Source organism: Anomaloglossus baeobatrachus, unplaced genomic scaffold, assembly GCF_048569485.1.
Source record: "Anomaloglossus baeobatrachus isolate aAnoBae1 unplaced genomic scaffold, aAnoBae1.hap1 Scaffold_2359, whole genome shotgun sequence".
Taxonomy (NCBI): Eukaryota; Metazoa; Chordata; class Amphibia; order Anura; family Aromobatidae; genus Anomaloglossus; species Anomaloglossus baeobatrachus.
The window spans coordinates 96,206-240,384 of record NW_027442028.1 but is presented as its reverse complement, the minus strand read 5'-3'; the positions used below and the strand labels follow the sequence as shown (position 1 = coordinate 240,384).

Below are 144,179 nucleotides of genomic sequence, written 5' to 3'. Positions count from 1 at the left end.
GACAATGTTTTTAAATAGTTACTCTGGAAAAGTGACACTGAAAAAGACGTGGGTGTGGGGGTGGACGAGAAAACCAACCAGTGCCAGGAAGCTGCTGCCAAGGCAGATAAAATAATAGGATGCAGTGAACGAGGCACAGATGTTCCAGACAAGAACAGTTTTGCCTCTATACAAGTCACTAGTGCGGCCACACTTAAGGCCACTTTACACACAGAGATAAATCTGCGGCAGATCTGTGGTTGCAGTTAAATTGTGGACAATCAGTGCCAGGTTTGTGGCTGTGTACAAATGGAACAATATGCCCATGATTTCACTGCAACCACAGATCTGCCAAAGATTTATCTCTGTGTGTAAAGTGGCCTTTACAATATTCTGCACAATTTCGGGCTCCAATAAATGATGAGGAAGACATAACTGAACTAGAGCAAGTGCAGAGAAGTGCGACCATTAAAGGAATGGAAGGTCTGCAATAGGAGGACAGGTTAGCAAGCCTGGGGTTATTCATTTTGGAAACACAAAGGCTATGGGGCGATTTTATTACAATGTACAAGTATATCAGGGGCATTACTGAGATATTTCTAATTAGCTTTTTACAACTGAGACCTGCAATGATGACAAGGAGGTTCAATCATAATCACAGATGGGGATTCTTTACTGTAAGAGCAGTGACAATATGGAACTCTCTGACACATGATGTGATAAATGTTGATAGACTACAAAAATTCAAGGCGGGCTTGGATGCCTTCCGTGAAAAGTATATTATGGCAGATTATCAGTACTAGATTTTGTGATGGGACATTGATCCAGGGAACTAGTCTAGTATTTTTAGAGTCATGAAGGATTTTTGCCCCTTGAAAAAGGTATTCACACCCCTGGAACGTTTCTACTTATTTTTACGTTACTCCCACAAACGTAAATGTATTTTATTATGGTTTTATGGATATACCAGAATTAAGTAACAAGTATTTGTGAAGTGTAAAGGAAATGATAGATGGTTTTCTAAATATTTAAAAATATAAATCTGAATATTGTGACGTGCATTTGTATTCAGTCCCTTGTAGTATTATGCCCCTGAGTGACCAACTGCCTCCAGAAGTCACATAATTAGTAAATTGAGTCACCTGTATCATTTATTCTCATAACTACAGCTTTTTTGTGAAGATTTCACGAGTTTTGTTTGAGAACATTAGGGATCAAACAGCATCTTGAATACCAAGGAATCCACGAGACAGGTCAGGGATAAAGTTGTGGAGAAGAGTAAAGCAGGGCTCGGTTATAAAAAAAAAAAAAATAGCCAAAGCTCTGAACATTTCACTAAGCACTTTTCAATCCATCATTCAAAAATGGCAGGAGTATAGTGTGGAGACACGAGGGTCAGTGGGTAGAGTCGTCCGCTGGCCTGGCTGATTTCAGAAAGACTGCTCAGACCAGGGCTCATCCCACTGAACGCTCACACTCATTTTTTGTGGGCAGAACACTACTCAAACAACACAGGGTGAGGGAACCACACCTTGGTGATACATTATTGGTCACCAACAGGCAAACACATTTCGTACATTTACAGCAAGATCACAAGATGGTACAAGCGACAGAGTCTCTCCCATTTGTTGGCTCTCAAGGGGTTAGAATCTTTGCGACTTCGGGGCTTCCTGTGCCAACTATCCCAGTCAGCAGCACCTCGCTTTTGATGAGCACCCACTGAGAGGAGATAGCAGCAAGCTTAGAAAGCTGAACGAGCACAACAAGGTATGTAGCCAGGAAACTGAATTGTGGTCACCTGGGTTCTCCAGGCACAATTGTGGGTTCACCAATGAGCAGTGAAGCACATCTGTGATCTTCCAGCTAAAAATGTGGATTTTAGGCTGAAGTCCTGCAATATGAATGTGGAAAGAGGAGCAAAGCCCTTTTTATACCCCTCAGTTCTCATTTCAGAGTATTGTATCTTACAGGATTGGTGGGAGATGGCTGTTCGCTCATTGGTTCAGTTCAATTCGACTGCATAATATTCCTCTAATTAATGTAGTGAGAGGTTGATGCAATCCATATTTAACAGGCAATAGGGCTCCGGTCAGTCTGACATTAAACAATGGCTAACTTCTCTTGATTTGGCAATTAAAGAGACAAAAGGTCTGGCCTAATTAAGAACAGTTCACCCCTCACTCAAATCTCCAGAGCACAACTGCAAAATGAGACAGACATGGCCGTCCACCTAAACTGACATCCCAAGCAAGGAGAGCACTAATTATAGAGAAGCAGCCAAGAGGTCTGTGGTCAGTGGAAAAGCAGGAGAGATCCAGAGCTCAGGGGGAGACTCTGTCCACAGGACAACTATCAGTAATAAACTCCACATATTTGGCCTTTATGAAAGAGTGGACATTTTTAAAAGCAAAACTTAAAAATTGAAAATTGCTTCACAGACGCCTTCATCCAATTTACCTGAGATACAGCTGTTTTGTAAAGTAGAAGAAGCAAAAATGTCACCTCAAGATGTGCAAAGCTGGTAGAGACATCCCCCAAGAGACTGGCACCAGTAATTGCATTGAACGGAGGTCCTGCAAATTATCTTTTTTTTTTGTTTTATAAGACGCACCGGATAGTTGTGTGGTGGAGCAGGCCGGTGCGGTGAATGTCCCAGTCTGTCTGCAGTCCGGGCTTCAAAGAAACAGCGCTTGGAGTGGCACATGTGCAGATGGAGCTCTCATTCAAGAGCCTCATCTGTGCACGCAATGAGTCCAGGCGCCATCATTTGAATCCTGGAGCGCAGACAGACTGGGACACTCGCCGCACAACCACCAGAGTCCCCACAGCCACCGGCACGCACAGAGTGGCAGCCAGCAGGCCACCCGCCCAGAGAGGAAGGCAGCCGGCCGCCGGCACACAGAACCGCACAGACAGCCCCCCAGCAATTCTCCACTTCCCGGTAAGTTATATTTGGATTTTAAGACGCACCCCTCATTTCCCTCCCAACTTTTGTGAGGAAAAGTGCATCTTATAACCCGAAAAATACGGTATTTACTCAGGGGACTGAATACAAATGTACATCAGAATTTTCACAGTTACGGTATATTTCTTAAAATATTTAGAAATCCATGTATAATTTCCTTTATAGTCCACAAATGTTTGCTACTTTGTGTTATCCCATAAAACCCCAATAAAATGCATTTATTTGTGGCTGTAAAGAGAATAAAATGTGGAAAAGTTCATCGGGTATGAATAGTTTTTCAAGGAACGGGATGTCTACCTTAAACCTAAAAAAAAAACAGGAAATTTTGTCACAAATGTTCTCCAGTCTAATGGGCTCACACGGCCGGATAAAGAATCATCACAGCTTCATCCAGAAAACTAGGACAAGTCTTTTCTTATTTGTCATCCATATACAATCTGGTATTTACAGCCGCTATTAATAATTTACAAGACCATTTACAGCTTCCTCCATTACAGAACTGCAATGTACCCGTAACACAATGTCTGCTGTATGGTGGAGCTGGTGGGAATCTGATGGTTTGTGCAGACACAGACCTGAATGGACGAGTCTCCTCCGATTTACGGAAGGCACTAGAGGATGCTGGGATTATTCTCACACGCAGATTCTGTCAGTGAGAAAGAAAATCCCCATCTGCACTGCCACATCCAATAACAATGGTCTGAGGGCGAGATGTTGTGTTATTTTATGGACAGCACTGAAAATACAGTAGTGTGAACGAGGACTAAAAGGAATCATCAATGCTCTTATCTCTCCTAATCCTGCCATCTCCACCGCTCTCATTACACAAGTATTAGGCTACTTTCACACATCAGGTTTTTTTCATCAGGCACAATCCGGAAAAAAACGGGTAAAAAGGATCCGGTACCGCATCCGTTTTATCCCCATAGATTTGCATTGTTACCGGATTGTGCCTGATGGCTTTGTGTTGCATCCGTTTTTTTCCGGATGCGGCAAAATTAATTAAAGCGGCGTCAGGAGGCAACGTATCTTGCAACGTTTTTTTGTCCGGCAAAAAAACCGCATAGCGCCGGATCCAGCGCGATACGGCGTGTTTTACAATGGAAGCCTATGGACGCCGGATCTGGCGCAATGCGGCAAAAAACTGATGCGGCTACCGGATCCGTTTTTGTAAACTGCGCATGCTCCAATGTTTTAAAAAAAAAACGGATCAAGCAAAAAAAACGGACAAAACGGATGCAAAATGGATCCAATGGATCTGTTTTTTATGCATCCGGCATAACGGATCAGTTAAAAAATGGATCCGGTGGATACGGTTTTTACATTTTTTGCAGGATCCGTTAGATCAGGAAAAAAAAAGGATTGTGCCTGAATGCAGAAAACTGATGTGTGAAAGTAGCCTAACACATATAATACTGGAGGATAAACAAGACTGAGCAGAAGACCTTCACAGCCGTCTACACATCATAGGGAGATTTCATGGCCCCTTCTCTCCATCTACCTGATGATCCTGAGGAACATCGGGGTCTTCTTGTTTACAGTCCTGTGGGAGAAGAGGACGGGGACATCTCTCTGGTGTTGTCCTCTTACTGGATAGAACTGGAGAAGACACATACAGGGACTGAATTCATTCCTTACATACAGATAATTATAGGCCGTGTGTATTTAGTCCTGTCTATTACCTGGTGATGTGAGGGGCTGGGGAACCTCCATCATGACGTCCTTGTACAGATCTTTGTGTCCTTCTAAATACTCCCACTCCTCCATGGAGAAATAGACGGTGACGTCCTGACACCTTATAGAAACCTGACACACACAATGATACCGTCACCCCCGATCCCTTCATAGCGTTACTGTATAATGTCCCAGCATTCCCAGCAGTGTCACCTCTCCAGTCAGCAGCTCAATCATCTTGTAGGGGAGTTCTAGGATCTTCTGGTCATTGATGTCCTCATGTATCGGGGGGTGAGGCGGAGGCCCCGTGATTGGGCTCAGGGGTCTTCCCCATCCCTCAGACACAGGGGCCTGACAGCGCTCACTAGAGGTCTTCTTCACTACTGTGTAATCCTGGTTATGGAGAGACACAGTAATATATCTCACTCCAGACATTTCCAGAGTCCTCACCTCTCCAGTTCTGTCCATCTGTTATTCCCATAGATAAGAATGATGTAATGTGACGTCATCAGAATCTCTCACCTCTCCAGTAAGCCGGAAGAGGATCTCTAGGGTGAGGTGTAATATCCTCTCCGCCATCTTGTCCCTGTCCATATCCATCCTTCACGGGGCAATCAGGAGAATTCTCTTATATAGAAGATCTCCACTGAGAGGATCCGATATTGTAGGGACCTGAATGGGGAGAAGATGACGATGTAACATCATAAAGAATCCGCTGTAATAATACAATTACTGGAGAGAATAAGGGGAAACAGAATGAGAACATTCTGGGGGAACATTATACTGTGTGAGGGCAGAAAGGGGCTGAGGACCGAGGGCAGAAAGGGGCCGAGGACTGAGGGCAGAAAGGGGCCGAGGACTGAGGGCAGAAAGGGGCCGAGGACTGAGAGCAGAAAGGGGCCGAGGACTGAGGGTAGAAAGGGGCCTAGGACTGAGGGCAGAAAGCGGCTGAGGACTGAGGGCAGAAAGGGGCCTAGGACTGAGGGTAGAAAGGGGCCTAGGACTGAGGGCAGACGGGTTTCCTCACTTCCGGCCTCTCATAGTTGGGGCGTTTGTATCTATCAGAGGAAAAGGAACAAAAATCTCACGATTCATAGAAATCAACAAGAGAAAAATACCAAGAAAGTCTCAGAGCTGGAGGGGTTAATGTCACCCGTGACAAATAATGAGGAATCTCCACACACCTCCACCTGCAGAGCCGCTGTAACGGATGTGTAACGGGTGACAGACAGTCATGTGGTTTCTGACCATAGAAGGTCACAGCGTTTGTCTGCCAGAACGCTCCCTGACTTTCTTTTGCTCCTGCTGTCCGTAGTCATTGGTATAGGAGCTTTCCTGCTGGATTCATCGCTCTTCCTTTTGCACTCAGCAGGAACTTGCCTTCTACCCAGCTACTGATCATCAGCATTCTCTAGGTGGTGAAATATCCCTCCCTTCCTTGGACTGGCCTGGTGCTGGTGATATTTTCAGTCCATTCAAGCCCTGGATGTAAGCAGGTCGCTTCTACTCCTCTGAGGTATTGTTGCTGAAAACTTCGCTGAACTTCTACCTGTGTCACCTGTAGATAAGTAGTTCATGCATTTTCCTGTGCGTCCTCCTTGTGTCTTTAGTGGGGTTGATGAAGAGCTCGTCCCATCCGTTCCCTATTTAGGGCCCCACAGTAGTTATATCTTGGGTCAGGTATCCGGCTCGGCGCAGAGGTGCGGAACCTATCTATGGTGGTGAGGGCCCAGGGACCAGCAGTAGTTATAGCTAGGGTCAGGTATCCGGCTCGGGGCAGAGGTGAGGAACCTATCTATGGTGGTGAGGACCCAGGGACCAGCAGTAGTTATAGCTAGGGTCAGGTATCCGGCTCGGGGCAGAGGTGCAGAACCTATCTATGGTGGTGAGGGCCCAGGGACCAGCAGTAGTTATATCTAGGGTCAGGTATCCGGCTCGGGGCAGAGGTGAGGAACCTATCTATGGTGGTGAGGACCCAGGGACCAGCAGTAGATATAGCTAGGGTCAGGTATCCGGCTCGGGGCAGAGGTGAGGAACCTATCTATGGTGGTGAGGACCCAGGGACCAGCAGTAGTTATAGCTAGGGTCAGGTATCCGGCTCGGAGCAGAGGTGAGGAACCTATCTATGGTGGTGAGGACCCAGGGACCAGCAGTAGTTATATCTAGGGTCAGGTATCCGGCTCGGGGCAGAGGTGAGGAACCTATCTATGGTGGTGAGGACCCAGGGACCAGCAGTAGTTATAGCTAGGGTCAGGTATCCGGCTCGGAGCAGAGGTGAGGAACCTATCTATGGTGGTGAGGACCCAGGGACCAGCAGTAGTTATATCTAGGGTCAGGTATCCGGCTCGGGGCAGAGGTGAGGAACCTATCTATGGTGGTGAGGACCCAGGGACCAGCAGTAGTTATAGCTAGGGTCAGGTATCCGGCTCGGAGCAGAGGTGAGGAACCTATCTATGGTGGTGAGGACCCAGGGACCAGCAGTAGTTATAGCTAGGGTCAGGTATCCGGCTCGGAGCAGAGGTGAGGAACCTATCTATGGTGGTGAGGACCCAGGGACCAGCAGTAGTTATATCTAGGGTCAGGTATCCGGCTCGGGGCAGAGGTGAGGAACCTATCTATGGTGGTGAGGGCCCAGGGACCAGCAGTAGTTATAGCTAGGGTCAGGTATCCGGCTCGGGGCAGAGGTGAGGAACCCATCTATGGTGGTGAGGGCCCAGGGACCAGCAGTAGTTATAGCTAGGGTCAGGTATCCGGCTCGGGGCAGAGGTGAGGAACCCATCTATGGTGGTGAGGGCCCAGGGACCAGCAGTAGGTTTGGTCAGGAGTCACCAGCTTCACTTTCCCTAGATGCATGTTTTCCCTTCCCTTTTGTTGTTCACTTGGACTTACCCGTAACTAACGTGACAGCCGCACACTGGATATATGGCTGCTCTGTGCTTACAGGACCTGTGATGATGTCACATGGAGGGGAGGAGTCAGGGGTCACATGATCAGCTCCTCAGTGTATGCAGGACTCTGCTGTGCTGGTTGTCATGGTGCTGGATGAGGGGAAGTTTATGTGTGGGGTCAGGAGGGGTTTACAGTGTGGATGTAGCAGAGCCGTGTGTGTACGAGGTGTACGGAGCGGAGCCGTGTGTGTACGAGGTGTACGGAGCGGAGCCGTGTGTATACGAGGTGTACGGAGCGGAGCCGTGTGTGTACGAGGTGTGCGGAGCCGTGTGTGTATGAGGTGTACAAAGCAGAGCCGTGTGTGTACGAGGTGTACGGAGCAGAGCCGTGTGTGTACGAGGTGTACGGAGCGGAGCCGTGTGTGTACGAGGTGTACGGAGCAGAGCCGTGTGTGTACGATGTGTACGGAGCGGAGCCGTGTGTGTACGAGGTGTACGGAGCAGAGCCGTGTGTGTACGGAGCAGAGCCGTGTGTGTATGAGGTGTACGGAGCAGAGCCGTGTGTGTATGACGTGATGGGAATAGAGCCGTGTGTGTACGAGGTGTACGGAGCGGAGCCGTGTGTGTATGAGGTGTACGGAGCAGAGCCGTGTGTGTACGAGGTGTACGGAGCGGAGCCGTGTGTGTACGAGGTGTACGGAGCAGAGCCGTGTGTGTACGAGGTGTACGGAGCGGAGCCGTGTGTGTACGAGGTGTACGGAGCGGAGCCGTGTGTGTACGAGGTGTACGGAGCGGAGCCGTGTGTGTACGAGGTGTACGGAGCGGAGCCGTGTGTGTACGAGGTGTACGGAGCGGAGCCGCGTGTGTACGATGTGTACAAAGCAGAGCCGTGTGTGTACGATGTGTACGGAGCGGAACCGTGTGTGTACGATGTGTACGGAGCGGAGCCGTGTGTGTATGAGGTGTTTGGAGCGGAGCCGTGTGTGTACGATGTGTACGGAGCGGAGCCATGTGTGTACGATGGGTACGGAGCAGAGCCGTGTGTGTATGACGTGATGGGAATAGAACCGTAGGTGTACAGAGCAGAGCCGTGTGTGTACGAGGTGTACGGAGCAGAGCCGTGTGTGTACGAGGTGTACGGAGCGGAGCCGTGTGTGTACGAGGTGTACGGAGCGGAGCCGTGTGTGTACGAGGTGTACGGAGCGGAGCCGTGTGTGTACGAGGTGTACGGAGCGGAGCCGCGTGTGTACGATGTGTACAAAGCAGAGCCGTGTGTGTACGATGTGTACGGAGCGGAACCGTGTGTGTACGATGTGTACGGAGCGGAGCCGTGTGTGTATGAGGTGTTTGGAGCGGAGCCGTGTGTGTACGATGTGTACGGAGCGGAGCCATGTGTGTACGATGGGTACGGAGCAGAGCCGTGTGTGTATGACGTGATGGGAATAGAACCGTAGGTGTACAGAGCAGAGCCGTGTGTGTACGAGGTGTACGGAGCAGAGCCGTGTGTGTACGATGTGTACGGAGCAGAGCCGTGTGTGTACGATGTGTACGGAGCAGAGCCGTGTGTGTACGATGTGTACGGAGCGGAGCCATGTGTGGAAGACGTGTAAATCTTAGAGATATAAATATGTGGCGCCCCTGAGGCTTCAGGCGTCACAGGGTACTGCACCTTCATTAGCGTGTAGTACTTATCCTGGGTCCAGGAGAGGTTGGTACCGGTTTCCACTCACACATACATACAGTTACAGTGGGTTTCCTCTCCCCAATGGGAACCGGGCCAGGATCGGGTCACAATAGGGGGTCACTACAGCGGTTGGGTTTACAGGACGTAACCGCACCAGGGGCTCCCCGATCCACTGGAACTGGGGACTCAGGGTCAGGTAGAAGCAACCACCAGGGGGAGTGAGGAGCACACAGTGGGATGAGCAGGTTGACCTGGTGAGAGTAGTGAACCGGCCGGGGGCAGCGGCTGGGGGCAACAGCTCGGCACACACAACACAACTACAACAAGATGAGAACAGCTACGGACACAGAGCAGAGCGGACGTACCACGAGCAGCTCTGTGGGCTAAGGCGTTCAACACAATCGCTGGGGAGAAGCAGGCGGCTGCTTCCACAGGACCGGCGCTGTCGGGGTACAGAACCCTAGGGCAGGCATACTTCACGTTGTCTACCAACTCTGCAAGGGTCACGGGGAACGGCTAGAACAGTTACCGGATCTGTCCCACCGAGTCTGCAGCCAAATAGCATATAGGATCCGGGGCTGAGGTCCTTGACCGACCCCACATATGTAACGCCCCTGCAACTGGCTCGTTACAGGGTATTAAATATTACCCCCCTTTTTCCTGGGCAGGAGGAGTGAAGTCCACACACACACATCACACTGGCAAGAAGGAGCTAAAAGTAGTTTGATCCTGCATGACTCATCCTGTCTCCTAAATGAGCAGGTGTGCAGGTTCCCATGACAACCAAGGGGAGTGGGGCCTGGATAGGAGTGAGTACAGTGCAGGACGGGGAGAAAGTTGAGGAGAACATTAGAGGCTAGTGATGGGAAATCTAGTTCATTTTGGTGATTAGTTCACTGAAAAGATTAGTTCAAAAGATTAGCTCATTTAGTTCATTTAGTTCAGTATTTCTCTCCTGTGAGGAGCTGATAGGAAATGCATCATGTGACCTGTGAACTAAATGAACTATATGATATGCTGAACTAAATGTTCTATTGGAAATGAATCAGGACAGCCTAGTTCAGTCTGATGCATCTCACTGAGCCCAGCAGCGCCCCCTGTGTAGAGTGTAGAGTACTGACCCATAATGAATGTGTATGAGGGAGCCCAGCAGCGCCCCCTGTGGTAGTGTAGAGTACTGACTCATAATGAATGTGTATGAGGGAGCCCAGCAGCGCCCCCTGTGGTAGTGTAGAGTACTGACTCATAATGAATGTGTATGAGGGAGCCCAGCAGCGCCCCCTGTGGTAGTGTAGAGTACTGACTCATAATGAATGTGTATGAGGGAGCCCAGCAGCGCCCCCTGTGGTAGTGTAGAGTACTGACTCATAATGAATGTGTATGAGGGAGCCCAGCAGCGCCCCCTGTGGTAGTGTAGATTACTGACCCATAATGAATGTGTATGAGGGAGCCCAGCAGCGCCCCCTGTGGTAGTGTAGAGTACTGACCCATAATGAATGTGTATGAGGGAGCCCAGCAGCGCCCCCTGTGGTAGTGTAGAGTACTGACTCATAATGAATGTGTATGAGGGAGCCCAGCAGCGCCCCCTGTGGTAGTGTAGAGTACTGACCCATAATGAATGTGTATGAGGGAGCCCAGCAGCGCCCCCTGTGGTAGTGTAGAGTACTGACTCATAATGAATGTGTATGAGGGAGCCCAGCAGCGCCCCCTGTGGTAGTGTAGAGTACTGACTCATAATGAATGTGTATGAGGGAGCCCAGCAGTGCCACCTGTGGTAGTGTAGAGTACTGACCCATAATGAATGTGTATGAGGGAGCCCAGCAGCGCCCCCTGTGGTAGTGTAGAGTACTGACTCATAATGAATGTGTATGAGGGAGCCCAGCAGCGCCCCCTGTGGTAGTGTAGATTACTGACCCATAATGAATGTGTATGAGGGAGCCCAGCAGCGCCCCCTGTGGTAGTGTAGAGTACTGACCCATAATGAATGTGTATGAGGGAGCCCAGCAGCGCCCCCTGTGGTAGTGTAGAGTACTGACTCATAATGAATGTGTATGAGGGAGCCCAGCAGCGCCCCCTGTGGTAGTGTAGAGTACTGACCCATAATGAATGTGTATGAGGGAGCCCAGCAGCGCCCCCTGTGGTAGTGTAGAGTACTGACCCATAATGAATGTGTATGAGGGAGCTGAGGAGCAGTTCAGCAGCCACCATTTTGAGAACAGAACAGGAGCCAGTGATAAAGATTTTAGCAAGACTGATCTAGGCTACAGGAGGCTGCTCCTCTACAGGAGGGTGATCCTATCACACAGACGGGTGAGGGGCATGAACCACACACACAAACTCTCTCTCTCTCATACACACATATGGGCTGTGTCTGTCTACTGTGCAATTTCAGTTTTTATTAATATTATTATTACTATTATATTTGTATTTGATGTGTGGTGAGGTCTAGTGTTTTACTACCTTCAAGTGTGAGAGCAGGAGCCTCCTGGAGCTGTAGAGGATCACTCTCTATCTCCTCCCACTGCTGTTTAGTTCATAATGAACTAATCTCTGTCAGGATGGTGAACTAGATGAACTAGTTCACTCTGAGGAGTAGTTCATTTTGAACTACTCACTCACGAACTACCCATCACTATTAGAGGCTGCTAGAGAGTCCAGACCTCCACAGAACAGCTCCCTGCTGAGGAGATGCCATGAGACCAGGGTTGATAACATCTAGAGGAAGGGAATGGAGCCGAGGACTGTGGATCTTTGGGAACATTGTACCTGGTGGCGGTTAAGGTGTACGCTACCGGGCAAGAGAGAGAGACAGAATGGCTGCGGGTCCCCAAGATGCTCCATGCCACGGGGATAGCATTAACGCACCGAAAGAGAGGGACCCCCAGATCACCTCACCGGACCCATTCCTCCTACCTGCCCGGGACCGACCGGAGGCTACAGGCGGCGAGGACCAGCACCCGGGTGCGATGTGGAATGGACTGTAAATAAAGACTTGAACCCACACTCTGTGACTGGTGTGAGTAATGCTACCGCCCCGTGCCCCGGTGTCCCTGAGGACTGTTGCCCTGGGTCTCATTAACCTCCCGGGGCTCCCCCGCTCCACCTGTGGGGAGCGATTCCATCCAGCTGCCTGTAACACCTGCCCCGGAGAGAGATTGCGCAGCGGCGGCTGCACACCTGACCGCATACCACGGGTGGCGCTGCTAGCACCCCGTCCCATACTGTTTCCTGAGGGAGAGCGGTGGCAGAGGAGGCCGAGACCGCAGTGGCCATTGTGACCGATGGCAAGCTCCCCAGGAACCCCGTTACCCTACTTCCGTCCCCCTTGTCACACCGGACTGACTGTCGGACTTTCCTTTTATTGAAACCCGCCGGGGTCACGGAAGCTGGGTCGGGCCACTCACAGCCTGACCCCAAATACCACTGACCCGGTGACCGTGCCATCCCTGCAGGCCCCAGCGCGGGCGTTTCACATACAGGCTCCTTCCAGGACCTTTAAATATCAATTGTCCTTGATGAACACACTTCAAACACTGATCTATAACAACAATCTGGGCACTATAATGCTCAGATAAGAAGTGGAGCTGAATGCATAGTAAATCTTGAAAAGTACAAAACTTTATTTATTACAAAATCACAAGTAAAAACAGGAAAAAAGCCCTCAAAGTGGAGCACATCATCCCCAGTTAATAACCCTCAGAGAAATATATACAAGGATACATCCACAGGTATATTTATATATATAGCCACGAGTGGCTGATAACAGAGACAACAGAAGTCTATTAAGGCCCCGTCACACTAAGCAACATTGCTAGCAACATCGCTGCTAACGAACAACTTTTGTGACGTTGCTAGCGATGTTGCTGTGTGTGACATCCAGCAACAACCTGGCCCCTGCTGTGAGGTCGTTGGTTGTTGCTGAATGTCCTCGGCCATTTTTTAGTTGTTGCTGTCCCGCTGTGAAGCACAGATCGCTGTGTGTGACAGCGAAACAGCAACAACTAAATGTGCAGGCAGCAGGAGCCGGCTTCTGCGGAGGCTGGTAACCAATGTAAACATCGGGTAACCAAGAAGCCCTGTCCTTGGTTACCCGATATTTACCTTTGTTACCAGCCTCCTCCGCTCTCACTGTCAGTGCCGGCTCCTGCTCTGTGCACATGTAGCTGCAGGACACATCGGGTTAATTAACCCGATGTGTGCTGTAACTAGGAGAGCAAGGAGCCAGCGCTAAGCATTGTGCGCTGCTCCCTGCTCTGTGCACATTTAGCTGCAGCACACATCGGGTTAATTAACCCGATGTGTGCTGTAACTAGGAGAGCAAGGAGCCAGCGCTAAGCAGTGTGCGCTGCTCCCTGCTCTGTGCACATTTAGCTGCAGCACACATCGGGTAATTAACCCGATGTGTGCTGTAACTAGGAGAGCAGGGAGCCAGCGCTCAGTGTGCGCTGCTCCCTGCTCGTGTAGCTGCGTGCACTGGTAACCAAGGTAAATATCGGGTTGGTTACCCGACATTTACCTTAGTTACCAAGCGCAGCATCTTCCACGCAGCGCTGGGGGCTGGTCACTGGTTGCTGGTGAGCTCACCAGCAACTCGTGTAGCGACGCTCCAGCGATCCCTGCCAGGTCAGGTTGCTGGTGGGATCGCTGGAGCGTTGCTGTGTGACATCTCACCAGCAACCTCCTAGCAACTTACCAGCGATCCCTATCGTTGTTGGGATCGCTGGTAAGTTGCTTAGTGTGACTGGACCTTTAGTCTCCTCAGGCATAAATAAGCCAATTTAGAATATCAATGCTATATCAGCCAGTAGATAGCAAAATAGTTAGGTGCTACTATTCATGAAAATGTTCAAGATAATATCACCTGCCCATCAGCACCAGATAACATGTGCATTATTAAAATAGACTAACAGCATGCAAATAACACACTGGTTTGCACCTGCATAAATCTACCGTGCTGATGAGGAGGTGGTGGAAAGCAAAACTTCACAGAGCTAATTAACATTCAGTAAGCACCCATGGTCTATCATGAAACACTATATGGCTGATAACAGAGACAACAGAGGTCTATTAGTCTCCTGAGGCATATACAAGCCAATTTAGAATATCTCTGCTGTCTCAGCCGGCAGATGGCAAAATAGTTCGATATAAACCATTAGGTGCAACTATTCCTGAGAAAGTTCAAGATAATATCACCTGCCCATCAGCACCAGATAATGTGTGCATTATTAAATATGCTATAAACTGCGTGCAAATGACACACTGGTTTGCACCTGCATAAATCTACCGTGTTGATGAGGAGGTGGTGGAAAGCAAAACTTCACAGAGCTAATTAACATTCAGTAAGCACCCATGGTTTATCATGAAACACTGTGAGTCATATCAGTTGTCAGCTAACATATCACACAGGCATTCATGACAGACCACTAGAAGATGACATTGCATAAAATTACATAATACTATCCACAATCATATACCTGGAAAGGAGGGTAAACTAGGCGAGTGCTCCACCACCCCTGATGCCGTTTCGCCTCGCTTCTTCAAAAGGGGCGTGTCAGGGTGGGGAGATGTCCAGGCATTTATCTTCGTAAAGCAGCCAATGGCAGGAGCAGTTCAAACAAGCCTCCATACACGCCCCTGTCACATGATGCTGGTGATGTTGGCGTGTGGGGCAGTCACCGCCTACCTCTATCAAGTTCACTCTCCTGGATGCGCGCGTTGGAACACAGCGTGACACACAATGTCACAAATAAGGCGCATACCAGGAAGTGTGAGGAGCGGAGACTGGCGCACGCGCACTGCCGGCAAAATGTAACTTAATGCCGATATGGCAAACATCGCAAGGTATTTTAAATAAGGGAAAAATATTTTAAGGGAAAATTGGCAGTGTCTCTATTATAATTAGATTACAATCGATATACACAGATCATTCAACATGTACAAGCTTATATGCAGATGTCCATACATACATTACATTGCAAACATAGTAAATGTGGAGAAAAAATTATTAAATATTAAACAACAAATACTTCATGACAATGTGCAAATCCTCATATTATCAAAAGTAATGCCTATAAATTCTGCCGCTTGTGTGAACAGGCAGTCGATATGAATATAAAGGAGACTGCACATAGTGTAGGATTATCCCCAACAGCTATATATATTAGTCACAACCAGATTTCACAATAACAATTATAATTAGAAAAGCCGCATAAGGAATAAAAATTCTTCTGAAATATATGGGAGTTCATATCCGCTTCACCACATTAGATGTTTCAAATCAATTTAGGATTTGTTGCTTGCAGGCAGAAATAATTTGCCAGGAGCGTGATCTCGTATAGACGCACATTAGACTGCTTATCTAGGGCTAAAACAAAAGGAGAAGAAAACATTAAAACAAAAAACGGTTAACCTGGACTAAAACCATACCCACCCATAAAAGAAAACCGTAGGACAACTTCAAAAGAGCAAAATATGAGATTATCTCCCTGCAAAACAAGGCATTAATGAGCTATGCGGAAGAGACTATAAAAAGGAACCAAAGCCATCAGTTTCATTCAAACCTTGTGGAGTTAGGGATCCCAGTCTGTAGATCCATCTACCTTCTAATCTGCCCAGAGCTTGTGCGAGGTCCCCTCCCCTTGGTCCAAGCTGGATTTGGTCAATGACACGGAACCTTAGACCCTTCGAATTGCAGTCATGATGTTTTTTGAAGTGTCTTGGTAACGTCTTAAGTAAAGACGGATTTTCTATTGTACGGACATTCCTAATATCTTTAAGGTGTTCCAATGCCCTGACTTTAAATTTTCGTGTCGTAAGACCAACATATATCTTGGTGCAGGGGCATTCAGCCTGGTATATCATGCCGCTCGATGAACAGCTAAGTGTCTTCCAAATGGCATACCTGCGTGTACCATCATGGTTTTTGAAAAATTTTGTTTTGACACAATTCCCGCAGGCCTTACAAAGGCCACACGGGAAAAAACCATTTAGGGGATTGGAGACTTCATTACTTTTAGTTTTGGGACGGGCCTCGTAGTGGCTATGTACAAGAATATGTCGTAAGTTACGTGAGCGCCTGGCCACCAAGGAGGGTTTGGGGGGAATATAATTTTTCAAAATTGGATCAGTACATAAAATACTCCAATGTCTTTCCAAAATGGCCTTGAAATCCCTCCACTGGGAGTTATATGTTGATATTACTCTGGTCACATCAGGCCCCTCTTTGGATCTATTTTTAGGTGCAAAGAGGAGATCATTTCTATTGCAATTCTTGGCTCGTTTGTAACCATTCTTGATACTTCTCCTACTATATCCACGTTCCATGAATCTGCGGGAGATATCTTTAGATTGAGATTCAAAGGTCATTTCGCTGGAACATATTCTTTTGGCCCTCAAAAATTGTCCGATAGGAATACCATGAATAAGGGAGGGCAAATGGGATGAGGAGGCGTGCAACAACGAATTTGTTGCAGTCGGCTTGCGATATACATCAGTGTGTATGAAGCCGTCATCCAAAACTTCAATTTGGAGGTCCAAAAACTCAAGACGTCTGCCATATTTGTAAGTGAGTTTAATATTCAATTCGTTTTTATTAAGCTCGTTCATAAACTCAGCTAAATCACCCTCAGATCCAGACCACAGAAACCAAATGTCATCAATATAACGCATCCATTCCTGAACTCCAGATATTGCAGATGTGATATCTCCAGAAAATAAATGGCGTTCCCAGAAACCTAAAAATAAATTTGCATACTAGGGGGCACATGAGGCCCCCATCGCTGTGCCTTGTAACTGTAAATAAACCCTTTTGTTAAATGTGAAAAAATTATGATACAACACAAATTCTAAAAGGATCAGTAGGAGTTCAGAAATGGATGCGTCAATATTGCTGGTCTGTAAAAACCATTTTATGGCTCGAAGTCCATCAGTGTGTTTGATTGACGTGTACAGGGCTTCTACGTCAGCCGTCACCATGATCATCTCCCCCTCAACCTGTATGTGGCTAATTCTCTGCAAAGCAGAGGTTGTATCTTGAATGTATGATGGTAATGTTGCCACGATAGGTTTGAGGAAGTGATCGATAGTGACGGAGACGAGTTCACATAAACTGCCATTACCCGATATTATGGGTCGCCCTGGGGGTCTCTGGGGTCTTTATGGATCTTTGGGATCAGGTACAGAGTTGGCAGACGTGGATGAAGTTTTTTCACAAGGTCTAAAAATTTTTTAGGAATTATTCCTTCCTCGAAAGCCCTTTCTAAAATAGAAACTAATTTGTTTTGGTACTGAGCGGATGGGTTGGCGGATAATTGCTTGTAGCACTTGCCGTCGTTTAATAATTTATACGCTTGTTTTTCGTATAAAGTGGACGGCCAGACGACTAGATTTCCGCCTTTATCGGCTGGTTTAAAAACTACATTTTCTAGTTGACTGAGGTCTTGGAGTGCTTGCTTTTCAATTCTATTTTGATGTAAAACCGTCCAATCTCATCCGCTCGATATCTCCACAAACTAATTTGGTAAACACATCTACCGCTGGGCACAAACTGAGTGATGGGAAGGTTTTTGATTTATGCATGAGGTGCAATGGAAATTTATTTGTGGGGGTAGTGTCACTCTCCCTTGCTAGAGATTCTAGGGTATCTAAAGCTTCCCTCTCAACCGAGGTGTCGAACAAATCACCTCCACTAGATTTGTGATGTAAACGACGTAAAATCAACTTACGGGAAAATAGATGAATGTCCTTCACCGCTGTAAATTTATCCATTGGTTGAGAGGGAGAGAAGGTGAGACCCCTTTCTAACACACCCATCTGTACATCAGTTAGATTATAATCCGACAGATTAATTACCTTGTAATGATCTTGTCCCTTATGGGATCTGCCATCTCTCGGTTTGAACATGTCGTGATATTTGGATCCAGCTTTGTTTTTAGCTCTGGTCCTGAATGATATTTCGCTGCCTTCATCCATATCGCTAGATGACGCATAGCTGTCAGACATTGCTGCATTGGTATTTCCAGATTGATTTTTCTGTATGCGGGATCTGGGCATATTATAGCCCTTTTGCTGCCATTTATAAATTTTTTTATTTTCGTAGTCACCAAGATCTCGCTGGTACTTCTTTAACTTGGTTTGACTTATTTCTTGCTCCCATTTATCAATTTCTTTTTCTAAATCGGCCATATATTTGTTTATCTGGTCCACAGCCATATCTTTTTTGATGGTAAGCATTAATGCCTCAAGATCCTCATCAATTTTATTCAATGATATTAAATTATTTTCAATAATAATCTGGATAAACTCAAGGGAGCAAGTCTCAGCAGCCTTGATCCATCTATTAGTTAATAGCTCGTTATTAAGTTCAAAGGATGGAAAAACCTGCACTCTCAACCCCCTTGGTATTATTCTTTGGGAGTGATAATTGGTAAGAGAGGCCTTATTCCACCATAGTCTTGTCTTTTTTTGTACCAGGTTCCTATATTGTCTCAGGTGCTCCTTGTTGTCCACCAGGCTTTCAGATACGACAGACGGGGCTCCCTGTTTAAATAAATTTGTTGCCTTATTCAGCCAAAGTGTTTCTCTGGCTTTGAAAACCGTTTTTTGTTTTAATGTTTTCTTCTCCTTTTGTTTTAGCCCTAGATAAGCAGTCTAATGTGCGTCTATACGAGATCACGCTCCTGGCAAATTATTTCTGCCTGCAAGCAACAAATCCTAAATTGATTTGAAACATCTAATGTGGTGAAGCGGATATGAACTCCCATATATTTCAGAAGAATTTGTATTCCTAATGCGGCTTTTCTAATTATAATTGTTATTGTGAAATCTGGTTGTGACTAATATATATAGCTGTTGGGGATAATCCTACACTATGTGCAGTCTCCTTTATATTCATATCGACTGCCTGTTCACACAAGCGGCAGAATTTATAGGCATTACTTTTGATAATATGAGGATTTGCACATTGTCATGAAGTATTTGTTGTTTAATATTTAATAATTTTTTCTCCACATTTACTATGTTTGCAATGTAATGTATGTATGGACATCTGCATATAAGCTTGTACATGTTGAATGATCTGTGTATATCGATTGTAATCTAATTATAATAGAGACACTGCCAATTTTCCCTTAAAATATTTTTCCCTTATTTAAAATACCTTGCGATGTTTGCCATATCGGCATTAAGTTACATTTTGCCGGCAGTGCGCGTGCGCCAGTCTCCGCTCCTCACACTTCCTGGTATGCGCCTTATTTGGGACATTGTGTGTCACGCTGTGTTCCAGCGCGCGCATCCAGGAGAGTGAACTTGATAGAGGTAGGCGGTGACTGCCCCACACGCCAACATCACCAGCATCATGTGACAGGGGCGTGTATGGAGGCTTGTTTGAACTGCTCCTGCCATTGGCTGCTTTACGAAGATAAATGCCTGGACATCTCCCCACCCTGACACGCCCCTTTTGAAGAAGCGAGGCGAAACGGCGTCAGGGGTGGTGGAGCACTCGCCTAGTTTACCCTCCTTTCCAGGTATATGATTGTGGATAGTATTATGTAATTTTATGCAATGTCATCTTCTAGTGGTCTGTCATGAATGCCTGTGTGATATGTTAGCTGACAACTGATATGACTCACAGTGTCTCATGATAAACCATGGGTGCTTACTGAATGTTAATTAGCTCTGTGAAGTTTTGCTTTCCACCACCTCCTCATCAACACGGTAGATTTATGCAGGTGCAAACCAGTGTGTCATTTGCACGCAGTTTATAGCATATATAATAATGCACACATTATCTGGTGCTGATGGGCAGGTGATATTATCTTGAACTTTCTCAGGAATAGTTGCACCTAATGGTTTATATCGAACTATTTTTCCATCTGCCGGCTGAGACAGCAGAGATATTCTAAATTGGCTTGTATATGCCTCAGGAGACTTAAGGCCCCGTCACACTAAGCAACTTACCAGCGATCCCAACAACGATAGAGATCGCTGGTAAGTTGCTAGGAGGTTGCTGGTGAGATGTCACACTGCGACGCTCCAGCGATCCCACCAGCAACCTGACCTGGCAGGGATCGCTGGAGCGTCGCTACACAAGTTGCTGGTGAGCTCACCAGCAACCAGTGACCAGCCCCCAGCGCCGCGTGGAAGATGCTGCGCTTGGTAACTAAGGTAAATATCGGGTAACCAACCCGATATTTACCTTGGTTACCACCGCACGGAGCTACACGTGCAGAGAGCAGGGAGCAGCGCACACTGAGCGCTGGCTCCCTGCTCTCCTAGTTACAGCACACATCGGGTTAATTAACCCGATGTGTGCTGCAGCTAAATGTGCAGAGAGCAGGGAGCAGCGCACAATGCTTAGCGCTGGCTCCTTGCTCTCCTAGTTACAGCACACATCGGGTTAATTAACCCGATGTGTGCTGCAGCTAAATGTGCACAGAGCAGGGAGCAGCGCACAATGCTTAGCGCTGGCTCCCTGCTCTCCTAGTTACAGCACACATCGGGTTAATTACCCGATGTGTGCTGCAGCTACATGTGCACATAGCAGGAGCCGGCACTGACAGTGAGAGCGGAGGAGGCTGATAACAAAGGTAAATATCGGGTAACCAAGGACAGGGCTTCTTGGTTACCCGATGTTTACATTGGTTACCAGCCTCCGCAGAAGCCGGCTCCTGCTGCCTGCACATTTAGTTGTTGCTGTCTCGCTGTCACACACAGCGATCTGTGCTTCACAGCGGGACAGCAACAACTAAAAAATGGCCCAGGACATTCAGCAACAACCAACGACCTCACAGCAGGGGCCAGGTTGTTGCTGGATGTCACACATAGCAACATCGCTAGCAACGTCACAAAAGTTGTTCGTTAGCAGCGATGTTGCTAGAGATGTTGCTTAGTGTGACGGGGCCTTAATAGATCTCTGTTGTCTCTGTTATCAGCCATATAGTGTTTCATGATAGACCATGGGTGCTTACTGAATGTTAATTAGCCCTGTGAAGTTTTGCTTTCCACCACCTCCTCATCAGCACGGTAGATTTATGCAGGTGCAAACCAGTGTGTTATTTGCATGCTGTTTATAGCTTATTTAATAATGCACATTTTATCTGGTGCTGATGGGCAGGTGATATTATCTTGAACATTTTCATGAATAGTAGCACCTAACTATTTTGCTATCTACTGGCTGATATAGCATTGATATTCTAAATTGGCTTATTTATGCCTGAGGAGACTAATAGACTTCTGTTGTCTCTGTTATCAGCCACTCGTGGCTATATATATAAATATACCTGTGGATGTATCCTTGTATATATTTCTCTGAGGGTTATTAACTGGGGATGATGTGCTCCACTTTGAGGGCTTTTTCCTGTTTTTACGTGTGATTTTGTAATAAATAAAGTTTTGTACTTTTCAAGATTTACTATCCTTCCAGGACCTGACTGCAGCATATACATTCTAGGCTTAACCATACCTCCCAACCATCCCGGATTCTGCGGGACTGCCACGATTTTTCAGGTCTCTCCGGCAGTCCCGCCTCACAGCTGATGTCCCGGTTCCTCCCCTCAGTGCAGAGAATAAATTAAAATATATTATCATCAGCTCTGGATTATTGGGGCGGCCGGGACTCGAACCCGTGAACCTTGAGAGCTCATTGTTCCATAGTCAGCAGCTCTACCACTGAGCCACTGCCTGGATTGAAAAACACAGGCAGTTTTGGTTATCTAGACCTCTATATTGCTGTTGAGAAGAAGCAGATTATTCAGCTGCAAAGACGAATGGAAGATAGACGGATGGAAGATAGACGGATGGATGATAGACGGATGGAAGATAGACGGATGGAAGATAGACGGATGGAAGATAGACGGATGGATGATAGACGGATGGATGATAGACGGATGGATGATAGACGGATGGAAGATAGCCGGATGGAAGATAGACGGATGGAAGATAGACGGATGGAAGATAGACGGATGGAAGATAGACGGATGGAAGATAGACGGATGGATGATGGACGGATGGATGATGGACGGATGGATGATGGACGGATGGAAGATGGACGGATGGATGATGGACGGATGGAAGATGGACGGATGGAAGATGGACGGATGGAAGATGGACGGATGGAAGATGGACGGATGGAAGATGGACGGATGGAAGATGGACGGATGGAAGATGGACAGATGGAAGATGGACGGATGGAAGATAGACGGATGGATGATAGACGGATGGATGATAGACGGATGGATGATAGACGGATGGATGATAGACGGATGGAAGATAGACGGATGGAAGATAGACGGATGGAAGATAGACGGATGGATGGATGATATAGGGATATATAGATACATGACAGATAATAGATAGATGGATAGATAGAATTGATAGAAGGATAGATAGATAGATTTAATTGATAGATATAATTGATAGATATAATTGATAGATATAATTGATAGATAAAAGGATAGATAGATAGAAGGATAGATAGATATAATTGATAGATAGATAGAAGGATAGATAGATAGATACAAGGATATATATAATTGATAGATAGATATAGATAGAAGGATAGATAGATATAATTGATAGATAGATAGATATATAGATATAATTGATAGATAGATAGATATAATTGATAGGATAGATAGATATAGATAGAAGGATAGATAGATAGATACAAGGATATATATAATTGATAGATAGATATAGATAGAAGGATAGATAGATATAATTGATAGATAGATAGATATATAGATATAATTGATAGATAGATAGATATAATTGATAGATAGAGGGATAGATATAATTGATAGATAGATATAATTGATAGATAGAAGGATAGATAGATAGATAGATAGAAGGGTAGATAGATAATAGATGATAGGATAGATAAATAGATAGATAGAGGGATAGATAGATGGATAAATAGAAGGATAGATAGATAGAAGGATAGATAGATGATAGATAGATGGATGGATAGATAGAAGGATGGATAGATAGGATAGATAGAAGGATGGATAGATAGAAGGATGGATAGATAGAAGGATGGATAGATAGAAGGATGGATAGATAGAAGGATGGATAGATAGATAGATAGAGGGATAGATAGATGGATAGATAGAAGGAGGGATGGATAGATAGATAGATAGATGGATAGATAGAAGGATGGATAGATATTGCACCTCTTTGTAGGTGAAGGAAAGAGTCAGATTCATTTGTACCCATCAGCGGCGTCTTTACACGCACCAGGGGCGGAGATTTCATTACGTCTCATCCACTTTGCTTGGACATTTAGTCCGTGTTCACATGTAGTATAAATGCTGCTTTTTTTTTCTGCTGTTTTTTGCACATTTATTCTGCTGTTTAATTATCCAAGTAAAGTGGATGTGATTCCAGGAGAAGACGCCGCTGAATTCTGCGGTTTTCGGGTTTTCTGTCTCTGGAGGTTTCTATGTGGAGCTAAAAAAAACCCAGGAAAAAGCTTCTCAGTACAATAAAAACACTTTAAAATGCACATTCACATCTGAACCAAAAACACATTAAATAATGGAGAAAAGGCAGAAAAAATGCAGCAAAAATGGAATAATCAGAGAAGATAGTTATTGTGTATTTGGTGCCGACAGCGGCATAAACAAAAAAAACCTGAAATTATGCAGCGTGTGAACACGGCTTTATAGGCACAAATAAGCAACATGTCATATAGTGACACATAGAAATATAAGAACATTCTGGCTGCTATGACTATTAACGAACAGTCCGGGGCAAGTGCTGAATGACCCTTACTGACAAATGGGTGTGGCTAGGGGTGTGGCTAGGGGTGTGGTCAAAATACTTTGTCCCTCTTTCCTTTCTACAAACGTTGGGAGGTAAGGGCTTAACCCCAGCCTGTGCTAGCATGCTCTGGTGGGCGGGATAAGCAGCATGCTGCGATATAGTCACAGAAGAGCTGCAGCAGATTTACCAGCCTCCTGGACCTGTGCTGTGCTGTGTGTGTGACGCCTCCCCCCCACCCCAGTACTGTGAGTACTCAACCCATCGCTGCCCCCCCCACTCAGTGCTGTGTACCCCTAGTACTCGTGCAGTGTGTACCCCTCAATGCTGTGTACCCCTAGTACTGTGTACCCCCCCAGTGCTGTGTACCCCCTAGTACAGTGTGTACCCCCAGTGCTTTGTACCCCCTCAGCTCTGTGTAACCTCCCACTGCTGTCCGTGCCCACCTGGGTGCTGTCTATGCTCCTTCACTGCTGTCCGCACCACCTAATACTGTCCATGCTGCTACCAGTGCTGTCCGTGCCCCCCTTATGTTGTCCGTGCTCCCCAGTGCTGTGTGCCACCCCTCAGGACTGTGTAATGCCCCAGTGCTCTGTACTCGCCACTGCTGTCTGTACCCTCCAACTGCTGTCTATGCCCCCTAGTGTAGTCCGTGCCCTCCTGGTGATGTCTATGTTCCCCCAGTCCTGTCTGTGTGTCTCCCTAGTGATGACACCTAGTGCTCTCCGTGCTCCCACCTAGTGCTGCCACCTAGTGCTGCAAACTAGCACTGTCCGTGCCTCCGCCAGTGCTGTCCTAGACCACCAGGGCTGTCTAAGCCCCCCTAGTGATGTATTTGCCCCAGCATCTCCTGTGATGTATATGTGCCGCCCCGCGGCCCCAGTTACCTTCAGGTCGTCTCAGGGTCTTCAGGAACGGCACGCGTCCTGGGTCCTTTTGGTCACAGGTAGGTTAACTTCAATGGGGAATTCGTGACGCCACTCTCGGAATTGCGGCCAGGGTGACCGCCACTGAAGTTTAGGGGACACCTGGGGTTGATGTTAGTTGCAGTTAGGTGGTGTAGCCTCTTGAGAGTGAGGCTAGCCCCAGGGCCCGGTGTGGGTGTGTAGTACCACAGGTCGCAGAAAAACACACACACAGCAGGAATGTCTTTCAGGGTTTTTACTCACTTCAGGTGGCAGGATGAGTAACCCGGGCAATGCTGTGATGTTCCAAGAGGGGAACCAGGCTCCTTCAGGCTGACCTTGGGGGTGGCTGCTAGCTCGCCTTCCTAGCCCTTGCGTTTTTTGTAGTGACCCCTACTTGAAGTCCTACGGGGGTCACCCAGGGAAGTTGCTCTCGCCTGTTCTCCCCTTTTTGGCCCGTTTGCTTGTAGCCTGGACCAGGTCACTCCGGCTGCTTGCCTCTTGTCACCTATGGGCCCTCTCATTGCTACGTGGCTGCGGACTCTGTGTTGGTGAGGTGAAGGGCATGAAGTGCCCCACACCGCCAGGTTTAGCAGGCCAACTGAATGGGACCCTGCTCTGGGGACCTGTAACCCCATGCGGGTCTGGTTCCTCCTGGCAGTCCTCCCCTGCCAGCAACCACTGCACTTGCGTTGTCTGACTAGTGACAGCCTGCAGGGTCTCCTCTTGCGCCTGCTCTCCCTGAGCTTCACTAACTGACTTGCTCACTACACCCTCCCCTCTGTGCCTGCCTACGCAACCTAGCAACCAGACTCTCAGCCACACCCCTTGAGTGGAGATGGAGGCCACGCCCCCTCCTTGATTCCCCAGAGGTCCCTTCAAAGGTCAATGTGGGAGACCTGGTTACTATGCGCCTGTGTGTCCACACCCCGGTCAGCCATCAGGATTACCTGTGTTGTACTGACCCAGCATGGGTGCAGTACTCAGTGGTGCCTGACCAGGTCAGAGGCGCCACATATACGCCCCCAGCACCTCCTGTGATGTGCATGCCCCAGTCCGTCCTGGGAAATGTATGCCTCAGCCCCTCCTGGGATCTGTATGCCCCAGCACCTCCTGGGATGTGTGTGATGCCCTGGGCAAGCCAGGGGTCACAGGTCATCACACCACCACACCCTACACCCCAGTAAGGCAACAGTCCAACCATCAAGGAGGAACACCGCCACCGCCAGGGCACCAGTTCCTCGGGGCCAGCGTCTGCGGGCAAAGTAGGGCTCCTCCGGCCCATATCCAAGTCGGGGAGCGGGTTACCGGTGGGAACACATCGCTACCAACACAGGGACATTAGGTGCAGGACAAAGGGACATCACCGTCACCTACTGGGAGAGAAAGTGCAGCCGTCCGTGGGAACCGTCTTTCCAGCCGTGTGTTTTACCGAAAACTGTGTCAATGTCTCAGGCTGAGTGAGTACCACAGTGCCGCAAGGCACAGCGCTGCCCCTGCGTCCCTGCACCCCGCCAAGCCCTGCATCTCCCACTTCATCACTGGGCCCCGGGATCACCAACCCCTACCCACAGAGGGGCAACACAACAACTGGCTGCTCCACATCATCACTCCCGGGATCCTCATACAGAGCAGCGGTGGTGTCAACAAATCACCACAACCGTGGGTGGCGTCACGGACAATATACTTTATCCCAAAACCCAATCCCCTTTCACTCACGAGCGAGGAGCGCCGCTCGAGACCCCCGGGATCCGGCCCACCGCTCGAGCCACCACTGAGCAGCAGCAGCCGGACCCGAGCAGAGGGGTGAGCGCAGTGCTGACACCCTCCTCCCCGCCCGCGACAACTTGGCGTCACAAACAGGATCTTACCGCTCTGCCATCTGGTAGAGGTGCGCCTTGTTACCGCCGGAGGTGTCCGGCAGGAAAATTTCAGAAGCCGCCATCTTTAGCGCGAAGAGTCCCCGCTCGAGCGTCTTCTCGAGTAGCAGAGGCGCGAAGGCCAAAACCCCGCCCCGATAGAGGAGTGGCCGGAGAGAAGCTAAGGGGGACGCGATGGCGGCTGGCTGCATGTGAGAGCAGCTATAAAAGCAGGGACTCCAGGACTCTGCAGTCACCCTGTTCCTGGAAGAAGTCATCATGTGGATGCCGTCCCGCGACACCGTGGCCCCCACGCCTGGAACCGCGGCGTGGGTGGAGATCCGGACCGCGCAGCTCTACCAACGGCTACAGGTCAGGATGCAGCTCTTCATGGAGGAGTGGGAGACCGACATGGCAGACGTTATAGCAGCCGTGCGGAGACGCAAGGAGGAAGCGGAGGAAGGGAGGGTGAGTGACCCACGCCCCGATGCCCTGGAAGGGCCGGTCATCGCAGCTGCAGGACCCGGTCCAAGCCCTCTCCCCCCGCTGCCTCCCTCGCCACCCGTCTCGGAGGCCGTGACCCCGCCACAAGGCCTGCTACCACCGCAACCGGTAGCAATACCCAGCGTCCCTGCCCAGGCGGGCCGACCTGTAGCCGGAGCCCGTAGTCGACCGGAGTTGTTGCCCTGGAAGGTCCCAAAGACTGAACCGGAGGCATCCCCTGAAAAGTCCCCCGAGCCGGAGCTGATGACCCGCTCCGAGCCGAAGGCCCAGCAGCGGAAAGCCCCTGTGCCCATCCCCCACACCTCGGCTGAGGTAGCGCCGGGTTGTAGCTGTAAGGCAGCACCCAAGGCCAAGACACCGCGGGACCCGCCGCCCAGATTCCTGACAGTGGGCAACGTCCAGAATGTCCCGCGGGGCCCGACCCGTGCGCCGGAGCTCGCAGCAGCGCCGTATTGGGATAGGGAGCCGGTACCGCTGGGCCTGGAGATCGGTGAACGGGAGAGGAAGAAGGCCGAGCTGGTGGCCCAAGCGATAAGGGAGAAGGAGAATCTCCGCCAGGCCAGGTTCCGTGTCCGGGGTCCGCTGTACGAGGGGCAGGTGAGGCGGTTTGATGTCCGCCGGGGCTATGGGTTTATTTATGAACCGGGCCTGGAGGCCGAAGTGTTTGTAGCCTGGCGGGATGTAAATGCTCACCTGCCTGAAGAGCATCCCGGCCGCAACCTAATGCCGGGTGACATTGTCCAGTATACCCGGCACTGTGGAGAGAGGGGGTGGTTCGCCCTGGATGCCAAACTGAGGGGCAGCCAAGAGAGCCGAGTGAGCCCCGCACCCCCTCCCTCGGATGAGGCCGACTACCCGGAGTAAGGGCAGCGGAGCACCGTTGTCCAGTCCCCGTTGGGACCCCCACTGTAGTTGTGTTTGTTTGAAAGTTTTGAAAGATGCTGGAAGCAATGATAACCGAAGAAGTAACCTGATTGACCATGATTGGAAAACCGGCCGTTGCCGGCACCGTTGTCCCCGTGGGGACCGTTTAAAATTGTTTTGCATGGAGGACTTTCCATGGACAAGCCCGTGAACTGAACTTGCAGGGCAACCACAAACGTTAGTGGCTTGTAAATAAGTTGTTTATCGTTACCGTTTCCGCATTGCCGCCTCCGGAGAGGCAGGTTGGAGGGAGGGCCCTCAGCAGAGCAGGCTGGGGCCCAGCCACCACAGGAACCGGTGGCTACCCTCTGGAGGGGAAGGACAGATCCCGCTCGGGTAACGTGTGCTGGACTTGGGGACAAGGGGTGCTGCCTGGGTTTTAGGGACAGCATCAGGGCCAGGTTGCTTGGGTGGGAGAGAGCGGAAACCGTAACCGTGAACCGTTTTGCAACGTTTAAGTAAAGTGCCTCCCGTTATGGGAAGAAGTAATAAAAATGTATATATGTTACCGTTTTACTTTTATATATTTACAGAAAATAAAACCGGTGTTGGACGGGCAGCCCGCGGACGGTCTGCATTTTGCTAAGGGGGAATGTGATGCCCTGGGCAAGCCAGGGGTCACAGGTCATCACACCACCACACCCTACACCCCAGTAAGGCAACAGTCCAACCATCAAGGAGGAACACCGCCACCGCCAGGGCACCAGTTCCTCGGGGCCAGCGTCTGCGGGCAAAGTAGGGCTCCTCCGGCCCATATCCAAGCCGGGGAGCGGGTTACCGGTGGGAACCCATCGCTACCAACACAGGGACATTAGGTGCAGGACAAAGGGACATCACCGTCACCTACTAGGAGAGAAAGTGCAGCTGTCCGTGGGAACCGTCTTTCCAGCCGTGTGTTTTACCGAAAACTGTGTCAACGTCTCAGGCTGAGTGAGTACCACAGTGCCGCAAGGCACAGCGCTGCCCCTGCGTCCCTGCACCCCGCCAAGCCCTGCATCTCCCACTTCATCATTGGGCCCCGGGATCACCAACCCCTACCCACGGAGAGGCAACACAACTGGCTGCTCCACATCATCACTCCCGGGATCCCCATACAGAGCAGCGGTGGTGTCAACAAATCACCACAACCGTGGGTGGCGTCACGGACAATATACTTTATCCCAAAACCCAATCCCCTTTCACTCACGGGCGAGGAGCGCCGCTCGAGACCCCCGGGATCCGGCCCACTGCTCGAGCCACCACTGAGCAGACGCAGCCGGACCCGAGCAGAGGGGTGAGCGCAGTGCTGACACCCTCCTCCCCGCCCGCGACATTTGTATGCCCCAGCACCTCCTGGGATGTGTATGCCCCAGCACCTCCTGGGATGTGTATGCCCCAGCCTCTCCTGTAGTCTCTCCTGTGATGTGTATGCCCCAGCCTCTCCTGTGATGTACATGCCCCAGCCCCTCCTGTGATGTACATGCCCCAGCGTCTCCTGTGATGTACATGCCCCAGCGTCTCCTGTGATGTGTATACCCAGCGTCTCTTGTGATGTGTATGCCCCCAGCATCTCCAGACCGAGACTAACCTGGAAAAGCAGCTGTGAGAAACAAGATGATCAATATCACCTAACATCACAGCCGCACCAAAGAGAAGCAGCTCCAGCCACCACAGTAGGGGTGAGTTAATTAATTGTTTGAACAACTATAGCCAGGTAGTTTTCAAGTTGATAATTTTGTGCAGCCCCCGATGGTTGGTAGAAAATTCCAAATGGCCTCCAGTAGTAAAAAGGTTCCCCACCCCTGGTTTAGATACTCAGACTTTACAAGGTATGGTTAAAATCCAGGATATAAATTTTAATAATTGTTCAATATATTAACACCAGAAATATTATGAAAGATGGATAACAAAACCGACCGAGTGTCCTAAGGGTCTAATTATGTTGGAGGACACCTATCATAATATTTATCTTTATATAGCGCCAACATATTCCATAGCGGTTTACACCGCTTTAGATCAGCAACACTGTCCCCATTGGGGCTCACAATCTAAATTTCCTATCTGTATGTCTTTGGAGTGTGGGAGGAAACACAAGCAACCATGGGGAGAACATACAAATTCCTTGCAGATGTTGTGCTAGGTGTCATTATCTGCAAGGAGTTTGTCACCACTGAGCCACCGTGCCGCCCTGTATCATATGTCAGTATTATGCTGTATAGAGAACCTATCATTAGGATTTTAAATTTAGCATGAAATATAATTTTAAAAACTCGGTCACATCAGATGTTCCCACAAAGAAGGAATGGATCAAAGATGGAAATAGTAATGTGTAATATGAGCATGTTTATTATTGTAGTATAGAGAAGTTACAGACATTGTTCAGACATGGAGATTGTGCGCTGAAAGTAATGCGGGCTTTACACGAGACGAGCTATCGTGCGATGTGTCGACGAGGTCACGGTTTTCGTGACGCACATCCGGCATAGCGCACGACGTCGTCTCGTGTGACACCTGCGAGCGATGCAGTATTGCTCACAAATTGTGAGTCGTGTACTTGTCGTTAACTTTCAAAATATTGTTTATTTTTAATGGCGTCGGTTGTTCATCGTTTCCGTGGCAGCACACGTTGCTCCGTGTGACACCACGGGAACGATGAACACAGTTTACCTGTGTCCCGTGGCACCCGCTGGCTATGTGGAAGGAAGGAGGTGGGTGGGATGTTTACATCCCGCTCATCTCCGCCCCTCCGCTTCTATTGGCTGGCTGCCGTGTGACGTTGCTGTGACACCGAACATCCCTCCCACTTCAGGAAGTGGACGTTCGTCACACACAGCGAGGTCGTCTTGAAGGCAAGTGCGTGTGACGGGGGTTAAACGAGTTTGTGCGCCTCGGGCAGCGATTTGCCTGTGACGCAAAAACGACGGGGGCGGGTACGATCGCTCGTGCTATTGACTCGTGTAAAGCCCGCATAACTGTAATGAATGGCAGATCGCTGAGATTGGGAGTTAAGAAGATGGAGGAGGAATATTGGGTATTTTTGGGGGAGGGGTGTAATACTCCTGTCCATATAGTGAATATATAAATATACAATGGAACCTTGGATTAAGAGTAACTTGGTTTGAGAGCGTTTTGCAAAACAAGCAAAGCGTTTTAAAAATGTGTAACTTTGTTTAAGAGCAATGCTTTGCAGTAAGAGCAAATCCTCACTATGCACACCTCCGGTTCTGTCCTTTCCCTACGCTCTGACCCGCTCTGGAGGTAACTTTCTGTATATATGTACTGTATACAGTATACCATTGTCCAGTACAGTATATACTATAGAGCATGTCTATCAATTTGCATTTGTGGATATAGTGTTGTACTTTCTTTCTGCTAACCAGTGCAACACATTGCATATACTCTACCTCCTGCACACCAACAATTCCATTGCAAGCTGAAGTGCAGTTTAATTTGTTTTGTTTTTTTGTAACGGGGGCAGGGGGCGCCTCAGGGGGTGTAGTCGGGTCCCCTCGCCTTGTGGGCCGCAGGCTGAACCCCGGCCCGGCCGTTACTTGCAAAACAGGTGTGTTGTTGGGGCAGAGTGTGGATGCATGGGGCCCATTCATGACAGCGTTCTTTCTGTGCTCTCCAGCTCCTTCTTCACTTTCAGGAAAGAGACAATTGCAGGCAGCGGGTAAACCAAACACCGTTTTATTAAACAAAGCTTCCATCTTTTTGTTTGCAGCAGGTTTACTTTAGTACGTTACAAGTTACAGGTCCTTTTCTACAAAAACGGTTTCCTTTTTCTCTACGGGCACTTTCCTTTGCCTGCAGGGGACATACGTTAACCCCCTAGTAGCTGCGCTCTAACCCGGATTTACTGTAGGGCAGATCCAGCACACACTACCGGCTCTGGATAAGTTCTCACCTCTCCACTTCTTTGTCAGGGCACTAACCTTCGCCTGCAGGGGCCACTTGTTATCCCCCTGATAGCTGCACTCCACTCTAGTACACACCACCGGCTCCGGACTAGTCCCAACTCTTCCACCGTTTCTCATGGGTTTCCTCTGCTTTCTAGCCAAGAGTACTCACTCAGGCTGACTGCCTCGTCTCACTCCCACACTCTGCCCCGTCACCTCAGACCGAGCTTGCTCGCCTCTCACATCTCACTGCACACTGGACTCTGCATTCAGAACCCTTCCTTCCCCACCTAGGCTGCCCTGCCCCTTCCTTCCCTGCCACTGTTACCAGGGGAACCACTGCTCTACACTGGCACCTAGTGGGAAAAGTTTATGACAGGTAACATTTTACCATCAACATTTACAATTTGCCACCATACTACTGTGGCATTTTCAGGGGGGAAAAACCGCTCCTTCACTACCAGGGGTCCGACTACCCCTTACATTTTTACTGTACAATATTTTGTATTAGTGTCCTGTAATAATTGTATATGTATACAGTACATTATTTTGTACCAGAAGGTGGCCTGATTCTAACGCATCGGGTATTCTAGAATTTATTGTGTAGTTAATGTATGATTTGTGTTATATATATAGATGTTGTTGTGTGTAGTTGCCAAGTGTTTGTGTAGGGCGCTGTAAATGTTCTGGGTGGGGGTGTGTGTGAGAGCGGTGTTGTATGTGTGGAGCGCTGTGTGTGTGTTGCGTTGTTTGTGGAGCGCTGTTTGCAGAGTTGTGTGTGTTGCGCGGTTTGTGTGGGTGTGTGTGTGTTTTGGGGGAGGTATGTTTTGTGCAGTGTATGTGTTGTAGGAGTAGTCCTGGGGGGAGAGCAGGATAATAGGGGGAGAGCAGGATAATAGGAGGTGTAGTCCTGGGGAGAGAGGAGGATAATAGGAGGAGTAGTCCTGGGGAGAGAGGAGGATAATAGGAGTAGTCCTGGGGAGAGAGGAGGATAATAGGAGGAGTAGCCCTGGTGAGATAGGAGCATAATAGGAGTAGTAGTCCTGGGGGTAGAGGAGTATAATAGGAGGAGTAGTCCTGGGGGGTAGAGGAGTATAATAGGAGGAGTAGTCCTGGGGGGGAGAGGAGGATAATAGGAGGTGTAGTCCTGGAGAGAGAGGAGGATAATAGGAGGAGTAGTCCTGGGGAGAGAGGAGGATAATAGGAGGAGTAGTCCTGGGGAGAGAGGAGGATAATAGGAGGAGTAGTCCTGGGGGGAGAGGAGCATAATAGGAGTAGTAGTCCTGGGGGTAGAGGAGTATAATAGGAGGAGTAGTCCTGGGGGGTAGAGGAGTATAATAGGAGGAGTAGTCCTGGGGGGGAGAGGAGGATAATAGGAGGTGTAGTCCTGGAGAGAGAGGAGGATAATAGGAGGAGTAGTCCTGGGGGGGAGAGGAGGATAATAGGAGGAGTAGTCCTGGGGGGAGAGGAGTATAATAGGAGGAGTAGTCCTGGGGGGAGAGGAGTATAATAGGAGTAGTAGTCCTGGGGATAGAGGAGGATAATAGGAGGAGTAGTCCTGGGGAGAGAGGAAGATAATAGGAGGAGTAGTCCTGGGGGGAGAGGTGGATAATAGGAGTAGTCCTGGGGAGAGAGGAGGATAATAGGAGGAGTAGTCCTGGGGAGAGAGGAGGATAATAGGAGGAGTAGTCCTGGGGGGAGAGGAGTATAATAGGAGTAGTAGTCCTGGAGGTGAGGAGTATAATAGGAGGAGTAGTCCTGGGGAGAGAGGAGGATAATAGGAGGAGTAGTCATGGGGGAGAGAGGAGTAGTCCTGGGGGGAGAGTAGAATAATAGGAGAAGTAGTCCTGGGGGAGAGCAGGATAATAGCGGGAAAGCAGGATAATAGGAGGAATAGTCCTGGGGAAGGTGTCTAATAGGTGGAGTAGTCCTGGGGGGGGAGGTGTCTATTAGGTGGAGTAGTCCTGGGGGGAGGTGTATAGGTGCCCAATGTGTATGGGAGCAGAGTGTGTGGGGGCGTGGCCGAGTGGGCAGAGTGAGTGTCTATTAGGTTGAGTAGTCCTGGGGGGGAGGTGTATAGGTGCCCAATGTGAGTGGAGCGTGGCCGAGCAGGCAGAGTGTGTGGGGGGTGTGGCTGAGCAGGCAGAGTATGTGGAGGGAGGGGCAGAGTGGATGTCTATTAGGTGGAGTAGTCCTGGGGGAGGTGTATAGGTGCCCAATGTGTGTGGGGAGTGTGGCCGAGTGGGCAGAGTGTGGGGGGTCGTGGCCAGGCGGGCAGAGTGGGTGTCTATTAGGTGGATTAGTCCTGGGGGGAGGTGTATAGGTGCCCAATGTGTGTGGGGCGTGGCCGAGCAGGCAGAGTGTGTGGGGGGCGTGGCTGAGCGGGCAGAGTATGTGGGGGGAGGGGCAGAGTGGATGTCTATTAGGTGGAGTAGTCCTGGGGAGGTGTATAGGTGCCCAATGTGTGTGGGGGGCGTGGCCAAGCGGGCAGAGTGTGTGGGGGCGTGGCCAAGCGGGCAGAGTGTGTGGGGGCGTGGCCGAGCGGGCAGAGTGTGGGGGGGCGTGGCCGAGCGGACAGAGTGGGTGTCTATTAGGTGGCGTAGTCCTGGGGGGAGGTGTATAGGTGCCCAATGTGTGTGGGGGGCGTGACCGAGCTGGCAGAGTGTGTGGGGGGCGTGGCCAAGCAGAGTGTGTGGGGGGCGTGGCCGAGCGGGCAGAGTGGGTGTCTATTAGGTGGATTAGTCCTGAGGGGAGGTGTATAGGTGCCCAATGTGTGTGGGGGGCGTGGCCGAGCAGGCACTGTGTGTGGGGGGCGTGGCCGAGCGGGTAGAGTGTGTGGGGGGCATGGCCGAGAGGGCAGAGTGGGTGTCTATTAGGTGGAGTAGTCCTGGGGGAGGTGTATAGGTGCCCAATGTGTGTGGGGGGCGTGGCTGAGCAGGCAGAGTGTGTGGGGGCGTGGCCAAGCGGGCAGAGTGTGTGGGGGCGTGGCCAAGCGGACAGAGTGGGTGTCTATTAGGTGGCGTAGTCCTGGGGGGAGGTGTATAGGTGCCCAATGTGTGTGGGGGGCGTGACCGAGCAGGCAGAGTGTGGGGGGGCGTGGCCAAGCAGAGTGTGTGGGGGGCGTGGCCGAGCGGGCAGAGTGGGTGTCTATTAGGTGGATTAGTCCTGAGGGGAGGTGTATAGGTGCCCAATGTGTGTGGGGGGCGTGACCGAGCTGGCAGAGTGTGTGGGGGGGCGTGGCCAAGCAGAGTGGTGGGGGGCGTGGCCGAGCGGGCAGAGTGGGTGTCTATTAGGTGGATTAGTCCTGAGGGGAGGTGTATAGGTGCCCAATGTGTGTGGGGGGCGTGGCCGAGCAGGCACTGTGTGTGGGGGGCGTGGCCGAGCGGGTATTGTGTGTGGGGGGCATGGCCGAGAGGGCAGAGTGGGTGTCTATTAGGTGGAGTAGTCCTGGGGGGAGGTGTATAGGTGCCCAATGTGTGTGGGGGGCGTGACCGAGAGGGCAGAGTGTGTGGGGGGCGTGGCTGAGCGGGCAGAGTGGGTGTCTATTAGGTGGAGTAGTCCTGGGGGGAGGTGTATAGGTGCCCAATGTGTGTGGGGGGCGTGGCCAAGCGGGCAGAGTGTGTAGGGGGCATGGCCGAGCGGGCAGAGTGTGTGGGGGGTGTGGCCGAGCGGGCAGAGTGTGGGGGGCGTGGCCGAGCAGGCAGAGTGGGTGTCTATTAGGTGGAGTAGTCCTGGGGGGAGGTGTATAGGTGCCCAATGTGTGTGGGAGGCGTGGCCGAGCGGGCAGAGTGTGTGTGGGGGGCGTGGCTGAGCGGGCAACTATGCAAAGCGATTTCCATAGTTACCCAATGTGTATCATGGTTACCAGTGTACGCCGGCTCCGGGACACATGGATCGGGAGCCGGGGTAAGCTAGTAAGCATGGTACACATCAGGTAACTAGTCAAAGCGACAGTGCTGGTTCATTTTTTGTTTGTTGGTCTCTTGCTGTGCAGCACGCATCGGCGTGTTTGACAGCGGGAGACCAACAATCGACCAACGATCTGATTGGGCAGGGAGCCGGCATATGCTGGTAACCATGGTACACAATCGGGTAATTAAGCAAAGTGGTTTCCATGGTTACCCGATGTGTACCATGGTTACCAGCGTACGCCCGCAACCCCAGTAACGCGAGTGTATGTCTCGGCTGGGTTGCCGGTGTGGGCTCCCGGGGGTGCAGCACTCACCTGGGAGTCGGGGCTCCGTGTGAGTTCGGGGAATGTGTGTGGGGGGGCAGGGCCAAGCCGAGCGTCCAATGCGTGAGGGGGCGGAGCCTGGCCAAGCGGCCAATGCGTGCGGGGGGGGACAGACTGAGGCCAGCGGCCAATGCGACGGTTGTCCCTGTAATGACGTCATTTTTGTTACAGACAGACATAATAAGGCAATTATATAATTACTGTAATAAGTTTGTATAAATACAGTAACTATTTTTGGATGGTGGAACGAATTGTCTGAATTTCAATTATTTTCTATAGGAACACTCGATTTGATACAAGAGTAACTTGGTTTAAGCACTCACACCTGGAATGAATTATGCTCGTAATCCAAGATTTCATTATACACTGATGAGCAAAAGGGTAACAATGTTTGAATGTGTGACTTTCAGGCTCCATATCTCACCATCCACTACATATTTGAGAATGAGACTACCATCATTTTATAGATAATCATCTTGGCTATCTCATACATAAATTTGACTTACAACTATTTAGCATATGATTAGTTATGCAGATTTGTCAGGTGACTATTTTTACTGTTTTGCTCCTGGTGTTTGAAAAATCTTTTTTTTCCTGTATACTACATATGACAATCTCTTCTCATATTCACTAACAGCTCAGTGTGTTATTAGGTTAATTCCCAAGCGATAGATCACTGGTTTGAATCGACTGGCAGCCATGAAAATTTCCCTCCAAAAAAAATAATTTAATTTCAGTTCATCAAGACCAGTCTATTGGCCAAGAAAATTGCTAGACTGCAAAAGCCAAGAGGTGGAGGTCCAGGAAAAAATATCGGAGTCAACAAGTCGGCTCATCACAAGGTCTACCAGTTCTGGTGCGACAAACACGTTAGTGGAGGTGGTTCATATGTTTCGTAATAGTCAGATCACAGACGTTCATGCAAGTACCGTGCGACGCACATTACATAAGTCTGGAATGGTGGCCCAAAAAAAGGTGAAGAAGTCTCTACTTCAATATCATCGTAAGAAATGTTACCTTGAGCTTGCAAAACAGTACGAAAGTGGACATTAGAAAATTGGAAACTGGTGATTTCGAGTGATGAAATAAAAGTCAATAGACTAAGCTCTAATGGGAGCAAATGAGTCTGGAAGAAACAAGGGAACAATGGGGTAATGGATGGAGAAATTGAGGGAACTATCAAGTTTAGTGGAGGAAGCCTGATGATATGGGGTTGTTTCACAGCCAAAGGCAGGGCATACTTGATCGGGGTCAATGGTGATCTCAATGTTGAGCTATATATTATTTCAAGTTACTTCATACACTACAATACTATGGGTATAAAGGACGACAGTGTTGCAGCAGGACAACAACCCAGAGCATAATTTGAGATTGGTGAAGAAATGGTTCAATGACAATAAAGTAGATGTGCTGGATTCACCCACACAGTCCCCAATCCTCAACCCAATTGAACACTTGTGGGTAGAGTTGAAGAAAAAGCTATATACAAACCCAAAAGAGTAGGCCAGTATGAACAAACATTGGGACAGTGTAGAAGAGACCTGGGATCAGATTTCGGTGGAGACATGTTTGAATCTGATCCAGAACATGCAGAGAAGGATTCAGGCCATTGTTGAAAGCCAAAACGTGGAGTTACAAAACCCTAACAAATTAATAAAAATTAGATTTTTAGGAGCAAAACAGAAAAATGCAGTGACATGAGAAGAATCTGCATCACTAATCATATGCTAAATAGTCACAAGTCACATTCATGTATGAGATAGCCAAGATGATTGTTTATAAAATGATGATAGTCTCAACTTCAAAACAGTAGTGGATGGGGAGATATGGAGCCTGAAAGTAAAAGGTTAAAAACATTTTTACTTTTTTGCTCATCAGTGTCTAAAAATGTGAAATGTTCAATGCACATGGAATATTGCTTTTTATTGGCTTTTTAGAAAACAGACGTCTATTAGTAACTGTATATATTATAATTCTAATGTAACTTCTAACATGCTTTGCCTTTCTTGTTTTCTTACTTGCCTTTACTTTGTCTCTTTTGTGTTTTCTTCTACACTTTGTCATCTACAGGTGCATCTCAATAAATTAGAATATCATCAATAACTTAATTTATTTCAGTAATTCAATACAAAAAGTGAAAACACATTATATAGAGTCATTACACACAGAGGGATCTATTTCAAGTGTTCATTTCTGTTAATGTTGATGATTATGGCTTACAGCCAATGAAAACCCAAAAGTCATTATCTAAGAAAATTAGAATATTATCTAAGACCAACTGAAAAAATGTCTGTTTTTACAGTAAATCTACTCAATACTTGTTCGGGGATCCTTTTGCATGAATTGCAGCATCAATGCGGCGTGGCATGGAGGCGATCAGACTGTGGCACTGCTGAGGTGTTATGGAACTTAGCCCAGGTTGCTTTGACAGCAGCCTTCAGCTCATCTGCATTGTTAGGTCTGGTGTCTCACATCTTCCTCTTGACAATACCTCATAGATTTTCTCTGAGGTTTAGGTCAGGAGAGTTTGCTGACCAATCAATCACAGGGATACTGTGGTTATTAAACCAGGTATTGGTACTTTTGGCAGTGTGGACGGGTGCCAAATCCTGCTGGAAAATTAAGTTTCCATCTCCAAAAAGCTTGTCGGCAGAGGGAAGCATGAAGTGCTCTAAAATTCCCTGGTAGACGGTTGCGCTGACTTTGGTCTTGATAAAACACAGTGGATCTACACCAGAAGATGACATGGCTCCCCAAACCATCACTGATTGTGTAAACTCACATTAGGCTTCAAAAGCTTGGATTGTGGCCTCTCCACTCTTCCTCCAGACTCTGGGTCCTTGATTTCCAAATGAAATGCAAAATTTACTTTCATCTGAAAACAACACCTTGGACCACTGAGCAACAGTCCAGCTCTTTTTCTCCTTGGCCCAGGTAAGACACTTCTGGCATTGTCTATTAGTCATGAGTAGGGCTGATCGGATCCAGATTGTAAAACTCCGGATCCGAGCAGATTCAAAGATTTTCGGGTGCACAATCCGGAACTGGGGAAAACAATTGAAAGATAAAAGAAAAACAGAAATAAAACAGCGTTTCATACTTACCGAGACTCTGTGTCATGGTGGCACACTGCTTCCGGGTCGCGCATTCACTTTCTGTACTGTGCATCTATACACACAGCTTTCCATGTTTTCCCCACCCACCGGTCGTCTTCTCGTCTGTGATTGGTTGTAGGCAGACCGCGCCCCCAGTTGAACATCGCAGCACAGCCGCGCACACTTCTGACAGGAGAGTGCATGTGTTTCTAGGTACATGCACACTCATGTTCAGAACACGGCAGGCTGTGCCGGCTGATGTCATGTCAGACTTGTACGAGTTTGACAGTGCATCACTGGCATAGCCACACACTTTTGACTGGAACATGCATGTGTTTGTGAAACACATTCACGTTCACCATACTGACCTGCAGACACTTGCACTGCTTTCCCCGCCCACCGACCGTCCTGTCGCCTGTGATTGGTTGCAGTCAGCTGACACTCGTTGTTGAGGCACAACTAACTGCAACCAATAATACGCGCTGGTGGGTGGGCAAAAAAATGAATATTGAATTGGCTTTGGTAGGGAAAAGCGTGACCCAGGAGGAGTTTGCTGCCATGACACAGACTCCGGTGAGTATACCGCACTTGTTCCTGACCCCCTATCCCTTCCACCACCGTTTTTAATCTCAGGATTCTGGTCCCCATAGACTTATTTGGGAACCGGAATACGGAGCGGATCCGGATTTTTTTTCCAATTCGGCAGGGATCCGCCGATCCCGGATTTTGGTGGTTTCGATCAGCCCTAGTCATGATTGGCTTGTCACAAGGAATCCGCAGTTGTAGCCCATGTCCTGGGTACATCTATGTGTGGTGGCTCTTGAAGCACTGACTCCAGCAGCAGTCCACTCCTTGTGAATCTCACGCAAATTTTTGAATGGCCTTTCCTTAATAATCCTATCACGGCTACAGTTCTCTGTTGCTTGTGCACTTTTTTCTACTACAATTTTTACTATCACTAAACCATCCATTAATATGCTTGGATATAGCACTCTGTGACCAGCCAGCTTCAGTAGCAATGACCTTTTGTGCCTTACCCTCCTTATGGAGTGTGTCAATTACTGCCTTCCAGACATCTGTCAAGTCAATAGTGTTACCCATGATTTCCCTACTGAACCAGATTAAGGGATCATTTTGAATGCTTAGGAAGCCTTTGCAGGTGTTTTGTGATAATTATTCTAATTTTCTGAGATAATGACTTTTGTGGTTTCATTGGCTGTAAGCCATAATCATCAACATTAACAGAAATACACAATTGTAATATATCACCGTGTTTGTAATGACTATATAAATGTTTCACTTTTTCTATTGAATTACTGAAATTAATTAACTTTTTGATGATATTCTAAGTTATTGAGGTGCACCTGTATATGGCTTCTCCCTGTGTGAATTTTTCTTAATGCTCAACAAAGTATAATTTTAAAATAAGACATCTCTAAAACTTCTAGGTATGATAATGGCTTCCACCCGTGTGATTTATGGGATGTTCAAAAAGATTGCATTTTTAATGTAATAGAAATATATATCCAAAAAACTCCAGCGGAAAAATACAGAGACAGACAGAGATGATTTTCTTAAAATATTCTTGCAAAGCAAATTTTATTAGATAATTCTATTAAAAATAGATCCACACATGGGGCAAAAAATGGTATGTTGGATAGGGTAGTAGTCTCGGACTACGCGTTTCGGCGTATGTTCGCCTTCTACATGGTCCCTTATTTTTAATGTAAAATATTTCCCACATTCTATCATGAAAAAGACTTCTCTGTGTGAGTTCTCTGGTGTCCAACAAGACGTGATTTTTGGATAAAACATTTCCCACATTCAGAACAGGAATATGGCTAAATTAGACATGGCCACCATGAATTTCTAGGATACAGTAAAAAAAAAAAACCACAACACAGAGAAATTTTTTTAATAGATATAAAACAAAAAAACATTTAGAGACTCCATCTTTATTATAAAACAATCCTTTGTCCGACGTAATCCAGAAGGGTAGCATTGTGAACTCTGCTTCATCACTGTGCACAGACAGTGTCTATACAGAGTGAGAAGCAAAGAGCCATATCAGCTCTACTACATCGCTCTGTACAGAGCAAGAAGCAGGCTTACAGTGAGGGTATGATTACACTTACGTGTCGCATTGCATCACCCTGCATGGACTGATCTCAGGACAGGAGCGCCTCAGCTGCATGGAAATAGACGCAGCTGACCCGCTCCTGTGGGAAGATTGTGCGCCGTGATGTGACATGACACTTGCACAGTGACAATCGAAGGTCATTTACCATCCAGGACCTTTGATGACGGCATAGTCATGTGACCAGTCTGTAGCCAATGCGGTAATACAACATTCACACGTGACTGGTCACCTGGGTATGACGTCACCGAAGGTCCTTTAGTCATTCTGGTTACTGAGAGGGCACAGTGATGATTGACTCGGAAACAGAAGCGCCGGGAGTCTGCAGGATGCGTCGCGGGACCTGAAAGTATGATCATAATGTTTTTTAAAATGTGCTTTGTTTTTTTTACAGTCCCTGGACCCGATCTGTAACACGAACATCCCAGAAAGCTTGTGATCGGGCTCGTGTTCACGATCATTATGTGATCGGTACGATCCCCGATCTTTACAGTTCAGATCGCCCATCCCTACTGCTGATCTTATACACAGGCTGCTGATTAGAAAATTCTGCACCACATTACAAAATGCATTCCAAGCTCTTTCTTCTGTTTCATTCATTGATGTGATAAAATTTGGGTCTCTCATAAGTGTTCTTATTTGACGTCCATCAAATATTCCAGCCTTTTTCTTCTCTTCACTAAGACCAGGAAAAGTTGAACATATATAGTTAAAGCATTCTCCACTGTGATTGAAAGCTTTGACGAACTGCTTCATCACAAGTTTTATGTGCAAGGGAGGAAAGACACTGTTCTTCCTATCCACTAGAGGATCATGGATGACATTCTTATCGCCAGATGCCAAACTCTGTCGCTGAGGCCATTCAGTTTTCACCCAATGCTCTGCTGTAGCTCTACTGTCCCAGTAGCACAGAAAACAAGGGTGTTTTGTGTACCCTCCTTGCAGACCCAAAAGAAAGTTAAACATTTTCAAATCAATACAAATTAACCACCCATGAACATTATATTGTAACCTCTCTAGAACAATTTTGATGTTTTTATATTCTTCTTTAAGTTTTACAGAATGACCTATTGGTACAGAGCCTTACTTATTTCCATTGTGTAACAGAACACATTTTAAACTTCTTTTGGAACTATCAATAAAAAGCCTCCAATCCTTTGAATCATATGCTGGAAGTCCCATAAAGAGAAGTAGCCCTTCAACATCAATACAATAGACAAGCTGGCCATCTGAATGGAAGTACTTACGCAGTTCTGCTTCCCTGTTACGATAAAATGAAACACTTGTTCCGGGTTTCAACATCCGATTCTTTTGTAGTCTTGAAGCCAATAGTTCAGCAGACTCTTTTGCTAGATAAAGATCTCTAACCAGATCATTCAAAGCAGATTGAGTAAACAGAATTGGGTTGTCACAATCTTCATCACATGGCTGAAAAATATCTGGACTGTCTTCTTCATCAGTATAAAAATGTAAGGAGAGATGTGTGTCAACATTTTCTGGAAGCGCAGTATATTTTGGAACAGGTATGTATTCACTATAGGCAACTGGTTGAATAGCTGAAACGATACTCGGGTATTGCAAATCTTGCTTGTTTTTCTTATTGAAACTTTTACATCGACAAGGCAGAAATAGCAGTCTTCTAAATGATTGCTTGATTCTCTCCAAACCATAGGAACTCCAAACTGAAGTTTAGCATTCTTTCCTTGAAGACCATGATCTCAAACTCTCAATACAGGTTTTGCACACTTTGTGAGGAGCCCAATAATTGTCTTGGTCTCCAAGTTTTACTTTGAAGTATGCAAAATACACCCTCTTAACAAAGTCAGTAATGTTGCACCTGTGAGTCTTCACAGTAAAGTTTCTACAGATGTAACAAAAAATATTTGGATCATTTGAGCACTGTCTTCTGCGAGATGTAGAGGCCATTGTTAGATCATCAAAACATCCTGCAGAGAAATACAAGATAAAGGTTGTTAGCTACCTGAGTTGTTCATTGAATTTCTGTCCCCCCCCCACACACCTTAGGTATTGATTCACAAACAAAAAACAGAAAAACAGCAGGATAAAAACAATAAATATCAAATTTCAATAAATAAAACAGTACCTGCACACGACTGTTGTGTACGTTGAAAACTGTTTGTTTACTTTCTTATCATAACAAATGGGAATTATGCATGTTCAAAGAAAACAAAGATATTCTCACATTTATTGGGAGACTAAATGAAAACTAAATTTACCTTAGTGAACCGTATAAACCGGCACTTTTGATACACTACTTATATTTTTCATGGAATTCATGAAAATGGGATATATACCTATAGCGCAAACACGTGATGTGATAGAGAAATTATAAGATCAGATTTGAATTCAGCACCCTCAAATTAGTCTAAAACTGTTCTTAAAGTCCATGCCAAATTTTTTTTATTTTTTTTTGTATACCAGTGTAATGGATAGATACAGTGCCTACAATTAGTATTCAACCCCCTGCAGATTTAGCAGGTTGTGAGACTGTGACCGGGGTAATCTATGACGGCCGGTACGTCTCGCCCCGGTTGCGCTCACTCCATGTATAGAAAGCAACTCCACTCCAGGGTTAATGTTTTCCCTGCAGGCTGAAAGGAGGGTTAAAAGGAAACATGAACATGGGCGTGGGGCCCTAGTGTGAGGGAGTGAACACAACTCCCTGAGTTTCTGCCAGGGGAACACATGTGTATTGTTTTTGGACTTTTGGTTTGTGCAATAAACCGTGTGCTGTGACCATTGGTGCCTGGATCCCGTGTCTTCTGCCGTGCAGCCGACCACGCTACCTCACAAGGTTTACACATTCGGAATTAACTTGGCATTGTGACATTTGGACTGTAGAAAAGCCTGGAAGTGTGAAATGCACTGCAGCAAAAAAGAATGTTATTTCTTTTTTTTTTTTAAATTGTGAAAAGTTTATTCAGAGGGTCATTTATTATTCAACCCCTCAAACCACCAGAATTCTGTTTGGTTCCCCTAAAGTATTAAGAAGTATTTCAGGCACAAAGAACAATGAGCTTCACATGCTTGGATTAATTATCTCTTTTTCCAGCCTTTTCTGACTAATTAAGACCCTCCCCAAACTTGTGAACAGCACTCATACATGGTCAACATGGGAAAGACAAAGGAGCATTCCAAGGCCATCAGAGACAAGATCGTGGAGGGTCACAAGGCTGGCAAGGGGTACAAAACCCTTTCCAAGGAGTTGGGCCTACCTGTCTCCACTGTTGGGAGCTTCATCCGGAAGTGGAAGGCTTATGGAACTACTGTTAGCCTTCCACGGCCTGGACAGCCTTTGAAAGTTTCCTCCCGTGCCGAGGCCAGGCTTGTCCGAAGAGTCAAGGCTAACCCAAGGACAACAAGGAAGGAGCTTCGGGAAGATCTCATGGCAGTGGGGATATTGGTTTCAGTCAATACCATAAGTAACGTACTCCACCGCAATGGTCTCCGTTCCAGACGAGCCCGTAAGGTACGTTTACTTTCAAAGTGTCATGTCAAGGCTATGTCTACAGTTTGCTCATGATCACTTGGAGGACTTTGAGACAGACTGGTTCAAGGTTCTCTGGTCTGATGAGACCAAGATCGAGATCTTTGGTGCCAACCACACACGTGACGTTTGGAGACTGGATGGCACTGCATACGACCCCAAAAATACCATCCCTACAGTCATGCATGGTGGTGGCAGCATCATGCTGTGGGGCTGTTTCTCAGCCAAGGGGCCTGGCCATCTGGTCCGCATCCATGGGAAGATGGATAGCACGGCCTACCTGGAGATTTTGGCCAAGAACCTCCGCTCCTCCATCAAGGATCTTAAGATGGGTCATCATTTCATCTTCCAACAAGACAACGACCCAAAGCACACAGCCAAGAAAACCAAGGCCTGGTTCAAGAGGGAAAAAATTAAGGTGTTGCAGTGGCCTAGTCAGTCTCCTGACCTTAACCCAATTGAAAACTTGTGGAAGGAGCTCAAGATTAAAGTCCACATGAGACACCCAAAGAACCTAGATAACTTGGAGAAGATCTGCATGGAGGAGTGGGCCAAGATAACTCCAGAGACCTGTGCCGGCCTGATCAGGTCTTATAAAAGACGATTGTTAGCTGTAATTGCAAACAAGGGTTATTCCACAAAATATTAAACCTATGGGTTGAATAATAATTGACCCACACTTTTATGTTGAAAATGTATTAAAATTTAACTGAGCAACATAACTTGTTGGTTTGTAAGATTTATGCATCTGTTCATAAATCCTGCTCTTGTTTGAAGTTTGTAGGCTCTAACTTATTTGCATCTTATCAAACCTGCTAAATCTGCAGGGGGTTGAATACTACTTGTAGGCACTGTAGATAGATAGATAGATAGATAGATAGAGGGATAGATAGATGGATAGATAGATAGCGTGATAGATAGATAGGGGAATAGATAGATAGATAGATAATGGATAGATAGAGGGATAGATAATGGATAGATAGATAATGGATACATAGATGGATAGATAGACAGATAGGTAGATGGATAGAGAGATAGACAGATAGATGGATAGATAGATAGATAATGCATAGATAGAGGGATAGAGAGAGATAGATAATGGATAGATAGAGAGATAGAGAGAGAGATAATGGATAGAGGGATAAAGAGGTAGATAGATGGATAAATATATAGAGGTATAGATAGATGGATAGATAGATTGATAGATAAAGGGATAGATAGATAGATGAATAGATAGAGGGATAGAGATAAATAGATAATGGATACATAGAGGGATAGAGATAGATAGATGATAGATAGAGGGATAGAGATAGATAGATGGATAGATAGAGGGATAGATATAGAAAGATAGATAATGGATAGATAGATAGAAAGATAGATAATGGATAGATAGATAGATAAAAAAGGATAGATGGATAGATAGATAGAGAGGCAGACCGATGTGAAACACATATATAATGTCCCACCTCCCTGCATATTCTAAGCTGGCACTCTTTAGTGATTTTCATGTGTCACTAAAGGGTGCCTAGCCTTGTATTTAGCCCAAAAAATAAATAATTAAAAAAAAAAAGCGATGTGGGGTTCCCCCCATTTTTGATAGCCAGCTAGGGTAAAGCAGATGGCTGCAGCCTGTAGACCACAGCTGGCAGCTTTACCTTGGTTGGGGATCCAATTTGGAGGGGCCCCAGGCTCTTTTTTATAATTATTTATAAATAAAAAAATAAATAAAAAAAATAAATGGGGTTCCCCCAAATTGGTTCACCAGCCAAGGTAAAGCGGACAGCTGTGGTTCTGGTATTCTCAGGGTGGGAAGGTCCATAATTATTGGCCCTTCCCGGCCTAAAAATAGCTGGCCGCACCCACCCCAGAAATGGAGCATCCATTAGATGCGCCAATTCTGGTGCTTCGCCCCAGCTCATCCCGTTACCCTGATGCAGTGGCAAACGGGGTAATAAATGGGGTTGATACCAGATGTGTAATGTCACCTGACATCAAGCCCAGCAGTTGGTGATATCATGGTGTCTATGAGATACCTGACATCACCAACTGTCAGTAATAAAAGTAAAAAAAAAAATAGACGACAAAAAAAAATATTTTAAAAAAACACTCCCCAAAACATTCCCTCTTTCACCAATTTATTGTAAAGAAAAAAAATCTCCTTTAATCCATTTTGGAAGTCGCACGACGACTCTGGACCTTCTAGAATATGGGGGGCATGCTCAGGGAACATGTCCCCCATTTTCTAAGAGTGCAGACCCTCCATGTGAGGAGTGTGGGTGCAAATAATCTGCACCTACCCTCCCCGGGTCACAGCAGCAGAGTAAGTGCATTCAGCGCAGCTCCACAGCCATTCTCATGGAACAGAGGAAGCTGAGCTGACAGCCGCGCTCTGCACATGAGCATAGCGTTCGTTGTGAAGGAGGAGAGACGCCTGGGATAAGCGCTGCAAAAAGGTAAAAACAGCGGGAGTCACGGGGGTGGTGACTTTGCTGGACCCGGGGAGTAGTTTTCTGTCGCCTGTGTCATGGCACATGCGACAGAAATCAGAGGAAGAGGGGGAATGCGGGTGGCGCGTTAGTGTGCGTCCTATCATCTTGCAAGAATCGGGAGGGGGCAGAAATGCAGTGAGGCACCTTCTATAGCCTGTGCCCATACTGTTTCTGCCTTTTCCCATCCATTTCAGCCTCTTCCTCAATCACCACAGTTCACCGACGGGTCCAACATAAAATTATTCTGGTTTCCCATAGACTTGCATTGGGGGCTGAATATTCGCGATACTCGAATAGCTGCGAGGTATTCGTCGGATATTCGGCGAAGCGAATAATAGAGTATTCGATCATCCCTAGTTACTAAGTTCCCTATCGCTGCTGTATTGGTACTCTTTGGATGTTCAAAATATAAAATTAATTACAACAATCCATAAACGTTCGAGAAAAGTTGATGATATAAGATGTGTTTTTTCACTACTCCTCCCTGATCAGTCGCGCAGCAGCAGGAACTACAGAATGGAGCGGATACAGGTGAATTGTCACATAGGAGCTAATATTTTTTTTTATTACATGTGGCTTTAACTATTTTATTTTCGCCTTCAAAAAAAAATCTCTTTGAAATTGTCTATGTTGTGGATCAATGTCACAAGGAGATTTTTGCAGGCATCATCAACTGTCATGGCGGCATCAGGATCTGTAGAAACTACACATTCTGGCACTTTGCCTGTTAACTTCTTTGATGTCTGTGATCAACAAACTGAGTCTATTTATTCTAGCAAGGTTATTCTCTCCTGGGCTGCTTGTTAATGTCTTTGATCACATGCTATAGGGGAGTCAGTGTCATTCGCTTCTCTCCTGTATATGCCATTAATGCCAGCTATAGTTTACCTATACAGGTGTGATGAAGTGTTGTGATACAAACTAACTGGTGGTTGTTATGCAGTATTTCTGTGAGCAGTTTTGGTGTTACCTTTTGCTGTCTTTTTGTTGCTGCCTTCCTGCTCTTGCTTTTCTCCTTAGTCTCTCACTCTTTATTTCTGTGCGTTTGCAGTGTGTCTGAATTTTGGTTTTCCCATCTGTTTTAATCTGTGTTTCAATTATACTCTTCCCCTTCCTTCCCTTGGGGGATAACAGATTAGATCTGGTCAGGAGAATAGTAAGGCACAAGACTCTGGCATCTCCTCCTTCAGGGGGTAATCCACAGGTTAGGGATAACCTAGGGTCTTCTAGCATGAGGGACAGTATAGGAGCCCTCTGTCCCTTGTCCCTGCAGTCACATTGTGACAATCACTCAGATTATTTATTGTAGCACATTTCAGAGAACTGGTACTACTGGAGAGATAACTTGGATACAGGAATGGGGGGTCTCAATTAAGAAAGATGTAACTATTAGATCTCAAAATTGGAAAACAGATTCAGAATATTTTTTTTTCCCTAATTTAATTTCTACTATTATGGTTTTAAAAAATGTACTTTCAAAATAATATCATTAAATAATAACATTGTGTTTATTTTTATCAGATGACTGTATTGGGAGTTCAGCTGGACCTCTAATATCTTTAGAATTTAAAACAGATGATCAAAGTATCACACATGATACATATGAAGAGCATGCTGCTGTCCCAGATATACCTCCAGTCCTTCCTAGGAAAGATCTATCATCAGAACTTTTCAAACAAGTCCAGAATTCCGATCATCAAAAAACTCATACAGGGGAGAAACCATTTTCATGCTCAGAATGCAGTAAATGTTTTACTCAGAAATCAGATCTTGTTATACATTACAGAATTCACACAGGGGAGAAGCCATATTTGTGTTCAAAATGTGGGAAATATTATTCAGAAATCAGATCTTTTAAAACATCAAAAAACTCATACAGGGAAGAAGCCATTTTCAAGCACAGAAGGTGAAAAATGTTTTACTTGGAGAATAACCCTTGCTAACCATCAAAAAATGAACTCTAGTAAGAGTCCATTTTCATGCTCAGAGTGTGGGAAATGTTTTATTAAGAGATCACATATTGTTAAACATCAGAAAATTCACACAGGGGAAAAGCCATTTTCATGTTCAGAATGTAGGAAATGTTTTATCCACAAATCACATCTTGTTACACATCAGAAAAATCACACAGGGGAGAAGTCATTTTCATGTTCAGAGTGTGGAAAATGTTTTATTCAAAAATCAGAATTTTTTTGTCATCAAAGATCTCACACAGGGGAGAAGCCATTTTCATGTTTAGAATGTGGGAAATGTTTTATTCAGAGATCACATCTTGTTATACATCAGAAAATTCACACAGGGGAGAAACCATTTTCATGTTCAGAATGTGGGAAATGTTTTATCCAGAAATCACATCTTATTACACATCAGAAAAATTACACAGGGGAAAAGCCATTTTCATGCTCAGAATGTGGGAAATGTTTTATTCAGAAATCAGAACTTCTCACACATAAGAAAAATCACACAGGGAAGAAGTAATTTTCATGTTCAGAATGTGGGAAATGTTTTATCCACAAATCACATCTTGTTATACATCAGAAAAATCACAGGGGAGAAGCCATTTTCATGTTCAGAATGTGGGAAATGTTTTAGTCAGAAATCAGAACTTGTTTGGCATCAAAGATCTCACACAGGGGAGAAGCCATTTTCATGTTCAGAATGTGGGAAATGTTTTATCCAGAAATCACATCTTCTCACACATAAGAAAAATCACACAGGGAAGAAGTAATTTTCATGTTCAGAATGTGGGAAATGTTTTATCCACAAATCACATCTTGTTATACATCAGAAAAATTACACAGGGGAGAAGCCATTTTCATGTTCAGAGTGTGGGAAATGTTTTATCCAAAAATCACATCTTGTTACAAATCAGAAAAATCACACAGAGGAGAAGCCATTTTCATGTTCAGAGTGTGCAAAATGTTTTATTCAGAAATCACATCTTGTTACACATCAGAAAAATCACACATGGGAAAAGCCATTTTCATGTTCTGAGTGTGGAAAAAGTTTTCTTCAGAAATCAGACCTTGTTAGACATCAGAAAATTCACATAGGGGAGAAGCCATTTTCATGTTCAGAGTGTGGGAAATGTTTTTTTCAGAAATGAGAACTTGTTTCGCATCAAAGATCTCACACAGGGGAGAAGCCATTTTCATGCCCAGAATGTGGTAAATATTTTACTAGGAAATCAGGTCTTGTTTACCATCTAAAAAAATCACACAAAATAAACCATTTTTATGTTCTGAACTTGGAAAATGTAATTCTCAGAAATCAGATGTTGTTAAACATGTGAAGAAGCCGCACAGGGAAGGAACCTTTTTCATGTTGTGAATAATTGAAATGTTTAACTGGTAAATCAAGTCTTGCCAACCATCAGAAAACCAACAGAGCAGAGCAGCCATTCTTGCTTTCAGAATTTGCCAAATGTTTTGGTTTTTTTTTATCATTAACCAGGTCCTGTTGTCAGATAAGTGTTAAAAATATATCTGTTGGGGGTTTTGTGGCCTGGTCGGAGATGTGAGAGGAAGCTAAGAGGGAAAGCTCCTGGAACTGCCGATTATCCTGACTTCCACTGGGCCGTGGAGAGGACAGAAATCATCCGTGCAGCAACCAGAGACCACCCTGTACTTACTGCACAGCTTGGACGGCGGTTACATGGCTGGGGGGGGACGAGCAGGAGGCAGCAGCAGGAACGGACGGTACTGCACAAAATGGTGGTGGGACACAGACACCAGCCTCCAAAGTAAGGAGAGCTGCAGCCATGCACACTGCTGAAAAACTGTCTGAGTACGCCAGGGGCACAGAACGAGGGGCTCCCACGGTACACAGGGATGAAGGAGCTGAACTGGGGAGCTCCAGGTAGCACAGCCCTCACAATACCGTGGAGGAGGAAGTAGTGCAGACTCATTATTATTACAGCAAAGCTTGAAAAACAAGCTGGAGCCCCCTGCATCCATGCATAATAAATGTCCACATGAGCCTGCCACAACTTTGCAGGGTTCTGAGCCCACTCTGAAAGACGTGCTTGCAGCTATAGCTCAAAATGGCTCCACGATGACATCCCTCAGCTTTCAGATGGGCCAAATTATGGAGGAGTTATCAGGTGTGAAACAGAGCCTCCAAAAAGTGAATGACCACATGTCGGCGTCAGAGGGGAGAATCAGTGACTTAGAGGACAAAATGCCCCAGGTTACCCGTGACTCCCGCAGGCATGATCAGCAACTGGCATTTCTACTTAACAAGACAGATGATTTAGAAAATAGATTGAGGAGAAACAATGTGCGGCTGATAGGGGTTCCAGAAAAAACGGAAGGCACAAATCCGTCAGAATTCTTTGAGAGATTGCTACAAAAAGTATTTGGCGCAGAGGTCCTATTCCCCTGTATGCTGTAGAGAGAGCCCACAGAGAGCCCACCAGACCCCTGCCTCCGGGAGCTCCTCCAAGACCTGTCCTGGTGAAACTGCTACATTATAGAGATCGGGATGCGATCCTAAGAGCGGCTAGAAACAAAGGGTCCATAACGGTGGATGGCCACAAGATATCCTTCTTTCCGGATTATTCAGTTGAAATTTCAAAAAGAAGAGCTCAATTCACAGATGTCAAATGACGCCTGAGAAATGCACAAGTCTCATACTCCATGCTGTACCCAGCAAAGCTCAGGGTAGCTGCACTTCAAGAGACATTCTGTTTTGAAAATCCTAAAGATGCTCTCAGATGGCTCGAAATGAATGAGCAACGGCTCAGGCAAAGTCCACAACGTTGATATGTAACCCTTTAAGGACTTTATGGGTGGTGAATACTCGACTGTCTGCTACGATTACATAGGATTGTCCCAGTGGATAAAATTATTATGATACCCATTGATTGGTTCCAGCAGAACTCCCTGGAAGAGGAGTTTGGGTTTCCTTTTTCTTTCCCTTTTTCACTTCCAGAGACGGTTTTTGTTTTTCTCACTTCCTGCATTTTTCATTGCTCTCAGGCTTTTTTTCTTGCCTTAAACCATTTTGGGAAGTGGGAATTTTATTGTCTCTCTTGTTTCGGCTTCAGGATGGACTGGTGCCTCAGCTTCAACGTTTATGTTGTGGGACAACTGTTAGATGCGGGGGGGGTGGATGGAGGGGGGGTGTTTCTGCAGCTTTAATGATGCTTTTATATTGATGTCTGCTAATGGTTCCCATGTGGTTCAAGGAGGAGGGGAGAGGTTGGAATTCTTTGCCGGGTGTGACTGCCTGCACTACATACGCATACCACCAAGATGGCGGGTAGGATTAACATTCTTTCTTGGAATGTCCGTGGCTTGGGGGACCCCACAAAAAGGGTAGCAGTAATGGAACAGGTCCAATCCCACTTTCCAGCAATCATCTGTCTACAGGAGACACATTTGGAGGGCGACAAAATAGCATACATGAATCGCTCATGGGTGGGCCATTGTTTCCACTCAACCTACACAGCTCATTCCAGAGGTGTCAGTATCTTAGTCCACAGAGCAATCCCATTTGAGATAATTTCATCCACAGTAGATCAGGAAGGTAGATTCATTTGCATGCACTGTAAAATATTTAACAAGGAGCTCCTTCTGATAACAGTTTATATACCGCCTCCATATAATAATACTGTTATGAACAAAATTGCGGAAATGATTAGCAAGACCCCCAAAGTACAGGTGGTGTGCACGGGGGATTTCAACATCATTCACCCATATTGGGACAAACACAATGCGGATACTCACTTAGAACACTATCCTAACTCCAAATTTGGGGACGCAGTGGCTGAACTGGCACTTTCAGATCTGTGGAGAATCAGAAACCCTGGAATCAAGCGATTCTCATGCTATTCCAAAACACACAACACTCTGTCCGGAATAGACCTGATCTTGGGCTCGGAGGGTATACTATCAATGGTGGAAAACACAGAATACATTCCTAGAGGTTTATCAGACCATTCCCCACTGTTGACACGACTTAATATTTTACCCGGACTTGATCGTACCCATAGCTTGTGGACCTTTAATCCTTTTTGGCTACAGATTATAAATGTGGGCCCGGTTGAACTAGCCCTTGAATACTATTTTCAGGACAACTGTACTGGGGAGATGTCGCTTAACACTGTTTGGGATGCCATGAAGCCCTGTCTGAGGGGGTCACTGATACAGAGGGTCAGTAGATGTAAAATTGTCGGCACAATTTGAAATTTTTCTTTAAGAACGGGTCCAGACAATAGAACAGAAGTACATTCTGTCAGGGGATACGGGACTTACTGGAATGGAGGGAGGCACAAGAAGCATATGACTCTCACATTAAGGAACGGGCCACTAACAAAAGACTTTTTCACAACAGAGATTCTTTGAAGAGGGCGAAAAAGTGGGTCATTTATTAGCGGTGATTGCTAAAGCACAAAGGGGGAACACATTTGTGGGGGCACTAAGAGACAAAACCGGAACCATAGTCAATCAACCTGACCAAATTTTGGCTACCTTCTCTGAATTCTACGAACAACTTTACAGTACTAAACTGCAATATGATAGGGAACAGATAGCTTCTTACCTGAAAGACATCCCCTTGCCCTCACTTTCAGATGAGGACAGGGTATATCTAAACAGTCCACTCACACTGGAAGAGTTGCATTTATCAGTATCCTCCATGCCCAATAATAAGTCACCGGGTTCAGATGGGATCCCCACAGAGATTTACAAAAAGTTTGGAGACATCCTGCTCCCCCAGCTGCTGTCGACCTTCCAGCAAGCAGCCAAAAATGGCTCCTTGCCCCAATCGATGCGAGAAGCAGTGATAGTTGTCATCCCTAAACCTGGCAAGGACCCCCTCATCCCTGACTCTTATAGACCTATCTCTCTGTTACCTACAGATATCAAGATAATAGCTAAGGTACTAGCTTCCAGACTTAATGAGGTTATACTTTCACTAATCCATTCGGACCAGTCGGGGTTCATGCCTTCCAGATCAACGGCAGTGAATATACGACGGTTACACCTCAACCTACAATTGCCAGTTGATAACTCAGGGGATAGAGTAATTTTCTCCCTAGACGCCACTAAGGCTTTCGACTCTATTGAGTGGGAGTTTCTCTGGGCAGTACTTGACAAATTTGGACTGGGGAGGGATTTTGTTTCCTGGGTAAGACTTCTATATAATAACCCTACTGCTAGGATCAAAGTTAATGGATGCCTTACTTCTCCTTTCCACCTAGGCAGGGGCACCCGCCAGGGATGCCCGCTATCCCCCTTACTATTTGCTCTGGCCGTTGAGCCTATGGCGGCAATGGTTAGATCCAATCCAGACATAACAGGATTCAGGAGGGGTGGTCAGGAGGAAAAAATTGCGTTGTACGCAGATGACACACTCCTTTTTCTGGTCAATGCAACATCATCACTGCCAAGGGCAATGGGTGTTATACAAGAATTTGGGAAGTACTCATGTCTATTAATCAACTGGGAAAAGTCTGTATTACTTCCGGTGGAAGGAACCACAAACTCACCTAATTACGTACACTCGAGCCTATAGGTTGTTGCCCAGTTTAAATATTTGGGGATAATGGTTACCACTCATGTTGATGATTTTGAGAGTCTCAACCTAACCCCTATTCTGTCAAAATTTAAGGATAAGAAGGAAGTCTGGTCTCGCCTGCCCTTCTCAGCAGTTGGCTGCACTAACCTGATCAAAATGATCTGGATGCCCCAACTACTATACAAGCTACACAACTCTCTACAATGGATCCCACAAAGATTTTTCCATAAGGTAAACGCATTATTCCAGGAATTGATCTGGGGCGGACAGATGCCGCGCATTAGGATCGAGCCCCTGCGGAGGGATAAAAGTAGTGGAGGTCTGGCGGTACCCAATCCATGGGTTTACTATCTGGTGGCTCAGCTTCAGCACATTCGGGGATGAGAGGACCCTGGAGGGGGGGGGCACAGTATATGATTCTACAACAATATTTTCACTCCACTAGTCTATACGAGGTTCTAGAGGCAGTAGGCTTCGGAGCTGCTGCTAATAGTTGCCCAATCCTACTACTAATCCAAAAACTTTGGGATAAAACTAAAAAACTACAAGACATTCAGTGAATTTCATAATATACCTCTATATGGAAAACGTCATGGTTACCTAACTTGCATCATTTAGAGGGCTTTGGGAGCTGGGCTTTGAGAGGGATAAATAGATTCACACATATTGTGGAGGGGGGCCAACTCAGAGGCTTCCCTCAGTTGCAAGCGGAGTTTGGGATCCAAATTCTGAGTTTTATAAGTACTTGCAACTGAGACATGCCTATCAGGCAGAAATCTCTATTACAGGTAGAGCATTGGAGCAGAACAAAGTCATGCAACGCATAGCAACCTCTAGAGGCTCAGCGGGAGTGATCTCTCGTTTATATTGGGATCTATTATATCTGGTGCACCGGAATTGTCCAGTAAACACAAAAGAAAATTGGGAACGAGCTATAGGACCTGTTGAGGACAACCAATGGGTAGAAATTTTAGAAAGAATTCCTAGTCTATCATTGGGGGAGGCATACAGACTGTCACACCTGTACGTTATTCACCAAGTATATCGCACTCCTAGATTCCTGTTTGATATTTGAGTTAGAACTGACCCCTTCTTCCCACGATGCAAACTATGTTCTGCAGATCTATTGTGGTCGTGTCCTGATATTGAACATTACTGGAGAGAGGTGACAGAGATAATCAATAGAGTATATACGATAGAGACGTGCTTAACTCCCTTTGTATGTATTCTGGGATACGTGGAGGATTTACCTTTGGAGGAGGGGGCAAAGTGGCCATATCTAGATTATTATATATTGCCAGGAAACTAATCACTCAATTCTGGATCTTGGACCACAGTCCTACAATATCTGAATATGTCAAAAAAGTTAATTTGGTGATAAATGTGGAGAAAAGTATATACCGGAAAATAAATGGCGTCATCAAATTTGAAAAAACATGGGCACGATGGATAGATGTGTCAGGGTTGGCTTCGAGGGAACTGATTAGGTTTAGATTGGGCTTACTCTAAATTGATAACAAGGGACAAAGGTCGAGAAATTTCTGCAGAACTTATCTATAATGATGACAGAGGTTTGGGGAGAAGAGAGAGCATGGGAACAGATTCTTCATCAAAAATGACATGTACAATGCCAAACAAAGCAAAAACTCAAAGAAAAACAAAAGTCTAATTGGATTTATTGATAAACGTAATAATGGTACTTAAGAACTTTTGTCTAGGGGGTCCTTCTCACATAACGAGATCTCTAGCGAGATCGCTGCCGAGTTACAGGTTTTGTGACGTAATAGGGGTCTCACCAGCGATCTCGTTATGTGTGACACTAAGCAGCGACCTAACCCCTGCTGTGAAATCGTTGATCGTTACACACTGTTCTGGTTTATTTTCTTCAAAGGCGATGTTCTGATGGGCAGGACGCATTGCTATGTTTGACACTGTGTGACAGGGTCCCAATGACAGCAGAGATCGTTATACAGGTCACTACTGCGACCTGTATCATTACTGAGTCGTTGGTAAGGTCTGACTGTGTGACATCTCACCAGCGACCTCCCAGCGACTTATCAGCGATCCTTATCGGGTCGCATAGTTTTCGGGATCGCTGGTAAGTCGCTAAATGTGACGGGGGCTTAAGAATGTGTGGAGCTGCAGATTTGACATTATCTCTACTTTCTACAAGACTGTTTAATGTTTGTTGGGGAGGGGAGGGTTGGGAGGGGGGTAGAGGCTGGGTAGCCTCCAATGTTTATTTGGTTGTAACTTGTAAAACTTTAATAAAAACATTTAATTAAAAAAAAAGTATGCTAAAAAGGGAGGATTCCTTCCTTATAAGAGAGGCGGACAAGGGGTGCAATATAGTTCTGTGGCCCATTGAACTATATCTCAAAGAAGCAAAGAAACAACTATCTAATACCTTTTGTTATCAGGTGCTGCCCTCTAACTCCACGGCTATTTTCAAGCCGAAGGTGCATGAAGATATGATTGAGCCCCCAGGTAGGCCAATTGTGTCGGGGATGGGGGGAGGGGGTATGTTTGAGCGCCCCTTTATCTAGATTATTTTCTGCAACCCTTTGCCCAGTCATTACCATCATATGTTAGGGACTCCACACACCTCATTTTACAACTGGAGGATGTGACTGTACCGGCGGGTACTTTACTTGTCACATTAGATGTGGAGTCCCTATACTCAAATATTCAACAATTGGGGTTCACAATCTAGGTTCCCTATCAGTATGTCTTTGGACTGTGGGAGGAAACTGGAGTACCCGGAGAAAACCCATGCAAAAACGGAGAGAACATACAAACTCCTTGCAGATGGTGTCCTTGGTGGGATTTGAACCCAGGACCCCAGCGCTGCAAGGCTGCAGTGCTAACCACTGAGCCACCGTGCCGCCCGTTAATTCCTTAACAACTTGTATTCTCAACTAGGGTTTGATAGAAGTGTTGGTTTAATATTGGATACTCGCAAAACTGATATTTTTCTATATGATCAATCTTATTCTATATGCAATCCTTGATATCCATAAACTGGTATTGGTTATAGACAATATAACACAAAGAAACTTGCGTCTGATATGCGTAAACACTGGCTGGATTTGTACGATGTATTATGGCAGTGTATGTTTTGACTTTGATCTGTTTATTTACGCTGCCAGGTTACCAGACATATGTATTGCCTGTAATTTGTTGACAACTCAGGTATACAAAAATATATTTGATTTCACCTAGTGGATATTGAATTCACTTTACAGCTGATATTTTTCTCCATGACCAAATGTACTCCATATATAATCTTATATATTCACAAGTAGGTATTTTTTATAGACTATAATATTAATACATTTCCATCTGATATGTGTACATATATGTATATATGTCCTCAAGAATTGTATGATGTATGGTAGTGTGTGTTTTGACTCTGACCTGTTTATTCACGCTGCCGGGTGACCAGGTATATGTATTGCTGGCAATTTGCTGCTAGCATAAGGTTATAACAATATACTTACTTTCATCTGGTGGACATCGAACTTGCTTTACAGTTGATATTTTTCTTCATGACCAAACTAGCTTTGCTCTATTATGTGTGTGGTGATAGATTTCAACTTGTTTTACTGACCTGGTTATTTCTGGGCTTTGACGTAATGCCTCACATGGCGCTTCAACAGGATTAGGCACAGCTGGTAAGTGCTCAGCTCAGGGGATAAATTGCACTATGATCGGTGATGATATCATTTATTTTCTGGCCCTTGAGGAAGCCACATTCTCTGTGGCGATACGCGTGGGGAAACACCCCATACTTACACCGATCCTGGGACCTTGCACTGCTTTATATTTGGACCTCTAGCAGGCGGTAATATAACCAAGTGATTTATCTTGGACGCTTTTGGATAGGCGGTGTTTTTTTACTTGCTTAATCGATGACTGTGGTACATTGATTTCCTTTATATAAGGTTTTATCATTTGTCCTGCTGGTGGTCTATAATTATTATATTGTATTCAACAATGGTGGTGTCAGAATGCTATACTTTTAAGTACAATATGGTTTATGGTTTGCAGTATCGGATGACACATATGTTCTGCATCCTAACCTGGATTTATTATTGTATGGTACATCTAGTATAGTTGTATTCGGGATTTTGGTGTCAGGTTCCTGACATGGAACTATGTATTGGGGTGTTCGTTGATTATTCACATTTTAAATGTTATTAATCCCTTTCACTGTCTTGTGTGGATTCAATGTATGCATAAATTTTGTACCAATAGAATTATTTTTTTGAATTGAACAAAATCGCATTGGTTGATCCCTATATACAGCAACTCTTTTTCTTGTTTGCACTCATAATCTCTCGCCTGGATTACTACAACACCCTCCTCCATGGCCTTCCTGCTAACCATCTTGCCCCTCTCCAGTACATCCTTAATTCTGCTGCCCGACTGATCTATCTCTCCCCTCTGCAAATTCCTCCATTGGCTCCCAATCTTCCACTGTATCCAATTCAAACTACTAACACTGACCTACAAAGCCATCCATAATCGGTCTCCGCCGTATATCTCTGAACTAACCTCCCGCTAGACTCCAAAACGTAATCTCCGCTCCTCCCAAGATCTCCTTCTCTCCTCCTCTCTCATTCGCTCCTCATGCAACTGCCTCCAAGACTTCCCCCGAGCATCCCCTGTCTTCTCGAATTCGCTGCCTCACCACATCAAATTATCTGCTACACTTGCAAGCTTCAAACGGAACTTGAAAACTCATCTGTTCAGGAATGCCTATAATCTTCAATGACCTCACTGCTTCACCACCACCACAGCTACTGCCTCACCACCGTGCGGAGCCGCCACCACCTCACTACCATGTTCGGAGCCGCCGCCGCCTCACCACCATGCAGAGCCGCCGCCCAACCAACACCCCACCTATTGTCTCCTCCCCAAAATCCTATAGAATGTAAGCTTGCAAGGGCAGGGTCCTCTTGCCTCTGTACCAGTCTGTCTATTGTAGCTTGGATATGTATTCTGTATGTAACCCCTTCTCATGTACAGCACCATGGAATTAATGGTGCTCTATAAATAAATAATAATTATAATTATCCTCTTGTTCTTATGCGTAAATGGGAAAGGAATATTGGGCCGTTACGGACATTCAATGGACAAGGATCCTTGAAGGGGTTAGATCTATATCCCTAGTGGACATTGTAGACTGCCAGATCTATAAATCATCCATAGGGGATATATGACCCTCTGTTCCTCCACAAGGTCGGCATACGTACAGAGGCCAAAGGTGGGAAGTGCTTTGCGGAAGCTGCGGATCTTATACACAGGCTGCGGATTATAAATACTTTTTTTGAGTAAAGTTATTACAATTGTAAAATCATAATCAGCAGGTTTGGTCGGAGACACCAAGGTTTTATATAAGGGAATATAGAAGAACTGACACTGGACACACGCGGGAAAACTGCGGTAGGACGTTTATTGTTACTTACACATAAATTGAAAACATTGAGATGGATTCAGACGACTCCGACAAAACGTGATTAACAAAGTCAGTGAGAAATTGCAGTAATGATAGTATTGTATCCAAGATATTTAATGCAATAATGAGGGAACAGGTCGATGTAAATAGTAATGTGTAATATGAACATGTTTATTATTGTAGTATAGAGAAGTTACAGACATTGGTCAGACATGGAGATTGTGCGCTGAAAGTAACTGTAATGAATGTCAGATCGCTGAGATTGGGAGTTAGGAAGAATGTTGGGTAAGAACATATGGTAAAAAGAAGAAAAAAAATAAACAGGGGGGGGGGGAGAACACCAATCCAGTCAATTCTATACATAGGAATTAATAATACAAATACCTATAGATCAACACCCCATAGGACAAATAGAATATGAAGAAAATGCCCCAATTTCTCTGAATTTGTTTTCTCCTCTCTATATTATGGGTAAGTGTAATTTTCATTAGGAATTGAGTATTAATTTTCCTGACAAGCTCCTCAACCGAGGGAACTGAAGGGAGTTTCCACTTTATAGCCTAACACCGTCTGGCCGAGGTAAATATATCAGCAATAACAGGTTTCACATTTTAGGGGAAGTTATCGAGTCCTATATTCAGGATTGCCAGTGGATCATCCATAATTACACGAACACCTGTTACAGATGAAATTAGAACAAACACCTGCTCCCAAAACACCATAACTTTAGGACAGGACCACCATACATGCCCCAATGTGCCTTTCTGAAGACAGCCTTGCCAACAGAAAGGGGAATAATCAGGGATCATGTGAGCCATTTTGCCTGGAAACAGACACCACCCTGTATGAATTTATATAATTTGTCCTAGGTGATTTATACAAGCTGAGGTCCTATAAGTCCATTCCAAGGCGCCCACCATTGTTGAGGGAAGAATGTAAAACAGAGCTCTTGCTCCCATTTTATCATGTATGACAACTTCAGATTTTCTAACAGGGAGTTTAGAAAACTATATAAAATTGAGTCTCCTTTAATATAATAATCCCCTTTTTGAAAAAGTCTATGTAGAGACCGAGGAGGTGAATTGTATCCAATGTCAGATCCTGTACTAAGGAGACGTCTCACTTGGAGGTATTGATAAAGACAGCTTCAATGTGATCAAACTTTCTCAACCATCTCCAAAAAGGACGTTAACTGAGACTCTGTAAATAGCTGCAAATTTAAAAATGTCACTCTCTTCCCAATTAGCAAGACTTAAAAAGGGATATGGGTTTCTAAGGATCTAATAGAAATATCCAATAAAAGAGCAGAGAGAATCACTTCACCCCACCTCCTCCTACACAAAAGAGAAGAGATAGTAAGAAGATAAACAAAATTGCATTAAATGGTTTAATTAACACTACTTCCAAAAGGCTTCTAGTAGCCCATGTAAATTTCTCTTAGTGGGCAACAAATTATAATTTGCAAGTAAAAGATTTCTCTTTTTCTAGGTATGATAATGGCTTCTACCTTTGTGAGTTTTGTGATGTTCAAAAATAACCTATTTCTGTGTTAAATATTTCCCTCATTCTAAACATGTCAAGGGTTTCTCCCCTTTGTGAATTCTTTTGTGTTTTCCAAGACTTGATTTTCGGTTAAAACATATCCCACATTCTGAACATGAATATAGCTTCTCACCTGTGTGAGTTCTCTGATGTGTAGCAAAATGCAATTTATGTGTAAAACATTTCCCACATTCTGAACATGAAAAAGGCTTCTCCCCTGTGTGAATTCTCTGATGTGAAATAAGATGTACTTTTCGCTTAAAAAATCTCCCACATTCTAAACATGAAAAAGGCTTCTCCCCTGTGTGAGTTCTCCGATGTCTAGCAAGACTTGAACTTTGGGTAAAACATTTCCCACATTCTGGACATGAATATGGCTTCTCACCTGTGTGAGTTCTCTGATGCTTAGCAAAATTTGTTTTAGCGTTAAAACATTTCCCACATTCTGAACATGAATAAGGTTTCTCACCTGTGTGAGTTCTCTGATGTGTAACAAAATTTGTTTTCCAGTTAAAACATTTCCCACATTCTGAACATGAAAATGGCTTCTTCCCTGTGTGAGTTCTCTGGTAACTAACAGATTCTGAAGAAAATCTTTTCTCCCCTATGTGAATTTTTTTATTATTTTTTTGATATTCTGAAGTTGAAAATGGCTTTTTTATGCTGCTTTTGTGACACTTATTTTTCTTAATAGTCTGTGATGAATCAGAAGATAGGACTTGTTTAAAAGAATCAGATGATAGATCTTTGCTGTAAAGAGATGATGGTGCATCTTGAATAGTGGCATTCACTTCAGTTATATCTTGTGTGCTATCAAGGTCATCTGATTTTAAGATTGAAGAGGTCAGTTGTGCCTCTGTTCTCCTGGTACAGTCATCTGCCAAGAATGAAAATTATTTACAATAATATATACAAATTTAAGGTTAAAATTTATAAAATAACTTGAAACGCAGTTACCGGTGTCCCCGCAGTGCCCTGCAGTCTTTCCCTGGTTGAGGTCTCCTGGGAGTGCACTTATATATTCTTAAAGGGCAAAAGTGCCCATACCTGGAAGTGCCTCACAACCTACGGCTAAGAGGCACTAGGTATTTAAGGCACCTCCCCCTATGGGAAGTGCCTGGGCAACGTGGTCTATCCTTAGAGACGTGTTGCTAATTGTCAGTTCCCGTTCTGTTTTCTGAGTCTCATGCTGTGTGAGATAACACGTGTCTGTTTCCTAGTATACGCTGTGCCCACTGTGATTGCTACATCTATCTATACCAGCTGTGCCTGCCATATCCACTGCACCTGCCTACACCAGCCGTCTGGTCTGCACACGACCACATCAGCGATTTGATGTGAACATCCAATCGCCGACCCCTGGAGTCAACCATCACAGTACCAAGTCTCCCTGGTGTTACATCTGGCAGCTTCCTCCCAGCAAAAGCTTTTCCTTACCATCAGAGGCTAAACATGTGAACATATAGTAAACATGGTAAATAAATAACAATCGTGTAATTCCCTTAACTTTTTACAATTTCACTGCACTTGGAATTTTTCCACCATTTTACAGTGCACTAGATGATAAAATGAATAGTGTAATTCAAAAGTACAACTCATCCTGCAAAAAAATAATTCCTTATATATCTATGTTGACTGAAAAATAAAAAAGTTATGCTTCTTGGAAAAAAAGAAAAATCACCCAGGGCTGAAGAAGTTAAATTTTGGGTATCCTGTGGGTGGGCTGCCCGGCCTCCATGTACCCACTGTGGGGTAATTCTAACCTCCCTCATATGTTACAGTTACCCTGTGCTGAACTTTGGATAAAAACGCCCGTATCAGCACATTCATCAGAAGGGAGAGAAGGAAGATCCATCAATAAGATGCTGAGATTCTAGGAGGATGGATTCATTGCTCTCAGTGGAGAAACAATAAGAATCTTATCAGGGACGGACACAGACTGCAGGGGGCCCCTGTGCAAGAAATCTTTCTGGGCCCCCCCTTCATTTCATAACAAAATGATGTAAACATATAGACTGTACTGTTTATTACTAGTTTAGAACACAACTACCAAATCTAAACAATAAATAAGTTTCATATTTACCATCTGAATATAACAGCACAGTCCTGCCGCCCTTCTATCTGCTGCAGCTTCAGCGCTGTCTCCAATGCGTCTAGTTACATTGGCTGGAGATGGCACAGCCTGTATACTCTGTGTGTTTTGCAGCTTGTCAGTGGTATATGGCTCAAAAGTCTGAAGCCAGTGATTGTCTGCAGCGGTCACATGAGGCACCTGGGCTGTGATGTCTGCAGCCATTGTAAACAGAAGCATCAAGGAATGTGTGGCGCCCCTGAGGCTTCAGGCACCACAGGGTACTGCATCTAAGCCGAGGTGTAGTATTCATTCCGGGTAAGACAGGGGTCATTCATTGATGTACACCGCAATTCATACAACACACAGCTGCCCTCCCACCGGGACTGGGTTTCGGTAGGTGCTGGGGGCGGCCATTATGAGGTATGGGACCTCCCGCCCACTAGTTCAGCAACGCGGGAAGCGGGGCACTGTTAAGGGAAGTGAGTGGTCACATCAGACAACCAGGAGTTGCGCCTGAACCGTAAAACAGGCAACAGTATAGAAGGGTAGAGGACAAGGAAGAGCAAGGGACCCGTGGTTTGGAGCTGGAGCGGCTCAGCCCAGGTTCTTAGGAAGAAGGGGGATCCCAGGGCTCGCGGGGAGTGTGACAGGTGCCAGTGACCCGTTCCACTGACCAGGTGCTGGGGTAGAGGAATTACCAATAGAAAGGACACACAGCAGGAACACCAGCCTTGACCTCCAAACTATCCAGGATCGGCTGGAGACCATAACAGCGGAGCGCCTCACTCCAAAGGTGGTGATATCTCAGTGAGTAAAGAACTTGGACTGCAATCCCTGTGTCGTCCCATCACTGCCTGTGTTGTCGCCCTGCCGCCATCAGAGACTACCACTCTCATCATCCTTGGGGCCTGAGCTTTGCCTGTGGAGAGCTGTATCATCCGAGCTGCGCTACCATCTGCCCCAGGGAAATAGCTCCTGCAGCAGCGGCTCCTATATTGGCTGCATACCACAGGTAGCGTCACGAATAAACTCAACTCCCCTGTAAATATTCCCTCCATCTTTTATTGATACCGCCGGGGTCATGGAGCCGGGCCTGGCCGCTGTGACATCCATCCATCCCTCCCTACACCGGCCTGGTGACGAGTAACCCCAACGGCCCCATTGCGGGCGTGTCAACTACAACACTAGAGCTGTCAGGTGCAACGTAGATGAGGATTTATAGTTTATTAAAGGGATTGTCCAGACACAATGTCATTACCTGGAGGATAGAGTCTGTAAAAATAACAAAACAAATTGTGTTCCCCTGCGGTCACCTCCTGGATCTAGCAGCGGCAGCCCTATGGTCTGTGCCAGCATTATTTCACCATTGTACGGAACGCAGGACTACTGCAGTTTGTGATGACTGCAGTTCATGTTACCTGACCGCTGCAGCCTATCACAAGCTGCAGCGGTCCTGTGTCTGGTAGAACGGTGACATAATTAATGCTGGCACAGACCACAGGATGGCCTGCGCTGGATCCAGGAGGGTGACTGCAGGTGTGAATAATTTATTTTGTTAGTTTTACAAAATTGAACCCCCATAAGATCCTTTTGCCAGAAAATGTCTTTACAGTACATGTATTATTTCACACAACTCCTTTATATGGAACCCGAAAGCTGAGACCCATGAGCCGTGGACAGCCTGTACCAAGCAGTGGCTGCATGATCACAGCCAGGTATATGTGACCCTAAAGTGCTGCGGAGAGTCAGAGAAAAAAAACCACTTTCATAGATGTCTGGGACTGAGCTGCATCAAATACTAGTCATATAGATGTGATGTCTGATACACGCTGCTCGATCCACGGGTGACATGTATCCGCTGGCTGGATCCTTTTAAGCAGCGCTCTATATGACAGGTGGGTACAGTAGAGAAACAGAGAAAATACAACAAAAAACAGCCACACCATAGACATCATTAAAGAAGCCTCCACTAACTTGTTTACTGATGGAATGTGTGTTTATGCATGTAGTGTCATAAAATACTCACCTACCGCTGCGCTCTCCGGTGTCCAGCGCTGTTCTACTTCTCCCAGTGACGTCACCGCCGCTCTCTCTGGTGTCCAGCGCTGTTGTGCTCCTCTTCTCAGTGACGTCACCGCTATCTCGTATCTCTGGTGTCCACTGCTGGCCTGCTCCTCTTCTCAGTGACATTACTTCTCTCCCGTATCTCTGGTGTCCAGCGCTGTTCTGTTCCTCTTCTCAGGGGTGTCACTGCTCTTTAGTATTTCTGGTGTCCAGTGCTGTTCTGTGCATCTTCTCAATGACGTAATCTAACTCTAGTATCTCCAGGTCACACTGTGCTCTGCAGGACCCAGAAGTGACCTACAATGTAAAGGGTGCTTTACATTTGGTGATCGCTGCCGTAGCGAACATTATCGTTACGGCAGCGTCACACTAACAGACCTTGCCAGCGATGTCGCTGTGACTGCCGAACAATCCCTCCCTCAAGGGAGAGGTGCGTTCGGTGTCATAGCGACGTCACTGCGGTGTCACAAATCGGCCGGCCAATATAAGCGGAGGGGCGGAGATGAGCGGGACGTAACATGCCGCCCACCTTCTTCCTACCGCATTATCCGGTGGACGCAGGTAAGGAGATGTTTGTCGTTCCTGCGGTGTCACATATAGCAATGTGTGATGCCGCAGGAACGACGAACATCGTACCTGTGGCAGCAGCGATATTAAGGAAAGGAGCGACGTGTCAACGATCACCGTTTTTGAACGATTTCGCGATAGTTGATCGTTGCTCCTTGGTGTCACACGCTGCGATGTCCCTACCAGCGCCGGATGTGCGTCACTGACGACGTGACCCCGACGATATATCGGTAGCGATGTTGCAGCGTGTAAAGCACCCTTAAAGGTGGCTTTACACACTGCAACATCGCAAACGACATCGCTGTAACGTCACCGGTTTTGTGACGTTACAGCGACCTCCCCAGCGACATTGCAGTGTGTGAAACACATCAGCGACCTGGCCCCTGCTGTGAAGTTGTGATCGCTACAAATCGTTCAGAACCATTCCTAGGTCCTTTGTTTCCCGCTGTGCAGCATGCATCGCTAGAAAGTTTCAGTGTGTAAAGGGGACTTAAGTCTATGGAGCAACAGAAAGAGGCTCAATGGGCTTTAATTGTAAAAGACTTCTGGCTCAGAGTGTAGTGTGACCCGAGATACTGGAGAATGGTGACGTCACTCAGGAAAGTAGAAGAGTTGAGGTAGGTGAGTATATAAATACACTCACACTACATTACATGCACACTCCATTAAAAAAAAAAAAAAAAAAAAGAAGAGTAGGAGTCTTCTTTGTATGTATTCACCTATTTGTGCACATGTGACTTCACCACATCGGCCTTTCTCACACTTGAAATGGAGCAGAAATAATGTGAACATATTGGTGAATACGAGGATGTATACAGATAAATACACGTTCATCACACACATATGTGCACAAATACATAGACATAACACATATACAAACATAATAGTCACACATTGCACATGAACTCACCCTCTCTGCAGATGATTGCACATGGTGGCCAGCACAGCAGGTCTTCTGGAGCCTGCACTTCCATCTTCTCTTGTGGTGCAGCCTCCCCTCCTCCTCGGGCCCGACTGCTGTATTCTCTTGAAATAATTCAGAGCCTCCTTTCTGGCTCTGAGGGTATGATTCCACTTGCGTATGACTCGTGCAGTCTCGCATTGGTATCACCCGACACAGTCGCACACTCTCCGGACAGGGGCGGTTCACCTGCATGGAAATACATGCAGCCTACCCGCTCCTGTCAGGACAGTGTGCGCCGTGCCGGGTGATACCAATGCGAGACTGCACGAGTCATACGCAAGTGGAATCATACCCTAAGACACAATCATCCTCTGCGTGGCCAGCAGCTTTTGTAGAAGTGATGAATCCTGCCCCCTGCAGGCCTCTAACAGGTGAAGGAAGGGGCCTGTGTCAGCTCAGCAGAATCATATGTGTTCAGCTGTTCTGGCCCCTGCTTCTCCTGTTAGTTTTGAAGCTGCCACCGGCAAAGGAAATCCCCATATGTTTTCAGGCCCTTGAGGCCCCTCCTGCTCAGGGCCCCTGTGCAGCTACACCGCGGTATGTCCACCAGTGACTCTTGTAGTTATGATAAGATTATTATTTTGTTTCTCCCACTGAGAACAATCAATCTTTATTCACCTGGTGAACACAGCACCAAACTAAAGGCTGCTTTACACCAGACAATCTATCGTGCGATAGATCGTCGGGGTCACGGTTTTTGTGACGCACATCCGGCATCGCTGGCGATGCCGGCCTGTGTGACACCTCCTAGCGACGCAGTATCGCTCACAAATCGTGAGTCGTGTACTGCTCGCTAGGTTCCATAATATCGTTTAATTTAGTTGATCATCGTTTCCGTGGTAGCACACGCCGCTCCGTGTGACACCACGGGAACGATGAGCAGCTCACCTGCCTCCCGCGGCCGCCGCCGGCTCTATGGAAGGAAGGAGGTGGGCGGGATGTTTACATCCTGCTCATCTCCGCCCCTCCGCTTCTATTGGCCGGCGGCCGTGTGACGTCGCTGTGACGCCGAACGTCCCTCCCACTTCAGGAAGTGGACGTTCGCCGCCCACAGCGAGGTCGCACGAGAGGTAAGTATGTGTGACGGGGGTTACTGACTTTGTGCGACACGGGCAGCGATTTGCCCGTGACGCAAAAAGGACGGGGGCGGGTACGATCGATTGTGAAATTGCACAATCGGTCGTACCGTGTAAAGCAGCCTTAAGAATCTAGGACATCACCAGCATCATTACCCTCCGCTAGGGCTGTGGAGTCGGTGTCTGAGCTCATTTTGGTGGAGTCGGTATAAAATACTCCGACTCCTAAAATATATAATAAATTGGGGACAGTAGTGCAATGCAGAATGTGCTGAATATTTTTTCATAGGAAATTTATGAAATGTCCTATAAATGTCTGTTCTATTCCTGATCTAAAGCTACATTCACACACAGCGTTTTTGCTGCATTTTTTGGGGGTACGTTTTTCAGCTGCAAAAGCAGATCAGCTTTTTAAAAAACCGCATCACCTGAAAGGTTTTTGAGCTCATAGATAATGTTTTCAATAGCAAAAGCAGATTAGAAAAATACCGGACAATGCTTCAAACATGATAAGTACAATTAAACTGATGAATGAGAGTAATGAGCAACAGCTAGAAGAAAATTTAGGATTCAGTATGTGTGAGATGGAAGGCCACAGTGCTGTTCATATAACTGAGGAACAAACAGATATTACAACAGAAGAACAGCAAAATGATACTTTAGGATTAGATGATCTTGTTGAAGTTGCTTCAAAACACTTTCATATTCATCACATGCGCTGTGTTGTGCACACGCTGCAGCTGGCAATAAGAGATAGTCTGCAAGAGGGACATGCTGGAAATCTGATTGGGAAAGTGAGGAAATTGGTTATTGCTGCCAGAACCCCGAAAATTGATTCCATCTTGAAGTGACGTGCTAAAAAAGAGGCAATTGTCAATCAAGCCACTCACTGGGGCAGTACTTATTTAATGATTGAGCGATTGCTTGAGCTAAAACCGTTTCTTATAGATATGGCGAACCCTCAGGTAACCCTAAATGAAAGTCAATGGACACAGGTGGTTGAATTGAAGGAATTGATTAATCACCATTTACTGTGACTAAAAAATTACAAGCTGAGGATTTAACTCCTGGCGTTTTCATAAGGGAGTGGAAGAACTTGCTATTTTGTCTGTCCCAAAGAGGAGGTTTAATCACAGATCGCATTTCTGCTTCAATGAAACGTAAAGAAACACAGCTATTGGAAAATAAAATTCTTCTGGCAGCTGTTTATGTGAACCCAAGTCATCGTGTACCGCTTGATGATCATCAGCTTACTAAAGGAAAAGAAGCTCTGACTGAGGTAGCAGTTAGGATGAGCGGCTACAGGACTGCCAGACGCAAGAGGACTTGGGTCCTGACAATTCTACTGATGCCATATCTTCATCCTCATCAGATGAGGAGTTTAACTTTTGACAAATATTTCTATGAAATGGAGACGGCAAAGTGTTGCTGCAAGGAAAAAGATTTCACTCTGTCTCCTATAGCAGCAGATTGACCATATTTCAGCACAATTTTTCACTTGCTCTCAAAGAAATAGAAAAATTCAGCCGTTCATCAAAACTGACTGCATGAGGCAATTCCTTTAAGGGGGCTTTACACGCAACGACATCACTAACGAGATGTCATTAAAGGTCACGGAATTCGTGACGCACATCCGGCCTTGTTAGCGACGTCGTTGCGTGTGAAACGTACGAACAACCACTAACGATTAAAATTACTCACCTAATCGTTGACACATCATTCTAATTCCAAATATCGTTGCTGTTGCAGGACGCAGATTGTTCGTCATTCCTGAGGCAGCACACATCGCTACGTGTGACACCCCAGGAACAACACCTTACCTGCGTTCTCCGGCAACGAGGTGGGCGTCACTTTCTTTCGGCTGCTCTCCGCCCCTCCGCTTCTATTGGACGGCTGCCGTGTGACGTCCCTGTGACGCCGCACAAACCGCCCCCTTAGAAAGGAGGCCGTTCACCGGCCACAGCGAAGTCGCTAGGCAGGTAAGTCCAGCGATTTGCCCGTGACGTACAACCGACGGGGGCGGGTGTTTTCGCTAGTGATGTCGCTGTGTGTAAAGCAGCCTTTATACCTGAAAATTGTTAGAGATGTTGCCCATGTGGCTACGGCTTTGCCTCCAACCCAAGTTACTGTAGAGAGGTTGTTCTCTACCTTAAAATTATTAGGTCAGATTTGCGGTCATCTATGAAGGAGGCTCTGATGGAAGCAATTCTATTTCTTACAACAAATTCATAGACTGCGCAAATGTTATTGTTGAAAACTGTTTTTTTGCCACTTTCATAGTTTATTACATAGCGTTATATATATATATATATATATATATATTATATATATACACATACATACATACATACATACATATACACAGAATATCTATCTATATATGTAATGTATTACATAGTGTATTACAAATTTACAACTTATTACAGTTTTTTGTGTTCTAAAGTTGTATTCCAATAGTATATTTTAAGTTCCATCTAAATATCTTGATTGTTCTATCATAAAAATGATTCAATGTCTGATGTTCACATTGTACTACAATACATTTTTCACTTAAATATAAGCAATATAAGTGGGAATCGGAGTTGGAGTTGCAGGTTTGGCTTACCGACTCCACAGCCCTGCCCTCCGCTTTCTCTTAGAGGTCCACCATACAGATTAGATATTTCTTCCCAAGTTGTCTGCACATTCTACATACACTGTCATTTGGCTTTACAGATTAGAGATCTGAGCAGATAAGGGTCAATGTCTTCTAATTTCAGGGGATAGGGTGGATCCTACCTGTAAGATCTGGCTGATACAGATCTCACTCCAACAGAAGGAAGTCCAATGCCCAAAATAATGGGGGCAGTTTTGGGTGGAGGAGCATGTGGTGGTCTAGCAGCAGAATGGTGACCATTTTCTATGGCCGGACTACAACCCTGATAAAGCAGCCACAGCCGGTGACTGAGAAGAATCTGTGACTTCTGTGCATTTAGTGGTCACTACTCACCTGGGCGGTTATCTGTAGGAATCTCCTCTTTACTCCGCACATCACCCCTCACATATGTCTCTGTAGTATTAATATGGGGCAGATCTTCCCCCTGAAAGAAATATTGTAAAAGTCACAGACAGATGGAGAAGTCCCATCTATGATCAGCTCTAATCCTGCCATCTCCACCGCTCTCATTACACAAGTATAACACATATAATACCGGAGGATAAAACAAGACTGAGCACAAGACCTTCACAGCCGTCTACACATCATAGGGAGATTTCATGGCCCCTTCTCTTCATCTACCTGATGATCCTGAGGAACATCGGGGTCTTCTTGTTTACAGTCCTGTGGGAGAAGAGGACGGGGACATCTCTCTGGTGTTGTCCTCTTACTGGATAGACCTGGAGGAGACACATACAGGGACTGAATTCATTCCTTACATACAGATAATTATAGGCCGTGTGTATTTAGTCCTGTCTATTACCTGGTGATGTGAGGGGCTGGGGAACCTCCATCATGACGTCCTTGTACAGATCTTTGTGTCCTTCTAAATACTCCCACTCCTCCATGGAGAAATAGACGGTGACGTCCTGACACCTTATAGGAACCTGACACATACAATGATACCGTCACCCCCGATCCCTTCATAGCGTTACTGTATAATGTCCCAGCATTCCCAGCAGTGTCACCTCTCCAGTCAGCAGCTCAATCATCTTGTAGGTGAGTTCTAGGATCTTCTGGTCATTGATGTCCTCATGTATCGGGGGGTGAGGTGGAGGCCCTGTGATTGGGCTCAGGGGTCTTCCCCATCCCTCAGACACAGGGGCCTGACAGCGCTCACTAGAGGTCTTCTTCACTACTGTGTAATCCTGGTTATGGAGAGACACAGTAATAAATCTCACTCCAGACATTTCCAGAGTCCTCACCTCTCCAGTTCTGTCCATCTGTTATTCCCATAGATAAGAATGGTGTAATGTGACGTCATCAGAATCTCTCACCTCTCCAGTAAGCCGGAAGAGGATCTCTAGGGTGAGGTGTAATATCCTCTCCGCCATCTTGTCCCCGTCCATATCCATCCTTCACGGGGCAATCAGGAGAATTCTCTTCTATAGAATAAAACCACTGAGAGGATCCGATATTATAAGGACCTGAATGGGAAGGAGAGGAGCCGATATGTAAAATTAATGGAGATAATAATGAAGAGACGATATCATTTGGGCAGTAAAAAAAAATTTCAACATGAAGTTGCACCTAAAATAGTATCAATGAAAACGTCGGCTCATCAAGCAAAAAACAAGTCGTCACTCTACTCCGATGTCGGAAAATGGAGACACAAGCCGATTTTTTTATGCTTTGTTTTTTTTAACAAAAGTCTGATTTTTATTCACTACTAGAGATGAGTGAACCTGGAGTTCGGTTTTCGGTACAAACTCAGACTTTTGCAAGATAGTAAAGTTCAGGTTTGGAGTTCGGGGGCTTTACGTCTGCAAACCGCTCTCGTGTGATCAGATGTATTGTGCACCAAGAAATAAAACTGAATAAACCCGCCCTCCCCTGTTAGTGATGTGTTTATGGCTGCATGTGGGCGGAGACCGGAACTGCCAATCAGTGACTTCAAATAAAGTGCAGGTCAAGTCCAGAACCGATCTTTACAAATGTTCACCTGGACCAGCAGAAGCCGAACGTCCACGGGTCCGCTCATCTCTAGTCACCACTGAGATAATAAATGTCTGATATTGCCGTAATCACACTGACCTGGAGAATCACGCTGACCGCTCACTTCCAGCACATCGTGAACGGAGTAAAAACAATGATGGAATTACCTTTTTTTCACCATTTCACCGCACTTGGAATTTTTACTTAATTTCCAGTAAATTTTATGGTAAAATTAAAACCCATGAGTCATTTAAAAAAACAACAAAAAAAAAACAACTATCCTTTATACGGCAATGTGGGTGGAAAAATAAAAGAGCCGCGCAGCTACACACAATCATGTATCAACGGAGAGGAAATCCATCCATTTCTAGATAAGGCACAGACGGTTTATTACTGCCTCTGCCTTCTCTGTCACTATATACACAGCTCTGCGGTGCAATGCAGCGGGAATGTGAGGGACCTGACAGTGACACAGATCTCTGTGTGAGAGCCCATCCACCATCTGTACTTGCCAACTGTAATTGTTTGGGGCCTAGTGAGTGCAAGTATTTTTTTGGGGGGGATATTTGCTTTCTTTTGGTGGTATCTGCTTTCCTTGATAAAAGTCCTGCTGTATTCTTTAACTTTTTTAGATGTGTGGACAATTCATTATGGAACCACAACCAAGGTGTATTTTTGGAGTAGGGATTATATTTTAAGTATACTCAAAAAAAGCCCCCAAAAATCCTACTAGGGCTTATTTTCAGGGTACGTCTTATTTTCGAGGAAACGGTAGAAAGAACTAATGGTGCTTCCTCCCCCATATACAGAGGATATGGTCACCGCTGAGATGTTATAACAGCTCCAGTCACAAGGGAAGTAAGAAGAAAATATAAATAAATACTGAATTGACCCCCCCCCGCCCCCTTCCAAATGTGTGACATATAGGAAAATGCCACTGTCAATCCAAATCTCTGTTATTAGCTCCAACCAGGTAAAAAACAGCCATATATACAAATAAGAAGTGTTACTAAATAGATAAGAAATATGTAAATGTGATCATAGACATATATTGAGACGGCGCCCAGCTTTCAGTCATAGGGGTGGCACTGATGCAGTTCTAGTCACCGCTCAGTATACCGCGCTCTTGACACTGACTGACAGCAGGTTAAAATGCTCAGCGGCTGTCAGTCAGTGGGGGGCAGGGTATATGTGTGGTAATAACAGACATTTCCCTTATTTTCAAACTGGTATTGCTCGACATCAGACACAATGCTGAAGTTGGTTTGTTATTCATCCAGTTTCTTATTCAAGGCTGAATTTGGTTTATTTTATTTTTTTAGTTTTTATTTTTTTTTTTTTTTTTACAGGTTTAACAAACATTAAAAAAATCACAATAATAAAATACAATACAGTGCGGAGCCCTGATGTGAATACACTTAAAAGCAGCAAAAAAAAGTATCAAACTGGCACAAAATGGGCATCAAAGTGACATCAAAGCTCTTTTTTCACAAGGGTAACAAGAAAAAATGCACCATACAATTTATTGTGCAGTTTTTCCTGAGTACACAGATACCTCATAAGTGGTGGAAATAAAATGTTTGGGCACACAGCAGGGCTCGGAAGGGAAGGAGCGCCATTTGACTGTAAAATTGGCTGGATTCATTAGTGAGTGCCATGTCGCGTTTGGAGCTCCTGAGGTGCCTAAACAGTGGAGCTCCATCAAAAGTGATCACATTTTGGAAACTAGACCCCTCAAGGATTTTATCCAGGGGTATAGTGAGCATTTTGAACCCACAGGTACTTTATAGAATTTAATAAACTTAGGTCGCCATATTGAAAATTTTCTTCTTTTTTTTTACAAAACTGTTGCTTTACCACCAAATTTCTCACTTTTTCAAGCGGCAATACCAAAATGTGGACGCCACAGTTTGTAATCCAATTTCTTATGAGCGCAGGGATACCCCACATGTGGCTAAAAACCTCTGTTTGGACAAACGGGAGGGCTCATAACAGAAGGAGCACCATGTGAATTTTGGAAAAATTGAAAAGAATTGCGGGCACCATGTCGCATTTTCAGGACTACTAAGGTACCTATAAAGCAGAAACCCCCACAAGTGACCCCATTTTGAAAACTAGACCCTCAAGGATTTCATTCGGGGATATAGTGAGCATTTTGAACCCACAGGTACTTCACAAAAATGTTGCTGTAGTGCCAAATTTCTCACTTTTAGGCTATGTGCCCACGACCAGGTGACACTGTATCTAGTCGCAATGTCAGCTTTTGTGCAGAGATGCGAGTATTGTCCACTGGAGAACGCAGCTGCCCGGACCCATGATCCAAGTTCAGGCTGCTGAGGACTTTAGCTCTATTTTCCCTTTAGATGAAACTCTCGTCTCCACAGCATAAATTGACATGCTGAGGCTCAGGAAGCCGCGCTGCAGGTCAGTTTATGATAAGGAATAAAACAAGCACAGTGGGCAAGAGATTTCCAAAAATCCTTCCATTGCGCTTGTACGGCACAGCACAGCATTTTGGACGCAGCAAAAAGACTCTGTGTCCAAAACGCTGCAAACACTGATCGTGGACACAAAGCCTAAAAAGCTAGGATGGATGGATAGACAAACACATATATAATGTCCCACCCTCCAGCATAATCTAAGCTGGCACCCTTTAGTGTCTTTCATGTGGCAGTGAAGGGTGTGTACCTTATATTTAGCCAAAAAATAAATAATTGAAAAAACCTGTGGGTTCCCCCCATTTTTGATAGCCAGCTAGGGAAAAGCAGATGGCTGAAGCCTGCAGATCACAGTTGGCAGCGTCACCTTGGCTGGTAATCCAAAACAGAGGGCACCCCACGCTATTTTTTTTTTAATTATTGATAAATAATTAAAAAAAAAAAAAAAAACATGGGTTCCCCCCAAATTGGATCACCAGCCAAGGTGAAGCTGACAGTTGGCGTCTGGAATTCTCAGGGTGGGAAGGTCCATGGTTATTAGCCCTTCCCAGCCTAAAAATAGCAGGCTGCAGCCGTCCCGGCAGTGGCGCATCCATTAGATGTACCAATCCTGGCACTTCACTCTGGCTCATCCCATTGCCCTGATGCGGTGGTAAACGGGGTAATAAATGGGGTTGATACCAGCTGTGTAATGTCACCTGGCATCAAGCCCTGGGGTTAGAACCGCTCTGCGCATGCGGGCGATATTTTTCAGAGGATGAGTAGGGATCGCGAGGACGGAGCAGCAGCTTGTATCACGAGACCGGGGGAGGACCAGGGAGTGACAGGGGGTGACTTAGCTGGACCTGGGGAGGACATTTCGGTCACATCTGACATGTCACATATGACAGAAATCAGAGGATGAATGCAGCGTGCGGCCACCATCTTAGATGATCAGTATGGGGAGGGGGATGGGGGGCACTTTGGCCACACGGCGGACCGGGGGAGGGGATTTATCTCCCAGCTGTCATGTCTAATCAAGCAGTGCTGGCTCCTCCCCTTTCTAATATGAAAATGTGCCTCATCAAGAACCGGAGTAAACTGGTCTGGAACTGGACATAAAGGGGTTAATGATAATGACTCCAAAATAATAGAGACCCTGCACCCACCTCCTCCTGCAGAGCCGCACACTAGATATATAATACCCTGCACCTACCTCCACCTGCAGAGCCGCACACTAGATATATAATACCCTGCACCTACCTCCACCTGCAGAGCCGCACACTAGATATATAATACCCTGCACCTACCTCCACCTGCAGAGCCGCACACTAGATATATAATACCCTGCACCTACCTCCACCTGCAGAGCCGCACACTAGATATATAATAACCTGCACCTACCTCCACCTGCAGAGCCGCACACTAGATATATAATAACCTGCACCTACCTCCACCTGCAGAGCCGCACACTAGATATATAATACCCTGCACCTACCTCCTCCTGCAGAGCCGCACACTAGATATATAATACCCTGCACCTACCTCCTCCTGCAGAGCCGCACACTAGATATATAATACCCTGCACCTACCTCCACCTGCAGAGCCGCACACTAGATATATAATACCCTGCACCTACCTCCACCTGCAGAGCCGCACACTAGATATATAATAACCTGCACCTACCTCCACCTGCAGAGCCGCACACTAGATATATAATAACCTGCACCTACCTCCACCTGCAGAGCCGCACACTAGATATATAATACCCTGCACCTACCTCCACCTGCAGAGCCGCACACTAGATATATAATACCCTGCACCTACCTCCTCCTGCAGAGCCGCACACTAGATATATAATACCCTGCACCTACCTCCACCTGCAGAGCCGCACACTAGATATATAATACCCTGCACCTACCTCCACCTGCAGAGCCGCACACTAGATATATAATACCCTGCACCTACCTCCACCTGCAGAGCCGCACACTAGATATATAATACCCTGCACCTACCTCCACCTGCAGAGCCGCACACTAGATATATAATACCCTGCACCTACCTCCACCTGCAGAGCCGCACACTAGATATATAATACCCTGCACCTACCTCCACCTGCAGAGCCGCACACTAGATATATAATACCCTGCACCTACCTCCACCTGCAGAGCCGCACACTAGATATATAATACCCTGCACCTACCTCCACCTGCAGAGCCGCACACTAGATATATAATACCCTGCACCTACCTCCTCCTGCAGAGCCGCACACTAGATATATAATACCCTGCACCTACCTCCTCCTGCAGAGCCGCACACTAGATATATAATACCCTGCACCTACCTCCACCTGCAGAGCCGCACACTAGATATATAATACCCTGCACCTACCTCCACCTGCAGAGCCGCACACTAGATATATAATACCCTGCACCTACCTCCTCCTGCAGAGCCGCACACTAGATATATAATACCCTGCACCTACCTCCACCTGCAGAGCCGCACACTAGATATATAATACCCTGCACCTACCTCCTCCTGCAGAGCCGCACACTAGATATATAATACCCTGCACCTACCTCCTCCTGCAGAGCCGCACACTAGATATATAATACCCTGCACCTACCTCCACCTGCAGAGCCGCACACTAGATATATAATACCCTGCACCTACCTCCACCTGCAGAGCCGCACACTAGATATATAATACCCTGCACCTACCTCCACCTGCAGAGCCGCACACTAGATATATAATACCCTGCACCTACCTCCACCTGCAGAGCCGCACACTAGATATATAATACCCTGCACCTACCTCCACCTGCAGAGCCGCACACTAGATATATAATACCCTGCACCTACCTCCACCTGCAGAGCCGCACACTAGATATATAATACCCTGCACCTACCTCCTCCTGCAGAGCCGCACACTAGATATATAATACCCTGCACCTACCTCCACCTGCAGAGCCGCACACTAGATATATAATACCCTGCACCTACCTCCACCTGCAGAGCCGCACACTAGATATATAATACCCTGCACCTACCTCCACCTGCAGAGCCGCACACTAGATATATAATACCCTGCACCTACCTCCTCCTGCAGAGCCGCACACTAGATATATAATACCCTGCACCTACCTCCACCTGCAGAGCCGCACACTAGATCTACAATACCCTGCACCTACCTCCTCCTGCAGAGCCGCACACTAGATATACAATACCCTGCACCTACCTCCACCTGCAGAGCCGCACACTAGATATACAATACCCTGCACCTACCTCCACCTGCAGAGCCGCACACTAGATATACAATACCCTGCACCTACCTCCACCTGCAGAGCCGCACACTAGATATACAATACCCTGCACCTACCTCCACCTGCAGAGCCGCACACTAGATATACAATACCCTGCACCTACCTCCACCTGCAGAGCCGCACACTAGATATATAATACCCTGCACCTACCTCCACCTGCAGAGCCGCACACTAGATATATAATACCCTGCACCTACCTCCACCTGCAGAGCCGCACACTAGATATATAATACCCTGCACCTACCTCCTCCTGCAGAGCCGCACACTAGATATATAATACCCTGCACCTACCTCCACCTGCAGAGCCGCACACTAGATATATAATACCCTGCACCTACCTCCTCCTGCAGAGCCGCACACTAGATATATAATACCCTGCACCTACCTCCACCTGCAGAGCCGCACACTAGATATATAATACCCTGCACCTACCTCCACCTGCAGAGCCGCACACTAGATATATAATACCCTGCACCTACCTCCACCTGCAGAGCCGCACACTAGATATATAATACCCTGCACCTACCTCCACCTGCAGAGCCGCACACTAGATATATAATACCCTGCACCTACCTCCTCCTGCAGAGCCGCACACAGATATATAATACCCTGCACCTACCTCCACCTGCAGAGCCGCACACTAGATATATAATAACCTGCACCTACCTCCACCTGCAGAGCCGCACACTAGATATATAATACCCTGCACCTACCTCCACCTGCAGAGCCGCACACTAGATATATAATACCCTGCACCTACCTCCACCTGCAGAGCCGCACACTAGATATATAATACCCTGCACCTACCTCCACCTGCAGAGCCGCACACTAGATATATAATACCCTGCACCTACCTCCACCTGCAGAGCCGCACACTAGATATATAATACCCTGCACCTACCTCCACCTGCAGAGCCGCACACTAGATATATAATACCCTGCACCTACCTCCACCTGCAGAGCCGCACACTAGATATATAATACCCTGCACCTACCTCCACCTGCAGAGCCGCACACTAGATATATAATACCCTGCACCTACCTCCACCTGCAGAGCCGCACACTAGATATATAATACCCTGCACCTACCTCCACCTGCAGAGCCGCACACTAGATATATAATACCCTGCACCTACCTCCACCTGCAGAGCCGCACACTAGATATATAATACCCTGCACCTACCTCCACCTGCAGAGCCGCACACTAGATATATAATACCCTGCACCTACCTCCACCTGCAGAGCCGCACACTAGATATATAATACCCTGCACCTACCTCCACCTGCAGAGCCGCACACTAGATATATAATACCCTGCACCTACCTCCACCTGCAGAGCCGCACACTAGATATATAATACCCTGCACCTACCTCCACCTGCAGAGCCGCACACTAGATATATAATACCCTGCACCTACCTCCACCTGCAGAGCCGCACACTAGATATATAATACCCTGCACCTACCTCCACCTGCAGAGCCGCACACTAGATATATAATACCCTGCACCTACCTCCACCTGCAGAGCCGCACACTAGATATATAATACCCTGCACCTACCTCCACCTGCAGAGCCGCACACTAGATATATAATACCCTGCACCTACCTCCACCTGCAGAGCCGCACACTAGATATATAATACCCTGCACCTACCTCCACCTGCAGAGCCGCACACTAGATATATAATACCCTGCACCTACCTCCACCTGCAGAGCCGCACACAGATATATAATACCCTGCACCTACCTCCACCTGCAGAGCCGCACACTAGATATATAATACCCTGCACCTACCTCCACCTGCAGAGCCGCACACTAGATATATAATACCCTGCACCTACCTCCACCTGCAGAGCCGCACACTAGATATATAATACCCTGCACCTACCTCCACCTGCAGAGCCGCACACTAGATATATAATACCTTGCACCTACCTCCACCTGCAGAGCCGCACACTAGATATATAATACCCTGCACCTACCTCCACCTGCAGAGCCGCACACTAGATATAATACCCTGCACCTACCTCCACCTGCAGAGCCGCACACTAGATATATAATACCCTGCACCTACCTCCACCTGCAGAGCCGCACACTAGATATATAATACCCTGCACCTACCTCCACCTGCAGAGCCGCACACTAGATATATAATACCCTGCACCTACCTCCACCTGCAGAGCCGCACACTAGATATATAATACCCTGCACCTACCTCCACCTGCAGAGCCGCACACTAGATATATAATACCCTGCACCTACCTCCTCCTGCAGAGCCGCACACTAGATATATAATACCCTGCACCTACCTCCACCTGCAGAGCCGCACACTAGATATAGAATACCCTGCACCTACCTCCACCTGCAGAGCCGCACACTAGATATATAATACCCTGCACCTACCTCCACCTGCAGAGCCGCACACTAGATATATAATAACCTGCACCTACCTCCACCTGCAGAACCGCACACTAGATATATAATAACCTGCACCTACCTCCACCTGCAGAGCCGCACACTAGATATATAATACCCTGCACCTACCTCCACCTGCAGAGCCGCACACTAGATATATAATACCCTGCACCTACCTCCACCTGCAGAGCCGCACACTAGATATATAATACCCTGCACCTACCTCCACCTGCAGAGCCGCACACTAGATATATAATACCCTGCACCTACCTCCACCTGCAGAGCCGCACACTAGATATATAATACCCTGCACCTACCTCCACCTGCAGAGCCGCACACTAGATATATAATACCCTGCACCTACCTCCTCCTGCAGAGCCGCACACTAGATATATAATACCCTGCACCTACCTCCACCTGCAGAGCCGCACACTAGATATATAATACCCTGCACCTACCTCCACCTGCAGAGCCGCACACTAGATATATAATACCCTGCACCTACCTCCACCTGCAGAGCCGCACACTAGATATATAATACCCTGCACCTACCTCCACCTGCAGAGCCGCACACTAGATATATAATACCCTGCACCTACCTCCACCTGCAGAGCCGCACACTAGATATATAATACCCTGCACCTACCTCCACCTGCAGAGCCGCACACTAGATATATAATACCCTGCACCTACCTCCACCTGCAGAGCCGCACACTAGATATATAATACCCTGCACCTACCTCCACCTGCAGAGCCGCACACTAGATATATAATACCCTGCACCTACCTCTACCTGCAGAGCCACACACTAGATATATAATACCCTGCACCTACCTCCACCTGCAGAGCCACACACTAGATATATAATACCCTGCACCTACCTCCACCTGCAGAGCCGCACACTAGATATATAATACCCTGCACCTACCTCCACCTGCAGAGCCGCACACTAGATATATAATACCCTGCACCTACCTCCACCTGCAGAGCCGCACACTAGATATATGGCTGCTCTGTGCTTACAGGACCTGTGATGATGTCACATGGAGGGGAGGAGTCAGGGTCACATGATCAGCTCCTCAGTGTATGCAGGGCTCTGCTGTGCTGGTTGTCATGGTGCTGGGTGAGGGGAAGTTTATGTGTGGGGTCAGGAGGGGTTTACAGTGTGGAAGTAGCAGAGCCGTGTGTGTAGGAGGTGTACGGAGCAGAGCTGTGTGTGTACGAGGTGTACGGAGCGGAGCCGAGTGTGTACGAGGTGTAGGGAGCGGAGCCGCGTGTGTACGAGGTGTATGGAGCAGAGCCGTGTGTGTACGAGGTGTACGGAGCGGAGCCGTGTGTGTACGAGGTGTATGGAGCGGAGCCGTGTGTGTACGAGGTGTATGGAGCGGAGCCGTGTGTGTAGGAGGTGTACGGAGCGGAGCCGTGTGTGTACGAGGTGTACGGAGCGGAGCCGTGTGTGTACGAGGTGTACGGAGCAGAGCCGTGTGTGTACGAGGTGTATGGAGCGGAGCCGTGTGTGTACGAGGTGTACGGAGCGGAGCCGTGTGTGTACAAGGTGTACGGAGTGGAGCCGTGTGTGTACGAGGTGTACGGAGCGGAGCCGTGTGTACGAGGTGTACGGAGCGGAGCCGCGTGTGTACGAGGTGTACGGAGCGGAGCCGTGTGTGTACGAGGTGTACGGAGCGGAGCCGCGTGTGTACGAGGTGTACGGAGCGGAGCCGTGTGTACGAGGTGTGCGAAGCGGAGCCGTGTGTGTACGAGGTGTACGGAGCGGAGCCGTGTGTGTACGAGGTGTGCAGAGCGGCGTGTGTACGAGGTGTGCGGAGCGGAGCCGCGTGTGTACGAGGTGTACGGAGCGGAGCCGTGTGTACGAGGTGTACGGAGCGGAGCCGTGTGTGTACGAGGTGTACGGAGCGGAGCCGTGTGTGTACGAGGTGTACGGAGCGGAGCCGTGTGTGTACGAGGTGTACGGAGCGGAGCCGTGTGTGTACGAGGTGTACGGAGCGGAGCCGTGTGTGTACGAGGTGTACGGAGCGGAGCCGTGTGTGTACGAGGTGTACGGAGCGGAGCCGTGTGTGTGGAGGTGTACGGAGCAGAGCCGTGTGTGTGGAGGTGTACGGAGCAGAGCCGTGTGTGTACGAGGTGTACGGAGCAGAGCCGTGTGTGTACGAGGTGTACGGAGCAGAGCCGTGTGTGTACGAGGTGTACAGAGCGGAGCCGTGTGTGTGGAGGTGTATGGAGCAGAGCCGTGTGTGTACGAGGTGTACGGAGCAGAGCCGTGTGTGTACGATGTCTGATGTGTTCCCAGTTTTAATTGCATTTCTAAGTGTTGTCGGGGGCTCATGTAGAAGAGGTGTTGGAAGATCGGGGACGAGGAGCAGAAGTACAGAAGCCGCAGCAGGAGACGTCCTGGAGACCACAGACAGTCGCTGTGCACATAATAACAGTAGTAATAATAGTAGTCTTACTACCACGTCACAGGTTTATGTCTTGATAGGCTTTATATAGGCCTAGGAAGCTCCACACATGGAGCACGCTGGATACTGGCAAAGCCCAATGTGGAGCACAAGAGAGTTTAGCAGCCCGGGGTGTAGGGAGAAGAGCCCAGACCCAGGACAGGGGGGGTGACAGGACCACTCAAAGCTCCCAAAAGAGTGTGTAACTGCGCCATTGGGAGCCATGGTCTTGGTTTTCTGTGAAGGGCTCACAAAGTGAGGTAATGGAGGCTGTAGGCAGCAGGAGACTGAAAGCCGTGGACGGACATGGAGCAGATATCCTGGAAAACCTGGGACGAGCAGCAGAGGCACTACCAGTCACAGGCATACAGCAGAAGTCCTGAAGACTGCAGACAGGCTGCAGAGGTACTGACACCACAGGCAGACAGGTAACTGAGGTATTGGAAGCTGCAGACGTCCTGGAGACCTCAGACAGGTGCAGACATACTGGAAGCCACAGGCAGATTGGTAGCTGAGGTGCTGGAGGCCACAGATAGTCTGGAGATGTTCTGGAGACTGCAGACAGGTCGCTGTGCACAGACTAATAGTCCTAATACCAGGACACAGGGGTGTATCTTGGTCGCCTTATATAGGCCAGTTAAGCTCAGCACATGGAGCGTGTCCGGCTACTTACAAAGCCCAACGTGGAGCACAGGAAAGTTTAGCAGAGCGGGGGAAGGGGCAGATCCCAGACACGGGACAGGCGTGTAACAAGTGGATGATGTCAGCCAAATATACAACAATGATGGATAAAATTGTGACAACTCTGAATTTCCCTTCCCCTTACATCTATTGATTAATTCTCTATTGATCTATTCTCCCCTTTATCAGTGATTAACATTTATTTTTATCCTTTATCAAGTAAAATAATAATTGCAGATAGTGAAAGTCATTCTTCTCTTACCCAAATCTCTGCTGAACATTACACAATGCACATATCACATTCCTCTAAATAATGGGGACAATCTAGTTACACCTTTATCAATCCATTCTGTGACATTCCCAAAGTGCTCACAATTCCTGTTCCTCCAGATCAGAGCACAACATAAGTAATAACCTATACTAAAATGGAGTTTATTTCTGTCCAACACTGATCACACATTTTTCCCACTCCACATTTGTCACCTGTTTGTCCCAGGAGTCCCACTTCTAGGGGGAGAGCGATTGCCGCCTTTCTCTGCACCATGATAGACATTTGGCTCATAGCACAATGTCGGGCAAACACCTTCTTTCACAGAGGTAAATCTTGTAGAAAATCCCTCACAATAACTATTGCACGGACGCTGCAAAGATCTACAGATCTGGAATCTTCAGACTGTAATCCTGATAATTTAAAGAGAAAATGTTCATTCTAATACGTTATTCAGAGAATTTTGGAATCCAGAAAATGAAGAGAAGGAAGGAGAATCAATAAGAAGGATATGAAAAGATCTCCAATACAGAACAAGAAAAAATGTACTTGAATATGAATGAATTTATGGATAATGTGTCATGAGTGTGTCCCGCTCTGGGGAGACCACTGACGAGTCTGGGATCAGAAGGTCACAGCGCCTTATTGTTCACAGGTCTATAATATGATTTGAGTGATTCTATTTTCTTTTAGTGATGTAGGGGTTAAGGAGTCTTTCCTATCTGGCTATCTTTTGTAGCCTTAATCTCAGGTGCATCTCATTTGTGACCATTCCCCTTCATTATAAAATGTCTTATCATCTAACGACAGTTATAGATTTTCATTCTATATTGACCTCTCTGGAAGGAGCCTGTCTCTGGAAGAAGCTGAGGAGTCGTGACAATTGCAGCTGTGGTGTTTAGCTGCATTGGAAGAGCTTGAAGTGTTTTTCCTTCTTGTGTCTATTTTCCCTCTTTGTCTCCTTTACCTTGCGCTGTATTATTGCATTGGTGAGGCTCCTGCTCTCGCTGGCCTTCTCACTACCAAGGGAGTGTTCAGGGTGTGCAAGGGCCTAGGCACGTGATAACAGGGGGAAGGACCCGTATAGGGACATTAGGGAGCGTAGGGTACAGCCTCAGGTAAGTTGCATGAGGTGTCACCTGTTACGTCTCCCTATCATTAGGGCCTTCCTTTTTTTTATCATTCCCATTGTTACCCTTGTGTTACGCTGCACGTTAAGCATCTCTACACTCTGGCGTGACATGATGTTTTAATGTTTTGGTTTTGACAATCACTCTTTTGACACCCACTGGCCTCTCTCCCCCGCACTCCCCCTTCAGGACAGCAGACAGGGCGGGTAAACAGAGCAGGATGGAGCCACAAAAGGCCCACTCTCAATGCACAAGTCACTAAAAGTCCAGTGCATTTCTGCAACTTTGATTACAGATATTTCAGCACCCATCTTTCTACAACAGGTATAATAATACAGCATCCTAGTGCCAGTATCTCTGCCTTTACTTCATATAGCAAAATCCTGCTGGTTGGTTCTCTTTAAAATTCCTTTCTCAGAAGCTTTTATTATGAGGAGAGCATATTTAGTTTTACAGTGGGTACAGAAAGTTTTCAGACCCCTTTAAATTTTTCACTATTTGTTTCATTGAAGCCATTTGGTAAATTCAAGAAAGTTATTTTTTTCTCATTAATGTACACTCTGCTCCCCATCCCCCATCTTGACAGAAAATTTTTTTTTTAAAAAAAACAAACCAAAAACCTGAAATATCACATGGTCATAAGTATTCAGCCCCATTGCTCAATATTGAGTAGAAGCACCCTTTTGAACTAGTACAGCCATGAGTCTTCTTGGGAATGATGCAACAAGTTTTTTTACACCTGAATTTGGGGATTCCTTGCAGATCCTCTCCAGTTCCGTCAGGTTGGATAGTGAACGTTGGTGGACAGCCATTTTCAGGTCTCTCCAGAGATGCTCAATTGGGTTTAGGTCAGGGCTCTGGCTGGGAAAGTCAAGAATGGTCAGAGAGTTATTCTGAAGCCACTCCTTTGTTATTTTAGCTATATGCTTAGGATCATTGTCTTGTTGGAAGGTGAACCTTTGGTCAAGTCTGAGGTCAAGAGCCTTATGGAAGAGATTTTATTCCATGATATCTCTGTACATTTTCATGGTGCAATGTCTGAACTACCATCTCCGTGCTGCCACATCTGAGCTACCACCTCTGTGCCTGCCATATTTGAGCTACCACCTCTGTGCCTGCCACATCTGAGCTACCACGTCTGTGCTAGCACGTCTGAGCTACCACCTCTGTGCCGCCAAATCCGAGTTACCACATTTGTGCTGCCACATCCATACACATCATCACCAGACATTGAGAGAGTTATCCAGTCCGTAAAAGGTGACCTCCACTTGTCCTGGCAGTCATGCATTGAGGCCCCCTGGGGCTGCGCCTGACAGTCCCAGTATATTTTCCTTACAGGTTAGCTCCTCCAGGGGAATCCAGTTTACGGCCCAGTGGGTCCACTCCCAGCCACCCGCCGCCCCTCAGCGACGGTAACAGTCATCCCTGTTTTGGATGACTATTCCATCCCCCTTGTCGCTGCTGATAGAGTTACTATATCTGAATCATTGCATAATGATTTTAGGGCAACCGTTGCTTTTTTATTTAGATTACTTTGGGAAGAAGGGAGTGTAATATTTCTGATTTTATTGAACTCTTCAAGCACCAAGTAGAGGAAAGTGTTCAAAGAATGACATTGGCTTTCAAGGGATAAAAGCTTGACTTTGGAAAAAACAGCACTATGTAGTCCTGAGTCATATAGAAATTATAAAATCCACAAAGACTCAACAAGACCCCATATTCAACTTGAATGCACAAGAATGCAGAAAAGGACAGATATATGACCGGCAGAGATAAGAGCAGCAGTTGAACTGACAACTAACAGAGAAATTCAAATCCTTTGTTTCTCCTTATAGAAAATATGAATTGAGGTTTTATGAACTGCAGCAATATAATAGATAGGAAACTATTTTTTTCAAATTTGTATTAAAGTGGAGAACGCAAAGCATTGTTTCACATCATTAAGTGACAGCCTGGGTCCCGCTCAATGGATATCGTTCAGATAAGTGAAAATATCTATGCAATGTCTCCTATCTATGAACAGATAAAATCGTGATAAGAAAGATGACGGTAATATCTTCTGCCTGAGACATCCAGGGGAAACGATATCGTAAAAGTTGGGAATCTCATAATTTACTAAGACTAAAGCGGGCTTTACACGCTACGATATCGCTAGCAATTTCTAGCGATATCGAGCGTGTAAGTACTCGCCCCCGTCGCACATGCTATATCGTGTGATCGCTGCCGCAGCGAACATTATCGCTACGGCAGCGTCACACGCACTTACCTGGTCGGCGTCGTCGCTGTGACTGCCGAACAATCCCTCCCTCAAGGGGGAGGGACGTTCGACGTGACGTCACCGCGACGTCACTAAGCGGCCGGCCAATCAAAGCGGAGGGGCGGAGATGAGCAGGACGTAACATCCCGCCCACCTCCTTCCCTCCGCATTGTGGCCGGCGGCAGGTAAGGAGACGTTCCTCGCTCCTACATTGTCACACACAGCGATGTGTGCTGCCGCATGAGTGATGAACAACATGGATAAACAACCCTTACCGATTTTTGAGTTTGGGACGACCTCTCCATGGTGAACGATTTTCACCATTTTTGAGGTCGCTTAAGGACGCTGGTAAGTGTTACACGCTGCAATATCGTTAATGACGCCGGATGTGCGTCACTAACAACGTGACCCAGACGATAAAACATTAACGATATCGTAGCGTGTAAAGCCCCCTTTAGACACATCCTATAGTTATCTGAAATCTAGTCCTGTTATGAGTCACCAGAGGGGAAGTATGTGGGTGTAACTTGTGTTAATAAAAAAATAATGCCAATTATGATCCTCGTTCAGTGAAAGGAACATTGCCCATGTAGGATTGTTCTTCCTTGAAGATCCTCTCCAGTTCTGTCAGGTTGGATGGTGAACGTTGGTGGACAGCCATTTTCAGGTCTCTCCAGAGATGCTCAATTGGGTTTAGGTCAGGGATCTGGCTGGGCTGGTCAAGAATGGTCACAGAGTTGTTCTGAAGCATCTCCTTTGTTATTTTAGCTCTATGCTTAGGGTCATTGTCTTGTTGGAAGGTAAACCTTCGGCCAAGTCTGAGGTCCAGAGCACTCTGGAAGACGTTTTCTTCTAGGATATCTCTGTACTTGGCCGCATTCATCTTTCCTTCAATTGCAACCAGTCATCCTTTCCCTACAGCTGAAAAACACCCCATAACATGATGCTGCCACCACCATGTCTCACTGTGGCTATTGTATTGGGCAGGTGATGAGCAGTGCCTGGTTTTCTCCACACATACCGCTTAGAATTATCACCAAAAAATTCTATCTTCGTCTCATCAGAATAGAAAATCATATTTCTCAGTCTGGGAGTCCTTCATGTGTTTTTTTTGCAAACTCATTGCGTGCTTTCATATGTCTTTCACTGAGGAGAGGCGTCCGTCGGGCCTCTCTGCCATAAAGGCTTGGCTGGTGGACGTCTGCAGCGATAGTTGACTTTGTGGAACTTTCTCTCATCTCCCTTTGCATCTCTGGAGCTCAAGGTCCAGTCACACTAAGCAACTTACCAGCGATCCCAACAACGATAGGGATCGCTGGTAAGTTGCTAGGAGGTTGCTGGTGAGCTGTCACACTGCAACGCTCCAGCGATCCCACCAGCAACCTGACCTGGCAGGGATCGCTGGAGCGTGGCTACACGAGTTGCTGGTGAGCTCACCAGCAACCAGTGACCAGCCCCCAGTCTCCTAGTTACAGCACACATCAGGTTAATTAACCCGATGTGTGCTGCAGCTAAATGTGCACAGAGCAGGGAGCAGCGCACAATGCTTAGCGCTGGCTCCTTGCTCTCCTAGTTACAGCACACATCGGGTTAATTACCTGATGTGTGCTGCAGCTACATGTGCACAGAGCAGGAGCCGGCACTGACAGTGAGAGCGGCGGAGGCTGGTATCAAAGGTAAATATCGGGTAACCAAGGACAGGGCTTCTTGGTTACCCGATGTTTACATTGGTTACCAGCCTCAGCAGAAGCTGGCTCCCTGCTCACTGCACATTAGTTGTTGCTGTCTCGCTGTCACACACAGCGATCTGTGCTTCACAGCAGGACAGCAACAACTAAAAAATGGCCCAGGACATTCAGCAACAACCAACGACCTCACAGCAGGGGCCAGGTTGTTGCTGGATGTCACACACAGCAACATCGCTAGCAACGTCACAAAAGTTGTTCGTTACCAGCGATGTTGCTAGCGATGTTGCTTAGTGTGACGGGGCCTTCAGCCACCATGATCTTGGAGTTCTTCTTTACCTCTCTCACCAAGACTCTTCTCCCACGATTGCTTAGTTTGTCTGGACAACCAGGTCTAGAAAGAGTCCTGGTGGTCCCAAACTTCTTCTATTTAAGGATTATGGAGGCCACTGTGCTCTTAGGAACATTGAGTACTGCAGAAATGATTTTGTAACCTTAGCCAGAGCTGTGCTTTACCACAATTCTGTCTCTGAGCTCAGTGTCAGTCTGACATGCACTGTAAGGTCTTATATAGACAGGTGTGTGCCTTTCCAAATGAAGTCCTATCAGTTTAATGAAACACAGCTGGACTCCAATGAAGAAGTAGAACCATCTCAAGGAGGATCATAAGGAAATGGACAGCATGTGACTTAAATATGAGTGTCTGAGCAAAGGGTCTGAATACTTATGACCATGTGATTTCATTTTTCTTGTTTAAAAAATTTGGAAAAATTCCTACATTTCTGTTTTTTTCTGTCAAGATGGGGTGTAGCGTGTACATTAATGAGAAACAAAAATAACTTTTTTGAATTTACCAAATGGCTGCAATGAAACAAAGAGTACATCAAGACCAGCCAGTACATCCTTGGTTCTCTCTGAGATACCTTCCCGAAAGGTGTCTTCTAGTGCTTGATCATTCCATCTTAATTCAGAAGCAAGGACGCAGAAATGAACTGCATACTGACCCACAGTCAGAACGCCTTGACACAAATGCAAAAGAGAGGACTCAGCCGTGATGACCCGAGCCAGTTCCTCCAAAACTCTCCGGAAGGACTACAGAAATTTCAACAAGTCAGTAGTAATTGGGTCATTTCTTTCCCACAGGGAACAAACCCAGGCAAGAGCCTCTCCACCGAGGTGCGACATCAGAAACGCCACTCTGGACTGGTCTGAAGAAATCGATTGACCCAACAGCTTAAAATGTAGGATGCACTGGTTGATGAAACCTCGGCATTGCTTGGGATACAGCAACATACTGCCAGTATAGCACTGCCTTTACTTCATATAGCAAAGTCATGTTGGCTGGGGTCCTGGGTTCAAATCCCACCAAGGACAACATCTGCAAGGAGTTTGTATGTTCTCCCCGTGTTTACGTGGGTTTCCTCCGGGTGCTCTGGTTTCCTTCCACACTCGAAAGACATACTGATAGGAACTCTACATTGTGAGCCCCAATGGGGACAGTGTTGCCAATGTATGTAAAGCGCTGTGAAATTAATAGCGCTATATAAATGAATACAATTATTATTTATTATTCTCTTTAACATTCCTTTCTCAAAAACTTTTGTTATGAAGAGAGCAAATTTTGTTTTACTTATAGAAAAAGGATCCATAGTTGTAATCCCTTAGTGTATGAGGTTGGAGAGAATATTCTGAGCTTCCTTATATAGTCATCCCTGCTTTGTCAGTTAATAGTTCCTATATCTGAATCATTGCATAATGATTTTAGGGCAACCTTTTCTTTATTTAGGTTATTTTGGGTATATGGGAATGTAAATGTGATGCTACTACCAGGGGGAGCCGGTACTCAGGCAGTATGTAGTGCTTGTAAGTGAAGTTAGGCAGAAGTCCACGAGGGGTCACTAGCATCCATTGAGGGATGCAATAGAATAGTTGATCAAGCCGATAGTGAGTCCCGGGAAGTAATGTAGATACAGAGGGATAAGCGGAACCGGAGTCAAGGGAGAGCTGAGGGTCAGAAAGCCAGGAGGTATCATCAGGAGCTGGAGGGGAGCAGAGCCGTAATTAGAGAGCAAGCCAGGGTCATAAACCAAGAGGACAAGTTAGTATAGAGGAGGGACTGGAGACGGGATAACAAAGCAGAGAGCGGGTTAGGGAGACAGGGAGGTAAGACAAGACAAGAAGGATGGAGGTCAGGGAAAGGAGTACTAGGCAGTGGGCAGGATCAGAACAGACTCACAGGAACCAAAAGCGCACAGTGCAGAGCAGGAACTATCACTGTCGTACCAAGATAAACAGTTGCAAGATAAGGGTATGTGCGCACTAGGCGTTTTTTTCACGCTGCGTTTTTATGTGCGTTTTTGTCTCAAAAAACGCACCCGCGGCTAAAAAACGCGACAAAAACGCATGCGTTTTTGCCGCGATTTGGTGCGTTTTTTGCTGCATTTTTGCTCACTGCGTTTTTCATAGTATCATAGTATCATAGTTTTTAAGGTTGAAGGGAGACTCTAAGTCCATCTTGTTCAACCTGTAGCCTAACATGTTGATCCAGAGGAAGGCAAAAAAAAAACCCCAATGTGGCAAACAAGTTCCAATGGGGAAAAAATTTCCTTCCTGACTCTACATCCGGCAATCAGACTAGTTCCCTGGATCAATACCCTGTCATAAAATCTAATATACATAACTGGTAATATTACATTTTTCAAGAAAGGCGTCCAGGCTCTGCTTAAATGTTAGTAGTGAATCACTCATTACAACATCATGCGGCAGAGAGTTCCATAGTCTCACTGCTCGTACAGTAAAGAATCCTCGTCTGTGATTATGATTAAACCTTCTTTCCTCAAGACGTAGTGGATGCCCCCGTGTTCCAGTCGCAGGCCTTGGTGTAAAAAGATCTTTGGAAAGGTCTCTGTACTGTCCCCTCATATATTTATACATTGTGATTAGATCCCCCCTAAGCCTTCGTTTTTCCAAACTAAATAACCCCAAGTTTAATAACCTGTCTTGGTATTGCAGCCCACCCATTCCTCTAATAATCTTGGTGGCTCTTCTCTGCACCCTCTCCAGTTCAGCTATGTCCTTCTTATATATCGGTGACCAGAATTGTACACAGTATTCTAAGTGTGGTCGCACTAGTGACTTGTACAGAGGTAGAACTATATTTTTTTCATGAACACTTATACCTCTTTTAATACATCCCATTATTTTATTAGCCCTGGCAGAAGCTGCCTGACACTGTCCACTAAAGTGAAGTTTACCATCCACCAATACACCCAAGTCTTTTTCTGTGTCTGTTTTACCCAGTGTTCTACGATTAAGTACATAATCATAAATGTTATTTCCTCTACCCAAGTGCATGACCTTACATTTATCTACATTAAACTTCAATTGCCACTTCTCAGCCCAATCCTCCAATTTACATAAATCTCCCTGTAATATAAAATTATCCTCCTCTGTATTGATTACCCTGCAGAGTTTAGTATCATCTGCAAATATGATACTAAACTCTGCAGGGTAATCAATTTTTAATCAGTGCACAATGCCATTAAAGATTGTTGATGAAAAAAAAAAAAAAAAAAAGGTCTGATGTCATTTCCTTCTTCAAAATGTTCATTGTATGCAGGAGAGCAGACAGACAGCTGAAGAACTAGTGTATGCAGGAGAGCAGACAGCAGCTGGAGAACTACAAGGCTCAGCATCCTCCATCCAGGACTGTATGCAGTTTTTTGCCCAAAAAGAAAAAAAAATGACATGGGCTTCGCCATATTTTTGTATGCTAGCCGGGTACAGCAGGCAGGTACGGGCTGCCCCCAACCCCCAGCTGCCTATTTGTACCCGGCTGGGAACCAAAAATATAGAGAAGCCCTTTTTTTTTAATTATTTCATGAATTTCATGAAATAATTAAAAAAAAAAAATGACGTGAGCTTCGCCTAATTTTTGAGTCCAGCCGGGTACAACTAGGCAGCTGGGGATTGGAATCCACAGTGCAGGGTGCCCAAGCTTTCTGGGCACCCCCACTGCGAATTGCAGTCCGCAGCCACCCCAGAAAATGGCGCTTTCATAGAAGCGCCATCTTCTGGCGCTGTATCCAACTCTTCCAGCTGCCCTGATGCCGGGTGGCTAGCTGGGTAATAATGGAGTTAGGGCTAGCTGTATATTATCAGCTGGCCCTAAGCCCGAAATTCATGGTGTCACGCCAATATTAGACATGGCCACCATGAATTTCTAGTAATGATAAAAAAACAAAAACACAACACACAGAAAAATATTTTTATTAGAAATAAAACACAACACAATTAGTGACTCCATCTTTATTGAAACAAAGAACCCCCCTCCGCAGTAATCCTAGGTCAAGGGCCCCGTGCCGTCCAATCAGGATCCAATATCATCTGATCGGTTTGCTGGAAGGCAAAGCGATCAGATGATGTGTCAGGATCAAGTGCCTGAATCCCATCACACATCAGCTGATTGTATAAAAGCCGGTTATACAATCAGCTGATGCATCAGTAGAAAAAAAAAATAAAAAAAATAATACTCACTTATGTGCTGTGCTGATTACCGGCAGCTCCTGGAGCGATCGATTGGACAGGAGTCTGATCCCGTCCGATCGCTGCAGGAGCTGCCGGTAATCAGCTGATGAAGTCCCCTGACGGCAGGATCAGCTGATAGCCGGCCGGGCGCGAAAAAGCCGGCGAGACTACGATCAGCTGATGCGTCAGGTGACTGCATCAGGTGATCCACCGCCAGGTCCTGCAAGCAAGGTCCTGCCCCGGGGAGACTGCACACAGCCAGAGCGGCGGTACCGGGAGGAGCTGGGAGCGGGCATGGCACCGGGACCCTGGAGACAGGTGAGTATATATGACATTTTTTTTTTTTCTACTGTTCACTTTGGTTTTCGCCGCTGCCTCCACCTCCCGCCCAGACATAGCGCCGCACGGAGCTGACATGGCACCGGGCGGGAGGTGGACGCAGCGGTGACTGTACCGGGAGGATTCCTGCTTCTGTGTTTACCAACAGAAGGAATCCTCTTCCTGTACACGTCACTATACTGCCCACCCCTTGCGTTTATAGCTGCGTTTTTAGTCATAGAAACGCGGCTATATGCGTTTTTCATTGCGTTGTTGAACATCTCATTGAACTCAATGGGTGAAAAACGCAGTGAAAAACGCAGAAATAATTGACATGCTGCATTTCTGTGGTCACCACAAAAACGCAGCTACAAAAAAACGCTGTGTGAGGACAGCACTTCTGAAAACCCATAGACATTGCTGGGGAAGCAATGTCACTGCGTTTTCAGCACAAAAACGCGGTAAAAAACGCCGCTAAAAACGCGGCAAAAACGCCTAGTGCGCACAAGGCCTAAGGCAGGCTGACCCCAGAAACAAGGCACGACAGAATAGTCTCCTCCCATCGGACCTAACCCGGTAGAATGCAGACAGCAGGAAAACAAACACATACAATGCCTCTCCACAAGCAGAGTCATATGGGAATCATGACAGTAAAATTTCTGATTTTATTGAACTCTTCAAGCACCAAGTCCAGAAAAGTGTCCAAAAAATGACCCTGGCATTAAAGGGGATTAAAGCTCGATTTTGGAAAAACATTAATACGTAGTTCTGTATAATATAGAAATTATAAAATCCATAAAGACTCAACAAGACCCCTATGAAGCTAACCCCCTCCTTTGGAAACAAGTAACTAAAAAGAATCCTCTAGCAGATGTTAGGCCCATCTCAACTTGAATGCACAAGAATGCAGAAAAGGACAGATTTATACCAGTAGAAATAAGAGCAGCATTTAAGCAGAAAAATAGCAGATAAATTCAAATCTTTTGTTTCCCCTTATAGAAAATAAGTAAGGTTTTATGAACTGCATTGATATCAAGAGAGAAAATTCATATTTTCAAATTTGTGATAATAAAGTGGAAAATGAAAAGCATCGTTCTGCATCAGTGGGTGACGGCCGGTGTCCTGCCAAATGGATATGGGCCACATAGATGAAAATATCTATGAAATGTCTCCCATCTATGAACAGATAAAATCGTTATAGGAAAGATGACGTAATATCTCCCGCCTGGGACCTCCAGGTGCAAAAATGTTGTAAAAATTGTGACTCTCATAATTTTCTAAGACTTAGACACATACTATAGATATGTTAATTCCATCCCTGTTATGAGTTACCAGAGGGAAAGTATTTGGGTGTAACTTGTGTTAATAAAAAGCTAATGTTAATTATGATCCTCATTGAAAGAAAGGAACATTGCTGTGTAGGATTACTCTACGTTCCATTGGAGTCCTTCCCTCCAGAAATCAGAAGTAATTTCTGTGACCCAGGTTCAGTAATTTCCCTTTTGTTATTCTTTTTTAATTAATGCAATTGTATATACTGTATTTTTTTGTTTCCCTTTGTAATATCTTTTTGTATATTTTTATAAACCCTGCCTACTTTTCAGATTAAATTTATAACAATTAACAGCGGATGGCTTTGGGATGTGATTTATAGATTAAGAGGAACAAAGCTACCTGTAACGTGTGTCCTATCGACCTGTATAAGCAGAGACCCTGATTCTAGGGATGTGTCATTTACTTGGCTGCTTGCTGAAGTTTTGATAAAAATCAGTTTTATCTGCTTAAGATCTACCAGTTCTCGAAATACTGCTCTGTGTATAACCCACCCACACCACTGATTGGCAGCTGTGTACAATGAGCATAGACAGAAAGCTGCCAATCAGGTGAGAGCAGGGTTATACACAGCTTATGGAGATGGAGGATACATGGCTGCAGGTTTATTAGTTCTCTAGTGATAATCCTTCAACGATAATACTGTGATTTTTTATCAAAACTACAGCAAGCAGCCCAGTAAACGACACATCATTGGAATCAGAGTCCCTGTCTGTCACGGGTGACAGACAATCCTTTGGTGTCCAACTATAGAAAGCCACAGCGTCTGGCTGTGCAAAATGGTCCCTGACTTTCTATTTTTGCTGCTGTCAGTATTCAGGGTACTAGGTATCTCCTCTGCTTGGTTTTCATCCTTTTCCCTTTAGGACCCAGCAGAGCTCCCATTCCCTTCACCTGTTAATCTTATCTGTAATTCCCCTTGGGTTTAAATACTCTATTTTTCCCTGGACTTGTGCTGGTGATATTCAGTTCCTTCACAAGCTCTGAATGCAAGCAGGCGGCTTGCATGCATTAGTAGGATTGTTACTGTTCTTTACTGAACTTCTTACTGAGTCGTTTAGAGATGAGTTGTTTGTTGTTTTCCCTTGTTTATTATCCCTGTGTGTCCTTTAGCACCTGGTGGGGTTATCGAAGAGCTCATCCCAATTTCTCCCTATGTAGGGTCCAGATCAGGCTCAGCCTAGAATCAGATATCCATCTCAGTGCATAGGTGCAGAATCTAGGGCGGTGAGGGAACCCAGGGCTCAGCAGTAGGCACTATCTCCCCCTTTCCTAGACATAGGGTTTCCCTTCCCTTTTGCCGTTCACTTGGTACTTCCCCGTACCTAGCGTGACACTGTCTTAATGTTATTCTGATTTTTAATTAAGTGGTAAACACAGAATGACAGAATCCATTAAATTCACAAAACCCCAGCATAGGTATCATAAATGTTACTTACTCTTCACGAAGAGATAGTCCCCTGTTAGTTCTGGTCTCTTCTACACCCATAATTCAAACTGTAATAAAGGTTTGTGGGCAGAGATAAGAGAACCTGAGTAGTAAAGTTTGATGTTTGTATCAAATACAGACTTTATAAAAAAAAAAAAAAAATCAGTGTTAGAATTCGGAGATCGGGTTCATTACGTATCCTAACCACTCGATCTAGCATCGGTGTGCTCGGGTACACGCGGTGCTCAGCACAGTGCGAGCCACTTGTAGTGTTTGAATGGATTTCATGGGGAGGGTTAAAACCATCATTATAGGATGTATTGTGTACAAGAAAAAACCTGCCTTCCCTCTCCCGGAAATGCTCTGTTTATGGCCAGTTGCATGCGGGCAGAGACCCGAACTGAACAATCAGTGACTTCCAATGGGGGTCAGGACAAGTCCGGTTCCCAAACTGAGCTTTATCTAAAGTCCGGCTGAAAAAGCTGAACCCGAACTTCAACGGGTCCACTCAATCTCTATTTGTGGGTAGCCCCATCAAAAAAAAAAAATAATCCCTTGGATATCAGACAGATAAAATCCTTTCTTTATTTTATTACAACAATTATCCTGTATAAAGGGATAATTTTTATAACATAAAGGGCCCAATTTATTCGGGAGCCACTCCTGATTCATGAAGTGGTGCATGCCTCTCCATGAATCTGGAGCATTTGACGAGTGGCATGTGCCTCCTTGTGCCATGCTAGAAATATTACTCCCATCAGGGACTGGAGTGAGATTTCTGGCATAGGGAACGACACAGCTCGTCATGAATTAAAGAAGTTGTCATGTCACGCCCCCGTCCCACCCAAACTCTGCCAATTTTGGAGTCAAAATGCCAAAAGCCACCAAATGCTGACACAACGTTGCAAATTTTTGAGACTTTTCAGATCTTTTGTGACAATTTTTTGGGCATAAAAGCTTTGATGGGGGCGTGGCCTGGCAATGGCTCTGAACAGACGTGACCACTGAATCCTCTGCTGCTCCCGGGGGGATTTTGGCATGGAGAGATAAAGTCCCACAGCTTAAATTAATCACCAGTACATCTAAAGTCCCCTGCAGCCACCTGAGACCGGTTCCAGCGTAATCTGAGCAGTCACACCGGAGAAAACAAGCAGATCTAGCCTGAGGGAGTGCTTACCTCCAGGCCCCAAGATGGCTCCTGGAGTCCTGTGCTGTGCCTCTTCCTGAAGCTTTCTGCACGGAGAGACCCTGGGACACCTTCTCCCTGGAAGCCTCGGTGCCTGCGGCAGCTACTTAACTGTAGAGGAGGGAGCTTCAGAGTCCGGGTGTAAATAGAGGTGTTCCTGATCTGCGTCCACAGAGGTGCGGTGCCTTCTCCTGCAGGAGGGCAGATACAGGCAGCAGCGTGCAAGAGACCCTGGCTTGCTGGAGTTGCCTGAATGCTGAGGCCTGCAGCTACACAGGACAGCAGCTCTCACGTGATACAGGGGAGCTGACAGCTAAAGTGGTAAGCCAAACGTTTTGAATGGACACATCCTGGAATCCAGAGGCCTGGATGAGTGGGCACAGTGAGCGGTGACAGATCGGGATCTGTTTGTCTTTGTCAAATATGCACAGTTTGATATCAATCAAGATAAGTTAAGATAAGTTGAGTAGTTGACACTGTGATTGCTGGATTCATAGCAGGCCCTGACTTTCACATTGTAATCTTCCTGTGCAGCAACCTGGGAGGGTGTGAGTTCAATCTCAATAGCCTTAAGGCCCCTTTACACACTGAGACGTTCAGCGATCCCACCAGCGAGATCGCTGGTAAGTTGCTAGGAGGTTGCTGGTGAGAGGTCACACAGTCAGACGCTCCAGCGATCCCACCAGCAACCTGACCTGGCAGGGATTGCTGGAGCATCGCTACACGGGTTGCTGGTGAGCTGTCACCAGTGACCAGCTCCCAGCCAGCAGCGACGCACTGAACCGATGCTGCGCTTGGTAACTAAGGTAAATATCGGGTAACCAACCCGATATTTACCTTGGTTACCAGCGCACGCAGCTACACGTGCAGAGAGCAGGGAGCAGCGCACACTGCTTAGCGCTGGCTCCCTGCTCTCCTAGCTACAGTACACATCGGGTTAATTACCCGATGTGTGCTGTAGCTACACGTGCAGAGAGCAGGGAGCCGCGCACACTGCTTAGCGCTGGCTCCCTGCTCTCCTAGTTACAGCACACATCGGGTTAATTACCCGATGTGTGCTGTAGCTACACGTGCAAGGAGCAGGAGCCGGCACTGACAGTGAGAGCGGCGGAGGCTGGTAACGAAGGTAAATATCGGGTAACCAAGGACAGGGCTTCTTGGTTACCCGATGTTTACCGTGGTTACCAGTGTCCGCAGAAGCCGGCTCCTGCTGCCTGCACATTTAAGTCCCCTTTACACACTGAGACTTTCTAGCGATCATGCTGCACAGCGGGAAACAAAGGACCAAAGAATGGTCCTGAACGATTTGTAGCGATCAGCAACTTCACAGCAGGGGCCAGGTCGCTGATGTGTTTCACACACTGCAATGTCGCTGGGGAGGTCGCTATTACGTCACAAAACCGGTGACGTTACAGCGATGTCGTTTGCGATGTTGCAGTGTGTAAAGCCACCTTTAAGGCCCAGTCACAGTAAACAACTTACCAGCGATCCCAACAACTATACAACCTGATAGGAATCGCTGGTAAGTTGCTAGGAGGTCGCTGGTGAGATGTCACACTAAGCGACGCTCCAGCGATCCCACCAGCAACCTGACCTGGCAGGGATCGCTGGAGCATCGCTACACGTGGAAGCATGCTGCACTTGGTAACTAAGGTAAATATCGGGTAACCAACCCGATATTTACCTTGGTTACCAGCGCACACCGCTTACCGCTGGCTCCCTGCACACCTAGCCACAGTACACATCGGGTTAATTACCCGATGTGTACTCTGCTACGTGTGCAGGCAGCAGGAGCCGGCTTCTGCGGACGCTGGTAACCACGGTAAACATCGGGTAACCAAGCAGCCCTTCCCTTCCCTTCCCTTGGTTACCCGATATTTACCTTCGTTACCAGCGTCTGCTGCTCTTACACTGCCAGTGCCGGCTCCCTGTTCACTGCACACATAGCCAGCTACATGTGCACAGAGCAGGAGCCGGCACTGACAGCTGAGAGCGGCGGACACTGGTAACGAAGGTAAATATCGGGTAACCAAGGTAAGGGCTTCTTGGTTACCCGATGTTTACCGTGGTTACAAGCGTCCGCAGAAGCCGGCTCCTGCTGCCTGCACATTTAGTTGTTGCTCTGTCGCTGTCACACACAGCGATGTGTGCTTCACAGCGGAAGAGCAACAATTAAAAAATGGCCCAGGACATTCAGCAACAACCAACGACCTCACAGCAGGGGCCAGGTTGTTGCTGGATGTCACACTAAGCAACATCGCTAGCAAGTTGTGCATCAGCAGCGATGTTGCTAGCGATGTTGCTTAGTGTGACGGTACCTTTAAGCGGGCTTTACACGCTACGATATTGCTAGCAATTGCTAGCGATATCGTATGTAAAAGCACCCGTCCGCATCGTGCATGCGATATCGTGTTATCGCTGCCGCACCGAACATTATTGCTACGGCAGCGTCACATGCACTTACCTGGTCGTCGTCGTCGCTGTGACTGCCGAGCAGTCCCTCCCTCAAGGTGGAAGTGCGTTCAGCGTCACCACGACATCACTAAGCGGCTGGCCAATCAAAGCAGAGGGGCGGAGATGAGCGGGACGAACATCCCGCCCACCTCCTTCCTTCCTCATTGCGGGCGGGACGCAGGTAAGGAGAGGTTCCTCGCTCCTGCAGTGTCACACACAGCGATGTGTGCTGCCGCAGTAACAAGGAACAACATCTATAAACAACAATTAACAATTTTTGGTTTTAGGACGACCTCTCCGTGGTGAACGATTTTCACCACTTTGGAGGACGTTTAAGGTCGCTGGTAAGTGTTACACGCTGCGATACCGTTAATGACACCGGATGTGCGTCACTAACGACGTGACCCCGACGATAAAACATTAACAATATCGTAGTGTGTAATCCTACACCCTGGCAGACAGGAAGACATAGCTGGACATTACTATCTTAACTCCATTACAGGCTTAGGCTAGGTTCACACTTCCGTTAAATTGTATCAGTCACAATCCGCTGCTCTGGTAAACAACGGAATCCGTTTAGCGGATTCCGTTGTTCCCATAGACTTGTATGAGCGGCGGATTGTGACTGATGATGCTGCGTTGCACTCTCCGACTGACTGATCAGTCGTGGAATGACTGACCGCGGGGCGGAAGGAACGCAGCCTGTAACGTTTTTTGAGCAGCGCAATCTGTAGGATTTCGCTGCGCATGCTCTCTCTAGCTCCCTGCACACATAACCAGGATACACATCGGGTTACTAAGCAATGAGCTTTGGTTAATTACCCGATATTTACACTGGTTACGTGTGCAGGGAGCCAGCGCTAAGCGGTGCACGCTGGTAACCAGTGTAAATATCGGGTAACCAAGCAAAGTGCACCTGTCCCCAGCTCTGCAGTCCCCACGGCACTGACGTCCTCAGCGCCACGGCCCCGCTCTGCTCCACCCACCTCGAACTCCGCCCCCTCGCGCTCCGCTCCCCGCACACAACAGAGTCCGACAATGAAAATTCTGTTCTTTGTCATCCGTTGTACAACGCATCAGTCACATGCGTCAAGCAACGCATATGACTGATGCAAAACAACGGAATTGTGAACCTAGCCTTACTGAGTCAGTTTCCTAATATGCTGTACAGCAATATAGTCTCAGAAACAGCTATGGTCAGGAAAAGCAGAAAACCATCTCATCACTATCTAACTCCTCGTCTACTTCCAGAGACGGTGATATTCAGAAGTTCCTGGTAGATAATACAGCCTCGCAACAATATCCTAATGAAATGGATAAGTCTGCATTACCCCCCCCCAAAGATCAGAGGACACAGCAATGTGTAATCAAGATGCTGAGTGCTCGCCTCCCAACTGTGGCACAGCTTTGGGGTCCCACCTATCTACATCCCCCTTGGCATCTCAAGCTTCACCAGCACAAAATCCCACGATGGAAGAGATAAAAGACCTGCGGACTCAGATGGCTGAGATCTCCACCAAGCTGGATATGGAGGGATACATCTCTCGGTTGGAAAACATATGTAGAACAGAGATACAGGGCCTCAGAGATACGGTGACGCAGGTATCAGACAGAGTGACAGAGCTTGAAACCTCCGTGTCGGTTGTCAAGGAGAATCAGACATCTCAACAAAAGCTGGTTAAACAACACTCCGAACAAATAACCTTATTCGGCATAGTAAAGGTCTTGGAAAATAGAAACCGACGTAACAACATTCGCATTCGGGGACTGCCACTGGAGCGTCAGACCTGATCCCCACACTCCAAGGCCTTTTTAACACCCTTCTGGAGAGACCACAAGAGGAGGAAATAATATTTGATAGGGCCCACAGGGCTCTTAGACCCTGCTCCAACGATCCCAACAACCCCAGGGACATCATTTGTCGGATCCACTACTATGACCTAAAAGAGGAGATTATGCGACAAGCCCGCAACAAAGGCCCGCTGGACTTTGACGGAGCACAGATCCACTTTCTAGCGGACTTATCAAGGGCGACCTTGCTGAAGCGAAGATCGCTGAGACCACTCCTGGACGTCCTGAGGGAGAGGAATATCCCATATACGTGGGGATTCCCCTTCTAGCTTCAGGTTCGCAATCAGCAGAGTTTCTTCTGCCTTAGGAACCCCCAGGGCCTGCGAGCCTTCCTGGAAGATCTGAATCTCCCTGAGGTTACCATTTCGGACTGGCCTATAAACCCATTTGCTTCCACAGGTCCGAATGTAGCTCGCAGACGTCCGTCTTTACCACAGCGGGAGAGCCGCCAACCCCCGGTCCGATCACGTATAACCGAGCAATGAGTGACTTCATGAGACCCTGAACATACACCATCAGGTTTTGGTGTGACCGGAGTCACTTGATCCCGGATTGGTGCTCTGGATTTAGCTGCTTTGTAAAGTTTGCTAAAAAAATCACATGACACATATCTGATTTCTGCGGGAGGTGGGCAAGGGACTGCCATTTTCCAAATATGTTATGTTTGGTGCTTGGGGAACTGCACTTTAGAACAGAAAGGCGGCGGCATATCCGGTATCTTTGAGTAGTTAAAGTTACATGCATGTAGGTATTGCCTGTCTTTTCCCCAAGTATCATAAGTTGGTATGATGTAGTATTTAATACTTAACATTAACTGGTTACAGGATTGATCTTGTTACTGATCATCCTTAACCAGTGATGCTTGTTTATTGGCTACATATTTGTTATATGGACTGCTCTTCCTGTTGAGACCCTCCGGGAGCTTTATGATGTCGCCTTGTAAGACACACCCCACTTAGGGCGACTTGTTTTATACACAAGTCCTTTTTCCTGAAGGGAGGAATGTTCCCTTTGCGCCTCGCTAAGGAACTCTCCCTGTGAAGGTTCTCGACCTAGGACCGAGAACTTGGCCTAGCTTTGTTTATAGGCTTTAACCTTTTTCTGTTTACTTCTTTCTTTTCTGTCTCTTCCCCCTCTTTTTTTTTTATATTCCCCCTCTCCTGGGGTGCCACAACCCTAACCGTTTGTAGTCCTCTTGCCCTTGGTCTCTCTCGCTGTGGGCACTAAAGATGGCCTCCATAAAAGTAGCATCTTTCAATGTCCGGGGTTTCAACATCCCACAAAAGCGCTCCCAGATTCTTTATGGGATGCACAAGATGGGAGTTCAAATACTTTTTCTACAAGAAACTCATTTCAAAACTGGCCACTTTCTGGAGATCAAGAACAGGTACTATCCTACCTCGATTCATGCATCAAACCCTAATTCCAAATCCAAAGGAGTCAGTATCGCAATTCACAAAAATTTTCAGGGCACGGTGCTGGACATGGAGATAGATATAAATGGTCGATTTTTGCTGCTGAAACTCTCAATTTTAAATCAAATCTATACTTTAGCTAACATTTATCTCCCAAATAAGGGTCAAACTGAAGCTGGACAGCGTTACCTGAGGAGGCTGGAGGGATTCAAACAGAGTCTGCTGATTATCGGAGGTGATCTGAACATGGTCATGGACAGGTTATTTGACTCATCCACTGGTAAGTCATTTGTGACCCCAAAACAGATTGCTTCTTTCAAAAAATCACTTTTTCAAGAGAGGGTAGTAGATATTTGGCGCATACTACACCCCAAAGATAGAGCCTACACACACTTCTCCGCAGTACACAATTCCTATAGCAGGATCGACTACTTTATGATAGACCACCGGTTGTTAAGTTGGGCTCCGTCCGCCTCGATCGGGCTGATGACCTGGTCGGATCATGCCCCTATTTTTCTTACCTTTCCGCCCCCAAACTCTTTTCCCCGTATCTGGCAGTGGCGTTTGAACTCCAATTTATTAGCTGATAATATTGCATTACAAACAGTTGAGACCACAATTGCGGATTTCCTCTGCAATCATCAGGCGGATAAGACCCCGATGCCAATCCAATGGGAAGCTCTTAAATGCGTTATCAGAGGGACTCTTATAAGGGAGGGTTCCAGAATGGAAAAAGAGAAAGCTCTCCAAATGACCGGCTCCTCCACCAAATTCACAAACTAGAGCAAAAACACAAACAAAATGCAACTCCCGAAATTCTCATTAATCTTAACAAACAGAGGGAAGATCTTGAACTTTTGCTTGATCAGGTCTACTTGCACCAAAGAGAAAGGATGAAACAATTCTTTTACGAATTTTCAGATAAATGTGGGGGGTCCCTATCCAAAAGCATACATCCTAGGCTACTAAACACTTTTATCCCTAAAATTCAATCGGGAAGAAATGAGTTAAGCGGGCTTTACACGCTGCGACATCGCTAATGCGGAGTCGTTGGGGTCACAGAATTTGTGACGCACATCCGGCCGCATTAGCGATGCCGTTGCGTGTGACACCGATAAGCGATTTTGCATCGTTGCAAAAACGTGCAAAATCGCTAATCGGCGACATGGGGGTCCATTCTTAAAAATCGTTACTGCAGCAGTAACGAAGTTGTTCCTCGTTCCTGCGGCAGCACACATCGCTGCGTGTGACGCCGCAGGAACGAGGAAGCTTCCCTTACCTGCCTCCCGGCCGCTATGAGGAAGGAAGGAGGTGGGCAGGATGTTACGTCCCACTCAGCTCCGCCCCTCCGCTGCTATTGGGCGGCGGTTCAGTGACGCTTCAGTGACGTCGCTGTGACGCCGCACGGACCGCCCCCTTAGAAAGGAGGCGGTTCGCCCGTCACAGCGACGTCGCCGGACAGGTAAGTATGTGTGACGGCTGTTGTGCGGCACGGGCAGCGATTTACCCGTGTCGCGCAACAGATGGGGGCGGGTACCCACACTAGCGATATCGGGACCGATATCGCAGTGTGTAAAGTAGCTTTTAGTACATGACCCTCAGCAGATTTCAAATGCTTTCAAAGAATATTACGAGACTTTATACAATATCGATGGGCAACAAGCTAATACTCCCTCCTTGCGACACCAGGCAAAGATTGATAAATACATACAAGACACGGCCTTATCTGTTCTCGCTGATGATATCTCCTCTTCTGTTGGGCAAGTTTTCTCAGAAGAGGAAGTTCTTCAAATTATAAAAGATGCCCCAAATAACAAAAGTCCAGGACCCGACGGATATCCAGTCATATGAAAAAGTTTGGGCACCCCTATTAATATTAACCTTTTTTCTTTATAACAATTTAGGTTTTTGCAACAGCTATTTCAGTTTCATATATCTAATAACTAATGGACTGAGTAATATTTCTGGATTGAAATGAGGTTTATTGTACTAACAGAAAATGTGCAATCCGCATTTAAACAAAATTTGACCGGTGCAAAAGTATGGGCACCCTTATCAATTTCTTGATTTGAACACTCCTAACTACTTTTTACTGACTTACTAAAGCACTAAATTGGTTTTGTAACCTCATTGAGCTTTGAACTTCATAGGCAGGTGTATCCAATCATAAGAAAAGGTATTTAAGGTGGCCACTTGCAAGTAGTTCTCCTATTTGAATCTCCTATGAAGAGTGGCATCATGGGCTCCTCAAAACAACTCTCAAATGATCTGAAAACAAAGATTATTCAACATAGTTGTTCAGGGGAAGGATACAAAAAGTTGTCTCAGAGATTTAAACTGTCAGTTTCCACTGTGAGGAACATAGTAAGGAAATGGAAGAACACAGGTACAGTTCTTGTTAAGTCCAAAAGTGGCAAGCCAAGAAAAATATCAGAAATGCAGAGAAGAAGAATGGTGAGAACAGTCAAGGACAATCCACAGACCACCTCCAAAGACCTGCAGCTTCATCTTGCTGCAGATGGTGTCAATGTGCATCGGTCAACAATACAGTGCACATTGCACAAGGAGAAGCTGTATGGGAGAGTGATGTGAAAGTAGCCATTTCTGCAAGCAAGCCACAAACAGAGTCGCCTGAGGTATGCAAAAGCACATTTGGACAAGCCAGTTACATTTTGGAAGAAGGTCCTGTGGACTAATGAAACAAAGATTGAGTTGTTTGGTCATACAAAAAGGCGTTATGCATGGAGGCAAAAAAACACGGCATTCCAAGAAAAGCACTTGCTACCCACAGTAAAATTTGGTGGAGGTTCCATCATGCTTTGGGGCTGTGTGGCCAATGCGGGCACCGGGAATCTTGTTAAAGTTGAGGGTCGCATGGATTCAACTCAGTATCAGCAGATTCTTGACAATAATGTGCAAGATTCAGTGACGAAGTTGAAGTTACACAGGGGATGGATATTTCAGCAAGACAATGATCCAAAACACCGCTCCAAATCTACTCAGGCATTCATGCAGAGGAACAATTACAATGTTCTGGAAAGGCCATCCCAGTCCCCAGACCTGAATATCATTGAACATCTGTGGGATGATTTGAAGCAGGCTGTCCATGCTCGGCGACCATCAAACTTAACTGAACTGGAAGTGTTTTGTAAAAAGCAATGGTCAAATATACCTTCATCCAGGAACCAGGAACTCATTAAAAGCTACAGGAAGCGACTATAGGCTGTTATTTTTGCAAAAAGAGGATCTACAAAATATTAATGTCACTTTTATGTTGAGGTGCCCATACTTTTGCACCGGTCAAATTTTGTTTAAATTCGGATTGCACATTTTCTGTTAGTACAATAAACCTCATTTCAATCCAGAAATATTACTGAGTCCATCAGTTATTAGATATATGAAACTGAAATATGACTGTATGGCCAAATTTTACAAAATATTTGCGTCCCAACTCGTACCCTTCCTGACCAAGGTTTTTAATGCAATCTCAGTATCTAACCCTTTCCCCAAACAATCACTCGAAGCACACATTACAGTAATTCCAAAAGCAGGAAAGACTCAGAACGTTGTCAAAGCTACTGACCAATTTCGCTAATCAATCTGTAAGTTTTTTCCAAGCTTATCGTCACAAGACTCGCTCCTCTTCTGCCTCGACTGATATGTAACGATCAAGTTGGGTTTGTCCCACAAAGAGAAGCGAGCGATAACACTCTAAAAACTATGCTTCTTATATCACATGCGCATAAGATGAAAACACCCTCTTGTATTTTATCGGTCGATGCAGAAAAGGCCTTTGATAGAGTCAGCTGGCCTTTCCTCAAAAGTGCCCTTCACCAAAATAACTTGAACCCCGACCTAAGAAGCAAAATCCTAGCACTCTATCAAAACCCCTCGGCTAAAATACGTTGCAACGGAAATTATTCAGACCCATTTAACATAAAGAACAGCACTAGACGGGGATGTCCACTCTCCCCTCTATTATACGCCATTGTGATGGAACACCTTACCGTAGCGTTAAGGCAAAACCCCAATATTCATGGTATTCAGGTCGGAAATAGCATGCATAAGCTTGCACTTTATGCCGACGACTTACATATATCACAGATCCTGAGCCTTTTCTTCCATCCATACTTAAACAATTTGATATGTATAGCATAGTCAGTAACTTCAAGGTAAACCTTGCAAAATCTGAAATTTTGAATATCAATATTCCTGAGGAAAGGCGGCGACATGTACAAAGCTCCTTCCCGTTCAAATGGTGCCTTTCATCACTAAAGTAGTTAGGGATTAATCTTTCGTCGGATTTGACCCAGATATACTCCCAAAACCATAAACCATTATTAAATCGTATCATAGCAGATCTCAAGGTCTTCGACAGGGTCAGATTATCATGGTTCAGACGAATCAACGTCCTGAAAATAGACATTTTACCAAAGCTACTTTATCTATTTCAAGCGGTGCCAGTCGTCCTTCCTAGCACATTTTTCAAACTTCTAAACAAAGCATGTAATCGGTTTATTTGGAGAACGAGCAAACCGCGATTGGCGAACAGATTTCTGACCAGACCCAAAAGTAGAGGAGGAACGGGGTTACCAAACTTCCACCTGTACTATATCGCCACTGTTTTGGCTAGGGTGGTAGATTGGTTCCACAGATCGGACCAGAAGGGATGGGTGGCTGTAGAGTCCTCTTTGTCCGATTTGAGCCTATCATCCTTGCCATGGATCCCAAGAAACACGTGCCCGGCTAGAGATTCTATCTCCTTTTAGACAAGGGATCTCCTTCGGGTATGGAATAAAGCAGTAGCTAAATATAAGCTCTCCGACAAACTTGGACCGATGACACCTTTATTTGATAACCCTGCCTTTCCTCCAGCAGTGGGAGTTGATAATTTCTAATCTGGTCCCGTAACTCCAAAACGAGACTTCAGCAGACCCTCGTTGGCCCTCTAGCTGTCCCCTTTTTCCAAGAGTTGAGAACGTTATGTCCGGATTGCCCTGTTCCATGGTTCTCCTACCTACAATTTAGATCCTTTCTTTCATCTTTACTGTCGATCGCCAGAATCAGAGATCCGCATTCTGCCTTTGAGAAACTACTGATCCAAACCTCGACTCCTGAACACACGATTTCCCAAATTTACAATATCCTCATATCTATACCTGATCTTAAAGATTTGTGGTTTGTCAGGGAATGGGAAAAAGAGTTGAATGTTTCCTTTCCACAGCGCGAATGGGAGAAGGCCTTCTTATGTGCACATAAACTCACCATGGCTTGTAAACTTCAGGAAAGGAACTACAAAATTCTCACTAGGTGGTATAGGTGCCCCGCCGATCTACGGAGGTTCTATCCCACCACATCAGACAATTGCTGGAGATGTGAGGCAGCCAAGGGTACTATGTTGCACATATGGTGGGAATGCCCTTCGATTCACCAACTATGGGGTAAGGTCTTCAAGATCTTTAGTCATATCTCAGGTGAGCGACCTCCCATTTCTCCTCAAACTGCCCTTTTGTCGATGCTCCCAGGGTCTTTTAAGACTATCAAAAGGTGTCTACTTAAACATTCTCTTTCTGCCACCAAGTCTATTATCCCCAGGCGTTGGAGATCTAGGGAATCCCCAACTATAGCGGACTGGGCTCTGGAGATGGATTAGATCTGTAGAATGGAAAGATTATCGGCTCACAGCGAGTCTGAATCTGAACAGTTTTTCCACACGTGGCAGGATTGGATTATGTTTAGAGAGTCCTCTGATTTCTCAATGGTCCTCGGAAGTGACATTCCATTTATGGTCCAATAATACATGGCACCATCCTCGCCCCTCCCCCCCCTTTTTGTTTTTGTTTTTCTTCTCTTTTCTTTTCTTTGTCCTTCCATCTCTCTTCTCTCTCCTTTCTCTATAATTCTTACTACAACTTACTCAGCTTCAGACGCACCCTAAAGACGCATCTTTTTAGGGCGGCCTATCACACTCCCTAATCAAATTCAATTCACAGAGTCCCTCTACAACTTCTCACAACATAACTCCACATCAAACTCCATGGCACCCAAAGGCCTCTCAAGGCTCTGGCCCACTGGTCCAGGAAACCATTATCTAGCCCCCATTTCCGTGAAATGGCTGGATTGTCATTGTAAATAAACACTTGTACCTTGTCCCTCCCCCCATCTCATTGTAGATTGTAAGCTCTCACGAGCAGGGTTGTGTGTTTTTTTTTTTCCTCTAAATATTGTATTTTCCATAACTGTTACTTGTTTGTATATGATCCTCCTGAATTGTAAAGCGCTGCGGAATATGTTGGCGCTATAGAAATAAAGATTATTATTATTATTATTACTACACTATTCTGTGATTTTAGATTTACAATAAAAAACAGTTTCTGCATACGGTAGCAAATACTAGGATTGTTATGTTCACATTATATGAGACACTTTTGTTCCTATGTTCGCCCTTGAGTTTAGTTCTGCTAGATACTTAAAGACACGTGTTGTCGAGCTTGGGCGGTCTATTTTGAGTGATTTACTGTCTATATTGTAATGGTGCAATTGCACTTACTTTCTATGTATCCTGTCTCGTTGATACACTTCAATAAAAGATTTTGAAAAAAAAACAAACCTTTGATGAATTCGGACCAGAGTGTCTTAACAACTTTCACATATCTAGGATGCAGTGTGATTCAATTCTCCCCTCAATATTTTGTGTGAAATGTCTACAGCTCTGCCTCAACTCCAGAGGTTCTGAGGCAAAATCATCACATCTAGACAATAGAGAAAGCTAGGCATGAAGAATATATATTTTACAAGCATTTATTAACAAAACAACAAGTTTTGAAATACAATTATATACAATGTGATATACTTCAGAGTTCCTATCTCCAATCTGGGGCTGCGCTTTTTAGTAAATAAAGCAGTGGGCAACCTGAGATTAGTGAATTATCTAAATATAATCCAGTATCAAAACTATTCAAAAATATTCCTAAAGGCTCTCAAAAGGGCTAACAGTGTGCCAGCTAAAAAAGAAAAGAAAATTAATATTCACTGCTCCCCACACCATAATCCCGCCCACCTCTAGGTAATGAAGCCAGCACCAACCAGGAAGTGGGCAGTATTATTAGCATGAGGAGCAGTGAATATTCATTCTCTTTAATATTGGGTACACATGATCACCCAGCCGCCGGCTTACTGCTGGGACTGGGCGATCACTTGTGTCTAATATTAGAGAATGAATATTCACTGCTCCCCAAGCCAAAAATCCTGGGTGTGGGGAGCAGTGAATATTCCGGTAGCTGACGTCCGCATGTAACTGGGGGCGCATGGCAGTAATGTCATGCGCTTCGCCGCTTACATGCTAAAGTCACTTACCAGCATCAGAAGAGAACACCTTGCATTGGGAGAGCGGAGGGATGGTGAGTATAATCATTTATTTTCTTATGTGTGCAGAATGATGAGGAAATATATACAAGAATGGGCCCAAGCTGAGGGCCATATATACAAGGATGGGGACATATATACTAGGACAAGGGACATATATATCAGGATGGGGATCATATATACCAGGATGGGATAAAGATGAGCAACATATATATAAGGATGAAAGACATACCGTATTTTCGCTTTATAAGACGCACCTGATTATAAGACGCACCCCCAAATTTGGTGACGGAATAGAGAATTTTTTAATAAATGGGGTTCGTCTTATAATGCCAGTGTCCGTCTAACAAATCATATAGAGTATATGTACCTCATAGCCCCCCATCCTAAAATTAGCCCCCTTAATCTGGATATGGCCACCTTATATTGAATATAGCCCCCTTGTGCTGGCACACGTCCCCCAGTGATGCCACAGGTCCCCTATGGCTGGCACATGGCCCCTATGGCTGGCACATGGCCCACTATTGCTGCACACGGCTCCCTGTGGCTGGCACACAGCCCATTATTGCTGCACACGGCCCCCTGTGGCTGGCACACGGCCCCCTGTGGCTGGCACACGGCCCACTATTGCTGCACACGGCCCCCTGTGGCTGGCACATGGCCCACTATTGCTGCACATGGCCCCCTGTGGCTGGCACACGGCCCACTATTGCTGCACACGGCCCCCTGTGGCTGGCACACATCACCCTGTGTTAGATATCACCCCCAGGCTGCTGCTTTTAGTAAAATAAAACACTCTTTCCTTACCTTCTCAGCGCTGTCCCTCCTCGTGTCTCCCTCTGTTCTTGTGAGCTCCGGCTTCCTCCACTTCCTGGTTATGTAATCGGCACAGCAGAGTGATATCATCTCTGCGTGCCTGATCACAGACAGCAGCAGAGACACCGAGAGATCAGCGCTGGAGGAGGTGAGTAAAGATTGTTTGATTTTACTATGTGCAGCAATATAGGGGCCATATCTAACACAGTGGAGGCATGTGACATCAAAGGCGAGCACAGGCACATATAATATGCGCCGCTCCCCCAGCCCATCGCCACAGTGCGGTTTCAGCACCATGGTGATGGACAGCGGCTGTGCATATTATATGAGCGGGAGCAGGAGATTAAAGGCTCCCTCCCGCAGCTTCACCAGCTCCCAGAACCGCTCCAGAGCGGACCCTGCAGTATATATATATATATATATACATATATACACACACACACACATACACACAACCCCCCCCCCCGTATATTCTGATTATAAGACGCACCCCCTACTTTCCCCCACAACTTGGGGGAACAAAAGTGCGTCTTATAAAGCGAAAAATACGGTATATACGAGTATGGGAGACACATATACCTGGAAGAGGCCCAGTATTGGGTACATTAGTACAGAATTGGGGGATTTTATCCCCGTAACAGTGTCATCAGCAAATCCTACCCATAACAGTGCTTCATGACCACATTTTTTGCGTTAATTTTTTCCCTATATTCCTCCTTCAAAACCTAGGTGTGTCTTATGATCCAAAAACATACAATAATTTCTAAAAAGAAAGAAAATTGTTCTTTCCCTCACAAATTCTTACTTCAAGAACTGTACCTGTTTTTAGGATAAAACCCTTTGAATTATGGTACATTATGATGGCATCTCCCGTGTGACTCATCTGACAACAGGCCCTAATTAATGATAAAAAGATTTGGCAAATTCTGAAAGCAAAAATGGCTGCTCCGCTCTGTTGGTTTTCTGAAGTCGGCAAGACTTCATTTACTAGTTAAAGATTTCAATTATTCACAACATGAAAAGGTTCCTTCGCTGTGCGGCTTCTTCATATGTTTAACAAGATCTGATTTCTGAGAATTATATTTTCCACATTCAGCAGATAATAATGGTTCATTTTGTGTGATTTTGTTGATGGTAAACGAGACCTGATTTCCAATTAAAACATTTCCCACACTCTGAACATGAAAATGGCTTCTCACCTGTGTGAGATCTTTGATGTTGAACAAGTTTTGATTTCTGAATAAAACATTTCCCACACTCTGAACATGAAAAAGGCTTCTCCCCGGTGTGACATCTTTGATGCACAACAAGATCTGATTTCTGAATAAAACATTTCCCACACTCTGAACATGAAAATGGCTTCTCCCCTCTATGAGATCTTTGATGCCTAACAAAAGCTGTTTTTTCAATAAAACATTTCCCACATTCTAAACATGAAAATGGCTTCTCCCCTGTGTGATATCTTCGATGCCTAACCAGATCTGATTTGAAATGAAAACATTTCCCACACTCTGAACATGAAAATGGCTTCTCCCCTGTGTGAAGTTTTCCATGGTCAGCAAGACTTGATTTCCTAGTAAAACATTTACCACATTCCAAGCATGAAAATGGCTTCTCCCCTGTGTGAATTTTCTTATGCATAACAAGATTTGATTTCTGAATAAAACATTTCCCACATTCTGAACATGGAAATGGCTTCTCCCCTGTGTGAATTCTTTGATGCCCAATAAGTTCTGATTTCCTGATAAAACATTTCTCACATTCTGGGCATGAAAATGGCTTCTTCCCTGTGTGAGTTTTTTGATGGATATTAAGACGTGATTTCCTGGTAAAACATTTTCCACACTCTGAACATGAAAATGGCTTCTCTCCTGTGTGAAGTTTTCCATGGTCAACAAGACTTGATTTCCTAGTAAAATATTTACCACATTCCAAGCATGAAAATGGCTTCTCCCCTGTGTGAATTTTCTTATGCATAACAAGATTTGATTTCTGAATAAAACATTTCCCACATTCTGAACATGAAAATGGCTTCTCCCCTGTGTGAATTCTTTGATGCCCAATAAGTTCTGATTTCCGAATAAAACATTTCTCACATTCTGAACATGAAAATGGCATCTCCCCTGTGTGATATTTTTGATGGTTAGCAAGGGTTGTTTTCTGAGTAAAACATTTTCCACATTCTGGGCATGAAAATGGCTTCTTCCCTGGGTGAGTTTTTTGATGGATATTAAGACGTGATTTCCTGGTAAAACATTTCTCACATTTTGAACATGAAAATGGTTTCGCCCTTGTAGGAGCCGTTTCATGTTCCACATCCCTTCTGTAACTTTGATTTTGCTTACAATTCTGTGATAAATTGGAATTTTGGACTTGTTTGAAAAGATCTGATGATAAAGCTTTCCGAGAAAGGACTGGAGGTATATCTGGGACAACAGCATGCTCTTCATATGTATCATGTGTGATACTTTCATCATTTGTTATAAATTCTGAAGATATTAGATTTCCATCTGAACTCCTAATACAGTTATCTGCTAAAAATAAACACAATGTTATTATTTTTAATGATATTATCTTGAAAGTGCATTTATTTTTTTTAAACCATAACATCAGAAATTAAATTAGAAAAAAATGTATTCTGAATCTGTTTTCCAATTTCAACATCTAAAGCCAGCTTTACACCTTACAATTAGGTGTGCGATCTCGTATGCGATGTGACACGCCCAGGTTGCATATGCGATTGAATGAGATTGCACGTAGGTCGTTCATTTGCTATCACACGAGCGTTAGTAGTCTATGTTAAATTGATCAATTTTGTGTGCGATCCTTTAGATCATGTGTTCTGTGACGTATGCATTGGGCACCCTTTTTTTTTATTTATTGACTTGCCAAGCGTGTGTAATGTGTAGGGATGCGTTGTTACTATGTCATCTGCCATTCAGCTCTGCTACATGGCCGCTGACAGCAGCCACAGACAGCCATGTAGCAGAGCTGAATGGCCGCTGACAGCAGACACAGACAGAGCCGCACTGTCAGAATGAACTCGGGTGAACCTCACCCGACTTCATTGTCATGCTGCGGCTCTGTCTGTGTCGCGCCCTGATTAGCGATCACCTGTGAAGGACTCACCGGTGACCGCTAAACTCCTGAGTAAGTGAATTGCGCAGCCCTCTCTCATATACTCACCGATCCCCGATCCCCGGCGCTGCACGGCATTCACACTGCTCCGGCGGCTTTTACTGTTTTGAAGAAGCCGGCCGCCCATTAAACAATCTCGTATTCCCTGCTTTCCCCGCCCACCGGCGCCTATGATTGGTTACAGTGAGACACGCCCCCACGCTGAGTGACAGGTGTCACACTGCACCCAATCACAGCAGCCGGTGGGCGTGTCTATACTGTGTAGTGAAATAAATAATTAAATAATTTAAAAAAACGGCGTGCGGTCCCCCCCAATTTTAAAACCAGCCAGATAAAGCCATACGGCTGAAGGCTGGTATTCTCAGGATGGGGAGCTCCACGTTATGGGGAGCCCCCCAGCCTAACAATATCAGCCAACAGCCGCCCAGAATTGCCGCATAAATTATATGCGACAGTTCTGGGACTGTACCCGGCTCTTCCCGATTTGCCCTGGTGCGTTGGCAAATCGGGGTAATAAGGAGTTATTGGCAGCCCATAGCTGCCAATAAGTCCTAGATTAATCATGTCAGGCGTCTATGAGACACCTTCCATGATTAATCTGTAAATTACAGTAAATAAACACACACGCCCGAAAAAATCCTTTATTAGAAATAAAAAACACAAACATATACCCTGGTTAACCACTTTAATCAGCCCCAAAAAGCCCTCCATGTCTGGCGTAATCCAGGATGCTCCAGCGTCGCTTCCAGCGCTGCTGCATGGAGGTGACCGGAGCTGCAGCAGACACAGCCGCTCCGGTCACCTCCACGCAGCTAATGAAGACAGCCGCGCGATCAGCTGAGCTGTCAGTGAGGTTACCCGCTGTCACTGGATCCAGCGGTGGCTGCGGGTAACCTCAGTGACAGATCAGCTGATCGCATGGCTCTTCCACTGCGCATGCTCAGTAGCGTGCCGCAACCGGAAAAAAACGGACGGGCCGCATGTAAAAACTTATGCAAAGGATGCGGTGTTTTTGCCGCATCCGTTGCATAGGTTTCACAGCCGGATTGAGCCACACTGCTCAAACCGGATGTGTGAAAGTAGCCTAAGTGACCTTTGGTTACATCAGGTAACATGACTTTGAAGTCATCAAAGGTCCTTAAACAACCTCAGACTACAACTGATGGGGTCCCTAAGACACTGGAGTTCTTGAGAATTTGCGCAGTTTGACTCCTCCCAACACTGGCCCTGACTGTAATTAGGGCTTATTTTTGAAGAAGGGCTTATATTTCAAGCATTCTTCAAAAATCCCATAAAATCATGCTAGAGCTTATCTTCAGTGTAGGTCATCTTTTCGGGGAAACAGGGTATTCATGAACCCTCTGCAGGTCTTTGAGTTGCCTTCATGACGACATAGAGAAGACACTAGAAACAAACAGCAGAAGAAGCAGAAGCAAAGAAAATATAGCTGAAAAACCCAGAGCAGAAAGCCTAAAAATGTAAACACAAAATTAGTGCAGAAAATACAAGAGTAGATATCTCTTACTGGATAGATCTGGAGGAAACACATCCTGAGGAACATCGGGATCTTCTTGTTTACAGTCCTGTGGGAGAAGAGGACGGGGACATCTCTCTGGTGTTGTCCTCTTACTGGATAGAACTGGAGGAGACACATACAGGGACTGAATTCATTCCTTACATACAGATAATTATAGGCCGTGTGTATTTAGTCCTGTCTATTACCTGGTGATGTGAGGGGCTGGGGAACCTCCATCATGACGTCCTTGTACAGATCTTTGTGTCCTTCTAAATACTCCCACTCCTCCATGGAGAAATAGACGGTAACGTCCTGACACCTTATAGGAACCTGACACATACAATGATACCGTCACCCCCGATCCCTTCATAGCGTTACTGTATAATGTCCCAGCATTCCCAGCAGTGTCACCTCTCCAGTCAGCAGCTCAATCATCTTGTAGGTGAGTTCTAGGATCTTCTGGTCATTGATGTCCTCATGTATCTGGGGGTGAAGTGGAGGCCCCGTGATTGGGCTCAGGGGTCTTCCCCATCCCTCAGACACAGGGGCCTGACAGCGCTCACTAGAGGTCTTCTTCACTACTGTGTAATCCTGGTTATGGAGAGACACAGTAATAAATCTCACTCCAGACATTTCCAGAGTCCTCACCTCTCCAGTTCTGTCCACCTGTTATTCCCATAGATAAGAATGATGTAATGTGACGTCATCAGAATCACTCACCTCTCCAGTAAGCCAGAAGAGGATCTCTAGGGTGAGGTGTAATATCCTCTCCGCCATCTTGTCCTTGTCCATATCCATCATTCACGGGGCAATCAGGAGAATTCTCTTCTATAGAAGATCTCCACTGAGAGGATCCGATATTGTAGGGACCTGAATGGGGAGAAGATGACGATGTAACATCATAAAGAATCCGCTGTAATAATACAATTACTGGAGAGAATAAGGGGAAACATATAATGAGAACATTCTGGGGGAACATTATAAGACCGGCTTTTTCTATCTCCATATACCTTCACTCCCTTAAGGGATTCCGGTTTAGAGCTGCTGAAAGTAATAAAATTAATCACCCCAAATACCTCTGAGGGAAGACAAAGGGCCGCAAATAGTTCCAGGATCTTATGAGTCGGTGAACCAGGAACCAGGAGCGGTCATCTCCCCAAGTCCACCCAGCTTTACATAGGACAACGCCAGCCGAGACAAACCCATCATCCTCCAGATGATTTACATGATCATCACCGAGGTTGTGCGAGGGCGCACAACCTAATCAGGTGAGCAGCTTTCAATACGTTATAACTAAATTTGTCCCACGGGTGCTTCTCATATGCGCTATCTTTATTTTCAGTGACTCTCCAGTAAGCCGGAAGAGGATCTCTAGGGTGAGGTGTAATATCCTCTCCGCCATCTTGTTCCTGTCTCTATCCATGCTGGATAGGAGATTCTCTTAAACAGAATAAAATCACTGAGAGGATCCGATATTATAAGGACCTGAATGGGAAGGAAATGAGCCGATATGTAAAACTAATGGAGATAATAAGGGAGGTGAGATATCATTTGGGTAGGAAAAAAATTTTCATCATGAAATGTGCTATGTAAGTAGTGAAACCGACCGATAAAAGTAGCACATTGTTTTTATAGCAATATAAATACAATGAAAAGTGATCAGTTACCCATATTGCACCTAGAATGGTATCAATGAAAATGTCGGCTCATCAAGCAAAAGACAAGCTACAGGTTTACAAAAGTCTGATTTTTATTCACCACTAGAGATGAGCGAACCTGAAGTTCAGTTTTCGGTACGAGCTCAGAACCACAGAAAACAAAAGTCTTGTTCGTAATTCAGGGGTTGACGTATGCAAATCAGTTTCGCTAGCATCGCTGTGCTCGGGTACGCTGGGTGCTCAGCCTGGTGTGAGCCGCTTTCAGAGTTTGATCGGCTCGCACTGGGGGTAACAACAGCGAGATCGGATGTAGTGTGCACAAAGAAAAAAATGGAAAAAACCTCTCTCCCCAGGAAGTGATGTGTTTATGGCTGCATGTGGGTGGAGACGTGAACTGCCCATTTAATGACTTCAAATGAAGTTCAGGTCATGTTCGGGTCCAAAACCAATCTTTAAAAAAGTTAATCTGGATCAGCAGAAGCCGAACTTCATAGTATCATAGTTTTTAAGGTTGAAGGGAGACTCTAAGGGCGGCTTTGCACGTTGCGACATTGCACGTGCGATGTCGGTGGGGTCAAGTCGAAAGTGACGCACATCCGGCGTCGCAGTCGGCATCGCAACGTGCAAATCCTTTTTGATACGATGAACAAGCGCAAAAGCGTCGTTATCGTATCATCGCTGCAGCCTCCGACATTTCCATAATGCCGGTGCAGCGACAGGTGCGATGCTGTTCCTCGCTCCTGCGGCAGCGCACATCGCTGTGTATGAAGCCGCAGGAGCGAGGAACTTCACCTTACCTGCCGCCGGCTGCAATGAGAAGGACGGAGGTGGGCGGGATGTTTACATCCTGCTCATCTCCGCCCCTCCACTTCAATTGGCCGCCTGCCGTGTGACGTCGCTGTGACGCCGCACGACCCGCCCCCTTAGGAAGGAGGCGGGTCGCTGGCCAGAGGGACGTCGCACGGCAGGTATGTGCGTGTGAAACTGCCGTAGCGATAATAATCGCTACGGCAGCTTTCACTAGATATTGCACGTGCGACGGGGGCGGGACTATTGCTGCAGCATCGGTAACACACTGTTACTGATGTCGCAGCGTGCAAAGCCCGCCTAAGTCCATCTAGTTCAACCCGTAGCCTAACATGTTGATCCAGAGGAAGGCAAAAAAAACCCAATGTGGCAAACAAGTTCCAATGGGGAAAAAATTTCCTTCCTGACTCCACATCCGGCAATCAGACTAGTTCCCTGGATCAATACCCTGTCATAAAATCTAATATACATAACTGGTAATATTAAATTTTTCAAGAAAGGCGTCCATGCTCTGCTTAAATGTTAGTAGTGAATCACTCATTACAACATCATGCGGCAGAGAGTTCCATAGTCTCACTGCTCGTACAGTAAAGAATCCTCGTCTGTGATTATGATTAAACCTTCTTTCCTCAAGACGTAGCGGATGCCCCCGTGTTCCAGTCACAGGCCTAGGTGTAAAAGATCTTTGGAAAGGTCTCTGTACTGTCCCCTCATATATTTATACACTGTGATTAGATCCCCCTAAGCCTTCGTTTTTCCAAACTAAATAACCCCAAGTTTGATAACCTGTCTTGGTATTGCAGCCCACCCATTCCTCTAATAATCTTGGTCGCTCTTCTCTGCACCCTCTCCAGTTCAGCTATGTCCTTCTTATATATCGGTGACCAGAATTGTACACAGTATTCTAAGTGCGGTCGCACTAGTGACTTGTACAGAGGTAGAACTATATTTTTTTCATGAACACTTATACCTCTTTTAATACATCCTATTATTTTATTAGCCCTGGCAGCAGTTGCCTGACACTGTCCACTAAAGTGAAGTTTACCATCCACCCATACACCCAAGTCTTTTTCTGTGTCTGTTTTACCCAGTGTTCTACAATTAAGTACATAATCATAAATGTTATTTCCTCTACCCAAGTGCATGACCTTACATTTATCTACATTAAACTTCAATTGCCACTTCTCAGCCCAATTCTCCAATTTACATAAATCTCCCTGTAATATAAAATTATCCTCCTCTGTATTGATTACCCTGCAGAGTTTAGTATCATCTACAAATATTGAAATTCTACTCCGCATGCCCCCAACAAGGTCATTAATAAATATGTTGAAAAGAAGCGGGCCCAATACTGACCCCTGTGGTACCCCACTATGAACTGAGACCCAGTCCGAGTACGTACCATTAATAACCACCCTTTGTTTCCTATCACTGAGCCAGTTTTTAACCCAGTTACACAGATTTTCCCCTATCCCCATTATTCTCATTTTATGTACCAACCTTTTGTGTGGCACTGTATCAAAAGCTTTTGAAAAGTCCATATACAACACATCCACTGCATTTCCCTGGTCCAGGCTTGAACTTACCTCTTCATAGAAGCTGATCAAATTAGTTTGACAGGATCGATCCCTCATAAACCCATGTTGATACTCTGTCATAAGGTTATTTTTCTTGAGATACTCCAGTATAGCATCTCTCAAGAACCCCTCAAGGATTTTACCAACCGTAGAGGTTAAACTTACCGGCCTATAATTTCCCGGCTCAGTTTTTGTCCCCTTTTTGAATATTGGCACCACATTTGCTATGCGCCAGTCCTGCGGTACTGACCCTGTTATTAAGGAATCTGTGAAGATTAAAAATAATGGTCTATCTATCACAGAACTCAATTCCTGTAGTACTCTGGGTACTTCTACGGGTCCACTCATCTCTAGTCACCGCTAAATAATAAAATATACAAGTCTGATATTGCTGTAATCACACTGACCTGGAGAATCACGCTGACCAGTCACTTTCAGCACACAATGAATGTAGTAAAAACAACACTAAAAGAACAATGGCGGAATTACTTTTTTTTTTTCCTTCACCATACTTAGATTTTACCTGGAAATTAAGTAAAAATTCAATCTCACAAGATCTCCTTCTCTACTCCCCTCTCATCTCCTCTTCCCACCATCGCATCCAAGATTTCTCCCGTGCCTCCCCCATACTCTGTAATGCTGTCCCACAACACATCAGACTCTCGCCTACCTTGGCAAGCTTCAAAAGGAACCTGAAGACCCACCTCTTCCGACAAGCCTACAACCTGCCATAACCCTCAGTCTGATACAGCGCCGCACTATCAGCTCTACCCTCACCTACTGTATCCTCACCTATCCCTTGTAGACTGTGAGCCCTCGCGGGCAGGGACCTCTCTCCTCCTGTACCTGTTTGTGTTTTGTATTGTTTATGATTATTGTACTTGTCCTTATTATGTACACTCCTTTCACATGTAAAGCGCCATGGAATTGATGGCGCTATAATAATAATAAATAATAATAATCTTTGTACCGTGGTAGCCAGTAGAGATAAAGTTTAAAAGAATTGAGGGTCCTCAGTGGTTGATACCTTTTAATGGATAACTGAAAAGATGGTAATAATAGCATCTTTCAAGACTACTCAGGTCTCTTCATCAGGCTCAGTATAACACAAAATCTGAAGAGTCACATATTTATACACAACAGGACATAGAATGGAGCAGTAAATAAGACAAGTGATATGAAGCAGAACTATCAGTATGGTAAGGGGACAATCAGTTGTGGCAGTAAATATTGCAGCAGTTCATAGATAAGGAGTGGGAAAGTTTTATTGTCCTCTGAGGTCTGGTCCAGAGCTGTGATGCCCCCAGATGATCTGAGGAGCACATTTCTTAATTGATGTAAAAAGACATAAATCCATGTGACACCTTCATTCCTGCTCTGAATGTGTCACCGGTCGTTATAAGTTTGTACACCCAGACTCTCCTGTGTCTCTGGGATTTCAAATTCCCTTCCAATACCAGCTTCATGTCCATGAGGCTGTGATCTGTGTACAGAAATGTTTGGCCACAGGTAGATTTGTCCTTTTTTCTCTAATTGTGTGGTGGTGAGAATTCATCCTTGTTGTGAGCTGTTGTCCGGTCTCCCCTACATACAGACCCCAGTTGGACATTTGGTATATATAATTAAGTACACCCCATTAGTTGTGGTGCAGCTGACGGCCCCTGGGATCTTGTAGACCTAATGTGATCTTGGAATCTTTATCTTGTCTTTATCTTCTGACAATGATGCTTCTTAGATTCGGGGGATGTCTAAAGCTGGGTTCACACATAGCGACAGCGACAACGATGTCGCTGTTACGTCACCATTTTCTGTGAATAAACAGCGACCTTGTAAGTCGCTGTTATGATCGCTGCTTAGCTGTTAAACACAGCAGAAGCAGCAGCGATCATAACGACGCTGTGCTACATGTGCAGAGAGCAGGGAACCGCGCTTAGCGCTGGCTCCCTGCACTCCTAGCTACAGTACACATCGGGTTAATTACCCGATGTGTACTGCAGCTACATGTGCAGAGAGCAGGGGGCCGCGCACACCGCTTAGCGCTGGCTCCCTGCACTCCTAGCTACAGTACACATTGGGTTAATTACCCGATGTGTACTGCAGTTACATGTGAAGAGCAGGAGCCGGCACTGGCAGCGAGGGCGGACGCTGGTAACGAAGGTAAATATCGGGTAACCAGGGTCTTCCCTTGGTTACCCGATGTTTACCCTGGTTACAGCTTACCGCAGCTGCCAGATGCCGGCTCCTGCTCCCTGCTTGCTTCATTTCGTCGCTCTCTCGCTGTCACACACAGCGATGTGTGCGTCACAGTGGGAGAGCGACGACCAAAAAATGAACCTGGACATTCAGCAACGACCGGCGACCTCACAGCAGGGGCCAGCTCGTTGCTGGATGTCACACACAGCGACAGCGACGGGACGTCGCTGCAACGTCATAGAAAATGGTGACGTAGCAGCGACATCATCGTCGCTGTGTGTGACACCACCTTAAAACACAGAAGTGGGGGGTCTGGAACAATAGATTTTTATCGGGCAATTTTTTGTAGTAATGGTTGTAGTTTTCGTGCAGCTCCTCTTAACACTTCGATTGTAGGTGATCACAATCGATTTCGATTGTAGGTGATCACAAGAGGGACCTGGTTGTTTTCTTCTTTAGTTTTATAAGTTTTTTATTAATGTAGGACATGGTTTCTTGATATTCTGGTGGGTAATGTAATCTGTTTGTTTTTTCTTTTTTTGTAACCCAGACCACAGCATCATGGACATGAAATTGCTGGTATTGAAAGGAAACTTCAAAACCTGGAGAGACAGAAGGGTCTGGGAATATAAACTTATGATGATCGGTGACACATTCAGAGCAGGAATGAACGTGTCACATGGATTTTTGTCTTTTTACATCAACTAAAGGGGGCTTTACACGCTACGATATCGCTAATGCGAAGTCGTTGGGGTCACGGAATTTGTGACGCACATCCGGCCGCATTAGCGATGCTGTTGCGTGTGACACCTATGAGCGATTTTGCATCGTCACAAAATCGTGCAAAATCGCTCATCGGTGACATGGGGGTCCATTCTCAAATATCGTTACTTCCGCAGTAACGAAGTTGTTCCTCGTTCCTGCAGCAGCACACATCGCTCCGTGTGACACCGCAGGAACGAGGAAGCTCTCCTTACCTGCCTCCCGGCCACAATGCAGAAGGAAGGAGGTGGGCGGGATGTTACGTCCCGCTCATCTCCGCCCCTCCGCTTCTATTGGGCGGCGGTTCAGTGACACAGCTGTGACGCTGACCGAACCGCCCCCTTAGAAAGGAGGTGGTTCGCCGGACACAGCGACTTCGCCGGGCAGGTAAGTATGTGTGACGGGTCTGGGCGATGTTGTGCAGCACGGTCAGTGATTTGCCCGTGTCACACAACAGATGGGGGCGGGTACCCACGCTAGCGATATTGGTACCGATATCGCAGCGTGTAAAGCAGCCTTTAGAAATGTGCTCCTCAGAGCATCTGGGGGCATCACAACTCTGGACCAAAGCTCAATCAGAGGTCAATAAGACTTTCCCCCCCTTATTTATGAACTGCTCCAATATATACTGCCACAACTGATTGTCCTCTTGCCATACTGATAGTTCTGCTTCACATAACCTGTCTTATTTACTGCTCCATTCTATGTCCTGTTGTGTATAAATATGTGACTCTTCAGATTTTGTGTTATACGGAGCCTGATGAAGAGACCTGAGTAGTCTCAAAAGCTGCTAATATTACCATCTTTTCAGTTAGCCATTAAAAGGTATCAACCACTGAGGACTCTCAGGTCTTTTAAACAATATTTTTTACTTAATTTTCAGTACATTTTATGGTGAAATGAAAAACTATGAGTCATCTTTTAAAAAAATCCAATCCTTCATACGGCAATGTGGGCAGAAAACGAAAACAATAATTAATCCCGGAATAAAGGCACCGTTACATGCAACGACATCGCTAACGATATATCGCTGGGATCATGGAATTCGTTACGCATATCCGGCGTCGTTAGCGACGTCGTTGCGTGTGACGCCTACAAGCGACCGCTAACGATCCGAAAAACGTCAAAAATCGTTGATTGTTGACACGTCGTTCCTTTCTCAAATATCGTTGATCTTTTTGGACACAGGTTGTTCGTCGTTCCTGAGGCAGCACACATCGCTACGTGTGACACCCTGGGAACGACGAACAAAAGTGTTCCTGCGTCCTCCGGCAACGAGGCGGGAGTGACGTTAATACAACTGCTCTCCCCCCCTCCGCTTCTATTGGTGGCACGCTATGTGACGTCGCTGTCATGCCGCACGAACCTCCCCCTTAAAAAAGAGTTTGTTCGCCGCCCACAGCGACGTCGTTACGAAGGTATGTGTGTGTGACGCGTACTAGCGATATTGTTCGCCACGGGCAGCGATTTGCCCATGGCGCACGCACGACAGGGGCGATGTCGCAGCGGGTCAAACTGCCTTAAGAGTAGGAAAATACAAAAGAGCAAAAAGAGAGAAAATACAAAACATTAATGAGTTTTTCAGTTAAGAACAGGGCAATGGGAGTAGGATTTGATGTATTCTTGTTTCTAACAGAAGCAGAGAGGCCCAGCATTGATTCATATGGGGCCTGTGCAATTTACTTCTGTTATTTATTTTAAGAATGAAAGAAAATGTTCGCATGGCTCCTGTTCAGCCCCCGTGGACTACTGACCTGGCCTCTGCATCGGGGTCCTGCAAATCGGTTTAATCATCTCAAGACTCTAGTGATACGTCACAGTGAGATCCCTTGTATGGAAATCAGATCACGGAGACAAGTGTGATCGTAGCAGGGTCCCTCTTATACAAGGGTCACAGACCTCCATGTATGATGTACGGATCTGTGCACTCGCTAATGCGCACAATTTACCACCCATTTCTTGTATGAAGGCAGCAAAATAGTTAAAATTAACCCAACAACAAAATGTGCCCACATTATATCTCACTACTAAACTAGAAAAATTATGTAAATAACAAAGTTTAGATATTCTTAACTGGTTTCGGAGCTCGCAGACTTTACACATCCGGGTCATCTGACTCCTACTCTGCAGTGATGTTCTACAATATCTTTACATAGCAGAGCATCTATACGCAAACATGTAGCAACGGAGAGGAAATCCGTCCATCTCTACATAAGGCAGAGACGGTTTATTACTGTCTCTGCCTTCTCTGTCACTGTATACACAGCTCTGCGGTGCAATGCAGCTGGAACAGTGAGGTACCTGACAGTGACACAGATCTCTGTGTGAGAGCCCATCCACCATTGGTACTTGCCAACTGTAATTGTTTGGGGTCTGGTCTGGTTTGAGGGTGCCTGCTTTCTTTTGAGGGTGTTCGCTTTCTTTTGGGGGTGTCTGCTTTCTTTGATGACAAGTCCTGCTGTATTCTATATTTTTTTCAGCTTCTTGTACACTTCCTTATGGAACCACAACTAGGGTTTTTTGGAGTAGGGCTTTTATTTCAAGTATACTCAAAAAAAGCCCCAAAAATCCTACAAGGGATTATTTTCCGGGTAGGTCTTATTTTTGAAAGAAAGAGCTGACTGTGCTTCTTCCCCCATACACAGAGGATATGGTCACTGCGGAGTCATTATATCAGCCACAGTTACCAGGGAATTAAAATCTAAATAAAAATATTCAACATGTGTGAAATATAGGAAAATACCACTGTCAATCCAAATCTGTGTTATTAGCCCCGACCAGGTAAAAAACAGCCATATATATAATATAATAAGTGTTACAAAATAAATAAGAAATATTTACATGTGATCATAAGCATATATTATGATAGTGTCCACCTTTCAGTCATAGGGATGGCCCCGATGATGTTATAGTCATTGCTCAGTATACAGTGATCAGTGGTGAACTTCAAGAAAAAAAAAAAAAGAAAAAAAAAGGGATCCAGCATCCAAGTTCCAATTGAGTTAAAACATTTTTTTCTTTATTGAACAAGGATAAAAGGGTTCTTCCATAATAATAAAATCCAGTTTACATGGCAGGGTAGAAAAAATGGAACGCGTTTCGGAGTGACAACTCCTTACCCTGAACAAAGCCATATGAATCACATAGCCATTATAAAGGGTAACATACAATTAGAGGGTGGGGAAAAACAATTAAAACTATATGTGCAATCAAACCCTGTGACTGACATCATCCAAGAAAAAGAGAACATTTTCACAGACATAGCAAATAACATTAAGAGACTATTCCGAATGTTCCAAATATCTAACATCTTATATATATATAAAAAAAAAAAATCCTTTTACAAAAAAATTCTTGTTTTTTTTCCTCCTTTTTAATTTATCCTTTTGAGCACTATAATTTTATCAGGAAATGTGCATACCAAAAAAAAACATGTTCATACCACATTTTAAAACATGAATCTATAATATTACCACATTCGTGCCACCATTTAACATAAACTCTGATATAATATAAACTTCTACCCATAAAGGGCAGCAGAATAAGACATGGCATGATCATAAATAGAAAAAATAGTGATATGTTATTTTTATTACCATATTTCTCTATAACAAAACTATAACCTATGATCATTCACATTTTTCAATCAATTTGAAAAAAGCAGAACCAGAGAGTGCACAAACAGCAAATCCATATTATTACCGCATTTATTTGGATCTAAAATATTACCACATACTAATAATCTATTAATGTGAACATGAATGCAATATAAGCTTCTATCCATAGGGGGCAGCAGGTTTAACGGCAGTGTGAACACGCTCTGAAACTGCAGAGAAACAAGAATTTATCAAATAATCAAATTATACCAAATTTCTTTTCCTTCTTGTTTCTCTTATTTCTAGGAAACCATAAGGGTATGTGCGCACGTTGCGTTCTGTACAGTGCGGAAAAGAACGCACCTTCTGACAGACTAGACAAATGTAAACACTGCGTTTGTAAAAAAAAAATGCATCAAAAACGTATGCATTTTGGATGCATTTTCCATGCGTTTTGGATGCATTTTTAACAGTGCGTTCCCCCAGCAATTCAGTTCTGTTACATGCTCGCTCACAGCAGACACAGACAGCGTTGAACGATGAGAATGAACTCGGATGAACTTTACCCGACTTCATTGTCATCCCCCGGCTCTGTCTGTGTGTCGCGTCCTGATTAGCGGTCACCAGTGAAGGACTCACCGGTGACTGCTAATCCCCTGAGTGACTGAAGTGAACAGCACGATCAGCAGTGCCATCATTAGGGTTACCTGCGGCCACAGCTGGAGTCCTCCACCTGAAAGCGGTAGCCACGGGTAACCAGAGTGACGGCACCGCTGATCACTTCAGTCACTCGGGCGACTTGCTGTCACAGTTGGAGGATCCAGCGGTGGACGCGGGTAAACCGAGTGATATCATCGCTGATCGTGCGGCTCACTTCAGTTGCTGCGTGGAGCTGACAGAGAGCGGTCGTGGTCTGTGGCCGCTCCTATCAGCTTCATGTAGCAGAGCTGAAAGAGTCGTGGGACCTCGTGTGGATTACGTCGGACCTGGAGGGGTATTTGGGGATTAATAAAGTGGTGAAAGAGGGGGAGTTTGTCTTTTATTCCAAATAAAGGATTTTTTTGGGTGTATGTGTTTATTTTCTTTAACTTATAGGTTAATCGTGGAAGGTATCTTGGGGAGATACCTGCCATAATTAACCTAGGACTTAGTGGCAGCTATGGGCTGACATTAACTCCCTATTACCCCGATTACCACCACACCAGGGCAATTCGGGATGAGCCGGGTAGAGTCCTGGGGCTGTCGCATCTAATGGATGAGGCAATTCCGGGCGGCTGCTGGCTGATATTGTTAGGCTAGGGGGCTCCCCATACCGTCGAGCTCCCCATCCTGAGAATACCAGCCTTCAGCCGTGTGGCTTTGCTCTGGATGGTATCAAAATTGGGGGGGACCTCACGTTGTTTTTTTTTTAATTATTTATTTATTTTAATGCACGATATAGACCCGCCCACTGGTGGCTGTGATTGGTTGCAGTGAGACAGCTGTCACTCAGAATGGGGGCGTGTCTGACTGCAACCAATCATAGGCGCCACTGGGCGGGGAAAGCAGGGAATACGAGATAGAATAATGAACGGCCGGCATTTTCAAAAGAGTATAAAGTGCCAGAGCTTTGTGACAGCTGTGCAGCGCCGTGCCACTGATCGGTGAGTATGAGAGAGGGGGGGGAGATCGACCGACGGACAGAGAGAGGAACAGACAGAGAGAGAGACCGACGGACAGAGAGAGACAGACAGAGCGACCAACTGACAGAGAAAGAAACCGACCGACAGACAGAGGGAGATTGACTGACATGATAGAGAGAGACAGAAAAGACCTGCGTTTTGCTTGTCAAAAAAGCATGCAGAACGCAACAAAAATTCAGTCCAAATGCATTTTGGTTGCGCTTTGACCCACATCATTGATTTCAATGGGTGGAGAACGCAGTTACAACGCACAAAAGAAGTGACATGCTGCTTTTTTATCCGCAGCGATTTTTGGCATCCAAAACGCTGCATTTAAAAACACAGCGTGCGCATTGAATTTTCGGACTTCTCATAGACTTTGCTGGGGAAAACGAAACGTGGGCACATAGCCTAAATGTGCAAACAAAAATAATGAAGGAAACATTCGGATGAATTCCGGTAAGATACTCAATTGCATGAGATAAGTACCGCATACGGAGAATAAGAAAAGAAAATTTCAAATAAAAAAGGAAAGAAAAAACTGGCAACTATTAAAGTCTGCATAAACAAAATAGAAAATTATTAAAAAAACATTACGGACATCATGTTAATTAGCGGATACCATTACATTGAACATCAAAGTATATTAAAGATTTCATTCCTGATATTTAGACCATTCGGAACTCTGCTGTTCAGTAAAATCATCCACTTTGCTTCTCTGCGTAATAGAAGTTTATTTAGATTGCCACCACGTGTGGGCACTCACTTTCTCTGCTGCACTCACCTTGAGTGAACTTAAATCTCCTGCATGCTTGATTTGGAAATGTTTAGGAACCGCAGAAGGTGTACGGGTGGTAGTATGGCTTACGTCGTATATATGCTCTGATATACGACGCCGCAGGGATCGAGTAGTATTACCCACATATTGAAGACAACAAGCTTCACATGTGATCACATATAATAATTCATTTGTGCCGCAATTCATCAGTGATCTAAGTTTAATCTCTGTACCTGAGCTGCAAGATTTAATAACCGTTGTATATTTCATATATTTACACAGACCCCAATTTCTTTGGGAACATTTGTATGATCCTGTTGTGGGGAGCCAGTTGCGTAGAGCAATGTTAGTGTTTCTGGGTTCCAGTGTGATCACTGGGTGATAAGGCATTGGCCAGGGTGGCGTTTCTTCTGGATACAAATGTAATCTCTTTACTTGGAATTTTTTTCAATACATCATCCACCTCTAGTATGGGCAAATATTTCTTTATTATTTTAATAACCCTATAATAATCTGAGCTATAATCCGTTGAAAAAACAACAGGGGCAGAATCCGTAAAAGATCTAGGTGGTATTTTTTCCTTTTTATCCAATTATTGTTGTCTGTCTCTCTTCTCAGCTTTCAGTTTTGCGTTGGTAATAGTACACATAGAATATCCTCCATTCTTGAACCGGTTTGTTATAATATCTGCCTGGCGCTCATAAGCGATATCACTAGAACAAGCCCTTCTTGCCCTGACAAATTCTCCCACTGGAATATTATTGGCAATATATCGGGGGTGACAACTTGTAGCATATAAAACTGAATTGCCAGCGACAGATTTTCTATATAAATCGCATACAATTTTGCCCTCATTCACATTTCCAGTTAATTGTATGTCCAAAAAAGGAGTGGAATTTTCACTATGATGGTAAGTAAAAAATATATTGCAAGGGTTGATATTCAAATAATACACAAAATTTTTCACTTCTTCAGGGGTACCATTCCAAATTATGATCACATTGTGGCGCCCTGGACAAGCCAGGGGCCACAGAGCACAACATCCACACACCCCACACTCCCAGCAGGCACACCGAAGTCAGAACACAAAACACTTGTTGCCTTCCTCCAGGGGCTGATGTCCACACCAAGGGGTGGAGCCAGAAGGATGGTCTCCACCCACCAAGGAGTTCACAGTCCTGGAGGCGGGAAAACCAGGCAGACCAGTCTTGGTAGTGAAAGTGGAAGGAGGAAAAGTAGTGAGAAAGGAGAAAAGTGACAGCTAAGCAGCCTGAAGTTGGTCCGGGTGTGTGGCCCAGACAGATCAGCAAGGTTGGCAGACGGTGGTGACCGTCTGCAGGAGTGGCCGATTGGAGTCTACCGTAAGGACCGTGGACGGGCGGTGGCCCGGCGGTACCGGACCGGTACGCGAAGAGAAGCCAGCACCATCTGGCAGGGGCTTACGGACCCCGGCAAGGGTAGGAGTCGCCGTGAATTTGCCAAATTCGTTAGTGAAGGGAACCTCCTGGGTTTCCCAACGACTAAGTCCCGACAGAAGGCAACAGTCCAACCAAGAGGGGGAGACACCGCCACCGCCAAGGCAACCATTTCTCAGGGCCTGCGGGCAAAAGGGGCTCCTCCGGCCCACATCCAAGCCGGGGAGCGGGTTACCGGTGGGAACCCATTGGAACCATCTACCGTATCTAGGTGCAGGGAAAGGCAGTCACCATCAACCTGCCGGGAGAAACAACACCGCAGCCGTCTGTGGGAACCGTCCATCCAGCCGAGTGTTTTACCGAGAACTGTGTCTTCATCATTGGGCTGAGTGAGTACCACCGTGCCGTGCGGCACAGTACTGCCCTTGCGACCCTGCACCTCACCAGGCCCCGTAACCCGCCTGCAATCCATCCCTACCCGATCACCGGACCCCAGGACAACCAACCCCCTACCCACGGAGGGGAGAACTAACAACAAAGCTGCTCCCTGTCACCGCTCCCGGGATCCCCGTCCAGAGCAGCGGTGGTGTCACCATTATTACCACAACCGTGGGTGGCGTCACGGACAATAAATACCCACAATCAAATCCCCTTTTCACTCACGGGCGAGGAACGCCACTCGAGTCCCCGGGATCCGGCCCACCGCTCGAGCCACCACCGAGCAGCAGCAGCAGCCGCAGCAGCAGCCGGACCCGAGCAGTGGGAGAGCGCAGCGTCCCCTCCTCCGCCCGCGACAACATCATCTATGTATCTTAAAAAGACACATAGATTAGAGAGAAAGGGATTTATGGGTGCGAAAATATACTCCTTCTCCCACCAAGACAAGACTATATTGGCGAGAGAAGGGGAATACTTTGCACCCATTGAGCAACCCTGTATTTGAACATAATGCTCATCCAAAAAAGTGAACAAATTATTGGTCAGGAGTAAAAAGTAACCTCAACAATAAATTTGCAAATCCGTTGAAAAATTACTGAATTTATTAAGATAAGTTTTCAGGGCAAGAAGGAACCAAATCATGCGGTATCGATGTGTAGAGGCTTTGTATGTCACAAGTGAGCTAGAAAGAAGATTCAAGCCATGTTACTTTGTCAAATATATTAATCGCGTGTTTAGAATCATTAAGATAACTAGGGGTGATTTTTGCCATCAAATTTAATCTACTGTCTAGCCACTCAGAAATATTTTCCACTAAAGAACCCACACCCGAAACTATGGGCCTAAATGTGGGAGGGAAGACATGCTTATGCACTTTAGGGAGTGCGTGTAACAGTGGTATCCTGGGGTATGGAGGGTTAAAAAACTCACATTGCTTTTCCGTGAGGACCCCTAGGTCACGACCTCTCTTAAGCAAGTCCTCCAATCCTGATCTTATATGTTGCATAGGATCACATTCAACTTTCTTATAATCCGCACTATCCTCTAGCATTTTTTTCACCTCTCTCTCATATAAACCTATATCCAAAACAGTAACGGATCCCCCCTTATCGGAGTTTTTGATAACAATATGTTGATTTTCAACAAGATTCCTGAGTGCTGTCTGTTCTGGGGGGGGAATCATCCATAACGGATACTCTAGATTGTTCCGGATAATAATCCGGGTTCGGGACCCTGGTTCCAAAGTTATTATCATTTAAGGAACCGACCCTCGAACATTCATCAGAAAGATCACGCAAAATCTTTAAAGAAAATTGTTCCATAAAGGAAGTGGGTACAAAATCATGAGTTTGATTATCTGAAACGCTAGAATCTAAAATAGCATCATGGCTATTTGCTCCTACATCTTCCTGAAAAAAATGTTTTTTTTTATTGCCTGCAGCCCGGTCCGGCTGTTTCCTGATCCCTGCACCGTTCCTTGTGGTAGTTCTCCAGGTGGGTGAGCTGGTAATTTTTTCTCCTATTTATCAGTGGTTGTATACGCGCTCTCACCACTGACTGACAGCAGGATCTATGCTGAGCGGCTGTCAGTCACTGCGGGGGTCAGGGTATATATGTAGTAATAACAGACATTTCCCTCATTTTCCCACCAGTATCACTAACATCAGGAATAAAAACTCGATGCTGAAGATGGTTTCTTATTTGGATTTCTTTTTTTGTTTTTTTACATGTTAAACAGCAACCACAAAAAATAACAATAATAGAGAACAATGCAGTTCGGAGTCCGTTAACCCTTTCAATGACGCCCTTCGGGGCCACTTTGATGCCCAATTTTGTGCCAGTTTTATCATTTTTGTTGCTGATTTTGACTGTATTCACATCCGGGCTCCGCACTGCAGTGTAAGGAATTGTTGTCATTTTTGTAGATAAAAACCTGTAAAAAAAAAAAACAAAACAAAAAACAGAAAAAGTAAGAAACCTACTTCAGCGTCGTCATAAAAACAAAGAAAAGACGACGACAGAAGCAGGAAAATGAAGAAGAGCGAAATACTAGAGACCCTGCACCTACCTCCTCCTGCAGAGCCGCACACTAGATATATAATAACCTGCACCTACCTCCACCTGCAGAGCCGCACACTAGATATATAATACCCTGCACCTACCTCCACCTGCAGAGCCGCACACTAGATATATAATACCCTGCACCTACCTCCACCTGCAGAGCCGCACACTAGATATATAATACCCTGCACCTACCTCCACCTGCAGAGCCGCACACTAGATATATAATAACCTGCACCTACCTCCACCTGCAGAGCCGCACACTAGATATATAATACCCTGCACCTACCTCCACCTGCAGAGCCGCACACTAGATATATAATACCCTGCACCTACCTCCACCTGCAGAGCCGCACACTAGATATATAATACCCTGCACCTACCTCCTCCTGCAGAGCCGCACACTAGATATATAATACCCTGCACCTACCTCCTCCTGCAGAGCCGCACACTAGATATATAATACCCTGCACCTACCTCCACCTGCAGAGCCGCACACTAGATATATAATACCCTGCACCTACCTCCACCTGCAGAGCCGCACACTAGATATATAATACCCTGCACCTACCTCCACCTGCAGAGCCGCACACTAGATATATAATACCCTGCACCTACCTCCACCTGCAGAGCCGCACACTAGATATATAATACCCTGCACCTACCTCCACCTGCAGAGCCGCACACTAGATATATAATACCCTGCACCTACCTCCACCTGCAGAGCCGCACACTAGATATATAATAACCTGCACCTACCTCCACCTGCAGAGCCGCACACTAGATATATAATACCCTGCACCTACCTCCTCCTGCAGAGCCGCACACTAGATATATAATACCCTGCACCTACCTCCACCTGCAGAGCCGCACACTAGATATATAATACCCTGCACCTACCTCCACCTGCAGAGCCGCACACTAGATATATAATACCCTGCACCTACCTCCACCTGCACAGCCGCACACTAGATATATAATACCCTGCACCTACCTCCACCTGCACAGCCGCACACTAGATATATAATACCCTGCACCTACCTCCACCTGCAGAGCCGCACACTAGATATATAATACCCTGCACCTACCTCCTCCTGCAGAGCCGCACACTAGATATATAATACCCTGCACCTACCTCCTCCTGCAGAGCCGCACACTAGATATATAATACCCTGCACCTACCTACACCTGCAGAGCCGCACACTAGATATATAATACCCTGCACCTACCTCCACCTGCAGAGCCGCACACTAGATATATAATACCCTGCACCTACCTCCACCTGCAGAGCCGCACACTAGATATATAATACCCTGCACCTACCTCCACCTGCAGAGCCGCACACCAGATATATAATACCCTGCACCTACCTCCACCTGCAGAGCCGCACACCAGATATATAATACCCTGCACCTACCTCCACCTGCAGAGCCGCACACCAGATATATAATACCCTGCACCTACCTCCACCTGCAGAGCCGCACACCAGATATATAATAACCTGCACCTACCTCCACCTGCAGAGCCGCACACCAGATATATAATACCCTGCACCTACCTCCACCTGCAGAGCCGCACACTAGATATATAATACCCTGCACCTACCTCCACCTGCAGAGCCGCACACTAGATATATAATACCCTGCACCTACCTCCACCTGCAGAGCCGCACACTAGATATATAATACCCTGCACCTACCTCCACCTGCAGAGCCGCACACTAGATATATAATACCCTGCACCTACCTCCACCTGCAGAGCCGCACACTAGATATATAATACCCTGCACCTACCTCCACCTGCAGAGCCGCACACTAGATATATAATACCCTGCACCTACCTCCTCCTGCAGAGCCGCACACTAGATATATAATCCCCTGCACCTACCTCCACCTGCAGAGCCGCACACTAGATATATAATACCCTGCACCTACCTCCTCCTGCAGAGCCGCACACTAGATATATAATACCCTGCACCTACCTCCACCTGCAGAGCCGCACACTAGATATATAATACCCTGCACCTACCTCCTCCTGCAGAGCCGCACACTAGATATATAATACCCTGCACCTACCTCCACCTGCAGAGCCGCACACTAGATATATAATACCCTGCACCTACCTCCACCTGCAGAGCCGCACACTAGATATATAATACCCTGCACCTACCTCCACCTGCAGAGCCGCACACTAGATATATAATACCCTGCACCTACCTCCACCTGCAGAGCCGCACACCAGATATATAATACCCTGCACCTACCTCCACCTGCAGAGCCGCACACTAGATATATAATACCCTGCACCTACCTCCACCTGCAGAGCCGCACACTAGATATATAATACCCTGCACCTACCTCCACCTGCAGAGCCGCACACTAGATATATAATACCCTGCACCTACCTCCACCTGCAGAGCCGCACACTAGATATATAATACCCTGCACCTACCTCCACCTGCAGAGCCGCACACCAGATATATAATACCCTGCACCTACCTCCACCTGCAGAGCCGCACACTAGATATATAATACCCTGCACCTACCTCCTCCTGCAGAGCCGCACACTAGATATATAATACCCTGCACCTACCTCCTCCTGCAGAGCCGCACACTAGATATATAATACCCTGCACCTACCTCCACCTGCAGAGCCGCACACTAGATATATAATACCCTGCACCTACCTCCACCTGCAGAGCCGCACACTAGATATATAATACCCTGCACCTACCTCCTCCTGCAGAGCCGCACACTAGATATATAATACCCTGCACCTACCTCCTCCTGCAGAGCCGCACACTAGATATATAATACCCTGCACCTACCTCCACCTGCAGAGCCGCACACTAGATATATAATACCCTGCACCTACCTCCACCTGCAGAGCCGCACACTAGATATATAATACCCTGCACCTACCTCCACCTGCAGAGCCGCACACTAGATATATAATACCCTGCACCTACCTCCACCTGCAGAGCCGCACACTAGATATATAATACCCTGCACCTACCTCCACCTGCAGAGCCGCACACTAGATAAATAATACCCTGCACCTACCTGCACCTGCAGAGCCGCACACTAGATATATAATACCCTGCACCTACCTCCACCTGCAGAGCCGCACACTAGATATATAATACCCTGCACCTACCTCCACCTGCAGAGCCGCACACTAGATATATAATACCCTGCACCTACCTCCACCTGCAGAGCCGCACACTAGATATATAATACCCTGCACCTACCTCCTCCTGCAGAGCCGCACACTAGATATATAATACCCTGCACCTACCTCCACCTGCAGAGCCGCACACTAGATATATAATACCCTGCACCTACCTCCACCTGCAGAGCCGCACACTAGATATATAATACCCTGCACCTACCTCCACCTGCAGAGCCGCACACAGATATATAATACCCTGCACCTACCTCCACCTGCAGAGCCGCACACTAGATATATAATACCCTGCACCTACCTCCACCTGCAGAGCCGCACACTAGATATATAATACCCTGCACCTACCTCCACCTGCAGAGCCGCACACTAGATATATAATACCCTGCACCTACCTCCTCCTGCAGAGCCGCACACTAGATATATAATACCCTGCACCTACCTCCACCTGCAGAGCCGCACACTAGATATATAATACCCTGCACCTACCTCCACCTGCAGAGCCGCACACTAGATATATAATACCCTGCACCTACCTCCACCTGCAGAGCCGCACACTAGATATATAATACCCTGCACCTACCTCCACCTGCAGAGCCGCACACTAGATATATGGCTGCTCTGTGCTTACAGGACCTGTGATGATGTCACATGGAGGGGAGGAGTCAGGGTCACATGGTCAGCTCCTCAGTGTATGCAGGGCTCTGCTGTGCTGGGTGTCATGGTGCTGGGTGAGGGGAGGTTATGTCGGGGGGTCACAGTGAGGTAATGGAGGCTGTATGTAGACAGGACACATCCTGGAAGCCGTGGACGGACATGGAGCAGATATCCTGGAAATCCAGGGATGAGCAGTGAAGTCTGAGGGGGCAGTGGCCACAGCTGTTTCTAGATTGTTCCAGAACTATTTACCCCGGCCACAGTAAGCGAGGGTCACTGAGCTTGTGAGGGGCAGTAAAGTCTGAGGGGGCCGGGAAGGGCATAGTATAAGCACAATATCATAGTGTGACACAAGAGCAGAGTTTGGAGTTTTCCTTACAAGTTTCCCTTTGTTTTTTGCTTTTATCTGCACTGTTCATCCCCATTTAATAGCGGCTCCATGGACAATGCTACCAGGTGTGTGTCTTGTCAGATGTATGCCTGCCTTGAGCAGCCGTTGGAGGGTGAATATGTCTGCACTCGATGTCAGCGTGTTACATATTTGGAAGCCCAGGTAACTGATCTAGATATGCAGCTCACAACACTCAGGAGCATTGCAAACCTGGAGAGGAGTTTAGAGCTCACTGAGCGGCTCTGGCTGGGGCCAGTGCTATGGAGGAGGGTGGAGGTGGGGAAGGTCAGGACCCAGAGGTAGGTAGCTGGGTAACAGAAGAAGAGGTAGGGGGAAAAGTGTCAGGGAGCCCAGTCCTGACCTGGCACAACCTAGTAAATATGCCTGTGTGGCTGATATTAGGAATGCAGGCCCAGGACTAGGATCACTACAGCAGGACATTGCTACTAGCAATCAGGAAAACGACTGCTGTAGGAAGGAGGGAAGTAGGAGTGCAGCAAAGGCCAGACAGATGTTGGTGGTAGGGGACTCTATAATTAGGCGGACAGACAGGGTCATCTGTCTACAAGACTGTGAATGCCGAGCAGTGTGTTGTCTGCCAGGTGCTCGGGTTCAGCATATTGCGGATCGGATAGACAGATTGCTGGGTGGGGCTGGGGAAAACCCAGTGGTCATGGTGTACATTGGTACTAATGACAAAGTTAGAGGCAGGTGGAAGGTCCTTAAAAATGATTAGAGGGAACTAGGAGAGAAGATGAAGCCCAGGACCTCCAAGGTGGTGTGTTCAGAAATACTACCGGTGCCACGAGCGTCACTAGAAAGACAGCGGGAGATTAGGGAGATAAATATGTGGCTTAGAAATTGGTGCAGGAAGGAAGGGTTTGGGTTAATGGAGAACTGGGACGACTTCTCAGTCAGCTACAGGCTCTACGGTAGGGACGGGCTGCACCTCAATGGGGAGGGTGCAGCTGTGCTGGGGGAGAAAATGGTCAGACAGCTGGAGGGGCTTTTAAACTAGGATCTGGGGGGAGGGAGGGTAATGGAGCAAATAAGGGGATAGATAGAGACAGTGAGACAGTAGGGGTCAATGAAGGATTAGGGGGGCTGGGACATGCAAGGAATGTAGGGAGGCTAGGAGTAAGGAATGCGTTAATAGTATGAAATGTCTACTGGCAAATGCAAGAAGTCTTGCAAACAAAATGAATGAATTGGAGACTCTTATGTCATCCATGGATTATGATGTGGTGGGCATTGTTAAAGAATGAATCTGGTTTACAAGATCAGATTATTATTATTATTATTTGAATTTTCTACACCTATTATAGAATAACATCTAGACATGTGTGAAGGCCATAATCAGTGTAATGTACCTTTAAATATAAAATGATATATTAGGTACTGGTACATTGCACAATGAACCAGTCCTTATTTCTGAGAGAGTCCCCTGATGCACATGGCTCTGCATGTTCCACATTACATAAATTCATATTAAAAAGGTCCCTAGATTATGTAAGAACAAGATAAAGACCATCTTGGAGCATGCAGCATGCCAGGAATATCATCTTGGCATCCATTTGAATCAGGTGGTCTCTGATTTATGTAATATTTCAAATGAACCAATCAGTATAAATAATATACAGGGGTGTACCCAATCATTATGTAATAGTGTTGACCAATGAATGTTGGGGTGCATTGACTTATATGTTAGAGCTTTGCAATAAATGTCCCCCTGGGCACTTGCTCAGATGGGGAACCGCACGACATCTGTCATCTGTCCTTGCTGACTTACTCCCGCCGGTATAGCATTCATTGGGCACGTGGCTTGTGGCTTGGCTGATTGTCATAACAGATTATGGTGAATTGCGGCCTCACAACATCGTCCCCTTCCTCCCATGGGAACAGGACTAGACTCAGGACGAACCGTGGTAAGTAACCCCTTGTGTTACTGACTGCCTCTTGTGCTGTCCTTGTGGTTTGGGGTGTGCCGTGCAGGCATCCTGCTGCCTAGTACCCAATGAGTGTTGCTTTATATGTGCTATTGTCTGTAGGCGTATGAGTCTGTGAGTGTGTGTAATAAGCCTCTTACGAGGGAGGCTGAGAGAAGGGGCCCAGTATAGAGGGGTCCAACCGTGAGAAAGTTAGGGCCCCTGCAATGTTGTGAGCTGACCCATGTGAGGCGCCTCCGGCCAGGGACTATTACCTGTTTCTTTTTGTCTATACCGCCGAGATTGCTGTGTACTGTATAGCAAATGAAACTGAGGGTCTGAAATTCATGTCCAAAGACCTACCCGGACCTTGGCACGTGTTTGAAGGATTTGATAGACCAGGTCTGTCGCTCTTTGAGCTTGATAGACTAAAGACTGAGGTGAGTATAAGATCTAGATACACATCGCTATAGGCAGGGAACGGTCGTACACCATTTGAGGCTTCCGTTCAGAAGGGACGGAGCTGCTGGGTACGAGCCAGGGACTTTGTGGTTTCTGTGTGTGGTAACCTTATAACTTTGTGTGATTGTAAAAACATTGCAACAAGTGTACTTGAAGACTGATTGTAATGTCTGCAACTGACGTTTTGACTGACTGGCAGTTTTGCTGACAGGTTGTGATTTCTTGTACGTGTGTATGTGGATGACCTGCCATTTGTGATGAGCACTGTCGGTTTGGTGAAAACACCGGTATATTGTGTGACTTTGTAAAGAACGCTCTCACATCCTGACGACTGACACTGACTGTCCCAGCCTCATGTCTGACAGCTGCCAAATTTGTGACTTTGAAAGCACTGAACGCTGCCGACTTTTACAGCAAGACACTGTCTCATCTCTGTGCAAGCAGATGCTGGACGTGCTCCAACTAACCTTTCTTATCTTGCAATGTCCTGCTCTTGCTCACATTCTAAAGCGGGCTTTACACGCTGCGACATCGCTAGCATTTGCTGGCGATGTCGAGCGCAATAGCACCCGCCCCCGTCGTACGGCCGATATGTGGTGATTGCTGCCGTAGCGAACATTATTGCTACAGTAGCGTCACATGCACATACCTGCTCTGTGACGTCGCTCTGGCCGGCGAAGCGCCTCCTTTCTAAGGGGGCGGTTCGTGTGGCGTCACAGCGATGTCACACGGCAGCCGTCCAATAGCAGAGGAGGGGCGGAGATGAGCGGCCAGAACATGCGGCCCACCTCCTTCTTTCCTCATTGCCAGTGGACGCAGGTAAAGAGATGTTCATCGTTCCTGCGGTGTCACACATAGCGATGTGTGCTACCGCAGGAACGACAAACAGCATTAACGATATTAAGGAAAGGAGCGACGTGTCAACGAGCAACGATTTTTCACATTTTTGTGCTCGCTGATCGTCGCTCCTTGGTGTCACACGCTGCGATGACTGTAACGGCGCCGGATGTGCATCACTAACGACGTGACCCCGACGATATATCGTTACCGATATCGCAGCATGTAAAGCACCCTTTGGAGAAACTGACATATTATGCATATGTCGCGGGCGGAGGAGGACGCGCTGCGCTCTCCCACTGCTCGGTTCCGGCTGCTGCTGCGGCTGCTGCTCGGTGGTGGCTCGAGCGGTGGGCCGGATCCCAGGGACTCGAGCGGCGTTCCTCACCCGTGAGTGAAAAGGTGGATCTGATTGTGGGGATTGGATATTGTCCGTGACGCCACCCACGGTTGTGGTGAGGTTGTGACACCACCGCTGCTCTAGAAGGGGATCCCGGGAGCGATGACTGGGAGCAGCTTGGATGTTGGTTCTCCCCTCCGTGGGTAGGGGGTTGGTTGTCCCGGGGCCCGGTGATGGGGTAGGCAGGGATGGATGGCAGGCGGGTTACGTGGCCTGGTGAGTTGCAAGGTCGCGGGGGCAGCGCTGTGCCGCACGGCACGGTGGTACTCACTCAGCCAATGATGAAGACACAGTTCTCGGTAAAACACACAGCTGGATGGACGGGTCCCACAGGCGGCTGCGGTGGTTTCTGCTCCCGGCAGGTTGATGGTGACTGCCTTTCCCTGCACCTGTGTAATGTTTGGTTCCAATGGGTTCCCACCGGTAACCCGCTCCCCAGCTTGGATATGGGCTGGAGGAGCCCCTCTTGCCCGCAGGCTCTGGCCCTGGGAACGGAAGCCTTGGCGGTGGCTGTGTTTCACTCTCACGGTTGGACTCTTGCCTTCTGTCAGGACTTGGCTGCTGGGAAACCCAGGAGGTTCCCTTCGCTAACGGATTTGACAAATTCACGGCGACTCCTAGCCTTGTCAGGGTCCATAAGCACCTGCCGGATGGTGCTGGCTTCTCTTTGCGTACCAGTCCGGTACCGCCGGGCCACCGCCCGTCCACAGTCCTTACGGTCTGCTCCAATCGGCCTCTCCTGCAGATGGTCACCACCGTCTGCCAACCTTGCTGCTCCGTCCGGGCCACACACACGGACCAATTTCAGTCTGCTCACTTGCTACTTCACTCCTCTCACTTTCTCCTCCACAACTCAACTGAACTGTTTTCCCGCCTCCAGGACTGAGAACTCCTCGGTGGGCGGAGACCAACCGCCTGGCTCCACCCCCTGGTGTGGACATCAGCCCCTGGAGGAAGGCAACAAGGGTTTTTGTCTGACTTTGGTGTGCCTGACCGGGAGTGTGGGGTGTGTTGGTGTTGTTCTGTGACGACCTGGCTTGTCCAGGGCGCCACATTCCCCCTTAGTAAAATGCAGACCGTCCGCGGGCTGCCCGTCCATCACCGGTTTTATTTTCACAACTGAAAAAGATAAACGGTAAACACATATTACAAGTATATTAACTTCTTCCCACATCGGGAGGCATTCTTACTTAAACGTTGCAAACGGTAACGGCTTCCGCGCTCTCCCACCCAAGCAACCTGGCCCTGATGCTGCCCCTAAGCAAATGGGCAGCACCCCTTGACCCCAGTCCTGCACCAAGTTGCCCAAGCGGGTTCTGCCCTTTTCAGGGGACCCGCGTCCATGGGGACCCCTGAACCCCTCCAGAGGATCGCCACCGGTTCCGGTGGTGGATGGGCCCCAGCCTACTCCACTGCGGGCCCTTCCTCCAATCTGCCTCTCCGGAGGCGGTCACGGTTTAGCCAACAAAAACATTTTATTTCCAAGCCACAAGTTTGTGGTTGCCCTGCCAGTTCTCGGGCTTGTCCGTAATAGTTCCTACGCATTTGGTGTAAGGGGTCCCAACGGGGACCAGTTGCCGGCAACGACCGGTTCAAATCAGCAGTACATCAGGTAAACTTTCTCCGGTAATCATTCTTTTCTTATCATTCGCTAAACTTTCAAACAGCATTCTGGTGGTCCCAACGGGGGACAACTTGCAACGGGGACTCCGCTGCCATCACTGGTCGCTTTCATCATCCTCTGCCACCAGCATGTCAAACATGCATTTACAGGCCTGTTGAGAGAGGGGTGCCCGGTATCCATTTCCACCGGTGCGTGGGCTATAGAAAACCACTGGGTCCCCTTCGTAGCAGGGACGCTCACTCGCCCCCTCAAACTCAAAGGTGGGCTCGGCGCCTGCGTCAGGCGGGTTGCCGCCAGCTGCCGCAGTCTCCGGGTCCTCGGCCCTCGGCACATCAGGCTCCACTGCTGTAGCACGGTGCAGCAGATCAGGTCGGTCAACACTGGGGCGCCCCGTAGGC

General features: G+C 46.3%; 1 protein-coding gene and 1 pseudogene across 1 annotated transcript; one reads left to right on the top strand and one right to left on the bottom strand.

Moving 5' to 3' along the window:
• Positions 1-39,847: 39,847 nt before the first annotated feature.
• On the top strand, positions 39,848-50,586 carry LOC142261655 (uncharacterized; annotated as a pseudogene).
• Positions 50,587-60,452: 9,866 nt separating this feature from the next.
• Positions 60,453-115,312, bottom strand: LOC142261654 (uncharacterized). Its single transcript, XM_075332128.1, has 5 exons — positions 113,816-115,312; positions 72,208-72,274; positions 72,027-72,124; positions 71,739-71,829; positions 60,453-62,881 (listed from the first exon to the last, which is right to left on the bottom strand). The coding sequence occupies exons 1-5, from the start codon at positions 115,310-115,312 to the stop codon at positions 62,025-62,027; spliced, it is 2,610 nt and encodes an 869-aa protein (XP_075188243.1). The 3' UTR covers positions 60,453-62,024.
• Positions 115,313-144,179: the final 28,867 nt, after the last annotated feature.

Excerpts from the sequence above, each read along its gene's own strand:
- LOC142261654 (XM_075332128.1), bottom strand. The coding sequence starts at position 115,312 with ATGTTATGGTTTAAAAAAAATAAATGCACTTTCAAGATAATATCATTA. Across the intron at positions 72,125-72,207 it reads CCAGCCCCTCACATCACCAG|GTCTATCCAGTAAGAGGACA; the intron begins GTAATAGACAGG and ends TGTCTCCTCCAG. Across the intron at positions 62,882-71,738 it reads TCCTACAGATAACCGCCCAG|ATGACTGTACCAGGAGAACA; the intron begins GTGAGTAGTGAC and ends CATTCTTGGCAG.